This window comes from Pararge aegeria, chromosome 11 (genome assembly GCF_905163445.1).
Source record: "Pararge aegeria chromosome 11, ilParAegt1.1, whole genome shotgun sequence".
In the NCBI taxonomy this organism is placed as follows: Eukaryota; Metazoa; Arthropoda; class Insecta; order Lepidoptera; family Nymphalidae; genus Pararge; species Pararge aegeria.
This window is the reverse complement of record NC_053190.1, coordinates 13,010,091-13,152,628: the sequence shown is the minus strand read 5'-3', so window position 1 is coordinate 13,152,628 and position 142,538 is coordinate 13,010,091. Positions and strand designations below refer to the sequence as shown.

Below are 142,538 nucleotides of genomic sequence, written 5' to 3'. Positions count from 1 at the left end.
AACAAGATTAGCTCATCTGCAAACTGCTCAAAATAAAATACTAACAACTCTTTTCCAATATCCTTTTGGAACTTCCACCAAAAAAATCTATAGTGATACTTAAATAATGAACATTCATCAATTATATATATATATAGCACGTGCATCTTTATTAGAAAATAAATAAACAAAACAATCCACACTAATATCACTTACACAAAAAAGAAAAATAGTCGAGCCAGTTTCCTTACCTTACCTAGAACTAGAACAAATTATGCTAAAAATCCCTTGCCTTTGACGGCGCCAAATTTTATAATAGAATACCTATACCTATAAAAAATGTAAACTCATTCAATGTATTCAAAACTAAACTAGCTTCTTATATATTAGGTAATACCAATAAATTTAAAGACGAATACATTGAATGAGTAGATAATAGTAAAATTGAATTTAGTTTAGTCTAATGCCGAAGTGTACTTATTAATTTATTATAGAAAATTTCCTAAAGTTTCCTAAAGTTTCCTATGCATATTCCTCCCATAAAAATACCTAACTCACTCAGAGTTAGGTCTTTTTATGGGAATAAATGTATTTGAACCTATATCTTAGACTGCATCAGCATTTACTATCAGGTAAGATTGCATTGGAGATTCCAGCGAACTTGTAGTGGAATAAAATTTTTTGTTCAAAATAATTCCAAAAGTCGTCAAACATTTAACCAAGATTGCATGAACCCCTTTTTATCTCCAAACAGTAACCGGCGCCGAATTTATAATAAAACGTTTAGTGTAAACGTGTAACAACAAAGTTCCATATTTTATTACGATCGTTATCGTAAAGCGCCGCATCCGCGTTCTTTAAAACTTTCCCGCACTCCCCCCTTGTCAGAGAGATTTCATTATAGAATTAAAATAAAACTTAGTTACTATACCAACTGCTAAACATTACATATACATATAGTGAATCCCAGTTCCGCCGTAATGCAGTTTTCATGGTTTAAGAAAAGCGTTAACACACATTTATTACAGAGACGGAAGCATCGAGGTAACTAACTACACACAATTTATGAATTTCTTATTGACAAGGTTGTTTCTGACAAGGAAGCATCCCTCACCAATTTCACCACTTTGTTTTTTTATTTTTACGCCATCTATAGATATTTAAACGATTTTTTTAATTGGTAATAGACTAGCTCTTGACCACAATCTCACCTGATAGAAGTGCAGATGTGACCTAAGATGAGACGCGTTTGCTCAGAAGATGCCCATTCGCTCTTGTTTCTAAGATACCAAAAACGATAAAATGGCAAATGATTAAACAGACGTCCTAATTACATTGATAGCCTAGAATGATCGTAGAAATATTTTAAAAGACTCCTGACTATTTCTTATCTCTCATTGGTCTAAATAGTTAACATGTTCAACTACGCATCACGAGGCTCTGGGATCGATTCACAGGACGGGCCAAAATTGATAATAATTATTGGAGTTATTGAATCAGGTCTGTGCAACTATTAACATACTATTATGATTTTTATCTATTTTCAAAGCTAGAGAACTCGCAAAGGAGCAGGGTGGAGATTTTATGCTCTAAAAGCCACAGGACTCCACTCACATGAAAAACTATAGCTAACTGATGACTGTAGCTAAAGATAAACAAAAAAGCACCGCCAATTCTTACACCGATTACACGTCACATTACACCCGCAGAGCAATGAAAATTGTGTTATCGGCCAAAACAACGGCGCGGGCGGTTTTCTTAAACTGTAATAGAGAAAGTTGATACCAGTTTTATCTGCGAGTCGCCCTCGAGGATCAATTAAAAGTCGGAGAGCGCAACGCTTGACAATTATTGTTGTAATAACGCGAATGAACGTTTTAGCTTAAGAATTCTAAGAATTTTGAAAGTCGCGTACAACGTCTGCACGGATTACATTGCCTGAAAATATCCCTTTCAAGGAAAGGGGATTTTTTCAAAACTGGTTAGTTTCATTGTTCCATATACAAAAAATAACTTTGATATTTCTTGGGAACTTTTTTTGAAACTTAATAATAATTCCTTTATATTTAAGCAGTGTAAGAATATACTATATGAATAATTCCAAAATTTTGTTTGAATATTTTTTTTGGTGTAAAAGTTGCAAGTTATTATCGAAGAATACCAATTCAATTCAAACAATGATTTTTGAATTGGCACTTTACTGAATGTTAAGACACTGCTATTCAATTCTGCACATCATCATACAATCCAAGCGAACATATCTATTTATGAAGTTGACTGTACAATGTTAACTTAGCATATTATTACTTACAAGGGTAGCGTACCGAATTGTACCGAAATGTACCAAATGGGATGCGATGTACTTTACCCTTGTATTCCCCAAATTGTAAACTTACCTTAATTTTGTAACAAATCTCTTCATATTATCTTAGGATTTCCTTATCTATGTCGTTAAAATATTTAAGTTCTTTATAGTGTCGTCATGGCATCGTTTATAACACGGGAATCACCAGTAAACCACTAATGTCTCCGTTGAGATCGATCTGATGTCACTTATAATGGGACTTTTAATTATTTTAATCGTTGTTTGCAGAACAAAAGCCATTAATTCATTATAAAAGAGTGATCATGGTTTCTTTATGGCAGTAACATTTTTTATGAGCCAGCTAGAAAACAGGTTGCATTTTTAGATACTTCTTATTCGCTTAAAGTAAGTTAATCTCATTACTACTTGGAAAAATATATGTAAATATCTATGTATCGAAAGTGCCTTATTACCTAAATTTTGAATAAAGAAGTGTTTGACTTTGTAGGGAATAAAAAGAAAAAACCTATTTAATTTATAGAAACTCCCGTACCTTATAGGCATTACCCATCTACTTTTACCAGGATTGCATAAAATAGTAGAGCTCGTCTGCACGGCAGATAGAAACCAATTAAAAAAATTGCAGTACGAATCGCGGACGTATTAATCGTTTTCCATTGTTCTTGGGACCACTATCTGAAGCTTTTGTTACGCAACGGCACTTCCGGCACTAAAATGGACCGTTAATAAAGCAGAAGTTGGGCAAACAGAAAGAGAAAGGTACGAAAATTGTGTCTCCGTTAGTCTACGTTCACGGTTTTTAAACTGTTTTGAAATTTTTCATATACAGTAACGTTACGTTCTGAAACCTATTTTTCTGTAAAAGCGCAATATATGTATTTGATAGCTTTGCAACTTTGATCAAAGTTGGTAATTGAATGGCAAGTACGACTTTCTTCTACGACATTCAAAAACTTTTACCATTTTTTAACCTTCTTTTTTTGGTAACAATTGGGGGCTCATTATTTTATCAGAAACTAGCTGTTGCCCACCGTCTTCGTCCGCCTTTATTACGGTTTTTACCAATACCGTGGCAACCGTTTGTTTTCCTGAGATGAGGAAGAAAGGAGTATGTGTGTATCCTATATAAGTCTCCGTCCTTTAAACTAACTTTATGCCAAAAATCAACTCAATTAGTTGCTTATTTAGGGCGTTAAGTAAAGATAAACAAACAAATAAACCCGCTTTCGTATTTATAATTATTAGTAAAATAACTACGGATTAGTATTGATTGTTGCTTACACGATACTTATTTTGAAGCGCCATGATGGGTTTAAGTTCTACCTGGTTGTCTTTATAATAAAGGCCAGCAGTTTCATATTGACTAGGCTAATGAAATAAGCTTCACGTGATTCGCTGAAATTTATAAAACCGTAGCGAGCGAAAGGAACAATATTGGTGATACAATGTTTGGTGAGTCCATAGCGAAACCTTTTCAACCAATTTATCTTTTCGGCCGCACAGCACGTCTCGGCGTCGACCGATAGTGAAGCAAAACACAAACGTTGACTCGGACGTGCGCTGCGGCTGGAACGTGACAATTGACAGCTAAGCCGCTAGCCGGTGAAACGCAAGGAACGTTTTACTCCTTTTACTCCACCTATTGCACTGGCCGACGCTTTCTGACGACGTTATTTTTTAATCAAATATATCCGGAACGGGTGATCGACGAAAGGGTCGCAGCGACAATGAAAAACTAAAAGGAAAAAGTGGCCTTTTAAGCAAATAGAGACGAGACGAAGTTGATTGGTTTTGTTAGCGCTCATGTTGATTGGCACGGCAGTAAACAATTCGCTCCAGTGTTTAAGTTGAAAGGACAATTGAGACTCGACGATATCGTTACACAAAACGACACACAACGCTCTAGGTTTTCGGTGGTTTGTTTTCGAACCGGATGATGCTGGCGTAGTGTTTTGAGAAACAAAAACTCGCTATTGACACTATCTGTTGACGTTTCGTATAAAAATTAAGAGTGGACCACAAATATTGGTAGCGTAGTGAAATTCATTTTTATTGCGTGCGAATGCATTTGAAAACTATGAGCACAGGATAGCAAAATAGAGCGACTTATTTTAGTTGTAAACTATCCACATTCATAATATTTTATTACGAAATTTACAAAAATAATTTTATACCGAAAATGAATTTATTATCAAACAGACATTATTTTCAAGGTAATTAATTGAAAAATAAAAACTTTTCTTGAAATAAGGCGTTTGCTACAACAAATGTATTAGGTAACGTTCCACGAATGCCCGGACTACATAAATTCTCGTAGATATTATTCACGGTGAGTAGCCTGGTCATAAATCAGGACTCCTCAGCCGCTATCATGGGTCCATTAGAGGTCTCACCCGCGAAACATTCTTTTGGGGTTAATACCTATATTTATTTTCACTTTCTTTGAATAGCGACGAAAATTATGGGCGCTATGATTCTAAGTAAATATACCACAATGTTAAATTGATCAAAAATATTTTTAAAAAGCTGTCTGCGGAAATAGCGATTTCCAAGTGAAACACCACTTAGGGTAGGGTAACTAGCCACGGCCGAATCCTCCAACCAGAAATGGAAACTTAGAAATAATGTTTTCCGTATAATTACTTAACGCAACAATAGTAGTCAGTAGTTCTCCCAGGAAATGGTTTCCTTCCGATCAATTTACTATCGCGTGTTACCGAGTCCGGAGCCAATTGAATGGAACTTTATTACATAATATACAACAAATTTAATTTACCATTATATCTTAGCTTGTTCCCACAATACTCTTAATGGATGATCAATCATCGATCATTCCCAAATTGAATTACTAAAAGGTTAATTCAACGACCAGAGTCTAATAATATAGACTGTTAATTAAACTAACATCAAAAGATACAAATTATATTTTTAAACACGTCAATAGTTGTATACGATAATATTTCGATAAATGACGTTTATGAAATCTGTCAATCTTCAAGTTTACACAACCGCTTTAGTTATCTGTTCCCTTATTTGACACTCAACAAGAAAATGTATGCACATGTCAATTAAACGATCAGCTAAACCCCTTCTTCAACCCTTTCTTCTATTCGGTGAACAGACGCCAGTAAGTAAACTTGACTGGATTCAGCTGGGCACATGGAGCATAAGAAAAAACAAAAAGATTTAAAAAAAAGTGTGGAACTCTACAATAGGTTGAGATAATGATCATGATAAGCCGCTCTGTGTATGTTACCAGGCTCTCATACGATTGCTACAGTCACCAAAAAGCGAGATTATAATTATTTGTATCAAATATGCACACTCGCTTCGACTTGAATAAATTTGGAACGGCCCGAGAATTCCGGGGACTCATTACGCAGTATTTATGTGAGGAGATAAAAATATTAGGGACAAGCTTAATCGGGAACGGATGAACAGGGACACCCTTGAATTGTGTCCCTTTTCGAATTCTATTTTATCAAGTTTTAATTTAAATTTTGTATAATATATAACGTCCTTACAAAAATTCGGTAGCTTTGGTTTTTAATTATTGATACCAATGAAATGAAATGCTAAGATTTGTTTTGTATTAATCTTGTATATTAAGCGGTGATAGCCTAGTGGTTAGGACTTCGGTCTCAATTTCTGAGGGACCGCGTTTGATCACCAGCTTTAACTTTTTGAAGTTATATGCGTTTTAAGTATCATTTGCTTTAACGGTTTATTTTTATTTTGTATTTGCTTTGGAAGAGTGAGGCTGACACAGGTATTTTGATGCTTACTAGGTCTCCACAACATGCATCATTTACAATGTAAGAAACGAAATAAACGATTTTTATTTAAAAAAAAAACGGTAAAAGAAAACACCATGAGGAAGCCTGCATGAGCACAGTGTGTGCTCAAGAAACGTGTTTTTTGTGTTTTTATTTGATTTTAATAATGTTAATCAATACTACGGTGTATTGCAATCGCAACTTGGTGCGGAACCTTTCGTGTAAAAGCACATGTCGCACTTAGCCGGTTTTTTCATTATTTTCATACACCTATTATTTTGGACTTTGCGATCACTAAATACTAAGTGAAAAAAAAAAAAAAACTCTATGTTTTACGTTCAAATACGTTCAGGTGATATCAAAAGTTGCAACAAAGGGTCTGAAAAAATCCCATTGTTATCGAGGGTATAATTTATTAGGGGCCCCGGCTCACGGGGACCTTTTTTTATATATCATCGCATTATCCCCACTTGGAGAGTTACAACTTCTTAAAGAAAATCACGGGAAATTAATTTAAGCATTTAAAACTGTCCCAGACACGGTCTTGCTTTGTGTGCGTTTTGATAAATGTAATTTTTTAAGAAATTAATGAGGTGTTTGTTTTTTGTTATTCCTTTTTTTTAGTTGAATATCAAATGTACTATTTCATATCTACTTAAGTTAAATTGATTTCATAAACTAGCTGTTTCCCGCGTCTGCGTCCGCGTTTATTCTAGGTTCTAAAAACCCCGCAGGAACTCCTTATTTTTCCGGGATAAAATGTATCTTACGGCCGTTTCCTGGATGCGAACTATTTATAAGCCAAATTTCATAAGACTTGCAATTTTTTTTTTAATTTGAGGCCAATTTTCATCTGCAGCTTTTCCGGGATAAATATCCTATCTACATCTCGAAGATGCAAGCTACTTTTGTGCCAAATTTCATTAAGATCTGTTCAATGGCTAAGCCGAACTTAGGTGACAAAGACACAAACAGACACACTTTTACTGTTATAATATAAGTAGGTATGGATTTAGTACATTTATGCACAATATGATTAAGTAATAAAACGAATACCTATTTGTTATGTTATCATTTCCACTTTTTGTTTTATTGCACTTCAAATTAAACATCACATCTAAGTTACCATGGACTTTCTTTTTATTAAGTTCTGTACCTCTTTTTATTTTTTTTATATATCTTGATAAGTTCTTTGTTTTTTTATCTGTCCCGCTTTTTTTTATAATGCGCTAATAATATCTACGGATAATTTAAAAACAGTGACGTGTATTTCTATTACGAGAAAGTCCTGTACCTCTTTTTATACATCTTGATAAGTTTCATTTTACCTTGATCTGTTTATTTTTTTTAATATATTTTATATGTATATCGCGATAAGTAATTCATTGAAAATGGCCTATCTACAGATAATTAAAAATATAATTTCCGCACCAAACTGACAAAATCTGTGTATGTCTTCCTGTTAATTAGTAGCTTTCACTTCGAGAAGTAAAGTGTTTTACCTCAAGAAGTGAATACGATAAGCTACTCACACATAAGGCAGTTCTTTGTCCCAAACTATAAAAAATAAAGCCCTAATATCGTTAAATGTTCCATTGGGGAGTGACTGGACAAAGCGGAAAATTCACCAACCTTCAGGGTTACCAAACGTCTGAATTATTTCATAGACGTTATTTTTGAAGTTCTTATTATTGTCTATCTATACTTATAAAAATGTAACGAGTCGAATTCTGTACATTGAATTTTGAATTTAATTTGAAGGTCATTCTATAATCGCTACAAAAACCAAAGCTGTAATTTTTCATCTTTTCTGTCTGTCTGACCGTATCTTGGCCGTGCATCAACCTTAGAGTACTGAATGAATTTAAATGTACACGTAACTTTGCACAATATTGGTTCAGTAATTTTACTAAAGTAATCGTCATAGGTAATCGCAATCTACTGACTAAAATGAATAATCTTCCAGCTGTTTACTTTGACGGGGTAGCTTTGCCATAGTGCAATACGGTCTGACACCTTGGGCTGACAATTGATAGTTTCTTCTCTTGGGGACCTCAGGTAGCTGAGGTAGGGCGAAAGGCTATCTTAGGAGAAAGCTATGTTAAAGAAGAATCTTCTGTCAATTAAAACTAAGGTCGCTCTTGCCAATTCCCTTTTGTTACCTGTCATTGACTATGGTGATGCATGTTATCTGGACTTATCGCAGGATCTCCCTAATAAGCTCGATAGGCTGCAGAACCTTTGCATCCGCTTTATCTATGGCTTGCGAAAGTTCGACCACATATCACAGTTTCGCGCTGAGCTTAAATGATTTTCGGTCGGTCAGCGGAGAGAGATGCACGCCGTTTCTCTTTTGTATCGTATCCTGTTTCTTCCTCGGATTCCGCCATATTTGAAAGAACGTTTTTCCTTTTTTAACAATAACAGGCTACGTTCCTGCACCGACAGCAAACTACAGGTTCCGTACAGTCGCACGAAATATTATAGTAATTCTTTTACAGTTCATTTTGTCAGCCTCTGGAATTTCCTACAAGATGACATACGTCAGGCAAAATCCTTGCCACTTTTTAAAAACTATATTCTATGTATGTAGCGTAAAACGTTATAGTATGTAGTTTATTATTATTATATGTATGAACAATATGTATTATATATTAATAATTATAGGTGTAGTATTAGAATTTATAACATGTAGATGTAGATTTTTTTATTTTTTAATGTGCTTCTCTTTTTATTTTGTTTTTGGGTGTGCAATAAAGAATTTAATAATAATAATTTTAATAATAAATTATCTTTCAAACTGCTAAAGACGGGCACCCAAACCGTCTACTGACTTGGGTCAACGGTACTTACCCAGCGCTGTCGACTAATATGCATTGCTGCTTTTAAGCCACACATTATTAATGCATTATCTTATTGAGGTAGGTGTAGACTATGTAGCAGTACGTTGCGTACCGTAATACACGCGGGCGAAACCGCAGGGCACATCTAGTTACAACTATAAAAAATAAAACTAAATTTAAACGCGGGGTTAGCCCTAGCCAATTCTGAGGCCAATACGCACAATTTATATCGCAATAATCCGCGTGGACATTACGTAGCGTTGCGATCGGATAATATCGGAGGCCCGCGCTAGTTTGAGGACAAAAAACGACCTCTCATTTATTCGGTCACTTCGTGGTGACAGGCCATCACCGCCCCTAAAGACTTGCAGTATTACTGGACTTTTTTAGTTCGATAAATCGGGCTGCGTGCGTTACTTTATTTTAGTTCATCGCAAATACGTACCTACTATACATGCTTTTTTAACTTAAACTATTGTAAAACATATGAAGTATTATTTCGATTTTCATTTAGGTACACGTTGTATAATTGATACTTATCGTATTAAAATTAAAATTTTATCGAAATGGAATGAAAAAAAGTCAGGCACTTGTTCAAATAGAGTATTGCTGCAAAAATTGGAATAAAATCCGTTTCTCCTTTTATTGACGGAGATCGCAAACATTGTAACCCTGCGCATTGTGATGTAATTGAAAAATCGGTGCCTCGAACTACATTCAGCATTTCTATCTATTATTCAGTTGACAATCAGGCGAAATTCTGAAAAACGAAGTGAAAAACATTCGCCTGTTGTTTCTCGACGATTCGGGGTATAAAAAATTCAGCGACTTAATCGCTGCTACGACCAAACAAACGTCCGTGAAACCAATGATGATAGTTGGCAATTTATTCAAGTAATTTCGGAAAATCGTTTGCTGTAAACCTTTTGTTATGACACTGGCTTAAAGCGTTTGGTTCTGCCAATGTTTAACTTATGTAATTACTAAGGAACAAGTAGGCTAATTTTCCTTTGTTCTAAAATAAAGAATATATTTTTTTTAAGAAACAAAATATCACGCTTCAACGGTGAAGGCAAACATCGTGAGGAAACCTGCATGCCTGTGAGTTCTCAATAATGATCTCAAAGGTGTATGGAGTCCACACTGGGCCAGAACCACGGCCACGGCCTTAACCCCTTCTCATTGTGGCAGGAGACCCGTGCTGATGATGATGATGAATAATAAATTCCAGAAAATGTATGGATGAATGAATGAATACACTTTTATTGTACAACACATAAACATAACAAATTAAAAATTTAACAAAAGGTATACAATTTGGCGGCTATAAAAAAGGCGTTAAAAACAGCTCAAGAAGAGAGGTAGGTGGTGCATTTAACTGTACTGTGTTGCAAATAAACATGCATAAACCTATATATACAAATATAATATGTACATATAACAAACTTACAATATATAGATAGTGATAATAATTAATATATACCTATATAATTAATATCAATAATAAACAAATATATACAATATTGTCAAACCACAAATAAAACAGAAGGGAATAGGCAAGTTAAAGATCCGCAGATGCAGACAAAAAATTATCTTTGACAAGTTTTTTGAAAATGGTAATAGACTTTGACAAGTTTTTTAAAAATGTAGATAGAATGTTATCCAAAAATTATCTCCTTATCTTAAATCGTGAAAAATAACAACTTAAATCAACCCCAGAGCCAAAACCCCCAGCACAAAAGCACTGCCTACCCTAAAATTGATTTTCTTTAGTGCACGCCACTATAAGCGTAGCTTGTGTTATGGGTACTAAGATGACTGATGAATATTTTTATAAATAGAATACATAAATACTTATAGTATACAGATAAACAACCAGACACTGAAAAACATTCATGTTCGTCACACAAACATTTTCCAGTTGTGGGAATCGAACCCACGGCCATGGACTCAGAAAGCAGGGATTGCGCCAGTCGGCCGTCAATGGATATGGATTTTGTCCAAGTAAAACTTGGCAATTATTGCTTATTTTACCATCAAAGAATCAATTTAGCATACATACCGCTGCAAAATAAAAATAAGGAGAATAAAGGAGATTCTCCGATATTTTCGTTCAGCATATGCGGGTGCACATTCCCTGATCTCAGGGAGGGGTGGAATCTGCGGACTCATCAAAACAATAAACAAAGTATCGGGGCCCTATTTTATTATGTTATTATGCACGCCGCCCTATGATTTACGCTGCATGCACGCTGAATGCTTTTACATAGAAGAGTTTTATTTTTGTTGCCGAAAAAGATTAACAATGTCATTAAATTTAAGTTTTACTCAAATTAACTGCATCATAACTATTACCTCCTACTCCTAATTATAAATTTCACTTTCATTATCTTCTTAGTAACCTGCAACTGTACTTTTCTTATCTAACCCTACTAGAAACAAATAAAAATAATTTTTGAAAGAAACAGATTCAATACTTTGTCCGCCATATTGAATTTAATTTTGCTTGCTATTATGATCTTAACATGTAGTACCCTATTTACTCACAAAAATTTGGTTTAGTACCTCATAAAAAAGCCGTACCCACTGGATATATCATCTTGATCCATAAATAAATCAGTACTATATATATATATATATATAATATTATAATTTATATAAAATTGTAAATGCAAAAGTGTGTTTGTTTGTCCTAACTTGACGGCCTAACTCAGCAACCAATTGTTTTGGTTTTTTGCATTGAGTTAGTTGAATTGACGGAGAGTAATAAAGGCTACTTTTTATCGCAGGAAAACTAACAGAATTTGTAAATAATGTAATAAACGTGGACGAATACCGCGGGCAGCAGCTAGTTTAAACATAAAAATTGTTTTTATCCGGTGTCGGCGCTAGGTGGCTGCAATCATTAATCAGCCAATAAGATGCAGCGCCCGTTAAAAACACCGTCGGGAATCAAAATATAAAAAATGGTCATAGTGTGGATATGCCATCCCAAATATAATAAAGTTTTAAAATAAAAATGATACTACACTTTACAAACAAATGCACGTGCACGTGAAACAAATGCAGAATCAAAATTAAATCAGAAGATCGAATTTAAATTATGGGTGCTGCTTTTCTATTGAATTTACGCATGGTTGAATGCTAAGTAATATTACATTATACAGCTGTCTCAAACCTTTAAAAATGTAAAACTTGAATGCATATCACATCTTTATATATATAATTCTTGTGTGCGTGTGTATGTCACTGAACTCCTCCTAAACGGCTGGACCGATTTGAATGAATTTTTTGGTATGCCTTTGGGTGGCACCCTGGATGGTTTAGATTCACAAATCAGCCCGACAGATGGCGCTGGGGTCCGCTTGTATTATATAATTGTGTCAGACTCTGAAATTCCCCACCTGATGACATACGTCAGGTAAAATCCTTGCCTCTTTTTGAACGTCATTTGAAAAACTATTTTTTATGTATGTAGCGTTATAGTATATAGTTTATTATTATTATATGTATGAACAATATGTATTATTTATAATAATTATATGTGTAGTATTAGAATTTTTAACATGAAGTAAAGGTGTCCACCCCGTTCCTTACAACAACTACTTTCGCCAAAGGCGGTCCGGGAGAGATCGCTTTAGCGATAAGACCGCCTTTGCACACCTAAACTTGTTTTTTATTATTTTTGTATTTTCATCCCTGTGTTTCCCATAGTATTTTGTTTTTGTGTGTGCAATAAAGAATTTAATAAGAATAATAATATTTAATATTATAGTAATTAAATTTATTGTTACGAAACCGTGTATTTAGCTCTTTTGAGTATCTGTTATGTTTGAGCTAGTTCTTCATACATTTGCATAGTTGCACCCACTATCCACCGATTCCTAGATACTCACAGCAGATGTGTAGTTTTTAAACTAATTTAACTGACCAACGTCTTATAAAAAAAGGAAAATAGAAACTGAACCAAAAAAAGGAAAATAGAAGTTGATGATGAAGCGAATTTGTAGACGTTTACAATTCGTCCTAATGATCATCAATGTAAATGAATTTATGTCATGCGAATAAATATTTTATACTTATTCTAGCCACAAATAGAGAACACGTTCTCAAAGAATACTCGTAAACTACTACGGATCACGAATTAACTACATCGTATTTCAGGAAAATATGAAAATAGCAGACAGATCGGATATAGCTTATTGTATTCAGTTAAACCGTAAATTCAAAAATTGTTAAATCTTTTTCATAATAAATTGAAAGACATTCAGTGCCAAGTCCACAATAAGATAACCCAAATTTTTTGACATAATGATGATAAAAATATGATGTTGAGCTCCCCTCCGGATATCCGATGGATATTGTGTTATCCGGCGTCACAATAAGACGCTCGTGATAAATTTGTACCGGGAATGCTCCTTGATTGATAACTTTGAGAGCCCTGTAAAAACACGTGGTACTCGCGGGTAGCCAGCGACTCGAACTTATAACGATTCCTAACGCCTTTTAATGAAAATATATATATATTGTGGTATGAGACTCCGTGATCTTCAGACACGAAGCTTTGTGTCCCAAAAATTGGCTCATACATCTGGTGACCAAAAAGCTTATTGAGCCAAACGTAGGCAACGTTTGTGATACCATATTCAACAACCAGTTGAACAGCAGATATTTATTGTAAAGATTTTTCATAGTCGTGAGTTTTTTTGTTACTACTAATTGAATTTATTACATTTTTGTGTAACTTTCTATCCCAGGAATAATGTTAATGTTCAACCTCAAATAACATTATTCGCCCTCTCCTTTACAGATCAGTTTCAATACTTCAGTGTTTGACGTTATTTTTTGCTATGTTGGTTATAATTAATTAGACGTACGGAGATCCATAGAACCTGAGTAACTAACAAAGTTCAACGAAGTGCGAAGCTAAAGTGTCGATTTGAGCGAGAGGCAACCGATGAACCGTTCGGTTCGCTTTCAACGACTAAAACCAGCTAAGTGGGACACAACAACCAACCAACAATAAATGCCCTTTTCTAAGTAATTAACTTGAGGAATCCTGCATGCCTAACAGTTCTCCATAATGTTCTCAAAGGCGTTTGAAGTCTACCAATCAACACATGGCCAACGTGACTACATTCTGAGACCAGTGCCCTGTAGTGGACCGGTAATGGGTGATCATGATGATTAATAATTAAAGGCTCTAGACTCAAGTGATTTTTGTCGGAGGATGCCAGCCTAAATTTCGAACCCATCCGGAATATTATTCACGACAGTTTAAATTCAGAATATACATTTAATGGATTTTTGAATTCTAAAATAGTTTTACTTTATTTCAAATTGTTTACTTTACAACGTTCTCAGAAAAGGGAAATGCCTCATCAATGAAATGCTTATTTCAAAGTTATTTATATTATAAATTATCATAAATATAATAGCGAAAAGCGCCTCGCGTTATTCCAGTTTAGTCGTCGAATATTTGTAATGTATACGCTGGTTCTCAGGCGGAAACCTAGTTTAATCTATCCCCCCTAGATTGGTGCTAATCAATCGTCTGTAAAGTTGAAGCGATCAATATGCGAATCGCCATATTCTGTATAAGACGGCCAATTTCTAGGAAGAGCATTTTTCTAAAAATCCGCCTTGTTCCAAAAGGTTTACTAAAATTAGGTGTGTTATAATGATATTCTCTCTCTCTGAAGAGTCTGGAGCTTCGAAGGAGGTGCAGAAGGCGTGTCAAAAGATTACCACGCCCACCTTGTAGGCGTGTCGGTATGCGAAAAATCATATTAAAATAAGCGCTACAATATTCTACGTTTCTAAGAACGTTTTCAGTCTATTGCTTCTAGTACAACACTGAAGAAATTCCTCAGAATTAATTTAGCTCCAAGATAAAAAAATTCTTTAAAAGCAATTAGTTTCATTAACAGCTAAATATTTTTCTATTTGAAATGTGTTAATAAATACACTTTTACAAAAATATTACTTTACATACTTTAGTTTGCTAATTGTTTTGGTACTCATAAAAAATAAAGAATGAAATATAAAATAAAGCTTATAGATTTCGCTTGTTGCCACGTGGCATTGGGTAAAGGTAGCATATTTAATTTTCCAAAATAATATGTTTGTATAATTTGTATCAGCAATATAAAATTGCCACTTTACTATAATATTTTAAAAAAAGAATGCATTATTTGAAATGATAAAAATAGAACTTGCATAGCAAATGACAAAATGAAGCGAACATCTACGTGCTACGAGACTTCGTAGTAATGTCTGAAATCTGAAAGCGTAGGCGGGGCTTTCCCACGATAAAACCCGAAGTAACCCGAAAGCATACGACATCGTGAACAAGCAGACTGAAACCAGTTACCACAGACCCTTTAAACTAAATGTTTTCCCCTACAAAGTTCTAATTAGCTTAAAGTTAAGGGGAGCGGAGAAGGTCATGTTAAAGTGGTGCGCCCTGTGAGAAAATGCATGGAAATCGAGGGATGAAAAGGAATTCGCCAGGATGTGTTACGTAACGTCAGTTCAGTATCTGCTGTGTAGGCGGAAGCACGTTTCGTCCGGTTTTCCGAGTACACAATAAACAACAATAACGTGTTTACGGTCGTAAACAACACAACTTTTTGGACTTTGTCAACTTTGCGATTGTTTACAAGTAAGTTCAAGTTGTACTATTTTTAATGTGTTAAGATACAAAGGTGTTGTTTTATAGTTTAAAGCTTTTCTGTATTTATACCAATATTATTTAAAAAGAGAGAGTATTTATTTATCCCGCAGCCTGCCAGGTCGATTTCAAAACTTTCTCGTGCCTTAGATATTCCTTTAATTGAGAAATAATAGAAATTATATTTAAATACTGAGAAATAAAGTGTTGCTTCTACTTTTACACTGATATCCTTAAAAAATATAAAGCATTTTAAAGATTTTTTAATCAATAAAATATTATATTTCACAACAAATATCCCGTCGGTAAAATGTTAATAACATTTGCTTCCTTATTCTTATAATTTATTATCTATAAATAAGTGTTTATAATTTGCTAAAAACGTGTTTTGTTTTTGGTCTTCATGGGTGTTTTTCTGTTTTACGAAAAGGTTTATTTCCCACTACAATTTATAAGTTTTTAATCGCCTCAGGACATTGAACATAGACCTTCTCATTTCTACTTAAGATACAAATATCTGTTATGTGGATATAACCTTCTTTTCTCCTGAAAATCTAAAGAGATTTTATGTTTTTATTTAATTTAAAATACATACATAATGTATTTATTAAAGACATAGGAAACACCATCGATACACTGTATTGTTATTTTCTATCCGTTATATTGTATTCTAGTCCGAGCACAGCTATAGTTAAAGGTGGTATAGACAGCATTGAAGATTGTCCGGTTAGAAAATAATTAAATTAAATTGAAAGCAAAAATATTTAAAATATAGAAAGATTATAATATTAAACAATTATAAACATTTTAAAAACAATTATACTAATGTATAGATAGTCCTGTGTCTATAGTAGAGATTTTATTCATTACTTGTGGTCCCACACGACTTCGTCCGCGTATAAGTCAACCTTAAAAGATAAATATACTCGTATTATGTCGCGGCCTTTTTTTAATTTTTAAAGAGGAACAACTTTGTCATACATGATTTTATCGAAACTGTCAAAAGGAAAAAAAATCCCCCGATTATGGAACAATCTTCATTGTTGCTATGCGCCCCGTGGATACCCCTCCACGATTGAAATAATTTTTCAAATCGGACCAGTAGTTCCTGAGATCATCGCGTTCAAGTAAACAAACAAACAAGCCCTTCAGCTTTATATATTATTATGAGATAAGATAAGATTATTTATTTATTTATTTATGTATCATCTTAAGATTAGCAGAACAGGGTTTTTCCTAGTAGATCGGAGGAATATCTATTTCTATTCGAGACTTGTAGATAATAAAGTTCATGCAAAATAATGATTATGAAGCTGTGAGTATTAGAAGCAGAGTCCCTTTATTTTTTTCTTTTTAAACAAACTATAAGGAAGGAAAAAATCTCATCATCTTACTTTTAAGCCGATTTAAAAAAAGAAGGAGGTTCTCACTCAGGTTGTAATTCTCAGAACTCCTAAAGTTACCATTTCTTAAGTATGAGGTCTTAAGTATGTTGGATATCGTGGTCGCGTCGTCGTGACCACGATCCATGCAACTGGGTCGAAATATCGACAAATCCAAAATATTATCGTGGTATATACCCGTAGAACTATACTTATGAAATGTTGATCCACGATGAACCACGAAAATCTCAGTTTAAAATCTTTAACTCCTAAAGTTATAAACTGAATTTGTAAAATATAGTTCCAGATTGGTTGTATAGAAAACTGTTAATAGCTCAATATCAATTAAGCAGTTTTAAAAAAAAATAACTTATTAAAAATATGCTATACAAGTCTTTTTTGAAATGTAGAGAATGAATATATATTAATTCATTACTTACTACGAAGACGGTTTTATTCCATGCGAATTCTTTAATTTTTATCATAAAAGTGAAAATCAAAATAGGTACCCCAAAGTTTTGTTTTTGTTGCATAACGTAATGCACCCTTGTTTTGCTCCCCTTGTTTACTGTGTATTGCCCTCTGTGATGCAATGTGATGGAGAGCAACACCTATCTCTTAAATTAAATACTGAAAGTTTTTTTTTTATTTACGTTGTCCAATTGCACGGTACTATAGATTATTATTATTATAACTTTGAAAAAGTCAGAAAATCATAAATATTCTAAGTAGGTACGACAATAAACACATCGCCATCTAGCCCCAAAGAAAGCGTAGCTTGTGTTATGGGTACTAAGATAACTGATGAATATTTTTACGAATATAATACACATAAATACTTATAATATATAGATAAAACATTCATGATCATCACACGAACGTGTTCCAGTTGTGCTGACGCGTCAGTTGGCCGTCAAAATGTTGTATATTTGCTTCACAATCCACAGCTTATTAAAATCCCACTGCTGGGCAAAGGCCTGCAGGTAATGATCGCATTGGCCACCACGCTACTCGAACAGTAGTTGGTGGGCTCTAACGATTTTTATTACATGTTAGTGATAATAACGTTCATAAATTTAATAAAGTTCATCTTAGTAGGAACGCCATCTGACTTAAGATCTTGTCGTATGCTCATACTGAGCCATTCCACAAGACGCAGTTTTATAAGCTTCCCTTCACGACAAGCTTCAAGACAAGGCAAAATCGCTTGATATTTTTAAAAACGCAGTTATATCTTTAATATATTGCGTAATAAGACGACTGGTTTTTTTTCCGCCTGTTTATTAATACAGCTTATCATCTTTATATATATATTTCTTGTGTGCGTTGTATGTCACTGAACTCCGTTGCTCTTTTTTAACATCAAGCATTTACTATTTAAAAATTTTCTACCTTGTGAGGGATGAAAGCGGAGCTTGGTGGTTTCAAGCAACCTTTTGATTAATGAAATACTTCAATTGATAGTAATCTAACTGTAATTAATGTGTTATTAGAATTCTAAATTCTTTGTTAAAATTTATTGATTATTATGGTTTTATTACTTTCATAATGAAGATGTTTTATTTTTGCGCCTAACTGCCTAGTACCTATCTATTTTACTAGCTAGGTTAGGGCGCGGTCGCCGTGAAATTTCTTAACTCGTAAGTTCGCCGCTGGCTTAATAAGGTTGGGACCTGGTTTAGATGTTTTCGGTATAAGGAAATTGGCAGCATCGGAGAGCCGTTTATTTATTTGTTTAAACTGTTTTTTGTACACCACTAGACAGTGAGGTAAATAAAGGACGAATAGAGAGAAACACAAAGACTGGAGTAGAATACATAAGGCGGCCTTATCGCTTGTGCGAGAAAAAATAGGTGGTGTAAAACTATTATAAACCTACATTCAAATAACTAAATACGAACACACAAACGAAAATTTCATGAAAGAAAGAAAAAAAATATAAAAAGAATAAACTTGTATATATAATAATAGACTACAAGGCGGAAGTTATTATAGTAATTCCATTAATTATCACTATAGAAATATTTCCTTATTTTTTTTTTCCTTACATTATACATTAATTAAGATATAATAATCAATATATATTTGTGCAACCCTCTCAAGCGCAAATATCTTCCATAATGAAGATTAGCGTAATGTAATTGAGATCTAAACAACCATGTATTTTTTATTTATAATAAACAGATTTAAATTTTAATTTTTTTTTTTTGTAATTGAAATAAATGGATTTGTTTTTTTTTTAACAAAAAAAAAAGCGTACGGATTTAATACCTACTGTTTCTAATACACACTGTAAACATTTTGAGTGCCCTTGCGGCTACCGTTTTCCCCACCAGGTGGTTTGCTTCAATAACATCTCAGGGTGCCGATTACATACAAAATGATTTAATAAAGTTAAAATAAAAAAAATAAAAAATGATGAGTAAGATATTATTTAGCTCCTAGTACCGTAATTTGACGCACTAAGAACCAAAGATTCACTTATAAACTTGTGTTTTGTAGACCAATTGACCGTAAAGCATAACGCAAAAAAGTGCTTCGCGATGTCTTCTCTAGTTTATATTACTTCTTGTACGTAATACGTAGATGTAACAACATTTAATTAAAATTCGCTTTTGCTGGCAACAAGGGCTCAGGAACAATTCTCATGTACCAAGGTTTTTTGTTTTCAATTAGAATATCTGTCTGGTGTCTTCTCAAGAACTCAGAAGACTACGTTATGGATCGTAAAGATTGCTAGACAGGAATTATTTCGACCAAGCGAATAAAATGGCTTATAATAAATAGAGTCACTATATTTTTTCACGGCAGAGCTACGTAAAAAATGTGGCCAGCAAAAGGAATCGCCTTGGTCATAAAATATTCATTTTAACACGGGGCTAATTAAAGAAAAGCTGATCTGAATATTTGATTACTTCAGCCAGAGGGTAATAAGCTAACCGCGGCTTGGCTCGGATTAATAATTCACGGATTGAACAATTGAATCTGCTCGCGATACCTGTATTAAATATGCAAATTAGTTATTTATTCAAGCCACGCCACTTTCTGAAAGGGGAGTTTATGAAAACTTGGCGCTAATTTGCGCGACGCGAAACTCTTGTCATATTTGTGATGGGCAAATGTCGCGGATTCTCTTCCGTCACAATATACATCTTCCCTACCCACTTTATAGATGACACACACGACATTTAATTATTTTAGTAATAATATGTTAATAATTAAAGATTAGAAGCGGTTATAGCCTAGTTTTAGGGCGACTTAGCTTTTAGCTGTTTAATGTGATAAAAAACCTGTTCTGTCTCTCTCTCTAATATTTAATGTGATCTAATAAAAAAATACTTTGTAATATACAAAGTGTTTTTCATTTATATATTATTTAAATAATATATTTTCGATGTTAATTATAAGTATACAAATTATTTTTATATTCTACCCGCATCAAGAGAGATCACAAAAGTCTGCGGACAATTGCCGTTGTGATGGGGCGATTTGTAACATTATTGTTTTCAACATTCATTAAAAATTGCAAAGATATTTAAACATTAACTTTAATTACGTATAAAAAAATAACCGAAGCCAATTTACGTGCAATCATCTGAGCCGAAGCTAATCAAAATTATTAATTGGAGAATATTAAACAATAGCAAGATATCGTTGTCCCGGGGGAGACGTTTAATTTAGATTATTTATAATTTCGCGGCGAGTGGGCGCGGGCCAAGACGTCTACGAGCTAATTTCCAAAATAAATATTAGTTCAATCAAACTCCCCTGGCCTCTATTCGAGTCATTCTAGTCTGCGATGTTATTACAACAACATTATTGTATTTAACATTCATTGGATGGGATGTTGTTGTTTTAGGTTCTGGCATTGTGCTATCTGGCACCCGAGCAAAGCCTCAACCTAAAATCCAGTAGGTAAATCCTTTTTTCCTTCTGTCACGCAGCGGTAGACCAATGGTTTGAGCAAACTTTTTTGCTAAGAGATAATTTATGGGATCTCAATTCGAATAAACGCAGTTTTTTATGGATTGATGTTAAGAGTTCTGATTATACCTACGTCTTTATGCTAAAGTGACTCCGTAGATTTTATTGTCTCTTTGAGAGTTTAATTAATGCGCAGAATACTTTGTGTGTAGAACGACCTACAAATACCTTTTTTTTCTTTTATCTTTATATAAACAAAAATGAAGTTCCGTGGGTGTCTCTTGTAACATTTGTTTTTACCTCAATGCAGCTTTTATTTTGACAAATGATAATTAGGAAAACCGCATAAGAACGGCCGATAGAAGGCCGAAGGCTGTTGCATGGAACTAAGCTCCTTAAGTCAGAAGATAGCCGGCCCAGTGGCGTACATACAAAGTATGCACTAACCGGGCTAACGATATAAATGGGAGAAACGAGTCGAGAGAATAAAGGTTGTTTTATAACTCGTTACATAAAAAACTTTTTATAACGTTTTTTATAACTCGTACTAGAGATATTTTTCATTAAATATCATCTTCCAGCTTATTGCAGACGTACGCTGTATGCACGCCACCGGCTAGGCCTTACTAATAAACGTTGTGTAGTTGGTGATTAGTTCTATAATGATCTTTCATCTTTCATCAGAAGGTAAAGAAGAAGACAACACATTGTAATTGATGGGCATGGGGTCGCATGTTGCAAGACGTGCTCCTTGCATGACAATCCAGATGCACTTAGCAAATGCTCGTTAGCTGTGCGAGTGTGTGGTAAAACGGTACGAACTTGCCGGGGAAAATTACCTACACTCGATTCGTTACGTAATATGATTGGTCAGCACCAACAAAATGATATATCTATATATCTATCTATATATATATTATGTTCCGCATAGGCTCCGAAACGGCTGGACTGATTTCAATGAAACTTTCAGGGAATCTCCGGATTGACCTGGCGAGTAATCCTGTAAAGTTTGGTGACGATCAGAGCACTCCTATTTTTGAACTGTCAAATACAGCTTTTATTTACTATGATGATATTCTATTGTTAGGTGTACATGGGTGTAGATAATGATCTTCACCCGCTCGAGAAGAGAATAAAAGAGAATGAATACGGAGAGAAATAAATTATTTAATATATTGTGAGACTTAAATTAAAAATTGAATAATGTAAGTTTATTGTTTAAATAAAATGAAGCAATATCTAGCCCGGGGAAGCGGGCTGGGTACGCTAGTAAATATATAAAAGAAAGTTGTGTTAGTTACACCATTTATAACTAAAGAACGGCTGGAGCTTTATTTATTATATTTGATTTTTTGGATTCCTCTTAGACCGGAATAGGATCTCTCTCCGGAGGAGGAGATAACAATCATAAACAAATATATATCCGCGGCACGAAGTCCGCCGGGACAGCAAGTTTAATATAAGTTTAGCCAAGTTCCTAAATTATATTCAGACTAATAAACTAATATTTTTGTAGTGTACATCTGTAACTGACTTATATAATAGACTTGACTAGACTTTTGGCTAGCTGTAAGTATAGAAAGGATATAAATAAATAAATAAATAAATGCCCTGTGAAGATTTTAGAATTTGTAGGCGCTGGTTTTCCACTAATACCAAGGGGGCTATCTGCTAGGTTCTTTCTGCTTGACCTTGAATTTTTACGCAGGTGCAGGTATGAGCCTATGAGAGAGGACCTCATGTATTTATACTAAAAGCAGCTGAGACATATCCCTGGAACTCGAAGGAGATATTGTTTTCAATAAATTAAGCGGACAAGACTGCGCAAACAGCCGCCGGGCTCCGTCAACACAATTATTATACTCGGACAGCCACCCCTGTTGATACACATGTACTCAATAAATTAGCTGGACTTACTTTGGATTCCACTGTAAATAACTCTTTATTAACCCTAGATGTTACAGAAGAGTGTTAATTGTCATCGACATTTATATGTCTTGTAATTTTTCCAGAGATATCAGCACGAAACAGGTAGTTTGTAGTATTCAAATGATGTTTTGAAATCTTTGCAAAAAGTCACATCGTCAGTGATAAATGTTCTATTCGCGATTCAGCTTCACTCCATTATCTAATTTTCTTAAGATAATTAGATCATTCTATACGTTGTATTCAAGTAATGGTTAAACCATTAAATTGATATTATTTTAACTTACTTATCCTTACATTACCAGCATTGCCCATTTGTATCATCGTACCACTCCAGCGTCGGCAGTACCGATTAGCGTTTTCTTAACTGTTGGACTAGTATGTATAAATCTGTCAAGCCATTCGAGTATTATCTTAGATTTATTAGTTTTTTTCAAATTTCCCTCAGGTAGTGTTATGATTTAAACATTTTTTTTCCCCCTAACTGCGATAGACTTCAAATTAAATAGGAATACTTAGTAGCCCTTATGACCCTGCTATACCTGTAGTATATAAGTGGTAGTGCTGTTTTTATCAGTAAACATATAATATAAATTATTAATTAATAATTCAAATGTCAATATTAATAATAAAGTAAAATAGGCTTACGCTTCGTCAAAAAGTTAATTCCGAACACTGAGTCTGAGTGGGTTCTTCCGGAAGTAAAGTAAGAAACTTCCATCAAATATAAAAATATGTCTCCTTTGTTTCAGATTACTGTCACAAAAAATGAGTGCACGGCCCGCAGTTGCCGGCACTCGGGCAAAGAAGCAAAACCATGCCAACATTCCATGCCCCATCGAAGACTGTGCACGCTTCACGTACGGAAAGCTGCCCGATCACTTGACCAAGATCCATGGCCTCACTGGAGCAGAGAGGGACGCACTCAATGAGCAACAGAGAAAAAGATTTTTCAACGGAGAACTGTGCCAAGTGCGCTATTTAAAAGAAACGGCTATTAGAGATCTGTGGGGTACCGATTACGACGATCCACGAATTCGCGCGAAAATACACCAGAGCTATGGCCTCGTTAAAATCAGGATAATTCCACTGGCTGCTTCCCAACGCGCTCGTCCCCTTACAGAACAAGATGCTAATGTCTTAACAGCGTACAATGCAAGAACTGCTCCTCGGCCTGCACGTGTTCAGAGATCTAGAGCACGGCCAACGCCATATTCTATACCTGAAGCTAGCCCAGTTGAAAGGAGAATATCTAGTGATTCAAGCGAAGAAGAAAACCCGCGTAACTCCCTCCCGCCATCACCTCCACCGTCTTCACCATCCTTGCCTCCATCGCCAGCACCTTACGAACTACAACCAGTGGAAACGCGCTTGCGAGATATATTCGACTCCAAAATCGACGCAGGATACAAAGCTGTTATCGATGATATGAAGAAATCAATGACTATGGGCCGGACGCTCGGAAACAGGAAACGCAAAGCCTATCGCACATATCGACGTTATGCGAAACGATTAATCGCATATCTGCATCGACAGCATTCGCCGTTGGCTTATGATGTTGACGTTTTGCTTTGCGGCGAAAGACAAGTTTGCGCCTTCTTGGAAAGAATCAGTGGCGAGCACAAAACGAAAACCTTGCGGAATTATATAGTAGCTGCAATCAAATTGCTTGATTCCCGACTTTTTGCTATCGAGACAGATCCTTCTAGCAAAGAAAAAGTTGCCTCTATGACTCGGGTGTACGATGTACTGCACGCTCGGCTGAATGCTTGCGATAGGTTACTTGCTCAAAAGGAGTCTTCCTCAAAAAAGGACATTACTGCTTTTGACAGCGATGCTATGGAACAAAGTTTCAACGAAAGCTACGAAGGTCTTGTGTAAATAAGTGATATTATGATAACATTGTCAGTTTATGTCGTGTTTTAACGTCAAACAGTATTAAAAATACATTGTGAATTTCAGTCTAGTCAGGGTTATTTCATGTTTTATTTATTTAAATAGGTACTACGTTTTTATAAATAACTTGCGATATATTTAGAAACTATGAATTGCCAATACCTCCAACTGCTCAACCACAATAGCTCGCTTCGATGGAAATATCTCCTACATAATGAATCCTATAATTGAATACAGTAACTAACAAAAATAGAAATAGTTCCGTAACAACAATTTATTACTATATAAGAAGATACTTACTACAGAAAGAATATCCATATTAATATGATCAACAATTTATTTGTCTGGTGAAAAATATGCATTTTAAACCATGTCACTATAAAAAAGAGGTATTGTGATTAATCAAGTATGATTTTTAGGAGCACTACTATTAATTAAAATATGGCAAACTTTTTATCAAGATAATAGATTCTTGTAAATATTTATCTTTAGCATAGTAATAAGGTCAAGTATACCTACTAGTGTTACAGTTTGTTTGACTACATTTTTATTGTTGTTTCATTGAATGCTTGCTGTAAAAATGTCTTATGTTACGCATTACTGTATCAACTTACCTGTTATATACCTTTTATTACAAAATCATCATTGCCTATTCTTATTTATCTTTAGTCTAGAGAAGCGTTGATATCCTAGTGGCTAGGCCTTAGGTTCCCATTCAGAGGGGACCGAGTTCAATCATCGACACACAACTCTAACTTTCGGAGCTATGTGCGTTTTTAATGTAAGCATTTAAAACAGCACTTGCTTTAACGGTGAAGGAAAACATCATGAGAAAACAGTGCATGAGAATTCTCAATTTCTTTCTCAAAGTGCTGTGAAGTCTACCAATTAGCACTTGGCCAGAGTGGTAGACTACGGTCGAAACCCTTCTTATTCTGAGAAGAGATCCGTGTCCTGTAGCGTGCTGATAGAGGGTTAATGAGGATGATGATCATTCTGTTCCTTCCTCTTTTAATCCAACCGACTCACCGACCGATCACCATTAAGCGGAGACTGCTCTAGGTCGGTACTGTGATCGGCTTATTATTTTCTCCACCCTTTTATGCCCGTTTTCACTAATGACGGACGGCCTAATCAAAGAACATTCTTACGCATACATTTATCAACGCCTAATCAAAGAAGATTCCTTGATCTTTCACCGAGTGGCGTGCACTTCAAACATGAACAAAAGCACTGCTTACCCTAAAATTTATATAATAACTCTTGTAGGAGGAGGATTTTTGCCATTTATGCAATTTTCCTGCTGTATGCATACCCTGGTAGGAAACCCAGTGCACGCCACTGCTTTCACCAATAGATTTTCACCACGCAACTCATAATATAACCTAACTTGTCTATGGTACTTGCTTCAAGGTGTGGTATTTTGTCTTAGTATTATCATATTTTTTATTTTTCGTTTGGATTTAAGGTTATAGACCAAAATGCCCATTTTTTTTTTAATCTGTCAAGTGTCAGTTTACGAGTCCCCTGAACTTTTGCGAACCGCCAAATCGGTGTCTTTACTTTAGACGGCGCCCAACGTCCTTAGACATCACATAAGAGTTCGTGACACGTTTTCTATTCCTCTAGGAATGTCCTAAATCATTAGGCATTCAATTAAGGCGATTCCTAGGTTTAGCGAAAACGGGTATAAGGTAATGTCCTACTGAAAAGCTCAAGGCTCCACTTTCGTAGGAGAGAGGAATATACACCACAGAACAAACACGGTACTCACAGATTGTATCATAATCACAAAATAATAAATATAAAAGAAAAAGTTTTAGTAATCTGTGTTCTTATTATTTAAATTATTTATTTCCATAAATTGTAACAAAAATGAAATTAATTTTAGTACTAAATAGAACTGAAATAGTGTAAATAACTTAATACCTACGTGTTTCAAGCAATAAGCTTCATATTATACGAAAAGCATTACAATAATTATAATATTGTATGTAAAATTAACAGTGTAAGGTACATTTTATTGTTCGTTAATCGTAAGCCGGGTGCACATCGCGCGAGCATTAAGCTAGATTACTTAAGTGTTGCACGTCAGCAGATGGCTATTTCAAAGCCTGTTTCTTTTTAATGCTCTTTACTAGAAACAGTGGCCTGCACTTCATACATACACAAATGCATACTCTGCACTCATAAAGGGGAAGGATTTTTCCATTTTATGCCATTTTCCTTCTTTATGCATGGGTATGCATAACAAAAACCCTGTGCACGCCACTGACTAGAAATAAGGATTTTTTACCGCAATAAGATACCGTTACTTTGAGTAGGTAAGTACTCAGTAACGTTTTGAATTTCATGATCAATGTGATTATTGTAATATACAACGGGCGCTTAGGATCGTGAGCAACTTACACAAAACTGCACGCTTGATGTGGACCCGGCTACTAACCATTTACTCAGTAGTTCAACGTAAAGGCTATGTTTACCAAAGATTTTAATTATTCTGTTATAACTCTCACAAGGCATGCGTCGCCAAAATAAAAGCTCAAGAATGGTTTAGGATGATCATTTTACTTTTCGATGCTTATGTATGCCATTATTATTGTAAATAGTTATTTAATTATCATGATAATTTATTGCGAATGGTAATCATTGTTGGTAATAAATGTCATAAACACTGATTCCTAGTTTTATTTTTGAGAACTCCTCAGCGGACGGCAGCTAATTTTTTATTTAAGGCTTAGCGATACTGAATACGTACATTTTTTTTAGAACTACAACTAAATTGAATGCCACATCAAAAAACAAAATCAAACTCAGACGAAGTCGCGGGCAACAGCTAGTATAATATACTTGTACCAGGAGGTCTTGCTCTTATCTAACAAATTGTGTACATACATTGAGCTATTTTTTCTAATTTAACTGTAGGTTTATTATTTAGATTTTTTTTTTCATGCTTGCGCATGTGTGAGTGAGTGGCCGTGGGTGATGATGTTTGTGAGTGTGTGCTTATGTATTAATTATTATTTATTTATTTATGACTTATGTTTAACTTTGTACAATGTGTTAAAATACATTTAATAAATCGTAGTTATAGATGAATTTCTTAACGACACGGCTGCTTGGACGCAGGTTCCGCTCTCATCTCTCACAAGATAGAAAAAATATTATATATATACTTTTTCATTGTAAACTGTAAAATGATGTTGAAAAACAGCAATCTGCGGAGTTTTTGCCGACTCTTTCCGGTGGAATCTGCCATCCGAACCGGTGGTAGTCAGTACAAACGGACTAACTTGACGTTTAAAAAGTTTTTATAAAAAGGTCGTAGTCCACAAGCTGGCCAAGTTCGAATTGTAACACTTGACATGCCCTTGAGAACATAATGGAGAACTCTTAGGCATGTAGGTTTCCCGCGGTACCTTGTGGAACAATCTCCTATCTGATCTGTTTCCTCCAAAATAGGGTTATTCGAGGGGCGGTTAAACAAACTCCTTCAAAGCCGGCAACGCATAGCTGGTTCTTCTGGTGCTGCAGATGTTTATGGGCGGTGATCACTTCACATCGGGTGACTCACTTGCTCGTTTTCCTGCTATTAATATAAAAAAGAGTGATAGTTTAACTAAAAAAGCACATAAACCACTATATGCTATAACCGCCTTTAAAGAAAATTAAGTAGCTATAATCCATACGTAAAAATTTTTAAAACTAATTTCTGTCTGTCTAAGCCAACACATTTTAAATTAAAAGGTGATTTTTAATTATCATTTTAGGCATAATTTCTAAATTTATTGTTTAATTTTAAATGACACCTTATCGGAATCAAACTCCTTAAATATAAATAAAAAAAGATGATAGGTAACAGAAAATTAAAACAAGGAACAATCGCGTCCCATCGGTTGGCTTTCCTTGCATCATGGCCACTTAACTGTATGGAAATTTACGTCTGTAAGTAAGGTACCCACACAGCTCTTAAGATATAATATAATATTTCATTACAACCCATGGATAACTCGGACAAACCGCGGGGAAGCAATTAAGGAAACGAATGATATTAATACATGCAGTGCCATCTATTATGGAGTGGCTAAATTACAGCCAGTGTGGCTAGCCTGTGTAGATTCCACGCAGTAGGGTTCTCAATAAATTTTAACAGTTTGTCGCCGCTGCACAACAGATGGTGTTAAAAGTATGCAACCAACCTCTTTATAGTTTATGCAATCCTGTTACTTGGCGATTGTAACTGCCTGCTCCAGATTCTCCACTCGCAACACCCACGTTCCAAACGTTCCGCAGACATTCATGAGGTGCCTTCTTCATTCCTTTCACTATCTATTTAAATATCTTTTGCTTTTTTTTTTGTTGTTGACAAACAAACAAAAAAACCGAAAGTACTGGACTGATTTTAACTGTTTCTTCGCCAAAAGATAGCTAAACTATCTCGCAGTAACTTAAGCTATAATTTATTTTCAATAAATTGGAGATCCTTAAGAAAATTGCAATAGAAAAGTAGCAAAGTTTTGCCTATAAAATTCATTACTTGGCGTGCGCTGAAAAAAACTTTTGATGATACCTAGAAATTATGTACTACGTGAATTAAATACTCATTACCCAAAAAAGGTCGTCAGGGAATAAATCTAACTAACTATCGTATCGTTAAGTCGCAAGACGTTAAGCAGCTTCTGTTTTCTAAAATATTATTGGATCGCGCGCCGGTAGAAACAAAGTTAGTTACATTATTATCGCAGTTTTAATTCTTAATCAAATCAATAATTCTATCTTATAGGATATTTATATAGCAGTAAAATAATGTTTCATTCATTCCAATCGGACATTGGGTTTAAAAGTTATCGCGAGTTTAAAAAAATTTAAGGACGACACCTAAGCAAAACATTTTTTTTGGTTATTTTTTATTTGTTAAGAGAATTGACAAACTTCGTTTTGAAAACTACACCCGATTTTATTTTCAAGAATACTCAAATTAAAAACATCAAATTGAATGTCTCTCAAATGAGAAAAAAAAAACCTACGGGATGCTCAAAAGAACAAAAACAAACGCGAACGAAGTCGCGGGCAATATATTATATAATAATAATTTCTCAATTTTGTTAGGGCTGTCAATGAGACCGGTAATTATTATAACTAAATAAAATTATTACTATTTTTTTAAATTCACTGTAAATCAAAAAAATGATTGCAAACTAAATTTAAAACATTTTCACTAATAATATTATTAGTCAATAATAAGTTATAGGATAGAACATTATTTAATTCCGTGGTTGCTGTGTGAAGTAATACTGTACATAGTTTTTGAAATCGTTATCGTAACATCATTAATTCATAATTTTTAAATTATTGGTTTTGCTATAATTGTAATTTTTTCTGCGTAAGTGCTTTTTTAATTATGCAAATATACAGTATAGGCTTCGACTGTCAATATTTTAGCTTCTGATCTGGATACATTTCGGTGAGTGCAGTTGAAATGCCAGTGTGACGAGTGTAAATGCAAAGTAACAAAATGCGCATTTATTCTGCCTTTTCTAAACCACCCTTGCCTTTATGGCCGTCCAATAAAGATTTAAAAAATAAAAAACGTCTGTGTGTAAGCGTGTCGTCTTATGTACACGCGTAAGAAGTTATTGTTCTTTGGCATAACAAGATAAATACTTTTCAAAAATTTCAAGAAGTAAAAATAGTTAAAATGAGATATAGGTATTTAATTTATTAAAAATTTACCGTGTTTTCTAGCATCATTGTTTGAATTAATTTGATCTAACAGTTTATAAGTAACCCTAGATTTTAGAAAAAAAAGTTCTTGTATTTTATATGGTAAAAGGATTTACAGAGAGTAAAATGTTTTTATTCAATGATGCGAGTTCTAAACTGATTTGTTTGGGTATTTATAACGAATTTGGCTTTCCATTTACATTAAAGCAGTAACTGACGTGCATGAAATGAGGTAAACATACGACAAGCAGTTCTATGATTTCTATTTTTAACGCCTCACTCACGGGGCTATTTCTGTAACCACTGCCTTGAACCAACATGAAGCATGACCTATTTAAGTTTTATGACGAAAGAACATTCTGGTAAAACAAAGACTTCGAACCAAATAACATATATTATTATTTGAGCCATCCACAATGTTGGGTAGGTACATCACAAAAACTATATGGAAGCGGATAGCCAAATTTAATGGTTGGGGTATTTTTGCGATTTTCTCCTGTGGTGCAAATATTTAGGGATGTTCATCATATCAGCCCATTAGCGGCCCACTACTGGACAAAGGTCTCTTCCCACGATGAGAAGGGGTGGTAGTCAACCACGCTGGTCCTGTGCGGATCGCTGAGGCACACACTTTTATGAACATTATGGAGAACTCTCAGGCATGCAGGTTTCTTCACGATAATTTCCTTCACTATTAGAGCTAGTTACATTATTGCTTAAAACGCACATAACTTAGAAAAGTAAGAGATATGCGAGTGCCGAGAAGTGAAAACGAAGTCCTACCACTGGGCAATCACCGCTTCCTAGCGACTTAACATCAGGTGACACGCCTGATGTTAAGTTGCCCACTAGATGTTATATAAAATACAGGTAGTGAATCATGGAAATAAATTTGGAAAGTGGCAACGGCTTTGCAGGAATTTTTCGCTTGGCTGAGGTTCCATGCGAATATATTTTTGGATATTCGTAAGCAAATAACGTGTGCGGGAAAAATTGGCCGTTTAACGATGGCTTTAAATACGATTTTGCTTCGCATCTCGTTGGAATTCATGAGAAGAGAAAATTTTAAGATATTTTAAGACCAGACTAACGCCGTTGTAACGATTTTTGCATCACCGTTGTAAAGAATTGAATTGATGATATTACTTTAGCGTTATTTTCTTTAGTTTCGTGTAGGTTTCGTAATAATGTTCATTAATTGTGTTAGTATTTTTTTACAAGTATTTAAATTTTAATTATTAACTCACCGCATACGCATTTGATTTTATATGATTGAATCTGCTGCCTATAAAAATGCAAAAATCGAGGAAATATTAATAACTAGTTGTGGCCCGCGACAACGCCCGCGTTTGCTTTAATTTTCAAAAACGTTCCCGCGGGATGTTTGTTAAACAGTTTTAAATATTGTAGGTTATATAAATACTACGGGATCGCTTCCCGGGTGCTTTTACGGGATTAAATGTTTGGCCACTTAAGTAATCCTTTATATTACGCTACTTTCGTCTTATACTCAGTGCAATAAAATTATGAACCTCGAGAGTGATATAAGCTACTTCTAATCTAGGTAAATCCAATCAATCACGCAGAATTAACTGCGGGTGCATACTTATAATAAATAAATATTCTAATAATATTTATCTACCATTTTATGTATTTTTATTTATTAGTTCCATTTTTTATGTTATCAACATAAGTGCAATAATAGGTTAAACGGTATCATGTAATACTGATTACCAAACAATGCGTGCTACTGCAAGTAGGTACCTACGTAAATAAATGAATGACATCTACCAACTTGTAAAGTGCAATGGCAAACAATACAATGCGAACTGGTTGACGTCACACGTATTCGGTGCAAAGTGCATGTATGCACCTCGATCTCTTCGCTTTCATGCTACCCTGGTGATCGTTCCTTTTGTCAGCGACACCAAAGGGGCCCTATCCCCTTCGAGAGCACCCTTCTCTGGGTCATCTGTTCGTCACTCGGTCCCTGACCGAGGCGACCTTCGTTTGCATTTTGCTTTAACTCTATGCAATTTGGATATGTATCCGTTTGATTAATCAATAACAATAATAATACTCACTTTTGTTTTATATCACATAAATAATGAAAGAAATGTAAATAATTGAAATAAACTACGAGTGTACTGAGCTATTATAATATTATAATCCTTTATAAAAAAAATTACTGTATAGAAAAGTGATATGAACGAATTGGATGCTCAAAATAATACGTATAAAAAGCCATTACACATACAATATGGATGTGAAATAATAATATTTAATGAACTGTATATAATATGTACTTATAGTATAATATATTTTTATAAGAGAAGGAATAAACTAAAGCATAATAATATAGAACACCAAAGGAATATATTTAATAATAATTTTTGAGCCTAATCCGGGCTTATAAATCTTGATAGCTAAAGTTTTACATAAATCTAAAAAAAATAATATGATTAAACACTTTAAAAGCCTTCCTAGCTGCAAATGCCCCAAAATTAGCCTTTATGACTTGTCTTACCAGGAACTCGAAGGACAAGGCGTACAGAAAATGAAAGAGCAATCGAATGCAGTTTTGTGCATACTGCATCTACATTACATAATATAAAAACGTGGTTTCTTATCGGACGTGATATCACACTGCAAGTAATTTTCAATCATTTGGAAAACCAGAACACCTTGGTAGAAACTGTACCTAGTAATCAAGGTGGAAATAGAATATCTTTTGGTAATATCAAACATTTTCTGTTTACGTCATCGACACTCGACACGTGTAACATTTTAATCAATAGAGACGAAAATATCTTTTACGATCCATTGCTCATAGTGCTCTTTTACCATTTGCACACTTTAGCTGTCAATACCAGTCAATATTAACCTAAAAGCTGTACATTATAAACATACATACACATGCTGTCCAAATTATTTTTATTAAAACATGATTTTAAGTTATATGATGATACCTATGGCATACGTATTACTTAGTAAACATTTGCTAACTGAGAAAATTACCTATCTGAATACTGACAAGTCTACATTTTACTCTTGTCAAAATATTTACCTGAATTTCGATGTCATCATCATCCTAAACGTTGCCAGATCAGATTATGGAATCAAGGTTTATTTGCATCTTATATGCATATTTTACAATAATTCCAGGTCAAGTATTTATGATGATATAATAAATGGAGTGAAACAGGGATTGTGGGCACACTATCGAATAAGCGCGTTCTGCATAAGAAATAAAATCAATTAGCACGAAAAGGTTTCAACCTCGTTCCAGTTTTATACAGAATCTGGCATTCAGTTAAAAATAAAGCTCACGAAAAGAAACTTCTAAACTTCAATCTCGAAGCAAAATCTTTTTTCAACTTTTTGTAGCGAAACTTCTTAAGGCACTTTACAGAATAATGGCGATAGTAAAAGAAATGAACAAGGGTACGTAAAAAGGATTAGATATTAAAAGGGTACCTGAAAGGGCTAAAGAGCAGATTTACGTTTCACAGGTCAGACCAGAGCAGTAGTGTATCTCAACCTATCTAAGAATACTAAAACCGATTTCACTTTATGTCTTACGAATGTTTTTTAGAAACCTCGTTTATTTGAACAGGATGTTTTTAAATGCTTTTAAAACATTAACAAGTCCTCCAAAATTCAAGTTTTTGGTACTCAACTATTTGGTACAACTGTCACAAACGCAAAGAGACAGAAAAACAGAAATTATAATAGAACTCATAAAGAAACATAGTTTAACAATCCTGTAGTTATTTATAAAGAAAATAACCTTTCCTGGCAAATATTTCAAGTCTCCGCAACTAATGTACATTTATGTATTTCAAAGTGCCGTTTTTGGTCTAATACTTCTTTTCCTAGTAAATTATATCCAGCAATTGTTTCTGGCTACGTTGAGATATTTTTGTCCATCGCTTGCTGGTTTCTGCGTAGTGTCCGTTCTCGCTGTTATTTACACCGTTAGAGCGCTTTGCGCCGTATAAAACACGTAAAATGAGTCAGTAGCGCTTATTTAGTTCTCAACTTTTGAGAGAGAGCCATCTAGTGACAGGCGTGATAAACTCGCGTGAGTGATTAGTGCCATTGTGTAGTGTTTCCGAAGATCCTTAGTAATCAATATGCCCGGACGTCCAATCTGGCAGGTAAATAATATTACGCTTAATTTTTTGGGAGACAAATTTTGTTAACATGCAGCCAATAGATAAAGAATTCCCATTTGTATAGGATTGGTTTAGATTTATCAAAATGAAACAAATAAATAAATCAGTTTTAATACGAGATGGTTTAACAATATCATTTAATGATAATATGATGAGTCAATAGTTACTTTTTGCCATATCCATATTGATTCAAAAGATTTGATTTTGAATCGGTCTTATTTATCTATTATAAAAAGATATCATTTATAAGTTTGTTTTTTAAGGCTTTAGCGACTATAAGTCCAAATGTTACACTAAACTTTTTATAAAGGTTATTGGTGTATTTATAACAAAAGATAACTGAAACGTGCGCGTTATGATATTTCAAAATAGGTATATAAAACGTTGTCAATTTCAGATTTAATATTTTGCCAAACGATAACCTACTTGCTTATTTAAATTATTTTGTAGATACCATTTTCTAAATGTAATTTACACAGGAATTGCGTACTGAAGTTTAAACTTGTGGATCGGGGTAGGAAACATAACGTAAACTAAATCATTCTTTATTTGGTTGATACTTAGTCCTTTCATCAACACCTTTCAAGATCTTTGGCGGTCTTTTGTCCTTTAAAAAAATTAAAGATATATTTGCTCCCTTTTATATGAGTGAGTGGTTTTGTATTTTGTATGAATAAATATTTAATTTCTAATTTAATACAAAAGTGAAACTTGGAATGACGTTTCACATAGCTTTGCCTTTAAGATACGTAATTATTATTATTCTGTTTACGAGCTACAGATCCGTGATATAGATACGATCACATGTACAGTCAAATTTCCGTAGTAGTAGCTTATGTGACAGCTCGTCCGGAGAAGTACTATCGTCTTGCTTATTTGTCCCGCTAAGCAGCATTGTTACAATGCTGTGTTCCCGTCTGGCGCGATTGCCGCTCACACATGAGGCTTACGACCTACGCCTCAAATGGATAGATACAGGGCGACATGTTGTAGGACGTGCTCCTTGCATGCCCTGTGAAGTGTTGCGATCTTTATATGCTGGCGATGGTTTTCCACTTACCATCAGATTGGTCATCTGCTTTGTCCATAAATTATTACTAATAAAAGCAGAGGGACGATATTTGACCTTAGGGTATTCAAGCTTTTACAATGTCAAATTAAAAAGTGGTCAGATTAAAATATCACTTAAGTCATTAGACCTTATTAACAAATCACTATAGATTCAAGTATGAGTTACAACAACAGTAGAGTGAAGTTTTTATGTAAACTAACGTCACCGTAATCTAAATCTGCCATTGAATATTGTCACAATAGGACATCTCTTTTTAGATTTGAAAGAGTTACGTTACTCAAAAGAGAATTTAGTCAACTTGTTAAATTAGACTGGTTCACTAATTAGCTGGCTCAGGAATAAATTTGTACCATAAAACTGGCAATAAAAATATCGCCATTATTTATTCCATCCATGTATTGAATAAACCTTAAAATCGAATAAATAGGGATTCTAAAACCAAATTCAATTTTAGAATGTAAAGGTGTGCCAGTGCGTCAAGCGATTCCGTTCGTGAACTAAACAAGATGACTAATCAGCGTAACCTTGGAGATACCTGAAAATAACAAGAATCCGTGAAAACTGTAAAACTATTTTCACCGTCGGTTTCCCCCAGGTCGCACTCTAAACATTCAAAGAACCTAGTAGATAGGTATATGCGTTGGTAGGTCTATGTTTTTTGGTCTATTTCTATGGTCTTATATGTATAAATTCAAGTCATCTTAATATATAGAAATCTCCTGTCACGATGTTTGTCCGCGATGGACTCCTAAACTGCTTAACCGATTTTAAATTAAATTGGCACACTGTGAGTAGTCTGGTCCAACTTAAGAGATAGGATAACTTAGATCTTTAATTATAGTCGCAATTTTATTTTATTGCAAATTATTTGGCTATAATTAATTGACAGTCACATGTTATGTGTGTATATATATAATGATATATATATATGTATTTATATATATATATATATATATATATATATGTATATATAAATACTACTATATATATCATTTAAGACTTAGCGATACTGAATACTTTAAAAACAAAATCAAACGCAGACGAAGTCGCGGGCAACAGCTAGTTATATATATAAATTCATAGTATTATTATAAAAACAAAAGTATGTCACTTTGATTGTTTGCTTGTTTACTAGTGTAGCATCAACCTTGAGATATGCAAAGGATCAATTTTATCTTCGAAAAACAAATGGTTACTGTAGGATTTCTTAAAAACAGAAACAAACATGGACGAAATTGCGACAAATTATTACTACATCAAAGATTATTTCACTCATTCAGTTACTTTAATTTAGCAAATAATAAAAGGGGATTAATGAACAGAAAAAAACAGTTCTTATTAAATCAATTAAAGTAAGTTCTAAGTTTTCTATTTTCTCTAACTGAATAGCGCAATCAAGGCTTTGAATATTTATGTATGCCCACTTTTTCGTCCTTTTTAAAACTTAAATTAGACGTACAAAGTAGATTAAAGAATTGTTTGATGTTCGTTCAGATTCATATTTCAGAATTCTTGATTTACCTTAAAAGCTTAAAATGCCATACATTAGGTAAAACAGGATACATACAAGAATATTCAAACCAATCTAGTATGCGGAAATTGCCTTTCGTTTTTTACAGAGTATTGACGAGATTCTTTGAAAGTACGTTTACAACTCTACCCACTCGAGAAAATGAGGCCAGGCATGTAATTTCTTAACTCACAGAAAATTAAATATCTACTAGAGAGTAAATTAATCTTCAAAAATGTTTTGATTACATTTTCCGCTTAGATTATTTTGTGAATTTTAAATTAGTCAACTTCGTAATTATGCTAATTAAAAATTACTCATGAAACTCCCGAAGCTTTGCTTGGTCCTAGAGTCAAAACATCAATCGTAATCAATAGAAAGAAAAGACGGAACCGATTAGAAAATATCTTATTATTTACAATAAATATATCTATCTTAAATCTAATTAATAAAGTTGGTATCTATAATATCACTCACAAATTAAAGCAGTAAATAAAAATTAATTGTTAATTTACTAGATAACAGTAATAACACGTAAGTATTATGGAGGGTAGAGGTAAGGAGAGTCATCTTATATGGGAGAAAAGTTGAAAAAGTGTCTAGTTGTTGCGCTAAATAACAGTTCAAAAATCCTCCACAATGGCGCTGGTGGATGCACAGGGTATGGTATGAATGTAGCAATCGTAGATGAATTATGAAGTATGCCGAGTTAAAAAATTTAATGTCATTATCGACTTAAGTAGTTAATTATTGAGAATTTCAACAACTTACGTTGTACAAAATATTGTGGTAAATATAACCTTACTTCCTTGTATCTCCATACTTCCTTGTTTATTTTTCAAGCCTACTCTAACAATATTTATATTTGGCGCTTCTTTTAAGAGTTACCCTGATGCAAATGTGGCGCCATCCTAATTTAATACATTTTGACGACACTTTTTTATATACCCAGATGACTCTCCTTACCTCTACCCTCCATAGTAAGTATATCATATCAGTTAACAGATTAAAAGTTTACTCCAATTCAGATAACAGTGACTTCAAAGTAAGATTAATATTTTAGGCAAATATTTATATAAAAAAATCTAATATCTGGAGATAAAAAAACTATAGGGATATTATATTATATTCACATTGTGTGTTGCATTCGGTGTTATAATAATTGTAATATAATATAAACAGTCTAAATTTTCCTTAATGCAAAATATATTAAGCTTATTGAAATATTATTTAATCGTTTACTTTCTTCTCATTTTTCTTATTTAATAGATGGCTTTTTAAATCTCCTATCATGAAGTTTGCTGGCAGGTTGTGGAATATCTGTTGCATAAATCCAAGTAAAATATCTTCTATAGTCTTTGACAAAATTGGTCTCAAAGATTCTGATACTGGACGCCAATTTGCATTTAAATACGCGTTGGTACTTTCTTCTGCAAAAACACAAAAAAAAAACCTTTAAGAGATCATTCTCATAAAAGAAACACAATATTCATTAATTCGTTTAAAGTCCGACAAAGACGTGCGTGCCGCTAAGCTATTTAGTTTTCCGGTGCGATGTCGCTTATAAACCGATTATTATCGTATAACCATACTCCCTAACAGGTTAGCCCGCTACCATCTTAGACTGCATCATCACTTACCACCAGGTGAGATTGCAGTCAAGGGCTAAATAGAAGGTATTATATTTAAGGTATAAGCATATCTTATAGCGGATAGGAAAAAACCTTTTATCGTTTTATGTATTGTTTTATGTTAAATAAATATCACTATAAATGCTAATAAATTGAAAAGCTCTGTTTAACCCCTTAATATAATATAATATATAAATGTATTTTTTACCTACTAGCTTAAAATAATGGGTAATTAAGTTATAGTAGTAAACACAAGGTAAACTAACTATATAAAAATGGTATATAAGAGATTCCTTAAATATTTTGTTTTGCTAAAACGAAACAAACGCCTCTGAATAATTGGCAACAAATTATTTCAAGGTCCAGCACAAACAGCTGCGTCTCACGACGTTTCAACGTTGCAATTTGTGACACGAATCTACCAGGCTACCATAAGCTTAGCGGAGATCATCGGCTATCGTCAACAGTAGCGCCATCCTTCGTTAGATAGCGTAACTATTTTGAGTTCTAAAATAATACGCAGTAGTTTCGTTATGAAACAGATGTCGCTGTACATTAGAAACGCTCTAGAACGGGCGATAAGCTGTAGACATTTTTGTAGTTGTTTTATTTTAACAATAAATAAAGTATAAATATATTTTATGATGATTTGAATAAGTATTATAATTTCCAGCATAGGTATGTCGCAATACTCGCAATAGGTAATAGCTACCTACCGTAAATAGCTTGGTTAGCCTTGACCGTACATTTCCATAGACTTACCGAGAGATGAAATGCCATCAAATAAATTACTCATGTGTAATTTTAAGCCTCCTATATTGTATTTCACGTGGCATTGCGTTACATTAAAGAATGGAAGACCAGATTTTTCGTATAGTTTAACTCCGCTGACAATATCGATTGTCATGTTACCTGTAAGAAATATTTAAAATAAATACTTACGACATAAAAACAAAGTTTTGATCAACTTTGGGTTCCATCGAAAAAAAAGGATTATATTAAAGAAAAAAAGGAGTTACCTACACCTATATACATGAATACCTGTTATGAAAATAATAGATCAATATAGAGGAATATCTAGATACCTATTGCAAACAATTATAATTAGTAGCTTGTAATGAAATCCAAAAACTATTGAGCTTTAACTAATAAAGACTTATAATAATATTGGCATCGGGGTGTCCGAGAAACTTACAAATGTAATATAGATACTCGTGAGATTTAACAAAACACAAGCTACTAAAACGTATGCAGAAATATCATACCAGAAGAGAAGCAATATAATATCTGAAATAAAATTAAAAGATTGAGAGAACACAAAAAACATACTGGGCTCAAACCAACATAGACCATTTCCAACTAATGGTATTAATAAGATTTTCCCCTTCAAGTCATATGTGCCTTCTATTCTTATTTTAGGGACTCGTACTTTTGTATAAAAATCATACGTTCTGCCGTCGACCCTAAAACAAATTTTATATATAGTGAAAAACATATTTTAAAATATACATTATTGCAAGAAGAAATATAAGTAAACAAACTAACTGGCTTAGCAACACTTCAGTTTTTCCAAAACCTGTTACGACAACATTATCAAGTGCAGCGTTAACGTTTACTGGTCCCTCTCCTTGCAATATCCTTATTTTCGGGATATTTAATGGATCTAGTGACGGCAAATCGATTTCCGGCAGACCTGAAAAATAGTATGCATTAATTCGATAATCCCAAAATAATATTTTGTCACAGAGCCGTATGATATTTAAGATGAAGAAATAGCACTTTCGCTTTCCGCAAGTCATGTCCCACTATACACATTTCGTAATTGAGGCTATGTGACCACCTTAATGGCATATGAACCCACTGGTTATTATCGTTCTTTTCTACATACACAAATATCTGTTACATAGACTTAATTGATTCTGTTTTACTTGCTTCTACGGCTAACCAACCAGGTTACCCTTATAATAAGAATGAGAGGTAGTTTTATTTCTACAGAAATGATTCGAGTAATTCTTATATTCCGTCAGTTGTTGTTGTTTTCAGGATTTAAGTTTTTTTTAATTATATTGTATATAAAATATTCATGAGAAGTATAAATAGTATAATGTTGACTAAGCTAAATCAAATAAAATGTTAACAACAACTTTGTGACTTCACGATTCCTTTTTAACAAGGAAAAGAGAAAAATTTTGCTGAATAAGGTAAAAAGTAACGGCGCTGAGGTGGAACACACTAGGAGTCCAGCGCAGAGAGTAGGTGTGTAAGCTGCACTGGCATTGTGCAACAAAGCAAACTGCAATGGTGACTTACGCAGTTGTAACCGCATGTTACCTACTTACTCGTAATACTAACGTTAGAAATGATGCGCAAGTGCATTACGGCTTATAAAGTATTAAAAAAAAAAAGAGTAGACCTATCTTATTCAAATACTCGTTATTTAAAAATTAGAAAAAGTACATAATAAAAGTTCTCTGAAACAATGGAGTTTAGCCGATATCATAATAATGGCAGCCTATCGGAATTGGAAGATGAGGACTTTAATTGTTAACAAATTTCACATACGGCGAGTTTCGACACGAATTTGACAATTCATTTCTGCTCTTAGCATTCACAGAATAAATAAGTTAAATTGATTATTGAAATAACTCTCGATGTAACTTAAGCAGAATTTATTAGATTTTTTTGAAACATAACTCATAAAGTAGTTGAATGTAGTATGTTTGGTCTTACAGAAAAAAAAACAGGTAAACTTATTTAGCAAACGAATGCTACCTATTTCAAAATGAAAATCAAGCTACTTACAGTCACGCGATAATACAAATTAAATAATATGAAGCAGATTAGACGTGGGAAATAGCACTATCTATCTATTTAATTGTTAATAGAAACTCTAAGCAAAAGTTAAGTAAATAAATACCTGGCCCTAAAGCATTGAATAGTTGTTGAACTGCGTCTTTTGAACAATCATCAAAATCTGGATCACTTTTGTAGCAGGTCCTTATGAAACTTGCTGAAAAAAATATTGATTTTTTTTAAACTATTGTGAGTCTCATAAATTTTAATAGTCGGTGTATTCCGCACATTTATTTTGTCCTCAACTTTTTGATTTATCACTAGAAATAACTGAAATGTAATTTACCGAAACAGTTGAGTACCAGATTTATAAAAAACGGGTGGTTTTTACTAAGTATCACAAAGCGTTTGAAATTCTGCGGCGCATGCCATTTCAGATATTTATCGGGTATAGATATAATCATACCATCATTTTGATATGACTACAGCTGCTTATAAATCAAATAAAATGAGCGTAAGTACTGAGGTATGTTTTCCATCAGAAGTAGGACGGTTTTAAACAGAACACGCATAATAAAAGTGCTTCCAAAAATACTCACGCCTAGTTTTATAATATTCCGCAGTCGCATACTGGAGCACTACGGGCACTATAAACAATACGAAATGCATGATTTTGTTATTATGTTTTACTTTTTTTCTATATTGTGCCCCGAGCGGGCTGCTCGAGGTGATAGTTTGAGACTAAGGCACCAAATGCCGGTTTCTCTACCACTGTACGCCGAGGAGGGGAGTATCACGCAATGGTTAGCAATGTAAATACAACATAAACTTTGTCCTTCTAAGTTACTATTACTGGATTTGCTTGTCTGTACATCCCTTGTTAACTGTCAAATATTTTTCACACACGTTATGTAGGTTACGTAATTCTATTGCGCCTAGTAGTGTACCAATAAGTACTAAGGCTGCATAATCCGCGACATCTTTTTATGTTTATGTAACTTTGATTTAGTTATCTGGGTTAGACGGCGTTTGCTTAACATCTTAACACCGTTAGTAATATAATTTTTCCATCATTTGTTTGGTATTGTTTTGTTTCACGTGTTGATGTTGTGTTAGGTAATGCTTAATTACTCAACGTTACTTAAGATCTTATCGTTCAATTTTAAACTTCTTACTTAACTTAGATAGTATCTGTTGTATACATCTTTTAATTGTATCTTTTCACTAGTTTGTAAGTTGCCCGTCATCTCTTCGTATCATAGCTTAGCTATATATTTGTATTACTAATGATTATATATTTTTTTTTTAGTTAAAGACAAAATTATTATTCAAATAATGTTATTTTCGAAAAAATGTCATTCGCTTCCACGATATTCTTTCTACGACTAACGTTTTAATTTCTCAATAAGTATAGGCTGATCTTATAGAATAATTAAATAAAATACTACAACAATACACACATCGCCGTATAGCCCCAAAGTAAGCATGGCTTGCGTTATGGGTACTAAGATGACTGATCAATATTTTTTTATGAATATTATATATAATATATACTTAAAATACATAAATAACCAGTCACTCAAAAACATTCATGTTTATCACAGAAATATTTTCCAGTTGTGGGAATCGAATCCACGGCCTTAGACCCAGAAAGCAGTGTCGCTGCCCACTGCGCCAATCGGCCGCCAAAAAATGTTATTTTACTTCCTCTGAAGGAAAATAACTTCATAAAATTTGTTCAATACTTGCTTTAGTGATGTAGTTAACAATAGGTATTTTCTACTTGAGAAATTGATTGGTGAAAATTTCATTCTTGAGAAATTGATCTCCTTTCGGAGTACTTTCCTCAAAGGTTATTGGTTTCCTAACATCCATTGAGCAACTAGAAACTAGACAACAAGATGTATCGCCTTCCAGTCCCTGTAAAACAAGTTCTAGTTCGTGGAAGCGATGCCTTCGTAACAGAAACCTAATAAGCGGTAATAAGTGTTACAGCCGTTCCGTACCATTTAACCATTTCGTACCTATTTGGTAATCGTTTTACGGATTCTTACTTATATTCTTTAAATATGCGCGAAAATGCGTAAACTTTTTTGTCCGTTACATAGGTGTTCAAAGCAATACTAATAATTGCACTTTTAGTTTAATAGTTATTTTTTTACACTTCTAAGGGTTCGTGTAGAATGTCAAAAACAACCATGTGGGTAATAAAGTCTATATCAACTTGTATTGCCCATTACATTCTCTCTATCAATTCCTTCTTCCACAACTTTAACTGTCCAAATTTCTATCTAGCCCTTTCTCCTTTTTCTAGATCATTCTTTGATGATTTTTTGTCTGTAGTTTCCATTGATAATTTTGTCATCACTCTGGCCCCTATATTGTTTCCATCCTTTTTTCATGACCCCCCCACCGCTGGGCGCTGGGCTTTGCTGGGTGTCTGACCATTGTTTCTCCATTTACCATTTGTTTTAGCTTAAAGTCTGTCCGGTAAATGGAGGCCTCCTATCGGCTTATCTATGTTGACTGAAGATTGTGAGGAGTACTTACGCTTCTCTTTAAAATTATTACTTCATTTTCTTCTTTCACAGTAAGACACTAAGTTCTGCCTCAATAGGTGACAGCTCAAGTTTTGTAGACCTATTGAAGAGCATTGAGGCAAAAAACTCCCTTAGCTATGAAAATTGGAAAGTTACAAGCCTTTTGCAAAAATTAAGCTGCCTGCCTCAGCATTTACCCACAGATTTAACAACACACAGAAACCGTGTAAACAACTAATACTGAAGCATCAAAAACCACTCCACTTTAGTAGTGTTTATCGAACATTTGGTTAGTCACTTCATTTTATTTAGCAGTGGATCGTAATTATTTTACCTCTAACGTTATAAACGTTTACCGCAAAATAGGGAAAATGGGAAAAGATTGTTCTAGCAACGTCCCGCGGGCGTGAAATAGGACGTGCGCGGTGCGTTTTCTCTGTTTTTGGACACAATACACTGCGTGCAATAATGGCTGAATGAGGGTTCTGTATGTTCTTAATTCTCTCTCTCTCAATAAAAAAACAATCCTCCCATCCCATTTTAAATGTATTAATAATATATTTGTACCAAAAAAAGGTTTATCACGGAAATCAGACCAGCAATTGTAAGAACATAACAGAGACTTTATGAATTGATCTATATTTAATAAATCAACAAACAGTTTTTACAAGTGGGTTTATTCATGTTTTTTGTTAGCTAATGAAAATTGTAAACTTTACCTTTGATTATGCAATTAATGTATTAGTGGGGGTTTATGGAGAATGGCTCTTTGGAAACTTTGAATCGGCCTTGAGCCAGTGAATGCAGTCTTGTCTTACACAACAAGTAGGGGTACAGGATAAGGGATTTATTAGAATTTGATTGTGAAATACACACATTGTTCTAAACTAAACCTGAATTTGAAAGGTCGTAGGATTAAATACAACTCGTTGTCTTTAAATTCTTTTCATGTTCCATACTTAGTAACTTTGATCGTCAATATTTAATCTCAACCACAGGACGTTCACAGCCAAATTTAGAGGTAGGGATATGTTATGTATTTATATGTTTTCACTCTTTAAGATTATGTGATTTTGAATATTTACTTACATTGATGTAAAGTAAATTGAAATATAAAAAGGTAAAAAAATTACAAGCCTTAAATCAGGTGTACGACAAAAAGAGATAAGACGTAAAGAAAACTAGTAATGTACACTGTACTTAGCCAAATCTCAAGTTTGAGCGAAATCACCAAATACATATAAAATATTAAATACATATAAAATATAGGTACAATACACATATACAATATTAATAGGGAGTAATAGTTTAATTAAAAAATCTTTGGAAATAAGGAAAAAGCAACTTTCTATAGATTTTTATGATTAACTAGCTGTTCACTGAGGTTTTACTTTGTGTATCGTAATGTTACGAACGTTATGTTACGTACGTTACGTTAAAATAATTGTAAAATGTTGATATTTGAAAGGAGCAACTGCTGAGTTTCTTGCCGGCTTCTACTCGGTAGAATCTTCTTTAGTAATTTTGGCAGATTGGGCACTGTAAACAAACAGATTTGTCGTTTCAAAAGTGCTTATAAAATAGGCCTAGGTATACTCGAAATAAATGAATTATATAATGAATTATATATTGTTTTTTATTTTGAATCTGTAAATGAAGCTTCCTTGAATTAAGTGCAATTAACCTTATCTTACATAATAATTGTAACTGACCATGAAATATCTGTTAAACCGTCATCATTAGTAACGGAAATTGTATTTTCGGATTTTTCCTTTGATTTATGATTGGTGACGAATGTTAAGAAGGATGTTTCTTATATTCCGTTGGCAGATGAGCGGTAGTTATAGTTTGAAAACATTTTTGTGTCCTATAAGAATTTAAAAAAATAGGAAGAAAATAATATACTAAATTTTAACTTAATACCTATAAGGCTCGTAAATCGAAATTAAAATTAAAATGGCATATCTAGGAATAACCTAGTTTTAAGTTTGATGCTGAACCTGAAAACCTAAAACCTATTTTTAGCTAAAGGGGTTAGAGAATGAGCCATACTTGTCCCGGTCACCATTACATTGTAGGTACCCTAATATTAGATGCAATAAAGTGCAATTCTGTTGTCCAAACCGTAATAGCATAGCATTCTGCACGCTGTTATGGCAGTTTAGCGTTAGGACGTCATAATGATTCATTATGATTAATGATATAGGTACGTCATAAAATTGAAAAAAAATCTTGGCTCTATTCTAATCGGTCATCACCTTAACCGTGCCAAGTTACCCACGCTACCTTATATAATTTGCGATGACCAATTTCACTCAAACCTTGTAAATCATTAGCAGTATTATGAGTACGAACGACTAATTGCTGTAAGAATTTCCCGCCCACTAATTAATATGGATTATGTTGGAAACTAGCGGACCCGCGCGACTTCGTCCGCGAATGAGTCGACTTCAAAAAATAGTCGTATGTTGTCACGGACTAATTTTTATAGAACTTTTAAGAAACAACAATTCCGACAAATCCGATATACTTACTACATACTTCCGTCGTTTGGCGTAACGTTTACCGTTCACGAATCGCACGGATCAGAATCTCTTAAAAAGGATATTTTATGCAGTTTTTGCAACATTTCTCATTAATGATAGAAGCGTGATGTTATATAGCCATAATTGTTACCACAAATCGAAAAAAAAAACGAAACAGCATTTTCTGAGATAAGCGCGTTAAACCAAACAAAATTTAAAAGCTTTATAATATTTCAACTATGCCTATACAAAAAACCACGTCCATCTAAAACTCCGTTACACCGATTTTGAAAGACAAACGCGGAAAAAATAGTGATGCTATCCTATAGAAGCTGTTTACTTTTCCGGGATAAAAAGAAGCCTATGAGCTATTCCAGACTATATTGTAGGTATCTCTGCCAGATTTCAGCCAAATCGGTTCAGTCGTTGTGGCGTTAAAGAGCAACAAATATCCATACATATATATATCCAACCATACATGCGTCTATCCTCACAAACTTTCGCATTTATAATATTAGTAGGATGGTACGCATGCATTCAATCGTTGTCCCATATGCCTTGCGACTTGCTGTTATCTGTGAAGAATTATGTCCTTAATCTCCAACAATATTCATCAGATCTTCATTAAAATTAGACAATACATGCTTGGTAGTATACACTGTCTAATAAAAAAAGAATTTTACGGAGATATGAAGTAAAATTGATTAAAAAAAACATCCCATTCCCCGGACGAAACTTATTGTTTATCGGGATAAAAAGTATCTTATATGTTGACCCGGGATATCAGCTACCACTGTACTAAATTTTATTTCAATCCGTTCAGTAGTTTTCACGTGATGCCCGTACAGACAGACAGACAGGCAGACAGACAGACAGACAAAAATTAAATAAAAATCTGTTTTGGACTCAGTATCTATTATAAAGCATCGCCCGGTCAAATTTTTTAAAATATATTAAATGTACAGAAATCTTCCAGTTACAGTTTTATTATAAGTATAAGTATAGATAATGCCACTAAGGATAAGTGATGTTCCAATCCGAATTCAAATTTGATCTCCGAAATATGTTATGATTGGTTATTTTGGTTTTAAAGAAGGAAGTTAAAAAGGGTTGCAAGCGTTTGACATAATATGGTCACTACACTTTTATGGTTTCAAAAAGTCCGGAGGCACTTCTCAAATGCTCAAGTACTGCAAAGAGACAAATGCCAACGAACACTGATAACAACCGTTATACAAAGGAAGGATTTTCGGTCACCTACAAAGAGGGTCTTGGTACTAGTATCTGAGTTTGATCCTAGAAGGCAAAAAACCAAAACATTATTAAAAAGTAAAATAGAATCAGTAAAGATTTTTTTTATGTTTGGAAATTTCCTTTGCTTTGGAGCGCTTGTCGTCGAGGAACCGTCAATTCTCGGTTCTTATTATTACATGAGTAGAATCCGAACCAGAGCAGAAGGTTGGTCAAAATTCTCAATCTCTAATATTATGTGTTCTAAGCAGGAATATTCTTTTATTAAGCACATAAATGACCGGTGGTAAATACATTCGCAACATGATCTTCTGTAGGAATTATATAGCTAAATTATCTATCTAAACGGTGCTTCTCTCAAGGCTCTATGGTCTGACTTGGTCTCAATAAAACAACTTAAATACCTCAGATCATAGGGATTATACTTAGAAAGAACTCATCCTACCTTCTTAAACTTAACTTAAAATAATGATTGTCACTTGTACAGCATATAGAACCTTCATCACGCGTAATATATGACGGATGGTATGATATCATACATTCGTGGTTTCTGGGTCAAAAACAACACTGATACGGCCTTGAATGAATCTCTTTGCGTTTAGGTAACTCTGGTAACTGTTATTTTTAAAGACATCCCAGATGTACAAACAAATCAACATACATCGTAAGAGATTAAATTCCTCCATTATAAACATTCGGCTATTTCAAGTTTTCTGTTTATTACAGAAACACTTTTTGCTGGAGTGCAGCACAAAGTTCGACGATTAAAACATCACAATAATGTTTCCCATAAATTAATAATCCGCATAAGTTTATTGATAGGCTCCGTGTTAGTAAACATATGATATATCTAATACCACACCCTACAAGTGCTCACATTTCGGCTAATGATCGGCTAAACGCCTGACTGCCTGACTAATTATCGCGTATATGTTTCGATGGCGTCACAACATAACGGATGTTGGATATATTGTGCTTATGGGCACACAACGATTTGAAAAGTAAATCAGACAGCAATAAAAAAAAAATCGCATGCGGTGTACAGGGGTGTTGAGAGAAACACATAATCTGAAATATATTATAGAATCTAGAATACAATAGACATAAAGTTAAAGACATACCTACTGATTATTTATTTAAGGTCGTTTTATCACACGAAAGCAGGTTATGGCTGCACATAAACAAAGCTATTACGTGCTAGCCAACTGTGTAAAGCAGATTTTACTAAAATATTGTAATTTAACCTAATTTAAAAATGTAATTTGTTTCCGACAAGTTGTACCAAAGACAAAGTAAAGATTTGTGCAAAAGAGTTGAAATTATAAAAATAATTTAGATATAATGAAGATATTTTGTGTTTAGTTTTTGTTTTTCTTCGTCGCCGCTTATTTTGTTCGGTAATTCCTATAAAGATATTGATGCCAGGAAAAAGTTGTGGATTAATAGAATTTTTAAATATGAATACTCCAATGACCTATCGGCATAGTACCTCCTTTTCAAGTCAGTAAAGTTGTAATACCGCTAGGCGGTGATACCGCATTGGGTAGGATGTCGACTTCACTTTCGGGGGGCCGAGTTCGAATCCTAGCACGCACCTCTAACTTTTGTAAGTTATGATTATTATTATATATATATTACTAGCTGTTGCCTGCAACTTCGTCTGTGTTTAATTTTTTTGTTTATGTGGCATTCAATTTAGTTGTAGTTCTAAAAAAAATTAAAGTATTCAGTATCGCTAAGCCGTAAATGAGGAGTTCTGTCCTCTATCTCCAACCACATTCATCAGATCTTCACAGAGTTTGGGCAAAATGAAACACATATTATAACCTCTATAGTACAAAAATAATTATTTCAATCGGTTATAATTTGTCTGAGTTATGGTGTAAAATCGTCAAGCACTTTCTTCCCCTCTCCCAAATATTACTTCTAACACTTCCAAGAATATGTTTACAAAGTTTCATGATGATCGGTTAAGTAGTTTTAGCGTGAAAGCGTAACAAACAAACTTACATTCACATTTATAATATTAGTAGGGATAGGGAAGTAGGGATAGGGCAGTAGGGATAGGGAAGTAGGGATAGGGATAAGGATAGGGATGGTACGGTTTAAGTAATTAAAATATCACTTGCTTTAACGGTGAAGAAATACATCGGTCGTGACTCGTGAGAGTTCTACATAATGTTCTCAAGAGTGCTTGGAGTTCAACAATCAGCACAGGGCCAGCGTGGTGGACTACGGCCTTAACCCCTTCCCATTGTGGGAGAGACTCGTGCTCTGCAGTGGGCCGGTAATGGTTTAATGTGATGATAATGATGAAAGTTATAATAAAGACTTTCTCCTATATCAATGCTATCCCTCAGCTTTTAATGCAATGTTAAAATGGTCATTACTCCGATTTGTTGTATAACTTCTGGTGTATCATTAACGTTACTCAAGGTATATTGTCAGACAGATCATGTTATATATCTAACAGTAATCTAGCTTCCTACATAGTAACGCTGATTTAATTAAAGATGAACATATAGTTTATCGTATACATTTTAAAAATCTACAGCATCCCATCACTGTCGCAATTAATTTAGCAGATGTCACACTTACCTACGTTTTATTTCTGTTCGAGTGATCGATGTTATTGATCCGCCTTAATGCTTATTCTGCTTTAAATAAAAGAAAACCGATCCGTAGGTACTTCAAATGATTATGTATCTTTAATTATTTTCTTGTAGCAGCATAACTAACGTCAAAGAGAGTAAGTTGGTAGTTTTATTAATTTTTAAAAGACGTTAGGTAACTGGCTACTGCTTAGTTATAGTCTTATAGTTGGCATTTAATTATTCCGTCATATTAACAAGAAACCGTTGTCATTGAGAACTTTTCAACTCAGACATCCCATTTCTGATAAAGATTAATCACGGGGAACGAATTATTAATTTTCTTTACCTGTACCAAAATAAATTAACTTGCGTGCGAATACTTATATTGTGATGTGTATTACCTTGACACAAGAATAAGCTGACCGATGAAAAATTGATCGATGGACCAAAAACTGCAAGATATATATATATATATATATATATATATATATGTTCTTTCTATTATGATGTTCAGAACCCTAATCTGTATTCACTGTGTTGCATGCTAAAAAGGACTCTTAGTCAAGAGTTGAAAGGTTATTCGACCTTTTACGTGGAAATCTGTGGGTATTTCTTACTTCTAAATGCTTCTATCCACTTACGTAATTCCACGTGAGATTCGTAGTGGGTACATTAACTTGACATCTTTAAATATACGTATGTTTCAAAACTACACAATGTTGACACATCTTAAGTTTGTCAACTGCATTTTACTTTCGCTCGCAACCGTTTGTCTTTCAACAAATTTTGTAAAAGAAGAAGTAGATAATAATAATCTTTTAAGAATTTGTTTTAAAAAACACTACTGTATGCTTCAGGCTTTAAAGGTCTATTATAAAGATAAATTTATGAATCATTGAAGTAAACTAACGAAATGAACGCTTTTCGCTTTCACGTGCCAAAAATATATTGTTACATTTGAATTTATATTACTGACCGAAAAATAATATTGAACATAAATCTAAATATTCTTTCAACTATTTATAAAGATGAAGAAGAGAGGGTTCATTGACTTTAAATTATTGGATTTTTCTCCAACAATATATTATCGGTCTATGAGGTTTTACATCTTGTCAGTGGTAAAATAGCTTATTTTGATATTACTCTATGGCCCTATGTACTAGGATGACATGGACATGGTGTATTCAGTAGGTAATATCCAATAAACAAGCATGACGTCACGCTTTCTCAAACCTTATCAGACTAGGGGAACATAAGATATGAAGCACTTGCATCCAACTATCTCAATTCTGAACACAAATCTTGAAAATCTGGCGTGCCTAGGAAAATAATGATACCAGCATTGAACTACGAGTCTGACTCTATAATATGCTACTGGCCCGGTAACCGCACGTCGCTAGCAATTATGTTTGACTTTATTAATTACATTAATTGCATGCACTACATATGATTATGTAGTAGGTACCCAATGTTTTTATACGTTACACACTTTATATGTTTGGCACTGTCTGGCATTTCATCTGAAATATGCCAAGGTATAATTCATTTTTAATAGCCTTGTGGTTTATGTTTTACATTTATTAATCTTAGTTACGACTGCACTAAAATTGTATAGTTTAAATATGAATCATAGAGGTAATGAATGTATACTTATTAGTTAATCTTACAAAATCCAAACAAAAGTTTAGTGCGTCCTCGGTAGTTTCAATTTAAATCAATGGTGTTCTTTAAATTATTCTCTTATATCAAAAGCTACCTTGAGGTTAAATTTATTAGGAATACTAAAATTTAAAAACCAAGAACATTGTTGACAAAGTATGTAAAGAGAATGATTTTTTCCATGAAAATACTAAAAGTAGTATGTAATTGAAATGAATGAAAAACTTAGTATTAAAAAGTTTTTTATTAAATACAAAATATGTACAAAATTATATTAGTCAGGTAAAAATGTCTTAGCTAAATATAATTTTTAATTCCTTCACAATAAAAAGAAAATGATTTATACCACGTGCGAGAGCAAATTAATTAAAAAATAAATTAATATAAAACAAGAACTAACATTCGTCAAGTAAAACAAAATTACATTTTATCTCTATCTCAAATAGATACAGTTATAACTTATACAAGTTATAAATGTTTATCTTTTTTAAAAAGAGATAAAAAAATAATAAATAGCTCATACAAAAATAGAGAGATTAGCTAAAACATAAGAATACTGAGATATTCGTTAATCAATGCCGATCTTTAACATCCATTTGTTGGCATGGTGTTGACATGATATTTATATTGTAATTAGAAATTACATGTGACGGGTGTTTCCGAAGCCACCGTGTCCAGATTGTGACGCGCCCTTATTAAAGCCCATTTGAAGGTTAAGTTCAGCATTGTGTGCCCTAAGCTGTTCCTCTGTGAATGTTCTTTCATTTTTGTCAGCCATCTTTGGTCCTAATTGCGGGCCAGTAAACTCGGGATGTTTTTGAGTCTGTAAAATTAAAATAGTTGTATAGAAAAATAAAATTAACCTTAGTATAAAGAGGCGATAATTCATTGATTAAAAATGTCTTACAATTCTTCCCAAAGAGTACAAGCAAAGTGTGACTTGAGGAATGTTACGCCTTTCAAACAGATCGGCAGTCTGGAAAATTTCCTCCTCGGGTACTCCGTACTTTTTAATGGCCGCTTGGAACCTGAAATTTACGGTTTATAAGCGTTATAAATAGTTATTTAATGTCGGAAAGTTTTTATATTTCTTTTGGCATTTTAAGCTGAGCATAAACAACGTGAATTATATTAATAGCCCGTATGTTTTGTTTTGTAAAATCAACAATTACCTTTGAATGTTTTCCATGAGTTGGAAGTTGGTGCCCTTTTCTTGGATCTTCTTTACCGATCCAGGAGCAAGTTTGTTGACCAGCTTGCATAGAATAACGCCATCTTTAAGAATGTCTTCGTATGCGCCCTTTGGCAACGGCTCTCCAAGGACTGCGGCGATCCAGACTAGGACCTCTTCCTCCTGTTCCTTGTTCCTGGCCTGAAAACATATGTTTATGTCAGAGACGTAAATAAGAGCAAGTTTTTGAACAACGGCCATAAAATATCTGCTCCAGTGCCAAGTCGTTTGATGGTGGAGCGGTCGAATTCCAGAATCATCTCCTAAAATAACGTAAACGCAAACCTACGGTTGTTACCGCAACGTTGCGTCTGGAAAGCGTTTGAGATTAAAGGACCAGCTAACGCAACTCATAATGGGATGCAGCTGTGCGCTCGATCACGAACGTGCCATTAAGAAAGATGGATGGAGATGTGTTTCACTAAATATAGATTTAGTTTTACCCATACATTACTCAATATCAAAATATTATAATGCCGAACAACGCACAAATAGTAAGTGATAAATTCGTTTTTCAAATATTTTCAAACATAAATGCGAAGTCCTTTCAATGTGACTTTCATCGATCTGAATGTCAGAGTTAATTTAACACAAAAATACTTCCATGAGATGAGATAACTTTCATAGTGCACTTAGCAACACTTAAAATAACTTTTTATGTAGGTACTTTTTTAGTTTAAGATGAGATACAGTTAAAGTTTAAGAACGCAATAATTATGCTCTTACAGGCATTTTTGTTGTTGGTGGATAATTTGAACTTTAGACACAAGTGAACTATCCTGGTCCGTGTCAACAAGTGGACTGGCTTGGGATCCGCCCGCCCAAAGCAGTTCAGCGTCCACGGGGGCGTGTGACGTCACTGCATGTTTTCATCAACCAAACGCATACGTAATTATAGTCGTTACACCAGTGCCTTTCAGCTCATGATAGAACGATAAACAATTGAAAGTTATTTTAACTCATATTTTATATATAATTGAAAGGCAGTTCAATTAATTTTGACGACCTCCTTGGCGCAGCGCTGTGGCTTTGAATGTGTGGTCCCGGATTCGATTGCAGGATAACTTTGGGAATTTATAATTTTGGGATTCAAATTCAAATTTCATTTATTTCAAGCAGGCCTAGTTTATAAGCACTTTTGAAACGTCAAGTCAGTCTGTTTGTTGTGACTCTACCACCGGTTAAGGCAGATTCCACTGAGAAGAGCCGCTCGAAAGGGCCGGTAATTTTCAGTGACCGATTTAGCGTACCGCTACGATGTGTGACGAAGGGATTGGTTTAATACAACATACATACTCCTAAAAGGTTACCCCGTTAAGACCACATCATCACTTACCAGCAGGTGAGATTGCAGTGATTGGCTAACTTAAAGTGGAATAAACAACGATACTTATAATAATGTTATCCATCTTCCAATCTTTATTCTGTATTTAACAAAGTGTGTTGAGTATTTAGAAAATTTTGTTCTGTTGGCTATTGAAGTATTTTATCAATCAATTAATAAGAAATTATTATTTACTGCGCATACTTATATCTTAAAGTACATTTGAAAATATAAGGAACTATTAAAAAGTTCCTATTTTTTTCGAATACAGTGATTTATGACAACAGCTAACTCAAAATATTAAATCAAACCAACCAATATAAAATCTATCACTGTGAATTAAAATTATCATCGCGACGGCCATGATGTAATTTCCGGTTATTAGATCTATTCGTGGACGACACTTTATTTTCTTTACGCCCGAACAACGGAAACGCGTAAATCTTTTATGCCGAACCGTTTTCTTTTTTACTGTTACATATTATACGCATTCGAAACATACGGACGCTACTAAGATCTAAGAATCTGCGAGAGAGAGAGAATGAGAAAAAAATTGTCAGTCTCAAAATTTGTTGCTGGAAAAGAATGTTGGGAGTGACTTGGAACACATTCCGGACCAATAAATCCATTCTCCAGGAGCTTAGCATAAAGCAGCGTCAAGCAAAAATATGCAATGCTTTTTGGGCACGCGTCTAGACGTTACGACGTGTCCATTGTACGGCTTGTAATACTAGAGGACCAGAACACCCAGAAGGTCACCAATGAGATGAGTGGACCAAATTAGGGGTGGGATCATGCACCACAACATTAATGCATCAGAAAGGCATTAGGGAGGAGAAGAGACAGATAGTCAAGCCACTAAAAGACGCTCACGACAGTAGCCTTAGGACAAAATTTGCTCACTCGCAATCGAGGAGTCGTTTTTGAGTACGGATATACTTGAACATCAGATTCAAATCGATCTTATTAACTTTGTATTAAAGCACAAATTTGCCTACAATTCTTTAGCTGCACCTTGTGACAGAACGTTTGAACGTTTGCGACTCTAAAACGAGTAACATTACATCTATCCATTTTACTTTGACGATACAAAGTACTATATAAGAAAACAACTCTTCGATTGCGAGCGAGCGAATCTTGTGCTAAGGATACAGTATATTAAGACTGAGTCTACTAGGAAGATGATATACATAATTATCTAGGTTACCTATAGTAATATGTATAGCTACCTATCTCTTTAACTATCGTAGACAGAGTGTTATTTTTCAGCTTTTTTGAAACACATTTCTTATATTTAAAATAATAAACATTGATTTTAGAATTAGAATCACCTTTTCCGCGTATAAGTAATCTGGATATTACTTCGCTTAATTTGATAGAATCTGCGAATACGCTTCAAGAATCATTCCGCAAGAATTAAATGGCTGTTTCGATTCAAAATTGAAACATGATTAAACCCATTTGCTTTGAAATAGGCTAACCGTTTTTTGAGCAACGATAAACAAATTATGAAGATAATCTCGAACATTTCGTAGTTTAAAAGTTTCTTGGGAAAACAAAATTAAGAAAAACATAAAAAGTTTTATTATAAGCTAGTTTAAACTCTGTCTACGTTCGCGATTGTATAAATAGAGTGGAGATTAACATTAATACAAGTGTGAAATATTTGTTTGTACACTCAATCATTAATCCAGCCGTTACTAATATTAGATTTTATTTTGAGTGCAGTAGTGGGAATGATGTCAGAACAGACTTTGTAGAACTGTATAATGTAAGCAATTTCGAAACTAGTTGAATTTTTAAAACAGTTTAAATTTTCTAATGTCTATGTATTGATTCTTGAAGTGATATCTTTGTATCAATTTTCAAGCGCACGGAGCAGTGCTAGATTTGGTTAAGAAAGCTACTATGTATCACCCTAATATAATTGTTTGTCAGTCAATTCGACATAAACGGGTGAAATGAAATGTATAATATTTTATGTGTATATTTCAATGAGTTCCTGGATGGTATAAAGCACCATTGTATGGTGCTGCTTTTATTTCTCTCTCTCTCTCCGGTCGTTCCTTTATCACTGATGATTGTTGTCTTGGTGAGATCTCAACTTCGAGTTGGAAAACTGTCTCAAAATATGCCCCACTTAGAACACAAATTGCTTAGCCTTTTCTTGCGCTTTGCTACCCCTGGATGAAAATAGGTTTAATCACTTTACACCTTACGAGATTTGGGCTCGATGCTCATAATAAAACAATATACCTAATGACTTTAGTTACCTATATTTATTTATTTATAGCCTTTTCAACAATCTTATCTTACTGATTATTTACTTATCGAGACACCGGTTACGCATGATTGTCTTGCTTTAGCATAGGCCTCCCCCAGATTCTTCCATGCTTCGCGATCATGGGTTTTCCTTGTCCACAGAGGTCCTGCTGTCGCTCTTAAGTTGACTTCCCACCTTCGGAATGGTCTTCCCTTTCTTCTCTTACCGTCTCTAGGATACCATTCTGTTATATCTTTAGCCCAATTTTCATTTTTCCTTCTAATTAAAAGCTACCTTTAAGCAATAATAATATTTATGATATATTAGTTTTGTAAACAAATCCGTTCGTATGATTGCGAACACTGCCATCAAAGAAGATGACGTCTCTCCCATGACTTATTATCAATGCCGCAAAGGTATATTATGGTGAAGGGTTATTAATACATAATATTAAATAAGTACTTATTAATAGATGACCGTCCATTTTGAAACTATAATAAATGATAACAACAATTTATTAATATATCTTGCAATGGCAGCCGTCCAAATCATGGTGAAGAAAGAACATTATTTAAATTCGGCACGTGGCGGGAAACCCCTTATTTTGTGTGAAAAAAATCATGACAAAAAATTTTTAACATTAATGAATACGTACCTCTCAGATCCCGTTAACCCGTCTAAAGAAAAAAGACTATGAAATGCAGATGCGGGATAGAACGGGTCAAACTACAAGTGATGTTTTTTTTAAAGAATGGGATTCAATCAGCTTTGAATAACTGAGTCCGAGTCGGAGTCTATCAATCCTAACTGTATATCAATGTTATGATTCCAAATTTGTGTTTGTTCGTTTGTTTGTTTGTCCTACTTTCGATCCGTAATAAAGCAACCAATCGACTCTTTTTTTGCATTCAAAGGATGGAGAGTAAAATAAGCAACTTTTGGTCCTGGAAAAACATAATACTCCCAAAGGTGGTTTACGGAAACATTCACAGTTTTACACAATAAAGTTTCCTTTATTCATGTCGTAATAAAACAACCAATCGACTTGATTTTTTGCATAGAGATATTGAAAAGGCGATGAGTAAAATAGACTACTTATTTCTGTAGATATTGTTTTGCATATTCACAAAAACTTCAATGAATTGTGGACTGTTCTGTGAATATTCAAGGGTGGGGTTTTCCACTCCTAGCAAAGATTTTTTAATTACCGCCCGAGCGAAGTCGTGGATAAAAGCTAGTCGTCTTATAGATTTATTACTATATAAAAATTAACACATCTGCAGTTTAAATTTCTGGCCCGTTTAAATTATCATTGTTTTATTCTATCGTTACAGTGTGCCAACAAACGTGAGCCTGAAAAGGAGCAAGAAGCCCAAAGATGGATTGAAGCGGTGATCGGAGAGAAGTTCCCCGCAGATGTTCCATATGAACACGCCCTTCGTAATGGAATCATTCTCTGCAAACTCATGAACAGGCTTCAGCCAGGAATCATCTCTAAAGTGAACATCTCAGGTGGCGACTACAAGTTCATGGACAACATTAGCCAGTGAGTACAAGCTTGTTATTGCCCTCACAAATGCTGTATTTTACAGAGTCTACATTTTATTTCAAACCTTGATATAAACTACTATTATAAGATGGACACAGGGGTCCCTAAGTACCTACTGAAAAGGTGATCACGCACCGGGGAGCACAGCATTGCTAGACCTTCCTCCTCCTCCTTTTTAGAAAATATTAAAGGAGTAACCTTCCTCCTTTTTAGAAAATATTAAAGGAGTAACAAGTAGCCCCTGGAATTTAGAAATACATATTTCAAAAAACCGATGTTAATAAGTGAGACTTCCATCGGTTAGTCACTAAATAACCTCTCGACCCTATGCGAAATATGTCCACATCTAAGCTCAATTGAAAATTTATGAAGCCATTATATAATGCTTATTTTTAGAACATATGACTGTATATAATTTTAAAACCGTCTATAGTTTTTTCTTTTCACTTTTTCGTATTGTTTAAATACTTAACCATAATGTTTGTTTGTTTTACAGATTCCAAAAGGCCTGTATCAAATACGGGGTTCCGGACACGGACCTCTTTCAATCTACTGACCTCTGGGATCAAAAGAACATCGCACTGGTGACGCAAACGATCTTTGCCCTCGGCAGGACGGTAATTCAACTATACATCTTAAATTTTGAAATTATATCCCTAATAGCCTTATCTCTCTCAAGAGAGAAGGTCATTCGGTTTATAACCAACGACGCAGAATATATTATCATAACATCACATTCAATTACCACGCAAAACAGCCGAAAAGAGATATCGTGGCCTAATAAATTTGATCAATGGTTTGATATCGTTTCATTTATTTAAGTTGATATTGCTGTAATATTTATTGATAATATGACACACGGAAGATTTGAGAAAAGCACCTCCGTCTTATTTTGAAACTGTTGTGCTAAGTTGCCAAACAATCGTCTTGGTAGGTGCAAGAACCGATTATTTGCCATCGAAAGTTTTGTATGGATATACAGGTTCGTCACTGGTAATCAATTACTTGTTTGTTCGTTTTAAGTCTTTATTGCACACACACATTTTATATAAATTAAACACAAATACAGAAAAAACTTAAAAAATAAAATAAAATAGAGCGTGCGAAGGCGGTCTTATCACTAAAGCGATCTCTTCCAGACCATCTTTGACGTAAGGAAAAAAAAACGAAGGAACGGGTTGGTGCAGCAAAAAGTTTAAATAATATATATTTATATATATACAAAATAATTAATTGTTTAAGGAAGCAGCTGAAAAAAGGCAGATCAGCCGTTTTATCTATAATCTTGTGATAAATAATTGTAAATGTCTACAGTTATAATTTTTTTTTCAGTCATACAAGCACCCAGAATGGCGCGGTCCCTTCCTTGGCCCTAAGCCTGCTGAAGAAAACCGCCGTGAGTTCAGCGAAGACGTCCTTCGGGCCGGAGAGGCCGTTATCGGCTTACAAGCCGGTACAAACAAACTGGCTTCACAATCTGGACAAAGCTTTGGTGCTTCACGCAAGATCATTCTCGGCAAGTAAAGTACCAGGGCGCTAGAAACAAGAAGCGTTATAGCAATTTGTAGTATGACGAGGTTTATAAGGGCACTTAGGGCATAATATATATTTTGTAATTTATTATTTTTTTATAGATCTGTGAATATAACGACACAGTTTATTTATAGTTTTGTATTGTATAATTAAGTGTTAAATATAAGTTGATTTCATGAACTGTTACTCTCTAAAGTAAATATTCGACTCCAAATATAATTGATATACATAGGTACCTACCTACTTAAGTGTACCTTCTTAAAAAGTGAGAAATTATTAGGAAAATCTCCTTTTTTATTTTTAAGTTATTATACGTTTATGTATTAATATATCTCATAAAACCTACCTATTAAATACATCGATGTGAATATAAGACGTTAAATACAATGGATTAACTTATGCACTAAAAAAAGAGCAATCTGCTGAGTTTCTTGCCGGCTCTTGGTGCCTTACGAACCGGTGGTAGAGTCGCTACAAACAGACTGACTTGACGTTTCAAAAGTGCTTATAAACTGGGCCTACTTGATATAAATTAATTTTGACATTTGAATTTTACTATAACTACCTACGAATATTTTCGCTGTTATAAAAAAAAAAAGTAGCTACCTATTTTTGGTGTATAACAAAATGCTGTGATCTAGGAAACCAAAAATGTATACATTTATTATATAAAACTCAAAGAGGTTAATCAATAGACCCAGGTAGATACTATCATTTAATTTATATCTTCGCTTATAGTATCTAAGTATTTTGAAAAGTTGTTTTAGCAAAGTAGGCAGGTACCTACAAGATAAATAAAAACTACGTGAACATTGCGTTAACGTAGATATGTGAGTAGGTAGAGATAAGAAAAAAATATTATTTTATTTATAAATAGGATTATGTATATGATACAAGTAAATAGGTATTTTGATGTTTATTAATATATAATTTATTTATTTTTTAATAAATAAAGGGCAGGCGCCTGCCTATTAGTATGTATTCTGTATTTTATCCGCTAGGTTTCATAAAGGTGCCAAAGACTAAAATATAACCTATGATGTTAGTAAACTATTTGAAATACCTTTTTATACAGCTAAATTTGTTAGATTCAACGTTACTTATATTTTTATGTAAAATATTAAACCTTTAGGTATTTTTAATTTTAATATACCTAGTACCCATAACCCACCCATTAATTGAATCACAGTTGCCGATACCTAAGTTCTGAAATAAAATGTATAATCTAATGTTTTTGTTTTTTTTCCATCTTTAACCTACTTGTGCTTTTAATAACAGATACTATTACCTATTGAAATGGGAATTAGGTAGGTATATTGACTATGTGTAATTTAATAAAGTGGGAAAATAATTAAAGTTATGATAACTATAAATACATATTGGCTAGATATTTTATTAACTTGATTAGGATTTCTATAAATACGCTAATAATTATTATTTATTTATTTAATGGTTTTTAAGGATCAATTTAAATTTAAATTTGATTTGAGTTAGTGGGTATTTTCATATTAATACGACTGCATTATTAATACACGTCAGTCCTACACGGACTCGAACGATGCACAGCTACCTCCCGGTGTCTTAGTCGTTATCAATATAGTTTGTAAATTTACCACAATATAGCTGATAGTGGGGCCAATAATTGTGTTGGACCTACATAATTCCCTGGCGCAGCAACAGTTTATTCTTTAAGCTAAAGCAGTATGAACACGCTAGTCTCGGCATTGTAACCGAGAAGAAGAAGAAGTAAGAATAAACTTACAGTGCAATATACTAAGTTTAAAGTAAATTGCATACAATTCTACAATAAACTACCAATTGACATCTTGGAGATGTCTTGGAGATGTCTCTTAAAAAGTTCAAAGTTTGTATGAAACGTAAGCTTATAGAAAAGTCCTATTATAGTATAAAGGACTACGTAATCGATAAAAAAGCTTGGGTGTAAATTATTGCTCTAACCAGGTTGCTCTTCTAATAATTTCAAATGACATTGTGAGTGATAACAAAAAATAACACCGGGCTAAGTTTGTTGTGGGCTTCTTCTTAGACCAGGACGCGTTTGGAACCCTCGTAGCTTTAGTTTTAAGTTTACGAATGTGGTTATCGCCATCATCTCACTACCGTGTAATTCTTATGTACGCATCAAAATTGCCACCTATGGGCCTACTTGAATAAAGATATTTTTGACTTTGACTTTTGCCTTTAACCCTGACTAAAAGGGTCATGATACGTGAATCTGTGTGTTTGCTGTTTAGAACGATTGTTGGTAGTTTCTATTCTGCTTTTATTTTATATTTACTATGCCAGCTGTAAGCAACGCACTCTTATAACTTAACTTATCACATGGATTATTTAACATAAGTATCCAGATGAATGACGGCAAATGACTTTAAATTGGTCACCCTTTGATACCTACCTGAGTTGGGCTGAACATGAAGCGAAGTCGTGAAGCGTGATCTCCACTAACATCAACCTACTGCTCAATTACCGTCTTTTTTTTTGTTTTTTTAAATCTTTATTTAAAGAGCTTTGTCAACCTGAGGTGTGGCTCTACTAAACTAAACTTATCTAGTAGGTACCTACCTACATCTTAATTAAATTAGACATTGGAATTATGATAAATATCCATGGTAAGACTAAACGAATCTTACTTCGACATAACACGCTCACTTCTCATATACTTACTCATTGGTTGGTGATATAAGTAGAGCAAGAAAATCTCGGACTGAGCAGATACCTTCGTCTGCGTTTGTGAACACTGTCAATATGTTTTCAGTTTTTCAATGGATTTAATTAGTTTATACAGCAGTTGGGTTACCTATTTGTTTTTTTTTTATGTACCTACCCAGGTTGACGCTCACGACTAAGACGAATTTATTGACACCACTCACATAAAAATACGACAAGCCGGTTGGGCTCAAGAGCGTTGTATAGAAATAAATCTACACATATACTGACAAACGACTAAGACACCGGGAGGTATCTTTGCATCGTTCGAGTCCATGTAGGACTGAGGTGCATTGATTTCGATTCGATTTTCGGATGGACACTTGCCGATAACCACCTGAGGGGTTGCTACGACGTCACCGGGGGAGTGAGGCGAGCGCGAGAGCTCGCCATGAGAAGAGCCCCAGGGCTCGACGTCGACCCGAGGGTGCCTCCTGCGAGGGCTCGGACCTCGGCTCGGTTCGACGTTAATCAGAGTGTTGGTGGACTTTTGGACTATAATCATTGTTTAGTCCGAACGCCCCCGTGACCGTGGTAAGGATCCACGTCCGGATGACGTCAGAAATTGGGGCCCTCGTCTTCGCCGGAGAATACGCTGTGTTGGTTGTGTGTTTGTGAGCTGGACACATTGTCGGTAGTTATTTGATCGTCATGGTCGTAAAGGACATGTTTCGAACGTCGCCGCCTAGGCTCGACGTCGGGGGCGGGGGTATAAGTAGACGCCTCGACCACTTGGGGGTTGGGGTGTCGGACTGCACTGAGGTGCATCGGTAATGCAGTCGTATTTATATCAAAATACCCACCAACTCAATGTCATGAACATAAAATATCAGGCAAATATGAATTTATAGTTATAAAAAGTTTAATTATTTACCCACTTTATAAATTTACTGTAACAATACAATCGAAAAACGTAACCCTCCTTTCGCAGTCGGGTACTAAAACTAGGTACTGCCTTTTTTCGAAAAATTAGGGTCCATTTGTTTAAGCACTACAAACATAACTGTAAAGACACACAGTCAAAGGCATCCCATTTTTACGTCAGGAGTTAAAAAGCAAAGATTACAATAATTTTTACCTACCTACTAAAATCTTTAGGGCAATGTAAGTAACACCACCAAAACTGCTCGAGAATACATTGTGCACACTCCATTCTAAACAATTTTTCTTTATTAATAAAGGCAGAATATTATTAAAAAACAAATGCAAGTGGACACAAAATAAGTAACCGCACATAAAAAAACAAAACTTTCAAAATAACAGAAAATACATTTAAATTCGACCGTAGGAATTTTGAGTGCATCCATCTATTGTATGAACGAAAAAACAGTTTCGTTAGAGCTACACATATTTCTGAATAGATGGCAGTGTAAGACGGATGCTCAAGGTCGTTCATAGGGTTGTACCTAAAAATGACATTATATTTTAAATCGAATAAGTTTTATATTCGTTATCTAATTAAAAGTTATATACGAATAAAAAACGACACAGAATTCCCTAGTTTGTTGACCACTTCACTCCAGTTGTTGACCGTATTTTTACCATTTGTTTCAATGCTGATTCCGAGATTCTGATTCTCAGCTTAAGCTTGATTAAGGGATAACCCTTAAATGAACATAAAAATCATTTCAAAAGTCATTCATTATAATTAGGTTTAGCCGAAAAATTTCAAATCGAAAATTATATTTTCTTACCAGTGGAAACTCGTTGCGGCGAAATGGCGGCCGAAAGACTAGTGACACTGAAAAGCCTTAGTAAAGCGCAATAATGGTAGACTATTTTTTTGTCTAAGGGAAATGTAATTGAATAGCCAATATAAAAAGAATAACATTATGGCGGGATATCTTAAAATATACACGTATCTTATACTGTTTCAGGTTAACTATAGGACAACAACAATCAACCTACACATATTATAGCATATAAGATATTAACCTTATATCACTGCATTAGTTAAAAGTATATAAAATAATCTATATGTATTTAAAATAATCTTCTTGTTAGTTTGAATATAATCTATAAGAATCTTTTAAACGTGCATTTAAAGAAAAATATTATATTCCCTTGATAAAATTCATAATATTTCTACCTTTCTCGTAGTTTAGGGAATTTCTACATTCGTTTTTTTTCCTTACATTATTCTTGGAATTTTTATGTTTATGATACTCAGTCCTTCCTGCTTATTGAACCATTTTAGTGTCAATATCTTATTTGGATTGTGTATTAAGTCTTTCCTGCTAAACTAAGTACAATTATTACTATACGCATATAAATATATCAAAGGATTTCACCTGGAAATATTACCTTATAAAATAATGTAACGATTGTAAAATTGATATTAAATATCGATTTTGGTCAATACAGCAATTGGTGGATCATATACTGTGTTGTGGGACATCCCTATTATTAAATAACAAGTTGAGTGGCGAGATTGTTGTGGTTTTCTGTTGAATGGAATTTTATAATTTATTTGTGGACATTTCGATATTACAAAGGTTTTATTTCCTAGAAATATGCTATCCCACTGTGTAGTAACCAGAAAATGATAACATTTGGCGGAGCGAATACTTCGACGGCACTAGAGGAATCTGGTAGGAAGAACACTTTTTGAGTACGACGGAGTTCCAATTTAATTGAATTTCTATTTTCAAATGTTTTTGTTTCAATTAGGTGACGTTCGGAGTATTTGCGAGAGTGTCTGCAGCGATGGCTCCAATGCAACAGTGCAGGCTGGGGCTTCTAACCAGAGGCCCCGTATGGATATCGCATGTGTTTTGGACATAAACCAAACATTAAATTTGGCTCATAGAAAAAGAGCACTTGAGGAGGTTCGATTGGCTTCCGAGCTTGTTAATGCTAATTTACACCATATTCATGTGAGTATCCTATGTGAATTAGGTTTAGTTTTATTAAGCACAAGGACTTTTATGTTTGTTTTGAGATTACATCATTAACATTGTTTTGTCGTTTACAACAAACAGCCTATTTTAAAATCACTTCACTGTAACTATTTTCTTTGCAATTTTTTTCTCTTTATATTTTTGTAACTTATATTAATTTTGCATAACAATCATAGGGTTGGTCCAGTACAAAGGTCAAATAAAATAGCATAGCTCAATAATATTTATTTACTAAAAAGTTCCAAATTCAATTTAAATTAATTAAAAACATTCCTTTATCATTTCATAGAATGAACTTAGAATTAATTTTAAATGAATCTTCCATTTTCAAAATTAGATAGAATCTATTGAACTCCTAAGTGGAACAAAAAGGCCATATACTATTATAGGAGGAGGATAGAGGATTACAAGGTATATATTATGAAAATTAAGCTCAATAATTATTAAGTCAACAATTATTCATTGTAAAGTAAACATCTCTGGAGGATGCTCCAGTTTTGAAGCAAACCGTGGGTAGAGGGTACATTGTTTGTTTGGTGTGTAAGGATTGAAGAAATTATAAATTACACCATACAGATTCGCCTGCTTTTCACGCGGTATAGCAAATTAAGCATAATATATCATGGATTTCTGCAAAGTAACACCTGCTTCTATGCAAGGTTCTACCAACGAAAACTTTCTGAATGTTTGCCCCTGGTTTTGTAGGAGTTGTTTAGATGCCCTGCAAAGTGTTGCTCTCTTTATAGGTATGGTTTTCCACTTACCAAATAGTGGGCTATCTGCTTGGTGCCTCAATGCATACAAAATACTAATATTGTAAATGCTTCAGTGTGTTTGTTTGTTTGTTTGTTTGTTTGTTTGTTTGTCCTTATTTTACACCCTAACTAAGCCGCCAATCAACTTTATTTTTTTGCATATCTAGTTGAAAGAACGGAGAGGAACATAGGCAAATTTTTATCCAAGGAAAACAAACGCAGATAAAGAATGCGGTGCAGCTAGTTATTATCTTAATAAAGTATGAGGTTATGTGGTGCTTGTTAGCATTGTTGGTGCACTGGAGGAAGAAGTAAGGATATGAAGAGCTACCTCTAATCTATGGCATGACTAGCACATCCAAGTTAATTGATTAAAAATTGTTACAGTTTGAAAAACTAGACTTCGGCGAAACCAGTGTATTGGACACATTCTACAATGCGGATGTGGCCCTAGTAGATCTCAGCGTGCAAGTACAACAGAGCTCTCTGCTCTACCACCTTGGAGTTAGAGAGAGCTTTGATATGAAGGAAAATGTACTGCTTTATAATGATGTTGATCCAGATGCTACACTTAGACTCAAGGTATGTTAATGCAAGCTATTAACCATCAAAGTACAAATATTCTGGAATTAAATAATAAACCTTAATTAATATATATTTAGACTAGAATTCTTAATTTGTAACAAAACATTATACATAACACAATACATACATTCCGTGGAGATTTTAGGCTTGAATTGTAAAATTATTATCTCAATTAAGTGAACAGTATGTATTGTTTGAGAAATAAATATCTTTAAACTAATTTTAAGTCTATAACTTAGTTGAAGACAAGTCACTCTGCCACTGCTGCTTACTGCTGAGCATAAACTTTCCCTGTATAGGAGAGAAGGGTTCAGAACATATGCCTGCAATCCAAGGTGGAAACTGATACCTTAACATGCTCTCTTTTGGACAGCGTTAGACATATCTGTATTAATCGACTGAGCTAAGAACAGTTTGTCAAGTTTGATCACTGACTTTTGAAATGTGCAATGGTTGACTAATAGACAAAACTATTCCGACTATCTGCTACACTTATCAGGCCCTGCAAAAATTCCCTGTTTTTGTAACGTTCCGAACACACAAATCAGTCCCGTAGAATCTTTTTGATGCCTTCTATTGTCTAACTCAGTTATTTATTTGAATTTTTTTTTATTAACACCAAAAAAGTTTACTTGTATATTGAGTACACACAAGTTTAAATAACAGGGATTAAGTGTTACTTTTTGCAAGGTTTCTTAGAGATTTGTAGGCTTGGAACATGACAATGTAAACACAATACTTGGTTATCAAAGCCTTGAATGATAATATCTCCATAGTTATTACTCTCAATTTCTCAATTGCTCTATGCAGAACACTGTTTGAACATGGTACATGTTTCACATCAACTGGATGCGCAGAATCATATGATATTTGATACATACCTACCATACTCAACTAAACTGCTTTTACTGAACATCGTCATTCTCAGCGTCTAGCTCAGGATTTAGATCTTTAACCAACCTAGCTATACCAAAGCGGGTTAGTTAATCTGTTACGTCGTTTTTATTTTGTGGATACCCTAAATGATAAATTTACTACCAGACAGGTAAACATTATATATTATAAAAATTAAGCATAATTTGCTATACTCCGTGAAAAGTAGGAGAATCTGTAAATATAATTTCTTCAAATGTTTATACTCCACAACAAACGCATGTACCGCACGTTTCGAAATCGGAGCACCCTCAGGAGATGTTGACATTTCAATTATTCATTGTGGCGTCAACATCTCCTGAGGCTTAATTTTCATAATATATCATGGAATTCCGCAAAGTAACGCCTGCTTGTATCCAAACATTATAAATATTATTATAGTTTATAGACAAGTGATTCTGATTTTCGGTGTTAGATAACGAGGTACGGAATCACAGCAATGGCTTCTATGTTGTCAGTTAATATTAGAAGTCCCCCAGATACCTGTGGCTATTAGTGCGATGCATGAGTTATTCTGTGCGTCTTTTGAAGTTTTATTTAAAGGGATTCTTTTATATAGTTTCTACAGAGCTGACAATTTCAAGTACCTTTTTATTAGTAGTTGAGATTCTTCCTGTTATCGGGATCAATAACCGATTTTTCGTGATTTTAGGGATTTGGTCGGGAGAAATAAAAAAATTAGTTAATAATATTAATTATACATAATATATTAAGTAAACAAACATATTTTTGCATTGCACTGTAGATATAAGAAAAAAAAGAATAGTAGGTATTTGTGACACATAAGATAAGAACCGAATGAGCATGTTTATTGTTTTTGTTCTTGCCATAAGTATTTGTCGTTTTTTTGTGTATTTGCAAGTTTCGTTTGACGAAAATGTGAACTTAAAATTATCGAACTTGTTTTTCGGGTTATTATTTGCTTTGTCGGGAGTCGGGAGGACATACAAAAATTCGGGAGAATCCCGCCAATTCCCGATAGTCTGGCAACTCTTATCTGAAGGGCATGGTACGCACTGTAACTATAGGCACATGATGCATTAACACCTACGCCGCAGGTGTATGGTCACCCGGTCGCACGTTGCTGGACGTAGTAGTAATTATTACATTTGAAAAAAGAAGTATTTTCTATCATTATTATCATCAGCCTATTAGCGTCCCACTACTGACCATAGGTCTCCTCTCATAGAAAACGGCCAGTATCTATTTCAATATCTATTATCAAGCGTTAGGTTTCTTTGTCTGTAATTGTAACAGAGTTGCTCTAATCTGGCGCCTTTATTGGAGGGAAAAATATTCTATACTCTTCTCTTTGGTCTTCACTGTATTTGTTTCTTAAAACAGTACATATTAATTATTGAGTATGTAGACAGTTACCCCTTATTAGTAATCGTGGTATAAAGTTGGAACATTTACGGAGTATTTCTTACGTTCGGACGATTGAAAGGTGTTTTTTAATAAGGGGGGGTAGAGAATACGTCAGGTCCCCGATTTGGGACGTGAATATTTTTATCCTACATCATATTGTAGGAAATAGGATATGAGTGATTTTTGAAGGTCAATCAAATGATACCAACTTTAGAATTGTCGTTAGTTTTCTTTAAACAAAATAAAAGTTTCGGTTTCCAATAATGAAATGTTATTTCTATTACTGAAATCATTATTTATGGACCACAACAACTCGAACTTGGTCGAATCGCCAATTTAAGAACAAATAGAAATTTCAATGAATTAATCAATATTTAAATAATTTAATTACTCATGCGTTCATAATATTCTTTAGTCTGGGATTACCGCCAACATGTCTATCATTTACAGACAAAGATATTATTATTAAGTCATATCATTAGTCTCAGAAAAGATTAAGCGTAAAAAGCCATTTGGCCACTTTTTGGCAAAAGTAAAGTACCAACTTAAAAAAAAAGAGTATTTGAATTTTTAGGAAGACTTGTGCGACACATACATTTCTTAAATAACTTCATACAATAAGAAACTATTTTTACGTGATTGATTCTTTCTTTCTTTCTGGTATGCATGACTGGAATTAGTATCTATAGTAAAAATTGTGCTGAAAATTGTATTAATACACTTACATTAAATAGAGCGCAATACTAGTAAATAACCCTATGTAAATCATTCTTTCCTAAAAGAAATGAGCGCTATAATAAGTTAAGCATGAATGATGATTGAATTTAAATTCAAATTCATTTATTTTAAGAAAGTTGTACATTCATATAAAGATATAAAAATTAAATTGTAGCCAAACACATGCTGCCTAACAGGCATTAATTAATAACTTCATTAAATAGTATCTTATAAAAACTCATTTACTGTGTAATAGCACTTATATAACAGTATTTTAAACATTCTATCTTTGAAGTGATTAATGTTAAGAGTTTTAATATTCTCTGGAAATTTACTATAAATCCATATGCACGCGTTATTTTTTAAATAAAGTTATTATTTGTCTCAGCACTACGAGTTTGTTTTTATATCTATTTAATCGTATTGTTATATCTGAAATATTTAAAAGTCTGGCTCTATACTCATGGATGATTATTGATAAACGACTAAGACACCGGGAGGTATCTTTGCATCGTTCGAGTCCATGTAGGACTGAGGTGCATCTATCGATGCAGTCGTATTTATATCAAAATACCCACCAACTCAATGTCATGAATATCAAAAGTTTAATTATTTACCCACTTTACAAATTTCCTGTAACATTATATTTGCTATCAATGCGTAGGTTCTAGACCAGTGGCATATTTATAATGAGCTTATGAGTCAACTTACCAGGGTACTCATTTACAGTACCGGCACGAATATAAAGCCGAACCCGCGTACCGCAGGCGTCACGGGCAAGATGGGTATACCGCACCGATTACACCATTCGAGCAGCCGAGTTGCAATGTATACTTGTTCTACTCCGCACTGGGCCAGTGTGGGGGACTACGGCCTAAACCCTTCTCAATGTAGGAGATCCGTGCCCTGTACTGGGCCGGTAATGGGTTGACATGATGATGATTCAAAAAAAAAATTCAAAATTCATTTATTTCAAGTAGGCCTAATTAATAAGCACTTTTGAAACGTCATGTCAGACTGTTTGTAGTGACTCTACCACCGGTTCGGAAGGCAGATTCCACTGAGAAGAGCCGGCAAGAAACTCAGCAGATGGCTCTTTTCCAACATAATTTTAAAATTTAACAATGTTTAGATTTTTTCTGTTGAGCAGCCTTGTCATTAAGAACATCAATCGTGTAGTAACCACGATTTGTTAAATGTGTAATATATTGTTTAAACTTGGGTAGTTAAAAAAAAAAAAAATATATATATATAATATCTATCTATCTATCTATATTTTGGGTAGATCTAATATTACCTTCGGTATCATGTTATAAAAGCATATACCCATCCCCACAAAGGCTTCTGTTCTGTATTTCTGATGATAGTTGTATACTCTTTACCCATATGGCAGTCCCATGCACCATAGTAATAGCCGCACGAACGTTTAGGAAAATCTCTATGTTTACAGATATCGCTACCAAACTTCCTATTCGTGTCATACAAACTAACTGACGCGAGCACATGTGTTACAACCAATCCGGCTGCAGCTAAATTCAAGGGCGAGGAAGCTCCAGACCCTAAACAGCATCTCACTCTGAGGCTCAGGAATATATTGCAAGATGTTGAGGTACAGACCAAGTAAGTTCAATCGAAATCCAAAATTTAAAATTTATTTATTACAAGTAGGTTTTCTCTATAGGCACTTATTTAGGGTTTTATTATTGGCTCTACCACTTGTTCGAAAGGCGGACTCGACCGAGAAGAGTTATTTTTTTCTCTTCTTTGAGTTGAATGAATGAATGAATGATTACACTTTTATTGTACACCAAAGAAAAAAAGTAGTTACAGAGATATAAATACATATCAAGAGAGTACAATTTGGTGGCCTTATCGCTACATAGCGATTTTCTTCCAGGCAACCAATGGCGTAAAAGGAAAAAACATAGAAAAGAGGTAGGTGGTGCAATAAATAATATTTAAAATTATAAAAATATATAAATAAAATATATATATATATATATATATATATATATCATATAAATACAAATAAAATACATAACATAAATACCTATATAAATAGATAACAAATAACTTCCTCTATTTATATGAAATACATAGATAAGCTATTTGATGACAAAGATTTGCGAGATTTCAGACCTGTTAGGGAGTATGGTATGAGGGAGTATGGCAGTCATACCATACTCCCTAAGGCAAGGCCGCTACCATCTTAGACTGTATCATCACTTACCACCAGGTGAGATTGCAGTCAAGTACTAATTTGTAGTGGATTAAATAAAAAGTCCTTTCAGAATACTTATGTCCAGCTATGGACGGGTGAAATGATTATGATGAAGAAATATATGCAATTTAAAATTAACCGCTTTACAATAGTTTTGAAAGTCTGCAACCATACCAAACAAGAAAATAGAATAAATTACACGTAAATGTGATGCATTCGAAGAAATTTATTTAAGATAACTATTTCCTCTAAGTTTCTAACTACAGCACCGGCTTCTGTAGGCATTGTATTAATATGAATTACAATGCAAATTAATGCAAAGCGTGCTAGACTAAGTCGACATTTAAATTGATCGTTATATTTGTATTAATACCAAAGGTTTATTGCGATCATAGAACGCCTACGCCTGGATTATATCGTCACATTTGTTAATGATACCAGTATTTATGGGTCTGTATCCTTCAACACTACCTTTTGATAACGATTTCGTCAGCGAGCAAATTTAGAACTGGTTTTTTCGGGATAAAAAGTACTCGGTTTTACTCTGCATTCCTTCAACTAAGTATGCGCCATACGAGTATATGACGATGATCTGTTGCTCCGTCGCTGCTAGAAATAAGAAAAACTTACATGTCATCACCATCATTATTATGAACCCATCACCGGCGCACTCACTACAAGGCACAGGTCTCCCCTCCAGGTTTAGGCCGTAGTCCACCACGCTGGCCAGATGTATTTATTAGTATACTTAATAATAAAAAGAAATAAATATACTACGACAATACAAACATCGCCATCTAGCCCTAAAGTAAGCGCTATGGGTACTAAGATAGCTGATGAATATTTTTTTTATGAATATAATACACATAAATACTTATAATATACAAATAAACACCCAGACACTGAAAAAAACATTTATGTTTACCACACAAAAAATTTCCAGTTGTGGGAATCGAACCAACGACCTTGGACTCAGAAAGCCGGGTCGCTGCCCACTACGCCTCTCGGCCGTCAAGCCTTCACATGCCTTGAAAACATTATGGAAAACTCTCAGGCATGCAGGTTGCCTCACGATATTTTTCTTAACCGCTAAAGCAATTGATAACTGAAATGCATTTACAAACGCACATAACTAAATAGTTTAGTATAATCGTGCGCGCCGCGTACAGAACTCGGTCCCCCTCAAAAGGGAGCCCGAAGCTCTAACCACTACGCTATCACCGCTTTGTAATATACACACAATCGCATTTATAATATCAAAAGTATGGAGTAAGACTATTTATTCAAAATTCAAAAATTCAAAATTCAAAATTCATTTATTTCAAGTAGGCCTAATACAAGCACTTTTGAAACGTCAAGTCTGTCCGTGTGTAGTGACTCTACCACCGGTTCGGAAGGCAGATTCTACCGAGAAGAAGCCGGCAAGAAACTCAGCAGTTGCTCTTTTCCAACATCAAAAATTTACATTTTATATTTTAACATTCATTTTTCTATCTTGTGAGAGATGAAAGCGGAGCCGGATGCTTCCAAGCAACCTTGTCATTAAGAAACTCATCAATTGTATAATAACCTCGCTGTAATAAATGTGTTTTAACACATTCTTTAAACTTATGGATTGGTAGGTCCAAAATTACCTTAGGAATCATATTATAAAAGCGTATACTCAATCCCACAAATGACTTCTGCACCTTTCGCAGACGATATGCAGATGTCACTAATTTATGACCATTTCTTGTAAGTCGACTGTTTATATACACTTTTTGTTTATAAAGACTAATATGTTGTCTTACAAATACTATATTGTTATAAATGTATTGTGAGGCTACCGTAAGTATACCACTTTCTTTAAATTTTTCACGGAGGGATTCACGTGATTTTTCAGCTACAGCTACTTTTACAGCTCTTTTCTGCAATATGAATATAGTTTCAATATCAGCAGCTTTGCCCCATAATAAGATCCCGTAAGACATCACACTATGAAAGTACGCGAAGTAAACAAGTCTTGCTGTTTCTACGTCAGTAATCTGTCTAATTTTCCTGACGGCGTAGGCAGCCGAGCTTAGTTTACCTGCTAGTGTATCTATATGGGTACCCCACTGAAGCTTACAATCCAAGGTCATGCCCAGAAAAACTGTGTAATCTTCCATTTTTAGTGATTCTCCATTTATTATTATATTTTTATTAACTTTCTTTACATTTGGTAAAATAAATTCCACACACTTAGTTTTTTTTTTGCATTTAAAAGTAAATTATTGACAGTAAACCAGTGCGACACATGCGACATAGCACGGCTTACATCGTCAGAGTTGTCTCCACCTCTATCAGTTTTAAAAATTAGAGATGTATCATCAGCAAACAGTACAATGTCACAGGTTTCACTGACATGGTGTGGTAGATCATTTATATACACCAAAAATAGAAAGGGACCCAAGATTGAACCCTGTGGGACACCCATTGACGTAGCCGACCCCTGCGACTTAATGTCTTTTATGCAAACCCTTTGGGTTCTGTCACTGAGATAAGAGGCAACCAAATTTAGTGCAACGTTTTTGATACCATAATGGGCTAGTTTAAGAAGCAAGGTTTTATGATCGACACAATCGAATGCTTTGGATAGATCACAAAAAACACCAATGGCATTCTGCGAACGTTCCCAGGCATCGTACACATGTTTTAAAAGTTTAGCGCCTGCATCCGTGGTGCTACGACCTTTTTATTCAATAAATAAACTATATATATATGTATATTTACATTTCAATGGTAGGTAACTTTTCAATATTACTACTTTAATATACTGTATAAAATTTACTATTAAGATTTTTTTTGATAAAGTATATACTATATCAAAAAAATCTATAAAGCCTAAGAATGACGATATCACGATTGCTTACGTTAAAAGTAAGGTTTAGTGCCTAAGTTTTCGAGTGGAGTATTTTCTGCAGCAATATCTGACCTATTCTTTCATACAACTACTTTTCCAGAGCCCATCTCCAAGAGAAGTTCCTATCGGACCTCCGCAAAGCCCGCGAGACCTACAGCGGTACTGAACTGGCGAACGTCCTACACGCTATGCGTCGCCGCCTCGACGATCCAGCCGTCCTATCCGGGGATACGATACTCAACCTGCTCATATCATACAGGGAAATCCAGGATTACGACGCGATTGTACAAATAGTGGATGATCTTAAAACCATTATGAATAGAAAGAACTACGTCAATATGCCAATCATAAGGTTTATGTACGCTTTTGCTATGAACAGGTGAGGTTTTATAACTTCTTTAAAAAAAACTTTTATTTACAGATTTACAGCTTTCTTTAGTTCTTCGTCAGTCTCCACTTTAGGTGACCTGTATTGATGAGACCATGGTGACAATGGTGACCTGAGAAACAATATTCAAAGAAGAGGCGATAATAGTAAATGAGGCAGATCAGAATACAGTTGTCAACACCCCTCCCCCCCTCCCGCGGATGTAGTATGAGGCACTAAGGGAATATAGCGGTGAACGGGCATCAGCGTCCACTGTATTTCGAAAAACCAATCTGCCCAGCCTGATGTTTATGGGAAAACCCTCCCGTTGGAAAGTGCCTTTAGTTCCGCAGTGGATTGTTATAGGCTATTGATGGATTGTTAGTAATAAAAAAGTCATAAAATATTTTATACATTTGGTATGATGGCACTTATGATAAAAACCTGAAGAAATTTCTTAATTATAGTTCAACGGAAAAACGAAGCGGTAGTTACAGATATAAGCGTGTTCAAACCAGCAAACAATTTCGTCAGGGTTTAAACTATGATTTTCGTGGTTAATTAACATTTCTTTAATATAGTTCAACGGGTACATACCACGATAATATTTTTGGATTTGTCGATATTTCGACCCAGTTGTATGAGTCTATCTGTAACTACCGCTTCGTTTGTCGGTTCAGTTTTGTTAAGATATAAAAATACATTTCATTTATAGCTAAGGATGCTATGCTAAGGTTAACAAATATATGGAAGAATCGAAGCATTACCAATAGAACCAAGTTACGGCTGGTACAAGCACTAATCTTTCCAATCTTCCTTTATGGCGTAGAAACGTGGATTATTCGCCCTAGAGAAAGACAGCGAATTTATGCTAAATGTGGTGCTGGAGGCGAGACTACTCCATCTGACTGCCAAGCGCACAAATGTATCAATTCTCTCACAACTTAAAATTAAAACACGTCTTTTTGCATTAGCGCCTTCAGCGTGTCTTAGTTATTTTGTACATATCACACGACGCGGAAACGAGAGCATTGAAAAGTTGATAGTGGTTGGAAATGTAGAAGGCAAACGTCTTCGTGGCAGATCTCGAACCGGGCCAGATCAACTAAAAAAACGCGGTGCCCGTACCATACCTTCTACAAGGCAGTAAAATATCACGAGAGTACTCGCCATAGCAGTGATCACGATCCTCAGTCTTGAGGGACTGACCAAAGGGAAAGAGTATTTCATTTAAGTTTTATTTACAGGAGAAACAAAGAAGGCGACAGGGAAAACGCTTTAAAAGTATGCGTCAAGGCTCTGGAGAAGAAAGAAAATAGGTTTCCCGATATGTTATGTCTTTGCGGTCGAATATACAAGGATAAGTTTGTAGAATCTCAGCACACGGACGTGGAAAGTTTGACCAACGCTATTCATTGGTAAGTGGACATACATTTGGACTAAAGGTTTTTTCAGCCAAAATCCCTCAGTGACAGAAGACCAAAATGCATGTTGCCAGTGATTATACAATGTGTAAATGAAAACCGAAATAATACTTCATAGGCTTTAGAGGTACATTATGTATCAGAGGTATATATGTACTGTCTCTGAGACTTATCTGTGAAACCGAAAACGTAATAGATTTTGAGTAAAACACTGCCATAGTTTTCATTAAAAGAAATCAGGCCCTAACATCAAATGCAAAATTTAAATTCATGTGACTCCTGCCACTTTATTAGGTACGCGTCGCATAGCGTGGGTACTATGCGTGTTTCGGTTCTTTCTCTTCAATAGGGTTGTCATAAATAAACACTTAGAATGTTTTGAATTCGTTTATATGCAAAAATAAATATGCTTCTCAAATTTAATATTATTACAGGGTGTTTCTTATGAATTATACTTATGCATCCTTCAATATTATTTCGTAATTCTGTTACACGCTGTATATTGGTTTCGTAAGGAGGCTGACAGAAATTATGCTACTATGCCTTTTCTACGCGTCCAAATCCAGAAAATGGAGATAGTTTGCACTCTGAATTAACACATAAGACTTATGAAAATTAAGCTTAATTTACTATGCTCTGCGAAAAGCAAGATAATCTGTATGGTGTAATTTATAATTTCTTCAATCCTTTTAATCCACACCACTTTACAATAAATAATTGTTAACAATTATTCATTGTAAGGTCGCCGATAGTCAGTTTGTATAATTGTTCACAATTATTCATTGTAAAGTCAACATCTCCTGAGGATTCTCTCTTTCGATGCGAAACGTGCGTAGAAGGTACATTGCCGAAGGTCTGTTTGGTGTATAAGGAGAATAAGCATTGAAGAAATTATAAATTACATCATACAGATTCTCTTGCTTCATTTTCAGAATACATATATTCATTCCTAAATATTCTCTGTTTATGTGCTAGATTTTAAAAATGTGGTAGGTTTATGTGCTATGTTTAAAAATGAAAAAAAAAAAAAAAAAAATTAAATTCATCGTTATTGAAAGTCTGTTAAAAAACGATGTTTCTTTGCTACAATTTTTTTATTGTTATCAGGTACAGACAAGGCTTTGAAGTACAACCAAATGAATATGCGGGTATTAATTTAGCGACATTGTTAGTCATAGCCGGGAATGACTTCAAGAATTCTCAAGAGCTACAACATATAGGTATGTTTTTTTAAAATATGTAATAGAACTAAACACTAAATAGTGGCAATAATTTAAGTGAACGGTTTTTTCCTTATTCCGTGCTGAGGAAAAATAGTTAACCGCAAAATTTTTTGTCGTTATATTGTGTGGATATGATTCAAATTATTCTGAGTTTAGTCAATTTTTATGACTAGAGCTTTTATTCTACCTATCAAATGTGATAATAAAGCACGCCCACGTCCCACGCGTGTGATATTAATAGTCTGACGAAAGAAAGATTAATGAAGATTGAATTCTTTCAGGCCGGATACTAAACCATTTGATAGGAAAAAAGGGCAGCCTGTCTTCACTGAAGGATTATTGGGATGTGGCAACGTTCTTCGAAATCTCGGTTCTAGCGCAAGATTACGTGAAGGCTATCCAGGCGGCCGAATGTATGTTCAAATTGAAACCGCCCAATTGGTATCTGAAGTCAACTATAGGGAATATAGAGCTTATTGACAGGTAAGTTATCTTATAATAGTTCAATTGTACGCTTATAAATTGTATATTTCTCGAAGTACCCTCCATGTGTTAACACAGAATTGCACAGATAAAATGCACAATAAATTACAATGCATTGTAAGTCGGTAATCACTTGGTAAATATAAAGAACGTGGAATTTGAATAAATATATCTATATAATATAATATATCTGAAAATTAATCCTAGGTTTAGGAAGAAGAGTGAAGAAACATCGCCAGAGCAGCAAGTATTCTCTTTCTGGATGGAGTTTTTCGTAGAGGCAACTAAGAGCACATGTGAAAATGTAATTCGGTTTCCTGTAAGTAGAAATACCTTCACATCTACGAATATTATTAAATAGACCTAAAGCTATATTCTTTTTGCAATATATTATTCCATCAATGTACTGAATATTTATTCAAAGCCTTTTTTAACCAGGCCAAGGTTGCCTAAAAATTATTTAGTCTTCAAGCCTTTAATTGGGAATATACATTTTATCATGCCAAGTATTCTTATGGCTTTACATTATTCCAGTCCAGTAGTCCCAGTTAAATGCATTGAATCCAGTTAAAACGCAGCGCAGTTACTGCGACAGCACAAATGGTTATTAATAACCTCTTATAAAGTTAGCTCCAGAAACAGTGAAACTCATAATGTAAGGCTTCACAGAGACGACTTGTGATAACCAAAACAGAACAAAGTAAAACGTTGATATTTGAAATCAGAAATTTTCCTGCTGCTCTCACCTGTACATTACGTTCCGTTCTAGTTTCGGCTCGTATATTTGTATTACGAATATGAATGAGATAAATATAGATAAAATTGCTGTAACTTGCAATCGTTTATCGGGAAAGTCTTCTTTTCAAATCAGTGCTACAGTCAAGTGTTTATTTCTATTCAAATTACCTTTAAATCAATGTAGACCACGGCGACCTTTTAACTCCAGCCCTGGAATGAACATGATGAATCTAGCTACTGGAATTATGTCAATAGCTGATAGCAAAAATAATAACTGATTGTGCTTTGTCTCGCAGGTAGTTATTTTAGAAACTACAAAAGTTTACATGCCCTCGTACGTCAACGTGCACATGGGCGCAGAGCAAAAATCCGTGGAAATATTTAACTTGTGCCTGGATTCAATGCGTGGTGATTGTAGACAAGTTCATCGATGGCTTTTCACGTCTGACATGATACGAACCTATAGGTAAGACCTTAGTTAAAAACTCAGACAAAGTCGCTTTTCAGATCCCTGGTCATTTAACTGGTCGCCTCCACCTAAGAACAATGGTATATGCCTTTTAATTTTTACTTAAGTCTGTAATATACTTTTCTGAAAAATAAAAATTTGAGGACTTAACGTAAAAAGATAAATATTTAATTGACTTGACGTAAAAATTAAATATTTGCATAGTATTGAATTCTTCGTATCCATTATTAAATTTTAAAACGCAAAATTTGATATAACTTTGGAAATGGCTTTGGTTGGAAATGGTTCAAAATAAATTAGTGATCCATGATTCCAGAACATCTCTTTAGTTAATCCATTATTATTCGAGAAAAAATGTTTAGACTTTCGGAGTTTTAGTGGATTTTGTTAATATAAATGATAAGCCCTAATTCCGGTCATTAGAATTCATACCTACAAGTCGCACAAGTTAATTTTGGGTATTATTATATTTTTTATATTTTATTATTATATTTTTTAGTTTGTACAAACGTGACGAACGTTGCCTATTCCTATATGTCAGCGAGAACTCCGATGACTTCCAAATTTTCCTCCCGTCGCAACAGTTCAGGCAACATCTGTACGAACATTTGGGGGAACTTACCGCTGACCATGAGAAGATGGCGGATTTGGATACAAGCGTTATGCAAGATCAGTTAAAGGTATATAGTAATAGCTATAATATTTGAGCTCGGTTTTGATACTCAAGAATGATCACTGACAATGTTTTGTGTTTAAAGGCAGCTCGCTCCTGAAGCATTTTCTTACATAGCACGATCCAATAATTATAGCAAAGACATCTAGCCTGTCAGTTCGAGCCCTTAGCAGATATGTTTTATTCTCGAGTAAGGAAAATCGTCGATAACCTTTAACATTCTACTGCTGGACTAAAGGCCTCTCCCAACGGGAGGGTTTGTCCAAATTCAACTAGCTGGGCAGGTGGGCTGGGCTGGTGATCGCAGTAGATGGTAATAGTAGCACAGAACACGCTATGCCCATTCTCTGTTACTTTCCCTTAGACGCTTCATAAGACACCCGAGGGAAGAGGAGGGGTACAACTGTGACAAACGTATTCTGATCAAGGTGAATATCTTTCCGAAATCTGATCCGTCGAGGAAATAATTTTCGGGTTTATATAATCTGATGATTGTTTAAGGCCCCATAACACCTCAGCGTTCCAACAGTCATCCTCACCTGTTATAGTATCTTCTGCTAAATGATTAACAAGACTCATCTAAAAATTTGCGCTCTAACCATTTCATCTCTGGGGGCATCATTTGGAGTAGAATTAAGTGCTCAAACTAGTGTCGGACAGCGGCGACATCAGTAAAACCAGTGTGTCGTTTGCCCATTGGTAAATGCTTGAAATCCACATGTTAATAAAGTTTGACTTTGATGATGAGTGCCCATGAGTTGTGAAAGACTGCAATGGTCGCTCGTTTTATGTAAATGAGAACAGGGTTTGTTGGCGCTTTATGGGAAATGCATGTATTCAGTAATGGACGTACAAAGGGTGAAAGGCGATGATGATGTTAAAAAGTACGCCATAAGTTTAAACCATTCTCTCAAAAGCTTTATTTATTAGCTAAATAAACATTTTAATATTTTCAGTTCGAATACGAGTTAGATGACTGTAACAAACGGATCATCCTTGGCAAGGGTACATACGGAGTGGTATATGCGGCGCGTGACCTCAACACGCAAGTCAGGATCGCTGTGAAGGAAATACCAGAGAAAAATCTAGGCGATGTTCAACCATTACATGAAGAAATCCTGCTGCATTCACAGTTGAGGCATCGGAATATTGTACAGGTAAGATCCTTTCATCATCACATAACATATCTTGCAATAAGATCGTCTTCTTGTACCTAGGATTAAACTAGCCTTATATAGAGAAAATGCATTTTGTATGGCTATTCGAGTATATAACAAGTTGCCAGAATCCATAAAAGGAATGAATCTTCCTTTATTTAAGAGAAAATTGCATGAGTGGCTATTATTTAAGTGCTTTTACTCAATTAATGAATTTTTTGGTTTTATTTAATGTTATTATTTTCGACAAATTTTGGTATGCATGTATTATCAACAATATAATGGATATTATTCTAGAATGACTTTGTTAATTTCATTAAAATATACTTGTATTTTGACTTAACGGCTTATTTCCATTTCATTAGATGATTTTTACTGACGATATTATCTATATATATAAAAGAGGATGTTTGTATATATGTCATCGATAAACTCAGAAACTATTTGACCGATCATTATGAAAATTGGTATGCTTATGTATTTTTTCACGGAGAAGGTTTATATGCTATGCCCATTGATGTAACTCCCCACCAGGCGGCGCTGTCAAGTATCGACTTCCGCCCCGTTCAACCGATTGTCTTAAAAATTGGTATGACCATGTATTTTTCCACGGAGAAAACGAACATGCTATGTCCATTGATGTAACTCCCCACCAGGCGGCGCTGTCAAGTATCGACTTCCGCCCCGTTCAACCGATTGTCATAAAAATTGGTATGACCATGTATTTTTCCACGGAGAAAACGAACATGCTATGTCCATTGATGTAACTCCCCACCAGGCGGCGCTGTCAAGTATCGACTTCCGCCCCGTTCAACCGATTGTCATAAAAATTGGTATGACCATGTATTTTTCCTCGGAGAAAACGAACATGCTATGTCCATTGATGTAACTCCACGGAGAATGTAAATATGATGTCCATGTTATAAAATATCACCATCATATAGCGCTTCAATGCATTAAGTTCTATAGCGATCAACTGATTCAAAATTTTATATGCGGCAATGAATGCAATAAAATGTTTTCTCATTAAATTCAATGAGTTATTTTACAACTTATATTAAATAAGAATATAAAAGAAATAACTAACCTTCATTTGTAAACAAAAAAAAAAAAATTATTTAAAAAGCAAATCAGCTAACTTCAAATATATCATTTGTTATTGAAAATAAAAATAAAGCAATAAAATAAATAATAACTTATAATTATTATTTTAAAATAACATGATCATGTACTAAAAAAATTGATTTGTAATTTTAATTGTAAGTGTAATTTAATGAAAGTCAATAATACTCTTAATTAGTAAGTATACTCAAGACTTTAATAATAATAAATAGTTAATTTAAATTGTAAATAGAAAAGAATTAACTAATTAATTATTTATGTAAATAGATAAAACAGGTGCTACACAAATAATATTATTTACATTGCCACGGAAAAAATCAAATATCGGAAGATCAACGAGAAATACGAAGCAACAGGCAACCAGAAGAACTACAGAAACACCGCAACAACAAACAACACGATTAGAATCAAACAGACTTCGAGCTTCGTCTTTGAGAGCTAATGAAACAGATAGTGAACGTGTTGTTCGAGTTACAGACCTACGATCAAGAGCGTCTTCATCAAGAGCTGCCGAAAAACCTGACGAACGAGCTCAACGTTTGGATGATCAAAGATTAAGACAAAATCAGTTAAGAACTAAAAAATTAATAATTAATTTAACTTCACACTTCTATTAAATATAGAGTATGAAACTGAAATAGATTTTTTTTTATCAATATAACCTGTTTTTGTCTTTATTATTTATAAATAAAAATAACATAAATTAAGCTGTCATTTCAAGCTGAGAAATTATTTTAATCGATTTTTAATTAAATATAGCTACAATTTTAATCTACATTTAATCATTTATTATTCACATTTCTTATTTACAATTATCATTTTATTTTAAATTCTTCATTTATCAATTTATTTTTCAAGCTACATCAATTAAACTTTGATTTTAGGTTTTCGATTTATAATAAAGAAATACGTATTTCATAGGGGATCAAAATTTATATGAAAGTTTCTGATTTTCTAAGTAAAATCCGTTCATATTTTTCTATAAGCAGCAAGACTTTTTTTAACCCTTTGTAGTAAATTTACCAAATCAAAAATAAACCTTAACGTGAGCGAAGCCGCGGGCAAAAGCTAGTAATTTATATATTTTTGCGTTCAAATTGTAGTTGTAATTTCTTTTTTAATGTTTTCCTTTTATGTTTTTATTTCATATAATATGATTGTAAGTTGCACACCAAATTAATGGTAATACACTGTTTCAACAACAAAAGCTAAATTTGTAACATCTGATTATCTATGTGTATTTATGCAATAAATCTAATTATTATTATTATTATTAAGACAACAATGCACCCTCCAAAAAAATCGATGGTCTTCCTGGTTTGCCCGCAATGACAATGTAAACCACCCTCTGCTAGCACTTTGCCTACTAGCTTTTTAAAACGGGTGGATATGCTAGACAATTTACGGACAGTCGAGCGATGGTTCTAGTCGAAAACTAAGCATTTCTAATAAGTCACTCAGCACATCTGAGTATAGTCTCACTACTAAATGCAGATTATAAACTATATTGGTGCTCTTTTAACGTTTTAGCACAACTTACCTTTTTACACAGTAATTTAATAAGTCGATGATCTCTACCTTTTTTTTAGTACCTCGGTTCAATATCCGAAAACAATTACTTCAAAATCTTCATGGAACAAGTTCCCGGAGGGTCCCTATCTGCTCTTTTAAGGTCAAAGTGGGGTCCGCTCAAAGAAAATGAAGCGACAATCGCTTATTATACCAAGCAAATTTTAGAAGGTTAGTAAGATTACAAAAAATATATATCTTTCCACTTCTCATGGTCCTAAAGTTCTTATATTTTTATGCTACATGTAAGCAGACTAAAACTGCTCTAATGCACACAGGTGCTAGTAGTTTTACCAAATATTAATCAAGCGTATAAAATTTGTATTGAATTTCTATAGTATATTGTCTACATTGTTTCAAATTCAAGCAAGCATATTATGGTCCACCTGATGGTATGTGGAAACTGATGGCCTATAAACAGAGCAGCACTTCGCAGGGTATGCGAGGGAGACGTCCTGCAAGGAGTCGCTCTGTGTCCATCAATCTGGGTTTAAGGGGTTAAGCCTCATATGCCTGTAACCACAGCAGCATATTCTTAGTTTACTTTTATTTGTACTTACATTTTCCTATCACTCGAAATGGATAATATAATATGTTATTTAAATCGTTTATTAACTTCTATTTTTAAACGACATCACTCGTCCCTCAAATTATATTAATACTTCCTAGGTCTTAAATACCTTCACGATCAAAAAATCGTACATCGTGATATCAAAGGCGACAACGTACTCGTGAATACGTATAGCGGAGTTGTAAAGATATCGGATTTCGGTACTTCGAAACGGCTTGCGGGTTTATGTCCATCAACCGAGACCTTTGCTGGCACACTGCAGTATATGGCACCGGAGGTCATTGATAAAGGACAACGTGGTTATGGAGCTCCGGTAAGTTTATTTTTTAAAGTAGTTAAATCTTTAACGTTTATGTTTTAATCCTCCACCGAACTTAAATATTTCACTTATGAATCGCTGGAGATTTTGCCATGTTTTCTTAAGGTGGCGGAATCCATACATACATAAAATAAATATACTACGACAATCACACATCTAGCCCAAAGTAAGCGTAGCTTGTGTTATGGGTACTAAGATGTCTGATGAACATTTATATGAATGATATACAGATAAACGCCCAGACACTGGAAAACTCAAACAAGTCCATGAAATTGTGTAAGGAGAATCAATGTGAATTGGGACTTCGGGAATCTAAAATATATACCGGCCTATCTATTAAATCCTTAGGTATAATTGGAGGTTTCGGAATATCATAGTAACTCATTGATGTCTCTCTTGCATCCGTTTCGCGAGTTTTAGCGAATAGTCGACCTCTCGAATGGTATCGATTGAACGGTGAAGGAAAAAATCGTGATGCCTGATAGGTCTCCACAATGTTCTCAAGGGCGTGTGAACTCTACCGATCCTCAGTTACCTCTGCACTCCAGCGTAGTGGACTACGGCCTAAGCACTTCTCATTCTAGGAAGACTCGTGCCCTGTAGACGAGCGATAGCGGGTTGATAATGATGAATATGATGACCATAAAATGACAGTTTGATGACGACACTTGCATTATCACATATCATGCGTTTTGTCTCAGCGTTTACGTTGCGCTATGCGATGAGCCTTTTAATGGAGTAGCTTAATAATGCATGTCATTTATATTGATTATTTATCTGCATTATTATATGCATAAACTAAAAATGTCGTTTGCTTTTTTGCGCAGGCTGACATTTGGTCTTTGGGTTGTACGGTGGTGGAAATGGCTACAGGCAACCCGCCTTTCATGGAATTAGGATCACCTCAAGCCGCTTTATTCAAGGTAAGATTGTCTTATTAGCTTATAAACTATTTTCGTGCCTTAGAATTTCTATTAAATTTAATGAATCTTTTTTATTTTATTTTTTAAATTTGAAATTGTATGAGTTTATAGTTTATTGAGAAAACTTTCACCCAAAATTGTTGACGTGAGAAATATTTTATTTATACTGTTAAAAGACCTTGTCCGGAGTACGGAGGTACTATTTGTCGTGTTTATTTCTGTCGCTAAGAAGAATTGTTGCAATGCTGTACTGTGGTCTGAAGAGCGTGATTGCTGGTTTAATTACAGACACATAATGCTTAAAACTTACGTCTCAGGTTCTTGTGAAATTTTGCTCTGTTTAAAGTCGATAGTTTTCCATTTATCATCAGATGGGCCATCTACGTGGTCGTCAATAATTACATTAAAAATATAAAACTCTCAATTCTCAAAGTTCTCAAATCGTCGGAATCTTTTTTTTTTAAATGCATGTTACCCGATTACTCGAAGACGTCTGAATCCGTCCGTCCGATTATTTAATTTTTTTTTTTTGTTTTAAAGGGCATACTTTCCAGGATTCATTTAAATTTCATCAAAATCGGTCGAGCTGTTATAATAAAATCAACAATAATGTAACCCAAAGTAGCATATTTTTTTGCCTATAAGGTTCGTTATATGGCGGGCGCTGAGAAAAGTGTTGATGATACATAAAAAATATGTATCTACTACATGATTAAAGTAATCATTATTACCTACAAAAAAGTTTTTGCTTTTTAGTTCCTGGGCGTATGTTGAAGTCGGTTTTCATTTAATTTAAAAATAACTATTTAAGGTTGGATATTACAAAATGCACCCGGAGATACCTAGCGAACTGTCGCAGAAAGCGAAAATGTTCATACTTCGATGCTTCGTTGCTGATCCGGAAAAACGGGCCACTGCGTCTGAGTTACTCGAAGATCTATTTTTGTGCGAGTGAGTACTTTTTTAATATCGGGAAAGGTCCCACATACATTCGTTTTTTTCGCGAATTGCCGGCTCTTCTCGACAAAATCTGCCTTCATAAACCGGTAGTAGAAACTCTTCAAACAGCCTGACTTGACGTTTCAAAAATGCTTATAAACTAGGCCTACTTGAAATAAATAAAGAGAAAATCGATTTTTTTGGAAAGATTGTCCATTGATTGACTGGTAGAAAATGCTTGGGAAAAAATTATATCCCAGCACTTTATAACAAATAATTAATTAGAACTTTTATATTTTAGTAATTCAACTTGTTCGCCATCTTGAATAAGTTCGCATATTGAGTTCAATATTAAGTCACGCACTATACATAACATAAATGGGTTGAAAATATATTGAACAAAACTAGTATAAAGGGTATTTAATAACTATTAATATCGTTGATTTTTTTAATAAACATACCCAAAGATCGCGCTTCTAATTTCACAACTTGGAAAACACCTGTGACTGGAAAGTTGTCAAAAACTATAACTGCTGTAAGCACTTATGTTTGTTCACCGATTACCCCCCTCAGCTATTGACCTATTTTGGAAATTATTGTGTTGTTTGAAATGGAAATGAAATTAATCCCATTTTAATCGAGAGAAAGGTTTCTTCTGAACTGTCTAATAAAATCTATAAATGATTTAGGTCTATGAGATATTGAGTCATTGAAGACTGTTTCTTTTTGTTCTCGTAAGATAGTGATGTTTGTTTAGAAAGAAAAAGTCGAGCAGTCGCCTTGGCAACAGTGTAGACTACAGTCGCAGTATATCAGTACCTGCCGATAAAGCACGAGCATTGGTCGCTCAAAAGAAAATATCCGAGCCGAGTCTCCCGGGAATCGTTCCCAGTTCTCCGGACATCGAGTAAGTATAAAAAAAAGTATATTATTGAATGAGACTCAACACTCAACAGTAATTCTTTATTTTCCACTAAATGTCTTAGAGTTGCTTCCACTTGAGGATGGCGTATTTAAAAAGCATGGATTTTGATATTCAAAATCACTAGAGTTGAGACCTTGTCTAATTCCTATTCGGCTAACGTTTGATCTTGGATAACTTAAGCTGGAATACATCATTTCTATCGATGTCCAATCAATAAAGTGATATTATTTATATTTTTATACTCATAAACTAACTAACTTTTGATGACCAAAACGATTATAATCAAACGTTGGCATCGAAAATTATTCGTTAGAAATAATCACTTATTTATTTGCATGACATTACAATATGGCTGTTACGGGTTTATGTTAGAGTTTTAAAACTTGTGATTTGCATTGTGTGACGTCAATACATACCCATCGTATTATAATTATTATGGTGAAAAGGAGCTTATGTGTTGGGCGGTGAAATTATTCGGAATCTTATATAGTTATTGTTATAAAATACGTATCATTCCCGTATTTCATATTCATGCCGATTAAAAACTAATCTCTCTTTCAATATAGCCATTTCTCATTCATTCGTTTCAAACAGAATCATACAAATAAATATGTGATTGATTTAGCGATTTGCAGAGTAAAACATGTGCACATTCAATTATATTTTTTTGTCTTTAGATTTTTGGGATACCTTAAAAATAAAATACATTTTCAAATTCATTATTAACTGAGCAACAATAAATTTCTAATACTTTTTCGGTACGGTTTTTTGAGTACTTTAATGCTTTTTATTATTTTTAATAAAAAAAGTAAAACTTTAGTTGTCCTTTAGAGCCCGTATATAATATATTGTTGTGGAACTCTTTCGCGTATTCCTATACTTTCAAATAAAATAGATAGTCTACGATTCATTTCATGAAATATTTATTTTTGTTCCTTTATACAATTAATTAATCAGATATAATCTTCGCGGAATGCATTCCTCCACTACTGCGTACTCTTATCAGCAACGTACCAATATTTTCTGTTTAATTTCTGAAATTAAAAATATCCTACAGAAATAATGTTAACCTAAGATCTATTTTGTTTGTTCCGAAACCAAGTTCATACGCAGTTATATATAGGCAAAGATACCACTCCGGCAATAAACATATTTTATCAATTCGACTAACAATTGAATCAACGCCATCTCTTGGAATACTCATAAACTATCAAGAAGTTTAAGTCTTTCTTTTTTGTAACTAAGTTATACGGTATGATAGAACTGCTTTACTAAAATCCTTACCAAAAAATGGGGGGGTCACTATGTATTACATACATATAATATAAGGTTATCTTTGGCGCTCTTCTAATACTTAAGCACCAATAAGCAGGTTTTATTTTGTATGTTCAGCCATACGCAATATAATTCAAGAATCATTTTTTATGGACTTCGCGAATCAGGTTCTGAAAGGACAACTCGAATAAATTTGGCATAATTTAAACGCTTAATTCTTTACAATTAACATCTAAAGACAAAGTTTGGTGTGCGCCCACTAAGCATCTATTTGTTTCCGCCATCAAGGGTTAAAACGGTCCGGTCTAACCCGACAATCACTAGGACGGCATCGTCGATGCTCTCGCCGATTCTGATATATCCACCGGACTTGTCCAATAGCAGGTAATCATTTGTAACACACTTGTTCATAATAGGGATGTAACGGGGTTTATTTTTTATCGATTGTATTTTCTCGCTTTTTTTTTTATTTGCAAACCTACCAACATATCTTACAAGTACAATACGATCCTTAGTGTCACTAGTAAAGTTGATGTAAATGTTCTTTTATATTGCAATGTTCGTAATTTATACACGTATATGTTCTTAGGGCCACTTGTAACGTTTCGTATAAAAACATCATAGTTTTTCATAGAATACTGTATTTTACATGAGCATCTTTGGTACATTCAATATCTAAGTGTGCGTAAACTTAGAAATAACAAAATTTTTGATTCATTCCTATCTCATTCATACCTAGTATGAGTATCTAGTGATTTAAAATCAGTAATAGACCATATTCTGTAGTTAAGCGAGAATGTTTGTAGTTTATTCCTTCAGTAATTTGGTGTAACGTAAAAAATTACTTGTATTTTAACCTTCCTATTATTGTATATATTAATAGAATTCCTAACAATAACTCATGTTATACTAATATGATTTAAAATAGAAATATTTTGTCTTATATTTAATTAACTTGAAAACTAAAACTGGAATAAGTTAAGTGCTCTTAAATATTGAATTCTATGAATTCATCCATTGATTTTCTCAAAAATCACGATCATTAGTTCTGCGCTGTTTTATATAATATACCACTATAATTCACAAACATATTTTTATTAATAATGCGGTATGCGAGCTTCACTAATCTTTTTCACCAATTGTATATTGTTTTTGGAACTACTGTAGAAACTTAACTATGTAATCCTTATATCTCATTAGAATACCAAATCGTCTATGCTAACGCTTGAATTAATTAAAATTTAATAAATTATTAATGTTATATGTAAGTCCTTACATATTTTATTTGGGTTTTCCAGCGACTTAGCCGCTTTGTTTTCAACGATAAAAGTGCATTATGCCACTTTTAGCTCCTTTAAACAACTTCTGTGAAAACTCGTTAAATATATACAAACCGATAAACCAACTAGTATTTATGATTATTATATTAGTATGATAAGAACAATCAATCAATATTGTATGCATTATGTGTAATTATTTTGGTAGAAATACAGTAAAGATATGTTTATAGCACGATGCCGAATACGCCGTCAACCGATGAAATGGACAGCAATGACACTATTCTGAATAGGAGAAGTTCATCTGGTGGACTACTTTCACCTGAGGTAGGTTTACCGTCACTATCCTCCGCTTATTAAAGTGTCATGTGACAGGTGGATTAAAAGATTTAGACCCTCCAAGTTGCTTAAATGTTATTTCGCGTGCCTTATCGATTATTGTGGTATAAGAATCGCGATTGTGTCCGAAACCCCGTCACTCCGATCGTCGCCTGAGCCGAGGTTCGGCTTAACATGAGGCGCCCTTAGGCCGAGGATCATCGCGCTTCTTAGAGCCCTACCGTTCAAACTCTTTCTGACAGAGCCTAATTCTTAGGATCGCTGACAAGCCCCCGTTACGCCCCCGTCGCGCTCTATTCAAATCATAAGGATTAATCAGCTTATACACAATCCGGTAAAAAAAACTGCTAAGCAAAGGACAGTACCAAATCCAGGCTTCAAGGTACTTAAAATTTGACAGTAACAACCCTGAAATTTTCGGCCCGAACCGGAAATTAAAATCTAGGACTTCGTGATGCTGAACTAAAACTTATCTTACTAAACAAACTCCTTGGAATTATAATACAGCTCAAGTTTCCGAAACAGTGATCTTTCTTTCGATGCTAATAATCCATTTCAAAAGTTACATAACATAATATGAGAATGGTCATACGAAGTTAATAAGATTTCTCAAAATGTGTCTACCACAGTAATTTATAAATGTTGTTTTATCCCTTTTTGACTACTCCGAATTATGTGTACATGTATGATATTATTTCTTAGGTGGATATGCCAAATGTGCCCCGGTCATCAATAGACACAGAACACGATGGATTTTATCTCTTGAAGAAAGACTCGCAGCGCCGTTTCACTCTCTCCCGAGTGCTAGAGCAGGATAGCGAAAAGATATGTTCGAAATGGATGTTGAGTATCCAACAGGACTTCGGCACCACAGTTTTAACTATGGTAAGAAAAATGTTATTCAAAGCTACTTAAAATCAATCAAAAACTTGCTGTCTTATTGTACGTAATTTTAAACACTGGGTTATGACGTCATCAGTTTATGCTAAACACTTTAAAAAGTCCGATGCGTACTGCGCAGTTTCAGCTCTATGGATGAGCAAAGAATCTTCTAGATTCTTTACGTTCCGGCTCCGACGTGTTTTAAGTAGGCCATTTAATTCTTATCACACGTATAATTTACCGTAGAATCGGTGCATAAAAAGGACCCCTGATGGGATAACTAGTTGCAAAACTCTGTGTTCTGACAAATATACACCTGTAAGTATGCAATATTAGTACAAGAGCTTATTTTATTGCACATTAATGGGAAAACAATGTACTGGCGATGTTTTCTACCTGTCCAACTTAGAGCATGCATTGGACACTGTAAGTGCTAAGAGATGAAAAAAGGAAACAAATACTAGATAGATGATAAATACTCCGATGTCTAAGAACACATTATTGCACGCCTCATAAGCGAAGCGTTGAGGTGGGTATTACTGTCAGTTTGCGCACACAGAGTGATTCTCCAACTTAAAATGTCACTTTTTTTCTTCTTTATTGCTTTTATAAGTGCATATTTTACATATGTCTATTTAGACAAATTTTGAGAAAAACACTATTTTTAACACTCACGATAAAAGTTCTGAGTTGTGTCTTGGACGTCCGTGTGTCTGTATGTGCGGATCCCGTATCTTGTGGTCACGATAACGTGCGAAATACTTCACTTATCGAGTTGTTTTTTTTTTTTTTATACGCTTCAGTATTTTGAGTAATAGAAGCCTATTACTTTTCACGGTATAACTAGATGTAGTTTAATTATATCGTGATTATGATTATTTTAATTTACAAATAATCTCAATTTTATTGCGATGAATGAGATTATGAGGCGTGCACTTTTGGATTTTCCAACTATTCTGTATTTTGTGTCCGAAGCTTTTTTTTCTTAATAGCTTTCAAAGAGCTGAGTCACAAAAGTGACTATGTAGGTCTTGTGGGTCTACAATAACTACCTTACAAACTAGCTTATTGTACGTTTACCTACATTTATCTTAAATATATTACTCAAAATAGGGGTTGGTCAAACTTATGTTAACATCGGCAAACATTTTATTCTGAACCTCGCTACGGACGCAGTGTCTGACGTTTAATATTAATAAACTGCTTGGCAGTTGAGTTCAATTTACGTATATTCTTAGACTCCAGCCCTAACCCTTCACACTCTGAGAGGAGACCCGTACTCTGTAGTGGGCTGATAATGAGTTGATAATGATGCTATTGGTAGAAGATATTTTTTTAGATATTTTATTACAACCATTTTTCATTCGATTTATGGAAAACAGAATGTGTTCTGTTTATATTATTATTTTTTAATAGGTACTGTAACTAAATTGGATAGTTCCTGCCATTTGTTATGTCTTACAGCAAAAAGTTGAATTCTGTATCAAAATCATAATTTTAGAAAATAGCGATTCTTGGACGTACTTAGATTTTACAATGATTACTTTGATCGTATTCGATTTATAGGATTATAGGATAAGATCGATTCTATTCCATAATTTATGGATGAAAACTAATGAATTTTTTGTCATCTTTAAACCCGAGACGAGTAGTGCAATGTATTTTCTGGAATACGCTATAACGTTGTCCGTACTTCTTTGACAAACTCGAACTTCGTACTCAGTTTCAAGAGTAATATTTTTGAAGGTATTCAGTATGTATCATTAATAAAATTAGAAATAAGACGAACTATTTCCATCACCAGAACCATTTGGAGACGTTACGACGTGCGCTGAAGGAATACATCACTGACCAAAACAGAGGCGTGATCGAGCGAGCTATAATTGCGCTGAAGGAGGAACTAGACTTTGACACAAATGCGATAAATGAGTTGCATTCGGCTATTTATATGTTCCAAGAGGCCGTGAATGTAGTACTGAGGATGCACAGTATCAAACCGCATTGGATGTTCGCTTTGGACAATTTAGTTAGGAATGCTGTTCAGGCTGCCATAACAGTATTGTCGCCAGGTGAGTTGTGATATTTGTATAATATAGTTTGATTGGCGTTTATTTAAGCAATACGTACTCACGTTGTAGGATAAAATACATTGAAAATTTATTCAAGGTTTTATAGTTGTAGGGGTCACGAAAAGTGAAAACACAGGATTTCTTTACCGACTTGGCTGGCGGAACGTGTGTTGTGTTTTATGTTGTTGGCAAAATTTAAAAACCATGCGGCTGCCGTCAGTTGCGGTTGCGTCTCCAATTTGAACCGCCGCGGTTGTCCGAATGACGGTTTGTCACCCCCGCCACCTACGTTCCGTCTTTTGCACATTATTTATTTTAGTAAGCCATAGACAATATTTATTGGCGCAAATTATATAACAATTAAACCCCACCAACCCAAATTGGATCCACATACACTTTTGAAGATTATAATCCTCTTGTCCTAATTTAAACCAATATCGAGCTGAAACAGCTTTTCAAGTTACTTATAAACAGGGGTTTAAAGTGGAGCATCTTCAGACTACTGCAGTTTTCACTAACGACAAACAAGGCAATGCCTAAGTAAGTAATGCCTAATCAAAGAATATTCCTAGGCATACATTTGCCTTTCACCATTCGATTTACGCTAGGCAACTTATATAACCTAACTTGTCTATTATTCTTGCGACAAAGTTTGATTGATTTTGTTAGTATTTGTGTTATTATATTTTTAATTTTTCGTATGTATTTAAGTGTCAGTTTACGAGTTCCCTAAAATCAAAAACCGCCCAATCGGTGTCGTAACTTTAATTGGCGCCAGACGTCGTTAGGCACTATCTAAGAGTTGGTGAAACGTTTTTATCCTCTATGCATCACCCAAATCATTGGGCAAACGGGCATGTGTCTCGCTGATGGATGATGATAATATTTTTATTCGTAGGAAGTGATAACTAATGCTTTTCTTTAGAGTTGGGAGCGAATTTAGCTGGACAAGAAGCGGAAAGACGCGGCGGTGCAGCCGATGTATCTCCTTCAGCACTTTCGACCGCTACATCCACGAGGGAAAGAGATCCATTGCAGTTACACCAGTTGAGACAAGACAACCATAAGTAAGTTTCCACCTGCATGAGTCACAGCTACGAGATTCTACATATAATAGTTCGAAAAAAATCTCAATCTCATTATTGCGTTTGTAGACCTACTTTTGCAAACATAGTAGTATAATATATCAGTACAGTATTAAAAAAGTCCTAAATACAGTACTAACTAGTTAGGAGATAAAAGACCGAAACGTGCAAAGTACCTACGTTACGCGACGCGTTCCTAATAAATAAATATATTCTATTTACTTATATATATTTATAGATACTCGATTTTTATTTTGCATCTTATGTTAGGGTGAATTCTTTTCGTAAAAACGGTAACGGCAGCGGTTTACTCAAAAAGTAGTAGCGTTTCGGTTTCACAGATAAGTCTCAAAGACAGTATATAATGTACCTCTAAAGCGTGTGAAGTAAAATTTCGGTTTTAATTTACACGTTGTATACATACATACCTTGCATAATTTTGCACTTTAATTCCATAATAGCACCACTAAAAGTTTTTTGTTATCCGTAGTTTCACAGTTAAAGCACCGATATTTTTTATCCTGGAAAAACAAACGGTTCCCGCGGAATTTTAAAAAACAAAAAACTATTTTGTTGATTTTTACCATGTCATTACATATTTTACACCATGTCATTACATATTTTACATTATTTTCAGACTTCAACAAGAACTTATCGAGAGTTATCAACAGTATCAGGCTTTGCTCAAAGTTATGTTGGAGGAACAAAAGATGCAAACTCAAATCCTGAAAGAAATCGTCGATAAATCTTCCAAGTAAGTCTATGAACACATCAATGTAACGTTTTAATTTTGTCAATTTTCTACGTGGATTAGGTTTTGCTCAGAATTATATTTTTGTGCATTGAACAGTTTTTATCTTCTGCAAATTTTTGCTTACATAAGTACCTATGATTTATGGATGAATTTAGTATTTGATTTCTCTCGATGAACTCCTTAGTTAGTTCTAGACATGCATAAATGGAACATATGTCCCACTGTTGAGCACAAATCTGATCATCTTTTTCATAGTAAAGAGGAATTTAGGGCTTAGCTTACCGTCTAAGCTCCTCAATTGGTTTTATATTACATGTTAAAGGGTAAATGTCGTTATTAATAAATTATTCCTCGCTTTTAATCGCCTTAGCATTGAGTTTTATCCTGAAACGTTCACTACTTGGGAACTTAACTAGCTAACTAAAGAATTACAAGCGCCAGAATAACTTTTGCCATTTGTTGCACGGCGCATAAAAGGATCCAACGCGTGCAACGCTAGTAACAGTAACCGAGACTGACACCTCAAAGAAATGGGTACTGACTCTATTCTGTCCAAGAACCCAGTAACAGCAGAACTCAGGTTCTTATAGCACTCTCCGGATATAAACTTCGTTGTTCTTGTCGAATTTAAGGCCAACTTGACAATTTTGTTATTTCTATTAAAACTATTTATTTCTTAAACTTAGCTCCAGAAGCTATGCAACCAGCGCAGAGACAATTGAAGATTATGATCGCGAGCAATTGGATTCTTTTCGTGAGTGGCTGTCACCGCGGGGAGTCCCCGAAGAAGCGGCTATAGCTTTAGTATGTCAGAGCTACACGTTACCTGACCTATTGCAACATGTTCAGAGAGAGGATATTGCAAGGCTCAATCTCAAGTAAGTATAGATAATTCGTTATTTGTCTTGTTAATTTCCGTAGATTTTATAAAAAGAAAATTATTAGCTCATTACTGTAAGTCAACGTAGTTGATTGATTTAATTTTAAGGCAGTTTTTATGTTATTCAACGCTTATCCTCTGTGTTCGCTTGTACGTCGAACTTCCTCGTCATTGTTACTAGCTATTCTAGAAATCCAAGGTCGGTCCAGTAGCATATCCAAATGTTTGGTGCAGTAGATTCAAAATATACTGAAACAAACATTTAAATAGGATAAAAATACGTATGAGTATAAAAATATATATGTATTATAGTTTTTTATACTTATAGTACAAAAAACTATTAGTTAGAAAGGAGATGTCGGCGTAAGTACAAAACTGGCTAATAATCAATTATTCGGCAATTTTAAAAATACCGAACCCCATAAAAGTTACGAGGTTTGTTTGAAAAATATTAAGCATAATTTTTTAAGATAAATTTAGAGAAATACCTTTGAGTATGTTAATAAACAGTATACAGTTTTATGCTTTCTGAAATTTTAAAAAGAATTTTCTCAACTATTTATTTCCAAATTTCCTAATCACGTTTCTAAAACCTAGTATTAAACTTCTAGGGGCGGTATCGAACTTCGCCTATGGCGTGCAATAGTCGACCATCGTATGCAGAACAACTCAAATCACCTGCGACGGACAAGCAGTACAGAAACCGACATGGACACAAACTCCATCGTCGTCGTCGAATGTCAGAAATGCAAAACCTCCAGAACCCTCTCGAACAACTCCTCCTGTTCGAATAACCCTACAATAGTGATCAGGGATCAACAGGTTAACGGTGATGATACAGTGGGTGAGTATTACACGGAGAACGGGGTCGTTAACCTTTGACTATTGCGTGGGTGGTGCACTCTGCAGTGATCTGTAGTCGGCGACTTCTGCGGTTTTCGCTTTAAATTGGGCTGGTATTCCACTGACATGAACTGAAAAAATATATACGTATTGAACGATCACATTCTTAATTATGGTCACATTCAATTGAGGTTGGATATTTTTGTTAACAAACTAGATTGGTATAGCCGCCTAAAAATCATATACCAAGTCTCTAGAACTCAAGAAACAAAATTTATTTCCTACTTCCACGGACGCTACATGCTGGATTGCAATGATTTATCTGTCAATAATCTGGTATCAAAAACATGTGTAAATCTGTAAATTGTTTTTTTTTGTCATATTTCATATCGTGTAACTTTAACGGAATGGAATAAAAATAACTTACATTTTGTATGCGACTAGTGTGCAGCGTTTATCGGCCTAAAAGTCAATTATGGTTAATAATAAAAAAATATATACATATATATAATACTAAAAAAACATTTTTATAAATTGAGTATCCTATCATGAAGTATATCGATATTTCGACGTGAGACTTAATTTATAAATATTAATTAATCTGTTTTTTTTTTTTATTTGAAAAATTTGAAAAATTCGAAACCATTATGAGCCATTATTCGGCAAATAGTTTTGTCAGTGGACAATGCAGTTTTAAGCTGATCGCACATTATGGGACGAGGCGCAAGATACGTTTTTTTCATGTTACTGGAAATACGTGTTGATGATGTCATCAGCATATCTTTGGCCTATTCGAATTTCAAATTCTATGCCAAACTTTCATCGCTTGCCGCTCGACTGTGCTGTACGATCAGCCTTCACAGTACTTACTTTAAAATTAATCAGCTTTAGATATTATTACACGCTTTGTGTGTAAATTACTAAGTATCGCACCCAAAAAGCAATAAGATAGGTTGTCGAATATTTCAGTGTCAAAAAAATTATTAAAGCAATACTACTTTCTATTAATAAACTTACCTACATTTATTGATTATAAAGTTTTGTTTTGTTGATTAAACAAGAGAGTTCTTAACAAGAGATGTACCGACACTTGCAGCCGAGGTCAAGAGTAAAAAAAAAATACACCCTTACCCTTAGAGTAAAAAAAATACACTCGCAATAGTACAGTCGTTTTGGAGTATCAGAATACTGCAACGTCAGAGAAAAATGGAACTTATTTATGTTGTTTTAAACCTCAAATTCGTGTACAAGCTGCTACGGCCAGCGTTCGGTTGTACGGTTGTTGCGAATCTTTATTGTTTTTTGATACACGAAAAGCATTTTTTGAGCGTGCAAATCTTATTTTATGGGCACTCTTATCTTATATCATGGTTAGCCTTAGTTTTGAAGAAGTGCAAGCAAAATTATTCATTTGTGGCTTTCGCACGCCACGTCAACTTAACTCCGATTTGACTCAAATTATGTAAATGAAATGTAACCTTTATATCATGTGACCTAAAGATTCAGTTGAAGTGCGTCGAATGCGTCTTAGTCTTAAACCATTGGCACAAAAATATTGTAAAAATTGCTTTATGTCCCATAACATAGAGTTAAAACTACAATGCCTTGATTTTGGTTGAATCGAGTTTGTTTCAATATGGTTTGCGAAGATCGTTACTTGGAAACTTACACCGGGGGCTTTATCAGTCGGTACATCTCAGTTGGGAACTGATTTCTATGTATACGTGATTTAAAAAAATTAAAACGGCTTAGCTATGCAATAACCGCTTAAAGCTAGAGTGTATCACCCTTAACAAAATTGTATATATTGTCGTGTTTATAAAATACGAAATGTTATTTACAATAAATTTTATAAATTTTGTAAATATTTTCTCATATACGGAGGCATAATAAGCAATAATGCTTTTTTACAAGGCGCACACTAACTTTGTGGACGGTGCTAAGTAATTAGACTAAAACGATGTGCCTTTCAAATAATACGCTTGCTACAAAGAAACTTATCAAATGTTATACGAAAGGTTGTTTTCGTAATATCTAAGAGTTTAGGATATAAACGACCCAGATAGACTTGTGTGCGTAAACGTTTAAATGATTATGTGCGTCAGATCTTGCAATTATTTTGACAGTTCCGATTTAGACAGGTCATTTTACCGAGCCGAGGCAAATAATTTTAAATTGTTTTCGCTCCCCTTCCGTAAAATGCTCTGATCTTAACAATTATTTCCGTTTTGATTTCCTTTTTTGGGTTCGAAATAATAATTCATAACGGAACGTCGGAACCGTCGAACGTCAGTTCGAGCTAAAGTACTTTTAAGTTATTAAGTTAGTAAGATGAACTTATTTGTGTCCAGGTACGTAGTAAGTAGTATATTAGATTCCGTTTCTGTATACTTAAGCAATTTTACCTGTTCTATGTCAAAGTTCCCATATTTGTCCAAAAATAGGCTTTATCGACTTGTGTAGTAATCGTTTAAACGTTTGCGTAAGGTCGCTATGATCGAACATGGCAATATCGTTAAGAAAATACGCTACGTGTTATTCTACGAATAAATATTATATTATGCTAATAAAAACCTTAGTTTCATAAGAAGTTATTAATTTTTAGTGTTTTGTGCCATACATACATAGTTATTTCTACATAGATGTACAGTTCGTTCGCTCAAATACTCACAGTTGAAAGCGGCTGCTGGCTCATGCCGAAAGGCGGGCGTCGGCTACTTCAAAGACTGCACGTACTGTCACGCGCAGTTTAAATTCAGACGGTTGAGTTTCCATTGTTTATTTATTTTAATATAAATGAACTCCTAAATGATTATTTATTTATTGATTATTATATGATGTACCTATTTGAGCGGACGAATTATATTTACATTTGCCTAGTTATAATGAAGTACTAATTATGTTATTAATGTTGATCAGTAGCGTTTATTATATTATTAATCATATTGTATAGTTACAAAGTGTATTCTTGATTGTTGGATAGATGCAGCGGGAGTAAATCATATACATTGAACATTTAACTTAATTTGCTTTAATTCTTGACAACCGGTGAAATATGTGCTGTGTTAAATACATAATGTATTTTATTTTTACACGCAATACAGATGTTCCAAAATAATTTTCCTCCAAATTTTAAGGTCAACATCTCCGGAGGATACTGCAGTATCGAACCAAAATTAGCGTGGAAAGCGTACTTTGAAGTTTTATCTAGAATTTTGTTTGCGTGATAATAATAAAAAATAACATTGCACATTTGTCATTGTGTTAGCTTATCCTTTAGTTTTTCTTATAAAACTATATTGTGTTAAAACTATATGTCATATGCGCATATGTACTACACGATAACACAAGCCTAATTGAAAAGGGGAAAATATGCCAATTTGGCGGGCACAAAGAAAATATTTTGTTCCATAACTATTTCCTTGGATCGTATTGATCAAAGGAAATAGTTGTGGAACAAAATATTTTCTGAAAATGATTCTTGAAAATATTTTGTTCCACAACTATTTCCTTTGATCAATACTATAAGAAACATAAGTATACAAAGTTTTTGTACAAAAGTAACAGGTTAAAACCATAATCAGAGCTGTGTTTACGTTTTCGATTTAATGGCTTCACAGATTACGATGTCAACGGAACAAAGATCATAACCAGAATTTATAGATAACGTTAAAACAAGAATTACACAAATAAAACAAAGGTGGAACGGGTTGCAGGAATACCAATCATCCATAAAATAAGTTATTAAAAAGTTATTAAATATTAAAATAGAATAATCTTTTGTTAACAAATCACTCTTTTGGCAAAATAACTTGGAATTTATTATCGGTAGTTTTTATTAATTTGCGATTAATAAAATGGACAAAACAAGGTTTTATTTCAAGAATATAATTATGTGGTTCTGGTTTCTGACTTCCGATCTAGATAAATAGATACCTATGTTAGTAGGCAGCTGCAAACTTTTAGATGCTTACTGATGCTGTACGGATGACCTAAAACATTTCCTAAAAATAAGTATATTATTGCACTATTTTAGATACACGAATATATTATTATTATAATGTTAATAACGTAATCGTTAACGTTAGTTAATTTAAATACATTATATTTAATTAACTTTTATAAATAAGACCATTAATATTTTTAAATATGCGATACTTTGTATAACTTTATAAAATAAATAAATAAGCAGTGCTACTGAAGTAATTTTATTAGGTCAGTGAGCAGTGCAGTAATATTTTTGGTACATGAAACATTTACACACAGACATAAAATTCTCATTCAATCACAATATTTATATATTTACTTTAGCTATTTTTATTGAGAAAATATATTTGTTAATACTATAATACTAATTTATAAATAAAAAATAATATCTAGTTAACTTTTACGTCAGATTAAATTAAAAATTAAATTGGACCTGAATCACATTTAATTTAAGTTTGTTTGCTCACACAGGCATCGTTGTTTTTAATTTTTCATTAATATAAAGTACACGAATTTAAAAAAAAAACAGCAATAAGGTTCATTTCACTTTGACGTTCTAAAACTGGTTGGGACTAACCAGTATTGCCGTGCCAACATTTTCCCAATTTTCACTCTTGTAAAGAATGTTGGTATTTTCAGATACCGAATCATTCTTGGCCCGAACCGGTAATCTAGGCCTTTTGGCCCCTAGTTAAACATGCTAACTGCGAGTTTAAAATTTAAAAAAATGGTCATATTTCATAAATTTTTAATAAATAATGAAACCGGAATTTGAAGGTGCCTTAAAATAAAACATGGCATGGCAATTATTTTCCAAAAGTTTTTTTTTGTTTCTAACGATTAATTCATTTAAATTTATTATAAGAATTTCGGTTTATCTAAAATATCGTTGTTCTCTTTTGAAAGGCTTTTGCTTAAAATTATTGAGAGGTTTTGATAAAACCGTATAAGATAAAAGTGCGCTTGGATTGTTATATGTTATTATACTATATTAAAAATTACAGTATATTTATTGATTCGTTACGCCATTTTACAATTTAATCATACTGCTTTATGATATTTATTTACATGGATATATTCTATAGTATATTATGTCTTAGCTAAAGGAACTTTGTGCGCCTAGTATAGCATAATTAAGTACTGCTCTAACAATACTCAATAACTCTGTTGTGAAGTACAAAATACATAATGTTATGAATTATATTGGCTTTTATTATATTCTTACATACCATACATAGTTCAAATATGGGTATTTAACTAAGTAGGTTATTTTTGCTTGTGTACTATTATGTACTAACCGGGGTTGTTATTTTATATAGACAAAAAAAAGGTTCGGCTTTTCTTACAGAGACCGATTTCGAGCACCGGCATTCACCACTAACTTTTCGGAGTTACGTGCGTTTTTAATTTAAGCAATTTATATCACTGGCTTTATACGGCGAAGGAAAACCTAGTGAGGAAACCTGCGTGCCTGAGATTTCTCCATAACGTTCTCAAAGGCGTGTGAAGTCTACCAATCCGCACTTGACCAGCGTGGCTACTGCGGCCTAAAACTTTCTCATTCTGAGAGGAGAACCGTGCCCTGTAATGGGCCGATAATGGGTTGATGAAGATGATTATGACGACTCAATGTGATCACAGAAGTTTTTTCTATTCCACTACAAGTTAGCCATGACTGAACCCGGTGGTAAACGTTGATGCCGTCTCAGATGCGGCTAAACTGGAGAGTAACAGTTATATGAAACCCATACCATTAATCAGTTATTTAGTTAGTATACGACTGGTGGTAGGTTGGAAACTAGCTATTGCAAGCCTCGGATCAGACGAAACCTAGATAAAAATTTCAAACTCAATCAAATGAGAAACCCTTCTTTATAAAAAAACGAAAAAATATGCATTTTATTGAGTATATTTACAGCGTGTAAATCGAAACGAAATATAATATACCTCTATGAGGTATATTATATACCTCATAGAGGCTTTAGAGGTACATTATATAGTGTATCTGAGGCTTATCTGTGAAACCGAAAACCCAATAGTTTTTTAGTAAACCACTGCCATAGTTTGTGCTTAAATGCAAATACAGCCCTAACATCACATGCAAATTTAATATCATGTGACTCCTGTCACTTTAATTAATAGGTACGCGTCACGTAGCGTAAGTACTATGCGCGTGTCGGTCTTTTATCATCAATAGGGCTGTCATAAGTAAACACTAAGAATGTTTTGAATTCGTTTGTATGGTAAAATAAATATGCTTGCATGCATGATTTACCTAATATTTTTACAGGGATATTCCTTATAAAATATACTTATGCGTCCTTCAATATTATTACGTAATTCTGTTACACTTTGTATATAGATACATAGTAAAACATTCCATTACAAATCCAAATTTTATATTCATCCTTAGCATAATATTACACACAGAATAACAAGACTAACAAGTAATTTGAATACGTTCTTATTAGACGCGTGTAGCTATGGATCCGATATTGTTACAATTTCAGTTCTCTCCCTTGGGCACGTGGGAGACGCAAGACATTAATTCACCCAGTGTTTGCGGGCTAGCGTCTATCCTAATTTACATATAACGCGAAACGTATTAATTTATGTTACGTACGTACTTCTAATGGCATTTATATTAGCTTGTTCAGGGTGGGTTTTTGGGTAAGTCTGTCTCTAAATAGTTCTACTCAAGGTAGGCAGGTAGGTACCTATATAATATTTTTTAACGAAATACTCCAATGAGTTCATATGCTGAAGTAGTCATTGTTATGAAGACCACTGAAAGTTAAAGTTTCGACCAACATCGGTAAATGCAGCCGTGGGAATCCCCTACTTGGTAGTCGGACGACATCAATGGAGTTTTATCTGTCCCTTGTCTTTCCAGCATAAGCACACTGAACGCCAAGAAAAAGATACAGTACAGTAAGCTACCTAAGTCACAAATATACCTACCATCACTCACGTATTAAGGCTCGCCATGGCGTCCCACATACCCCTATTCGGAATGTATGCGTAAACGCATTCCCCAGAGCAGAAAAAAAACCATATCAGACAGATGGAAACGAAACGGTCGTTACTGTAACCGGCCTGCCTTCATAAACACGCACTGGCAAAACAGTCTAGTAAACCTTACATTATCATTAGAGTAGTAGGTACTATAATAAATAATTTTGTATGGACGACCACAGTTCATTTGTCAACTCTGCCACTGTAACTTTTAATAATTTAAATTTGCGCCTAGAAGCTTTGAAGCACAGTTAACTGGCTGCAAATCTTATGAGTTGTGGGTAAATTATTATCTCCGGTTAAATTGCAACAATTACGATACTATTCAAGCTGATAAAACACTAATAAAGTTTAAACAAAGGTATGTATAAACTTGCAGCAAATTAAAATTGCTGATAGGGTAATTAATAAAACACTAAAGAAAAAGCTTTTTATTAGACTCAACTTTTATAAAGCGAAAGTTTAGCTAAAACAGTGGGGTGGATGTCTACTCAATTACTGGAGCGTCTTAATTATATTAGATATGCTCGAGACTTCGGATTTGAATTTCAATCGAGAAGCCCAACCCGTGTCAGACAGACGAAAGAATTGTTAATTTTATTAGAATCGTCCGAAGGCCCTTTGATGTAAATCGACCTGATCTCATTATACAGAATTTTGTAGGCGATCCTGTTAAATTGGCTACAAATCCATAATACCTATAGGTAAGTAGATACTATTTTCTTAATGCATAAGTAGGTAATTATTAAGTGTTTAACGATACTAGTTATATATTATATACTAAATCTACTACAAGTCTTTTTTGTTGTTTATTCGTACAAAAGTTGGCAAAGAGATAGCTAACATCCCGAAAACTGACTTAAGGGAGTTTTTTCTATGGGAATCGTGCCAATAGATGCACTGCTATATTACACCTTGAATCGTGATACATAGTTTTAATTCTTAAAGAATAAAAAAATATTTTTAGTCCGATTAGTAGATATCCGAAGTAAGTAGTTATACAACGTTTGACGTTGAAAGTTTGACGACCGATTGGCGCAGTGGGCAGCGATCCTGCTTTCTGAGATCAAGGCCGTGGGTTCGATTCCCACAACTGGAAAATGTGATGAACTTGAATGTTTTTCAGAGTCTGGGTGTTTATCTGTATATTATAAGTATTTATGAATATTATTCATAAAATTATTCATCAGTCATCTTAGTACCCATAACACAAGCTACGCTTACTTTGGGGCTAGATGCGTTTATTGTCGTAGTATATTTATTTATTTATTATATTATTATTATCGTACAAAAGTGTTCCAATCAACATTGAGGTAGTTTTGAGTAGGTACTTCAAGGTTTAACTAGCAGGTAAACGTATAACGTTGGATTAGTTATGCAGTGTTTTGTCAAAATTCATTTGACATCACCTTTCAAATGATTCCACGTTTATTAATGCCATGTATTCCTTGAGACGCTGCCCTCAGCGTCTCGTAAAGACAGAGAGAGCAGAGCATGCGGCAGGTCACCGGTGAGACCGACGGGGACGGGTCGAATTTTGTTCTTAAAGTGCCATCTTCATTCGAAGGTCGACGATCATTAAGGCAACTTGTATTTACGGACATAATAAGGGCTGCTATCGAAGCACCACTAGACGAATGCACCCGAAAGCCAACCGTCAAGGAGAAATGGAGACAAACCACTCCGCCTAATTTATTGCCATGACCAGTCTGTCAAAACTGAAGGGACTAAGAAGAAGAAGATAACCCTCGGACCCTATACCCTACCTACCTACTAGCAACTCTAATAGGAGATTTTGAGATCTTATTAAAATACAGAACTCTTTCTAGATCGGACAGCCTATTTTCTCTACTAAAGGGCAATAACGCAGTTATTACGATTCAGGTGTCATGTGGTGATGGCAGATCAGAATACATTTCTCACCACTTCTCTTCCTGCGGGTGTCGTACGAGGTGACTAACGAGAAACGGACAGCTATTATGAAAATTAAGCTTAATTTGCTATACTCCGCGAACAGCAGGAAAATCTGTATGGTGTAAGAGATCCTCGGCAATGTACCCTCTACGCACGTTTCGCTCCGAAACATCCTCAGGAGCATCCTCAGGAGATGTTGACTTTACAATGAATAATTGTTAGGTGACTTAACAATTATTCATTTAATTTTCGTAATATGTTATGGATTTCCGCAAAGTAACGCCTGCTTATATCCAATAGAAACGGACAGCAGCATCCACTGTGTTACAACTAACATCTACTGGGTCCACCAACCCGTCTGGTCAGTGTGGTAATTTATTAATGGCAAAACTTTACTTTGCAAACCTTTAGTCCAGCATCTTCATCATCATTATCATCACCTCAACCTATTGACGTCCACTGTTGGACCTAGGTCTTTTGTAGGGAGTTCCACAATACAGGGTCCTGGGCCGGTTGCCTCCAGCGGCTCCCAGCTACTCGCCTGATGTCATCTGTCCACCTCGTTGGGGGCTGACCTACGCTGCGTTTACCGGTGCGGGGTCGCCATTCCAGCACCTTAAGACCCCAGCGTCCACCAGTTCTCCGAGCTATGTGCCCCGCCCATTGCCACTACAGCTTCGCGACTCGCTGAACTGTGTCGGTAACTCTAGTTCTTCTACGGATCTCCTCACTTTTGATCTGATCACGTACGTTTAGTCCAGCAATGACTATTAAAGTTTCAGTCACGCTTTGTACACGAAACTCAGTTGGTGTGACGCATTTCATTTCGTTTCATGGTTTCATGGGTAGAACTGGGTACAGCGGGTACCCAGTTCACGTAGTCCACGCTACGTAGGTAGCCAAATCTACCTAGGTTAACGCAAGGATGTGACGCGTTTTGAAAATAACGCATAAGTGATAGACATGGACAAACGACATAACACAGTTCATTATTTACGCCTACAACTTTCGATATTTCAAGACGTAAAAGGCCTTAGATTTATTTAGAAGAATTTAGATTGTTTATTTCTCCGATACGAAGTTAGGATAACTTTTATAACTGTTCACAATTGAGAATAGAAAATTTCTGAGAACTCTAATGACTACATCAATGCGAGATGTTTCTGAGAACTTTCAACGATGTAAATTGTTTGAATAAACTGTGATTGTTGCTTTTAAAGTTTAAGACATGTTTTAGTTTATTGAATGGAAAACTGGTCACATTTTCAGTAACATGATAAATAATTATTAATTTAGTAACATTAATTTTACAATATGATTTGCTTTTAAGGTAAGTACCTATACAAATTGGTAAATTGATGCGGGCTCAAAGAGTCGGACTAGAATTTTGCACAAACAAGAATTTATTTAAGTTAATCTTTCAATGAATCTGATTGATCCTTTGCTGCAAAAATCTATTCATTATTGGATATTATTAACAAATAGTCCGAGAAGCGGAGCACGACAAACGAAATTTCAAAATCACATAGGTACTCATAGCTACTTACCTATGTAAAACTAGTGCTAATCTACGGAATGTCCTTCCGGCTTCCTTCTATTCAAGAATTAATCTTTTAGCCGCGATGCATACTTGCCTAAAATATGAGGGGAATGAGGCTGTGTAAATGAGGTGTGATTGTAGGAAACCATTGTTCTATATTTAAAAAAAAGCGTTTATTTATTGATTTAAATTGTAACGGAATAATTCTGTAGTGTAGTGCTTTGTGGTGAAGGCAGAGCAGAATACCTACAGTTGTCACCACTCCTGCTTTTGCTTTGGGTGTCGTACGAGGCGACTAAGGAAATATAACGGAGAACGGACAGAAGCGCCTTCAGTGCAAAAAAGGGTACCTAGGTACTACAATTTACTGCGATATAAAGTCCGTCTGCCCAGCGTGGTGATTATGGCCGAACCCATTCGTTGGCGTCCAGCAGTGGACTGTTATTGGGTATTTATGATAATACTTGACAAAAATAATTTACTATTAATAATAATGTTTACAAAAATATAAGCTGTATGTTCACTTATTGACATGATACCCAAAACTATGGCGCTATTGCTTCTTTCAATTGCTTGACTTAGGGCTGTTTTACCACCTTATGACAAGTATCATATCATCATAACATCAATCCATTACCGGTCCACTACAGGTCACGGGTCACCTCTCAGAAACAGAACGGTTAAGGCCGTACTTTAGCCACGCTGGCTAAGTGCGGATGGATAGACTTCACACGCCGTTGAAAACATTGTAGAGAACTCTCAGGCATGCAGGTTTCCTCACGATGTTTCCCTTCACAAAGCAAGTGATATTTAGATTGCTCAACTTAAAAACTCACATAACTCTGAAAAGTGCGTGTCGGGGCTCAAACTCGATCTTTACGAAAGGAAAACTGCAAGTGAAACAAACAAAAACTTGTTAATAAGCTATCGGACACTTATCAGAACGATCACAATATTATCCATTAAATAGGACGATTAGCTAACTGTAGGTAACATTTATTTCTTTATATCTGTTTGTACATCTGTAAGGTAAATTTTATGTGGAAGATATACGCTGGGCTGCTGGCGGCTAACCAAAACGCTGAGTTTTGCATAATAAGTACTTACGCCAGACCCGAGATCGGTTAAGCGGAACCCAGTCTGAGCTACGCTAAGCAATTTGCACAAGTGATGTTCAAACGCTCCCACCTCAAACGTTCTCTTGGCTTTAGATTATCTTATAATAAGCTTTGTAATAGCTTAAGCAGCAGTTTTCATATCCTTAACATTTAAATGGCGAGCGTACATGTTCTTTGTGTTAAGTTATCGGAACGAAAAATAAGCATATTTTCGCAACTTATTTTCTAGCTCAGCTTCCCAAAGCTATGTAGAAACTTTAAGAATAAATTGGTACCGATGAAAAGCTACTTGTGAATGTTGCCTTTATAATTTTTTTTTAAAACTCGTAGCTTTAGTTTTAAGTTTACGAATGTGGTTATCGCCATCATCTCACTGCCGTGTAATTCTTATGTACGCATCAAAAGTGCCACCTATGGGCCTACTTGAATAAAGATATTTTTGACTTTGACTTTGACTTAATAAGTACAGTTAGAGAATGTCAATCTACGAGTATCTATCATCATCATCATCGGGTGTAATCTTCTTTAAATTGGAGTATGGCGGTCAACAATCTAAGAGCCTTCCTTTTAAGTGTCGCTTTAGATCTGGGTAAATAAGTCCGGTTCACCCCTTTATAACGTCCAGCCATTTGAAGAGATTTCCAGAGCAACAAAGCCGTTGCTCTGGAAATCTCTTCACAATCATTTTAAATGTGTTGTATGTTGCATCTTTATCTATAAGTACTTATTACTAATATGAAGCTGAACAGAAAAACAAGAAAACGAACTGTTTTCTTGTTTTTCTGTTTGAATGCTCTTATCTCTGGAACTATCAGTGAGATTCTATATTATTGCAAAAGCTTTTTCACATTTGAAGAAGGTTAATAAAGATCACGCTTCGATCCGTAGGAGCTTAACAAACGAATACAGCGCGAGCGGGTGATGTGACGGGGTGGGTCAGAATGCAGAAAGTTTGGAATTGGAAACATCTGGTATGTTGTATAAAAATCACAGCTGAGCTGCCTCAATTTAAAGCGCTACAAGTGACATACTAGTTTCTCTGGAACTAATAATAAAGTGGTTTTGAGTAAATAAAAAATCTATAACTTTATTTCCTTCGATTCAATTAGATAAAACCAAAGTGACAGCAACCAGTACAGTGGTAGGTTATACTTATAGGTCAGTGATCTACCAATATTAAAATAGAGTCTGATCATTCCCCTTACCTTATACTAATATATAAAGCTGAAGTGTTGCTTTGTTTGTTCGTTTACCTAAACGCGATAATCTCAGGAACTACTGGTCCAATTTAAAAAAACTTTTAGTGTTGGGTAGCCCATTTATCTAGAAAGCTATACATATCATGTCGCTTAAAACCAATAGCAGCATAGCACCAAAGAATAATGTTTCAAGGGGGTTAGGGGTTAGGGGTTTTTTTCTCCTTTTGAGAACTTCCGCTGCGTGCGCTGCGTAAATGGTTAAAGTTTCTTATATGACAATGTTTCCTTTCAAAGTTCTAAAAAAAAGTCCGTGACAGCTATCTTTTAAGTTTGACTTATACGCGGACGAAGTCGCGAGGGACAGCTAGTAAGGATATAAAGATTGTCAAGTTGGTATCCAGTCGCACAGTTTATGAACCGATCTTAAAAGTCCATAGCCAAGTGTAGTGAGAATCAAATCGATTGATCGCTACTACAGACGTTTTCGCCACGTGCTGAAAGGTCTTAGATAATATAATATAAAAGCTTTCAAGAGAATACCGTTCCACAGCGTGTCTCAAGTATCAATTCAGCTTGTAAGATGACTACCTCTCGGATGTTGCAGACCTTGATGGCTATATTGGAAAATTGCTACGGCACTCACTCGGAGTTCGGGGAATCTCGAGGGAGTTGTCACTTGATTTTTATTAAAACTAAAATAAACGACGCTTGATCGTAAATATTTCTATAGCAGAATCATTATCGGTGCTTTCCACTTTCTACTAAATAACTATTTATTTAGTACTCTGTTTTTAAAATTCTGCAGTATGAATAATGTATCGTGTTGGCAAGATGCGGCTTGAATTAGATCTTTGCTTTAGTTACGTAATACTATTCTGACGTCCTAAAGCTAAAGTGTCGTTAACTACAAAACCAAGTTTCGAGATATGACCGAAAAAGCGCGAAAATATAAAGAAACGATGCCATTGGATAACCATAAAGATAAAATACACAAAACTTGAAACTGTGAAAATGTAGATGTAACAGAGCACTTTCGAATAACTTTATTTTGAGTGTATATAAATGGAGTAAATAATAATTAAAGATTCAGAATTAGGAGATTCTTGGCTTATTAGTCTAGGATTTTTTCTGATAACGGCTTCTATGTATATAACTTAAATATCGTTAGGTTACTCTTTAAGATGTTTTTCGCTTGGATTGCATTTAATTATTTTAACTTTTTACGAAACATAAAATAACTTTTAAACTATTTTCAAAGCTTTTACGTTCGAAAGGACATTCAAGAAACTTAAAAATAAGATGAGATATTGTGTAAAAAAAATAAAAAACTAACAATGTTAAATAAAAATAAACGTTACTCTCGTAAAACGTTACACCCCGCCACCGCGTCGGAGGTTAAAATATATACCAAAGATTATACTGATGCACGAAATATCGAGTACGCATAGGAATTGCAATCCAAAACAGATTTACTGCACGCATGACTGATGGCAGCAAAACTAACGACAGAATGATACAATCCACCCTTTGACGTAATTTTTTAACGCAAGGGTGCAGTGGATGTCTATTAATCTTCGACCCGAGGCATAGCGACAAAATTAGGTGAAAAAATTGAATATTAAGCTGTAGCCATTAGGGCGTAAGGGCAAGACAAATGATCCAGCTCTAACATTTCTGAGCCCCTTTACTCATATGATATTGAAATATAGGTGTCGCGCAAGGATACATTACTCTTGTTACCCTATATGTATTCTTGGAGAATTTAAATAGAAGTAAATTTTATACATAAATACATGTTTTATTAATTTTACTTTCATGAACAATAATTACTACAGTTTCATACACTACATTACAATAATTCTGTCAAACTGTAGAACATGACGGCCGATTGGCGCAGTGGGCAGCGACCCTGCTTTCTGAGCCAAGGCCGTGGGTTCGATTCCCACAACTGGACCATGTTTGTGTGATGAACATGAATGTTTTCCAGTGTCTGGGTGTTTATCTATATATTATAAGTATTTACGTATATTATTCATATAATTATTCATCACTTATCTTAGAACCCATAACACAAGCTATGCTTACTTTGGGGCTAGATGGCGATGTGTGTATTGTCGTAGTATATTTATTTATTTATTGTATTTTGTTGGGGGATCTAATAATAAATCGTATTTAGAAATAGATTTTTAGATATTAAAGGTAGGTAGTAGGTTCATAAAAACAAGTGATGTTTTTATGAATGTTTCCATGAAGGATCTGCAAATGGATATTTATTTAAAGGTCCCTCAAAAAAACATCCCTAAGACTCTTTTTTAGGATCCTTTATGAAGACTACTGAGTTTAAGGACACTAATGACGCAGTAATTAAAAGATAGCCCTTGAAATAATATACTTTGATACCAATCCATCATCATCATCACATCAACCCATTACCGGCAAACTACAGAGCACGGGTCATCTCCTACAATCAGAAGGGGTTAAAGCTGCAGTCCACCACGCTGGCCCAGTGCGGATTGGTGAACTCCACACACCTTTAAGAACATTATGTAGAACTCTCAGACATGTAGATTTCGTCACGATGTTTTCCTTCACCGTAAAAGCAAGTGATATTTTAATTACGTACATAATTTAGAAAAGTTAGAGGTGCGAGCTGGGATTTGAACTCGGCCTCCCGAAAGAGAAGTCGAGCTCCCAATAAATTTATAATCAATCGTAACTTAATAACAAAGAATGTCATGAAATTTTAGCATATTATTACAAAATCACATTTAATCGGATGCTCCATTGCTGCCTTAGGGCAGAACATACCAACAAACCAACCAACACACTTGTACATTAGTAATATTGATATGTATAGTTTATATATAAAACAAAACAATCTATTTATCTAGGTTAAATCGTTGTTGTTTCTGTTTATGCAAAGATTTCGTATGTCAGGTGGTTGCACCTAAATTTGCTTACGTGGATTGCGATCTTCTTTAATTTATCCTTAATGGGTTTGGAACGAGCAGCGAGTGTTCGCACTGATTGCCAGACTCCCCCGGGGGCGTATATCTTCACGATACACAATACTTTAATACCTATCTGGTTATTTCAGAGCAGTTTCGCACTAAAACGTTAAGATTAATAAAGGTTTTTGTGTCTAAAAGAAAATTTTGCTTTATGAAGTGCTACAGATATTGTAAGCTCAAATATGATTGACGTGACAACCCATGGCAGAGAATCCTCGACGAGACGAGGAAAGCCAACCCCAAAAGATAAAATAAGACAACGGCAAAGAAGAAGTATTTATTCATCTACATCGATAAATAGAAGATCGTCGAAGAGTTGCCGGTATGTACCTACGTCGCTACAATCAGACTGGTAACGAGCACTTTAAATAATGTACTGTATAGTCTAAATAGGTACTTGTAGAGTCTTAAATGAGCTTCGTCGCCGACAAAGGATTCGCCTAGACATCACTCCGCGGGGAGTTTGGAACAAAGTAAAATGCAAATTCTCATGTATTTCCAATTAGTACCGCCTCCCTCCACTCCTATACAGATCTTAAGATTGCCATAACACTGTCATATTGTGATATTACATTTTACAGTCTTCATATCTAGAGTCACAGTTGTGTGCTGTTGCATGCGGCTTCTGCAATTGATTTATTGAAGTTATACATCTTTCGGCGCGTTAGGGAAAAATAATGAGAGTAAATTTTTACGATGCGCTCGCACACTGTTACAAAAAACCGACACCCTGAAGTTAGCGTTAGTCAACGTTTTAGTTTTTCAAAAAAAGGTTTGACCAGTGTACACTTTTAATTGTCAAAGTCTTGCTAACTCATTCCAGTGATTTGATTGATTCAATTGTAAAATAATCTTAAATTTTAATGTTGAGTGAAAAATTTCGATCTATCCACTCGAATTTAATTTATTATATGATCAATAACTGTAATTTCTAATCGCCTCCAAAGTTTTTATAAAATATCCAATAGGTTGTCACCTGTTGAGTGTGTTTAGGACTTTAGTACACATACATATAAAGAGAATGCCTATATTCCAGCAAGTCCCCAGGCAGACATCTAACGTTTATAAATAATACATTTTGATCCTCTCGACGACTTGCAAGACGTTGAATCCCGACACCTGGGTGGTTTGAAAATTCTAATATCGCTTCAAAAGCTTCTGTGAATGCACTTCGTTTTAAATGATGAAAATGTTTTGAATTTTGCTTTTTAAAAACATTGCAGTTTTTTTCTAGTTCTTCAGTGCTACGATATGAATATTTGCGATCTAAGCAAGTATTACATTTTTATTCAGTGAAATAAGTAATTTCTCATGATTCGCTGTTTAAGCTGGGCTCAGTCGTCTCCACCCTGAAGAAAAGGGGTAAGTATAGAGTTTAATGTCATCATACAGCATACAGGGGCTGCTCGAACAGTTAGCCAGTTATCAAAATTCTGCTGCGTGCGCTGCGTTACTTTAACTTTTTACGCAGCGCACGCACACTTCGCTTAAACTCTCAGCCCAGGCAGGATTTTGTAATAAAAGTCCAGCTGCGGATCCATTGACTCCATTGCATGTGATTGTTTACCAATAGCTCGCTCGTCGATTGTTTTACAATTACACGTAGGTATTTTGCGATGTAAATGTACCGACCTAATAAATATAACTTATAAATATTATACATCTAAATACCTTGTAAAATAATTTTTAAGTTTCTATATATTTGTATTTTATAGTTGCTATGTATACAATATGTAATTAATTAAATAAATAAATAATTTTTTCAGTGCTGATTTTTTAATATGTTATACATGAACCAAATTTAAGAACACATTTTTTTTTTTTTATGTTTTACTTAACAATACAGAAATTAACGGTTTCAAAAGATAAGTCCTCTCTCAGCTGATAACTTGCAATCGACGTTCTCGCACTCGGTCCTATCGTCGCAGCCATTAATTAATAAGGTAATTCCATAAAACAAAGCATAATAATAACTTAAACAATTAAAATTGAAAAACACATTACTTAACGATGTATTTTTTTTTAATCCACTACAAGTTAGCCCATGACTGCAATCTCACCTAGTGGTAAGTGATCAGCGCGGGCGGAAGGATTCAAGGAGCGAGAGCAGACTAGTCAACTACTAAACCGCACTTGCTGGTGGAATAACGGTTCCGTTGAGTACCCGGAGTCGTCCTTGTTTGGCCCCCGGTATAAGGCTTTATCTATATGTGCCTTTCTAATTCTTCTTCTTTTGATTTATGGCTTTTCGTAGTGCCAAAACAGCAGTGTACTTTGCCAGTGTCAAGAAGCTTAGAAAAGGCACGAACTAGAGTGATCACTAAAGAAAAATAATATGCCTATTTCATTACCTCGTCCTGCAATAGTAGTTGTTAGTGAAATGAACTAAGTACGCATGAATTTAACAATCATTTAAAGATGAAATAAAGTTACAAATTTAAATCCAAAATATAAAAATCATAGTTTTAATTTGTTAATTTTAATAAATTTACATAGATATTTAACATACCGACATTAACACACATTCGACATTTAAGGGACGAGGAATTTTAGAAGGAAGTATATCGTACAGATTAAAGGTCGATTTCGTTCAGGAAAATAGGATATGTGAGAATGTGTCTTTCTTTAAGCAATAATAGCACAAGAAGCAGTTCTTCTTTATTTGAATCTGTGGTACAAATGAACGAACAATGGCAGAATCCAACTGCACACCTGTAAAACTTGTGTCTTAAACATGGGTAATAGGGTGGAATGGTCCTTACACAGGATAGATTACCCGTCTGGCAATGACAGGCGACCCCTTCATTAAGTACAATATATGGGAGCTCTTCCAGGTCTAAATATTCCTTCTGTACCACATACCTAATATGCAATTTTTATTGCATACAACGAACCTCCATTGTTCATTTTTCATACATATGTGATCTACTGGATTACTGTTCATACAAACTAATCTCCAAGATTAGTTCTCAAACTGTACGCTAAGACATTTATTAAGTCTCAGATTTGCGTCTAGTCAAATATTGTCGCGAGAGCTTACGAGTCAACTTATCAAGTAGTGGCCAGCAACAGGTAGGGGCGTCTTCGAATTTGAGCCAGACGAAAGCTGGATACGTAGTTTAATATAAAATGCTTCATCGTATAATTTAATAACATTGACTCAATGCTTATAGGTAAGTTTGAGTGCAATTTATCCCCACGAACTAGTAGTCCCAGGGGGGTATTTTTCTGCACAAATTTGTCGTTTTTCCCTCGGTACTTACCCTGAGAATAAACTCTTATTAAATTTGATGTTCTTGCCGAAACAGTTTTCCATTTAGTTTCTTATATTGGTTGTTATATTATGTGGTTAAAAGCTGAATTTTCCACAAAACGTGCGAGAGACGGAATACATGATTTACTGAAAATACATATATTGACATCAGAAACAAGAAACTGATAAATCGAGCGCGCCAGAAAAATTACCGAATGACCTTCGCGTTTGAAATACCACTTGTGAAAACATTATCATTTTTGAGAGTTTGTAGAGTGAGAATATTCTGATGATGAAAAATTAAAATATCTTATCAAGATTGACGTATACCAATCGATGTGATAATATAATCAGAAGGTATATCCATCCACCAAGAAGAATGCCTACAAACAATAAATTCTTACTAAAAGCTATTCAGTGAAATGTTGATAAATTGCACAATTGTTGTGTACAAATGAAAGAATATTCCGTACAAATATTTAACCAACAATAGAATGTGAACTAGGTATATTATCCAGATAAAAGTTTTTACATTAAGAAATATCTCGACTATTTCTAAGAGCCGAATGCACGCGAACGACAAACTTAGAAGCAATAAAAATACCATCCGAGGGTCAATCAGGTTAAGTGTTTTGTCCGGCGCGTATTTTGCCTCCAAATAATATATATCCAAGATTTATCCCCCGAGTAAGTGGCGAAATAGCTGGAATAATAGTCCGACGTACTTGTGAGTTCGGAAGGTGGGTTTGCTTTGGGACAGACTTACATTATGGCATTTCATGACTCCGCTGCATTCCGCTCTTGAATTTACGGTGTGTTGTATTAATGTTTTTGTTAGCTAGTCTCTCTGCATTTAGATTTCAGTGTGTGAATTAATTTTAGCTGCTAATGCTAGCGCACCTGCTCTTTCAACTCTCGACGAAAAAATAAATATGTCTGTTTGTCATAAAGGGGTAATCAGGTTTACAAAACCGCTTGAATTTTGAAGTCGTCTCAGTATTATGGGAGAGGTCGTGGCTAGTTACCACCAAACCGTCAAAGACATGCTACTAAGCCATTTAGAGTTCCGTTACAGGGTGGCGCAGAAACCGATTAGGGATATGGGTTTAATATAACTGCCATACTCCCTAAGAGCTTAGCCCGCCTACCATCTTAGACTGCATGATCACTTACCACCAGATGAGATTACAGTCAAAGGTTTACTTGTAGAAGAATCCCTATCCCTACTAATATTATAAACGTCAATGTTAGTTTGTTTGTTACGCTTTCACGCAAAAACTACTTAACCGATCCTCATGAAACTTGGTACACATATATTCTTGGAAGTGTTAGAAAAAATATATAGGATACTTTTTATCCCGACATTAAGCTCGGTTCCTTTGGGAGAGGGGATTAAAGTTTTTGACGATTTTACACCATAACTCCGACAAATTATAACCGATTTAAATAATTATTTTTGTACTATAGAGGTTGTAATATGTGTTTAATTTTGCCCAATCTTTTTGTAGATCTGATGAATATGGTTGGACAGAACTTCTCAGCGGACAGCAGCAAACCCCTCATTTAAGGCTTAGCGATACTGAATACTTTAAATTATTTTAGAACTACAACAAAATTGAATGCCACAACAAAAAACAAAATCAAACGCAGACGAAGTCGCGGGCAACAACTAGTAAAAAATAAAAAAGTCGTTTATACTTTAGTTAAATATTCTGTATTTTCTGTTAGCTAAATTAAATCTGAACCACACCGATTCCATCATTGTGTTCCATGTGTGTGCCAAACGTGCAGCTTTACATATTTGAATGATCAAATCAATATTTTTTCCAAGGTAAGAGATTCTCTTGAAATCCGTTTAACTTAGATCTAAAGATCAATCGGATTCCCTAGCATTGATGTCACATTATTAATGCCGCAGCATGCCCATTTCTAACGATGGAGCCTTAATATGGGAAGTAAGAGAATCCAAATCGGTAGAATCCCAGGAAGAATGTAATTGCAGTAGAATTAAATAACGAAATTCGAGGTCTTGGGAATCGTAACAATGAATCTGTGTACAAAGGCCATTAAAATTTTCCGAGAAGGCACTTTCCAATTTAATTTCTCGTTATTACGTCGGGACGGTACCGGGACATTTTCTGTGCAAAAAATTGGCATTTTCATAAATAAGAAAACGCTAAGTCGACGGACAGACGTCCTTGTGCTAATTAAAAAGTGTCAACGTACTTGTTGGAATTTTGAGACTTACCATATACTTTATTTTGCAATAAGATGCAAATTTTTACATGAAGCGGTAAGTAAGTACTGACGTACTATATATACCATCTGGCTAGCTTGTTCAACTTTTGAGATTTTGTTAACTTAACTCTGTGTGTTTTAGGATACCGTATCGAAATGAGAAAAGCTTTGACGTTCTCAATCACGCTGAAACAGCATTTGCTCAATTTTAAATGCATACAGAAGCAACTGTGTCATTTTAAGTAGTTCATTGATCTCATTCAAAAAACATGTCAAACATGTACTTACATAGTTTAAATTTATTTATTTACTTTTTTATCATCCCTTTTCTTTGTACAGGTATTAGGTTTTAAAATTTGCTTTGTCAGTTGATTAGCTTTTAGCTTTTAGATTATTTTAATTATTAAGCATGCTGCGGTCATTTCTAGAAGTTCAATCTCCTGTCTTTCTCTTTTATTTATGCTATTCTCATGATAATGTCATTGTTACAAGTTTGATGATCCAAAAAAAAACAGTGTGGGTATTTTTATATTTTTTTAATAGTAAAAATGGCGGACCAAGCAGATGGCACAAGGTCCTGAAGGTCAGTGGAAACCATAGCCTATTAACAGAGCAATACCTCACAGGGCATGCAAGGAAGACGTCCTTCAGCATGCCTTCGTGTCCATCAATTTGAGACGTAGGTGCTCACTCTTATGTGTATCATGTGCAAGATAAAGGGTCCACGCAAAAGAAAGAAAGTTCTTATCCCTAGGCTATCAGAGTTTATAACTTTTTAAACTTATATTAACCAGACAGAGCTGTATAAAAGTTAAAATATGAGTTTGAATATATTTCCTGTGGCTGGAAGGTGTACCTATTTGATATCTCAAAAATTGTGACTTTGCAGTCTTTGGTATCCTAGCCAAACTTGCGAGCGCGTATTTGAGGGTAGTTTTTCTGATTTTCGTAGGCGTACGTAATTGATTTTCGCAAAATAAACTCCTACTTCTAACCAATAGGTATTCCATTTTACTGTTAACCGCAAAACCGACATAATCTTTTGTGTACGTAGGAACGAATGGCAAGTTCAGTCGGCTCGGCAGTCGATGCCGCACAGATTGAGACAATAAATTGCGCAGTAATAGCATCATGTGGGCGCCAGCCCCGATAGCCCAAGAGCTAGTGACATATAAGGCGGAATTTATGGTGGACTGAATGTTTATCGTTGTGCCTCTACCTTTTCAAATAATCCAAACCTAGTCATGTTAACCGTTTAAGATTGATTTACGTTATTCGTCACACACGGAATGAAGAGTTTTAGACTATGCCAATAAATAAAATTACATACATTAAAGTAAATAAAGTAAAAAAAGTAATGAAATTTTCATTTTTTGGGTTAGTGGTTAAATACAGAGTATAGTTATAACGTTAACCAATGTCAGTGAATGCATATTTAATCGCACTTCTGAATCGCCCGAATTTGACTATAATCCTATTTCGAAGGTTCAACCTCGTATTTTATTACCGTGCCATCCTATCCGTACCTAATATTAAGTCATATTAAGCTGCCCACCCTAATAAAAACCCGTTACCAGTTAGTCAGAGTTCGACAACTAAGCCCGCCCATCCTCATTTGAGCCACGTGATAGGTCTAAACTCTATATATTTTGAAGCCCCTCAATATTCTTTCCTGTCAATGAGAGGTTTTTATTGAGTAGATAACCTGATTTCTCCCACGTAAATCAGGTACTTATCTTGTTCTGACTTGTTCTTGTCTCGTTACCAAGTAAAAAGGTCTGAGCTGTATATCTAACTCTCCTATAAAACAACATGCTATTTGATTTTTTGAAAAGATTCTAAAATCTGTTTGTTTAAACAAAAAAGTCAAGTGGTACCCACCGAATATCTACTCAAACTTTGCCACAATCTCTCTGACTACAACGCAATCGCACCCCGCCATATTACGCCGAAATTAAGACAGCTTGCAGCTACCAATATGCAAATCCCGTGTTCCAAACTGTACGAGCCTAAACAAATATTGTTTGTAATAACAGAGACACTTTGTCTTTCATAAGTGACATTCGCAACAAATACAGACGGAGCGTATGCAAATTATTGTTTTGAATATGTTCATACATTGTTTCACACTAAAACAACTTGAACCTAAACCTTTGTGTTGTATCAACATGATATTATTTAAATTCTTTCATCATTATCCTTGGCCGATTTATGTCCCAACCAAGTGCGTTGCGTCTTTTTAAATATTGGAGAGAAGAAAGTGATGCTTCGGAATACTACGGAGTACTTCGTACCTATTTCTGCTATACCCCGGGAAAAGCAGAAGAATCTGTACGGTGTAATTTATAGATAATATCTTCAATCTATATAGAAATCTAAAAGTAAGTATTTTGAGAAGGATTATATGCTGCTCAACACACATTTTAATGAGACCAAAAGTTGCTTCGTTACAAATAAAGAAAACACCATTGAAATCGGATCTCTTATAGCGGGAATATCTCATAGTCATCTTTTTATCCCTTATTGGACGAACTTCCTTTTCAATACGGCTCACCTTTGACGGCCGATTAGCGCAGTTTGCAGCGACCCTGCTTTCTGAGCCCAAAGCCGTGGGTTCGATTCCCACTACTGGAAAATGTCTGTGTGATGTGCATGAATGTTTTTCAATATATGGGTGTTTATATACATGTACATTCTAAGTATTTATGTATGTTATTCATAAAAATATTCATCAGTCATCTACACAAGCTACGCTTACTTTGGGGTTAGATGGCGATGTGTGTGTATTGTCCTTTTAAAAAAACAACTGACAGAAGAAAACAATTTTGGAATCACACTGGAAGCAGAGACGCTATTCTTGGTTACCTAACAATTAAAGAACCAGCTTTGGAATCAAACCCAGACCTAAGGATCAGTAGTTGAACAAGTTACCAACAAACTACTTATATCAACACAAAAACAAACATATTAATACGCATTCAATGTAGTTGTTTAGAGTTACTGTAACTATTGCGTCTACCCTTTGTTACGAGTATACCTTGAAAGCTCAGTATTCCTTTGAATTGCTTCGCTCGGTAAAATAAAAGCGGTTTGCATTTCCGCAACGTATTTGTTGCTCGTTTGTTCAAACAAACAGAAGAATCCGTAAGTTCCTTTCAGTCCGTGATAAAATATCACAGGGCTTGGAACGCATTCTTTCGATTCCCGGCTGGAGTCAGCGGCTCGGAAACGTCTTTTATGTTTAACGATACCGCGCTATTTTAAGAGATAACCGGGTGAAGTTATACATTAAATACTGACATTTGCCTGTACTAACCACTTTGGTTTTGTAGTTGATCAACTGCGGATCACGATGAGTACAGTTGCCGATTGGGCACGGGTTGATAGCAGTCAAGGGTTATCTTGTAGTGAAATAATAAAAAAAAAGCTATCAGTATCATAATACTGGTAGCTTTCTTTTACAAGTCAACCCTTGACTGCTATCTACACAAACGTCAATGAATCTATCAAAACCAGTTTATTGCACACAAAAACAAAATAACATAACACAGGTACGAGTAATTTCGATTTGTGTGACAAATGCGGCCTTATCACACGTTATAGTGATTTCTTCCAGGCAACCAGAAAGTTTTTTGAAAATTGACTCACAAATGAATGGAAAATGTAAAAATATCATTGATTTAATGTTACTATCGTATTCATAAGCTCATTGAAATATATACATAGATACTTATTAATAATTACAAAACATAATAAACGTACATATACTTATTAAATATACTAATACATATTTCAGTACAGTGACACAAACTAATACAAAATTGAAATATTAAAACATGCTAAAAACATGACAACCAAATTTCAAAATCCTTTTATACTTAAAAATGCTTGTTTATATCCAGAGGCCTTTTTTAAATGCTAACTAAACTAGGTTTTTTTAATAAGAACTTCGCATAGGTCTTTTGAGATCGATTCCAAAAAACTTGTAGTTACACTAACATCAAAAGCTTTTAAAACGGTGTTTCAAAAGTAAATTTTATCGCAATAAGTTTGGTCAAGCATTCAGTATCTTATAAAAAGTTTAAACAAATTATCAACTCCCTAGAGAATCCCCGAACTTAAAAAGAGTGTCGTCGCAATTTTCCAATACAGCCATCAAGGTCTGCAACATCCGAGAGGTAGTCATTTTACAAACTGAATTGATACTTGAGACACGCTGTGGAACGGTATTCTCTTGAAAGCTTTTATTTAATATTATCTATGACCTTTCAGCAAGCACGTGGCGAAAACGTCTGTGGTAGCGATCAATCGATTTGATTCTCGCATCCGACAATAGATAGGTTACAAGACTGGCGCGCGAACTATAAAGTGATTATTATATCGGCGATATGATGCGTGATACAAAATTTTGGTACTTAAATTGGAAGAATTTTCAAAATATGTTGTGTTTACGTGGATATAGGTATCCTATTATTTCACAACTATCTTGTGTCAGTTCAGTTCTTGATATTTTTGATGGCGGCTCCAATCTCCAGCAAATAATAACCACCGAACTCGATTTTACAAAATCGATCGATGATTAAGTATTTGGTAATTTTGAGCGGAAATTAAAACTTATGAGACTATAACAGAGATAATCACTTTATAAACATAAAAAAGTTTGTCTCTAGTGTCTCTATTTTATCTCTACTCTACCACGGTTTGAAGACAGATTTCGAGTCATTAAGAAATCACGTCTTTGAAGCTGTATTTGAAAAATAATATTAACAACCGACATAGGTAGGTTACCTATTTTTATTTATAAAGACTAATATTTTGCCTGACTAATATAATAAATACTATATATTGTTATATGTATATATTGGTAAGCTACTGTTTACTGCTACTAAAAAATTAAAAGAAATTGATATATCTGTTCATATCAATTTCTTTTTATTTTAAACCTAAGGATTTATCCTGTGATCTAAGTTTATTAATTGATCTCTTCATAAGCTAGCTGGCCTAAAGACTAAACTGAAGCCAAGAGAACGTTCAAAGTGGTATCGTTAGTACAAATTGCTTAGGCACAGCAGCTTACGAGGGCCGGATTCCGCTTTACAAAGCTCACCCCACATATAACTTCACATTATGCAAGTTACAACGTTTTGGTTCACTGCCAGGTTCCTGAAGTTACAAAATGTATCTATAGATTATATTTATACGAGCAAAACTTACACAAGTTGTATTTTTGGTTGCCGCACCATGTGGTGGTAACATAGTTCAGAAATTAAGCTAATTATTCTGGAAGAGAACAGGAATACTGTTATTCCTGTTCAGTAACAGGATTATATCTAGTTTTTTGTATGTACATTTTATTTATGGAAATTTCATTTTTGAAGTGAATGCTCATGGTATACCTGAAAACTCTTTTATGCACAAGAGCATAAAGAAATTATATTTCGCTTGCGTCTAACATAAAACGTCTATTTTAGTTTATTATTATCTTTTATTTTTTTTAATATTTATAAATTATGTATTATTTTATTTGTGTAATCTAGTTATATATAGTACTTAGTAATAATTATGTATTTTTTTTGTAACTATGCACAACCTGCTGTCTGGTTTCCTTTTGTTTTCCTTATCCTAAGGTTGCCTGGCAGAGATCGCTTTTAAGCGATAAGGCTGCCTTTTAAATACTGATTTTGTCTGAGTTTTTTAAAATTCTTCCTCTGTATTTTTGTGTGAAAATAAATAAATAAAATTAAAATAAGTATTACAAGTGAAACATTCTTTGTATTTAATTTTTATATGAAAAAACGAATTAGACATTTAGAGGTAAGGTCAATCAATCAAGCCGCGCGTCGCCCCTAACAAAAGTCTAACCACTCAAAGATGAACTCCGTGCATAATATATAAAATTCAACATCGCAATTCACATGGGAGAGCATTTTAATGTTGCTAGCTTTGTAACGTGGAAAATTTCCAAAAACAAAGCAAACTGCTAAATGGTAGGTAAGGTGAGGCCAATCAATCAGACCGCGTCACCCCTAACACCAGTCAGGGATAAACTGCGTACATAATTTATGTAACTTAAGTTCACAACTGCTACGACGGAGTGCATTTTAATGTTGCTAGCTTTTTATCATGAGTACTTTATTCCAAATTAGTGCAGACGAAGTAAATGTTCAATGGTTTAATATGAAGATAGTAATTTTGAAAAATTAGTCATCATACTTATTGAATGACCTCACTATATAATAGGTTGGGGACAAAGTCTTTTCGCATTCAAGTAGTTTTTTTTTTTTAATAAATAAATATACTACGACAATACACACATCGCCACCTAGCCCCAAAGTAATCGTAGCTTGTGTTATGGGTACTAAGATGCCTGATGAATATTTTTATAAATTATATATACATAAATACTTAGTAAATACATATAAACATCCAGACACTGAAAAACGCTTATGCTCATCACACAAACATTTTCCAGTTGTGGTAATTTGTATCTGGCTGGTTTTGGCATCATTAAAAGTTTAAATGTATATAATATTAAACCATTAAACAGTTTACTTTGCCTGTACTAATTTTGAAAATTTTGATTTTTTCTTTAATTGCTTTACCATATTAAAAAAAAAACAATTTAAACTAGCTTATACAGTATGAAGACAAAATGTAAAGCTACTTACAGGTAAACACCGTGCAATAAATAGTGTCAGACTAGCTTACAACTACACAAACAAGATAGAAGAATATCCAGTGTAAAATGTATAAAATTTCATTCAGGCCATCAAAACAATTTGAAAGATGTAGTACTGCTATTTTATGTTAAAATAAAAAGCTAACATTAATTAACTATATAACATTAATAAATATCCGTATAAATCGTAAATTAACGCAGTTTGAATCATTTTTATAATCAGAGCTACCAAATTAGGTTAAAATTAATTTAACCTAAATTTAATTTAGGCAAAGCAAAATTTGCAAAATTTGTAACTTGACATTTTGCGATGTGCTGCCCTCTCTAGAAAAATCGCAAGACATACCGATATCGGTAATAGTACCTACTTACTTAAACTCTGGCTGATATGCACATCAATGAAAAAAATAACAGTTGAAATAATAATTGAACAGCCATCCTTATCGACAAGAGAGACTAGGAAAAAGGTAGAACTACATAATTTAATCTTCGATAACCGATTTTTGATTAGATTGATTATTAATTGCTAACTCATCGAAATTACCAACCACCAATATGAAAATTTTTAATTGATATGTGGCTTACTTTATGATATATGGCTGTAATACAGATATGAGCTTAATGATCTGCCGTACTCCTTTTAATACTCCACCTTACCGTCACTTACCATTAGGTTAGTTGTTAGTCAAGTGCTGTCTTATTAAATAAAAAATAAAATAAAAACTATGACTGTCAAATTAAAACAAATATGTCTCGGTAATATATGGTGAGTTTTCGAACCTAGGCAGTATATAAAAAATATGTCATAGAGTCTAAATAATATCATGACTTATTTATATTTTCTATATTCAATCTATCCGCAATCTATAGATTTATTACTTATAGCAACGTTGTTATAATCAAATAATGTCCATACATTTAGTCCATACTAACTCAGATTAGCAAGCAACTTAACAACAGATTACAGATAGATTGAACATAGAAAACCGACGATAGTCTTATTACTTTTGATAAAACATTGATCAGAAAGTTACCCAAAAAAATTTTTAATTGATACGTAGGCTTAATATAGGACCGACGAGGTATTTTGCAGTGATACCATCATATTAAGTATTTTAGTTTTAGTGTAGAACTGTAATCTAAGACTTAAAAACTAAACAAGCTGCATATTTCATACATGGATTACTAACGATTCTGTATCATCTCAGAAAAAAATCCTAAGGCTCTAAAAGTAATATTCAAGTTGTATATAATAATAAAGTATTAAAGTATATTCCAGTCTATATATTCAATCCTAAAAAGAAGAGATAATTTCCATTTGGCAGGGTTAATCGCAAGTTCGCCTGACACGCGAAGGGTAGGAGTCGATTAGACGTGAATGAATATCTGTTGTGGGTGAATTGAACGGTCGGACATTATTAATAATGCCCGGGAAAGGTATTCTAGGTTTTATGCCAGTCAATTTTGCCCAGCTACGTAGTGGGTCTATGCTCTTTCTTTATTACCAATGACCGAGTAAATGCTGTTTTTAGTTGCGTGACGGTGTTAAGTTCACGTACACTGATGAATCGTAGGTAATCTTCTGAAAATATGATATCATTTAAATTTTCAACATTATTTACTATCTTTTAAATATTGTTTGCTACGACAGGTTTACCGAAATCGACAAGAAAATACATTAAATTAAGTTTGGCATTGACGGTTAAGTATACCGTGTTTTCCGTCGCTGTCGCCAAATCGGTAAAGGTGTTTCGGTTGCAATAGCTAGAGGATTTAAAACCTGCAGAGATATTTCAAATATTTTTTTAAATGACCAAATAAAAGTATAAAATTAAAATAAATCATTTTGGCCGTAGCATATCCATTAGATATATACCGTTATAAAGGGCGTCGAACTTATTTTGCACATTCCGAAATACTTTACATGCCTGCGAAAACTAATGGAAAGAAATGTGCATATTGCGAAGTCATTCAGAAGCAATTACAGCGTGTATTCGAAGCACTGAGTCTTACTTTAGTTGACGTTTAATGTTACTTTCCATATAAAATAACGCTATTATGACATTCATATTGTTTTAATAGGTTTTATTTCAAGATAAAATCTCAAAACCATACGCCGAGGTATTATTGTCTACTTTTTAGACATTTTATTATTAGTCTAGCTTCAAATATCATTTGTGTCTACAGAACAAAGAAATTATATAGACAATAAGAGTAGCAACTCAAGTAAGCAAATATAAACCATTGCAACAGTCAAATACATTAACAATAAGACAAAAGAGAAACAACTTCAATATAACGTTTGTTCATCATTAGGATATGAATTGTTTGACAGCTACTTATGTTTTTTACGATAAAATATTTAAGGTTGGTCCTCATAATAAAACTGACCAATATAAATAGGTACCTACCCAGACTTAAAAGAAAAAAAAATCCTGCTTAATGCTAAGTTTATGTACGCTCCATGTAGGTACTATCTCTACAATTTTTATCTTTGATTTTCGAAGTTATATGCGTTGTAAGTAATTAAAGATCACTTGCTTTAACCGTGAAGGAAAAACACTGGGAGTAAACCTGCATGCCTGATCATTCACTATAAATGCGTTCGACTTCTCTAATGCGTGTCTACCAATCCGACCTGGCGATCGAGGTGGAGTACGGTCTAAACTTTTCCCATTGTTATATGCATAATGCGGTGCATAATGATGATTTCGAAATAAACCCTTTTCTGTGGTGTCAAGTATTTAAATAAATACGGTCACAATGCCAGAGCTCCCATCTTATAGGGGAGATGATTTCTAACACCCAGTGGCGTGCACTTCATACATGCACAAAAGCACTGCCTACCCTAAAATTTATGTAAAACTCGTATAGGAGGAGGATTTTTGCCGTTTCATGCAATTTTCCTGCTGGCTTTTTCTTACCCTGGTAAGAAACCACCTATGCCTCGGGTTGATGGGCATTTTGTAGGGCGTATTCCTTGCATGCCCTGCAATCTTTTGCTTTGGTATATGGGATTTGGTTTTCCATTTACCATCAGGTCTAATAGTTGACAGACCAAGCAGATGGGTCATCTGCTTGGTCTGTCAACAGGTTCACTGTTAACGGAAAAACAGTATCTAAATAAAATAACAGAAATAAAAAGAGTTCCAGATGGCTGGATAGGAAAGAAAAAGTTATGTCAAATTAAAGCCTATTGCAATAAAATCCTGATTAAAATTAGGCTAAACGTAATACCATTATTCCATTAAACACGCATGGATGCGTTAGAATTTGGCAGAACGGTGCTCCGTCGAGATACGGGGCTTATAATAAAACAATATTAATTATCAATCGACGCTCCACTGCTTCCTTTGTTCCGGGGCCGGTTTCATAATAAAGGCATACCGTACTACGGTTGCCACCAATTTTCTAACCTACTAATATTATAAACATGAGTCTTTAACTGTGACCTTCTTTTACGCTGTAACATTTAGATAGTGGATAAATGAGCGAGTAAAAGCAATTAGTATTTTGCTTGTTTACATTAGCTATATAAGCTATGGCTTTGCTAAACTAAAGACCTATCGACCTTTATTTAATTACCGAATTACGCAATTCTTCGTTTTTATTTTGCTTTTTTCAGTTTTTTTTAAATATAGCGGCTTGTTACTATCACTGGCTTAAAGGTATCCCTTACACCCGTAGGTTGGGACGCACGTTATCTTTTTGCAAAACCGCATCAAGTATTGCGTGGTGATAGAGCGCAATATAGGCAACAAGTAAAACATTTTTTTTTGCATTCATAAAATTAGTATAGATTACGGTTACAGCTAGTTTAGTTTTTTTAGGAATCTCGAACGATAATAATACGATTCAGGCAAGCAATATAGCATAAGATCATATTTTCTTGAATAATAATCGGTGACATAAAATCTTACCATTTTTATCAATGATTGTGGTCATAAATAGAAATAATACAATACATAGGTAGAGGAAGCGTTTGTAGTACTCAATGAGATTAAGAATAAAAGGATACTTATGCATAAGACTTATAACCAAGCGAATAATTTTACCTTATTTACCAGACAAAACACACATAAACATCATTATATCAAAAGCATCACAGTATATCCTATAAAAATCACGGAGTCCCTCCAAAATATTCTATTTTTCCATTATAATTAACCGTGAAAAGAGCATGGGTGGTAACCCTAACTTGTGCATTAAACCTCCGGCATTTCACGGCAGTTTTGTTTAAATAATAATTGGATTTCTATAACGTTGCTTCAAAGAATAACTTCTGAGCATGATATTATATTATTATTGCTCAACGAATGCCTCTGTTATTTGGAATTTTAACAGCGTTCTTTGTTATGACCGCCGCTGTTTATGGTATTGGAACATAAGATTTACATAGTTTCAATGTTATAACAGAAGTATTAGCAACTATAATAAGCCTGTAAATATATAGTCTGATTCGGTTTCAAAATTCTTATATCAATTAATCCAGCTATGGCGGACATTAGTGTTTTGTAAAGATGTGAAAATTCATGATCTTCAGCTTATAGAATAGAATAGAATAGAATAGAAAAACTTTATTGCAACACATTAGGAAAAATACAAAGAAGCTTATATGTCCAGCGCCTAGTTAAATAGTGTCTGTAAAAATAGTAGTAGGTTACCAACCAGAGGCGTGCACTGGGTTCCCTACCAGAATATGCATACACCAGGAAAATTGCATAAAACGCCACAAATTCTCCTCCTATACGAGTTATATTATATCAATGTTAGGATATGCAGTGTTTTTGTGCATGTATGTGCACGCCACTGTTACCAACGCTGCGTTTTTGGTTGTTTTTATCAGGGTGTTACTACAATAAATAAAACTGATTCAAATAATCTACCAGACGTAAACCATTTTCGCTTATTCCTCGTATACTTTGTATGTAGTATATACATACCAGTGGAAGTTTCAAGTAAACAGATTCGACCTTTTTATATAGCTAAACGTATTTTTCGTCAACGAGGCGACAAAAAATACGTTAGCTTTAGCTTACCTTTGCTGATTATAGCCGGAATGAATAATTATCAATATCAATCCAAAATCTTTAGATTTAATTTGGTATTGCCATCTTTTTCCTATTCTTCTTTGTCAATGAGGATAGCATTACTAACTTTATTATTTGATTTAAAGATTTAGGATTTCATGTTTATTAGCTATTAACTTCAGATGTAATATATTACTATTGGTAATATATTTACGTTATTTAATTTAAAACATTATCTACGTTCGTACCTCACATAAAATCTAAAACACTTTGATCCTAGAATTGTTAGGCATCTAAATCTACATAATAATGCATAGTATTTTATTCTTATACAACACACAATTACAATACGATCATCCATTGATTTTCTTTAATCGCTAGCAGCACTTGGCACCTATAATTTCCCATTAGTTCCTATTATGAAAAAGTGAATAGAATGTAAAACAAAAATCAATTTGGCTCCCCTCGAACTGTCAGCAAAACGGGCGGGGCCGAATCAGTTTGTTAATCAATTCAAATTTATTCGTTGATCACGCGCTCGTCTCGCTACTAACGTATTTAAAAAGTGATTAGAAGTTAAATTGACACAATATGAACTTTTTGTTCCCGCCAAGAAACTTAATCAAAAACAAAATTATTCAATTTGCATCAGAATATCAGCTTGAACGCAGCGATCTTTTTTTATTTCTCATATTAAATATAATGTTATGACAAGTACTGAGGTCTATGAAGTGTACTAAGACTTTACTAAAATGTTATATATCAGACATCTGTCGTACATGTCAGTCTGACCCTGAGGTACACTCTATCTTAGCCTAAGTCTTTCTTTCTAAGTAGTTCTTTACGGATCAAATTAAAATTTAATGATGAGCAATCAGCTATCAATTCATTCATTTTGGCTACATAAATTAAAATTGAAGTAGATCTTCGTTACCAAAATGGTAAAGCGAACCCTAATGGTGCGACTTTGCGATGGTGCGCTAATATCTGTTTATGATTGTATTGAGTCTGACTCGAACTTGCCGTTTTTTTTGATTGTGCACTTGTTACTTGATATAACAATTAGAACAGTTGAAACGAAACTTTTTCAGTTTCAGAAACAGTTCGAAAGCAGCAAAACTAAAACTATATTTGTTACATTGATTAAAATTGGTCCAATAGAACTCTAGATACATGAAATGTATTAGGACGAAGCCGAGAGAAAAACAACTCACTATTCCGAAAGATGTGCTTTTGTAGCAACAGAAATATTGGAGAATAGCATACATTCTTTTCGAGACGACTTTTATAGAGCTATTGGATAGAAGCAGGCGTTACATGATTTCATAAAAATTAAACCACACCATACAGATCTTCGGCAATGAGATTGTTAATTACACCGTACAGATTCTCCAGCTTATCGTGGAATATAGCAAATTAAGCTTCATTTGCATAATTTTTGACAAAAAGCCTTTTTTTTTGTTTTGAAAATAACAACAAAAAACTTTAAGAACCTTAAAGCGAATGCAAAATTCGTATTACTCAGAAGAATCAAGATTAAATTTACATTGTTGCTATTATTGCGTCGGTTTGCAGCGTCTATTATGGTAAGGTATTCATGAAAGCAAATGTTTAGTCTAAGAGGGCGCGAGCAACGTAATATAGAACTCTTGGCAGAAATACGGAATCACCAGCATATGTGAACTAACTTATGATAATTACTTGCCAGAATAATATACCGGAGCAATAAAGACTGCAGTTTCTTATTCATACCAAACATTTTATTGACTTTCAGTTATAATTGCTGTAAACCTAAATTAATTAAAATGACTTATCTTGTTGGCTTATTTTCTATCCTTTTTATTTGTACATAATATTACCTCTGAAATACGCAACGATGTCATAAGTTATCTTTTTACATAAACATCAGTCGTCGATCTTAGATATAAATTTTCTCTTATGTTAGCGGTTGTCCCCCTGGCAACCTACGCTACGCCATAAACATGATGTGACGTCACTACAAGATTCATTAATAAAGAATTGCTTTAATAGTAGGTACTATTTGCTTTATATAATTCGTAATAATACTTATCTTAATATTTAATGTTTTCCAAATAGAATAATAACAATATATTTTGTGAAATAACTTACCGGAAACTAATATCGTAAAATATTATTATTGGTTCGTTTTGTTGTCAACATTGTAAACGGTGCCTGAGCCGTATAAAAGAAGAAGCATTACCTTCTCAAGCATTCATTCTGTATCATGTAATTGTAGGGGGAAACTCTGCTCGATAATATGTCAAATGTAATAAGTAAAAACTAGATTTATTCCAAGTCTTATCCCCATGTTCTCCAAAACATATATCTTAAACTTTTTGTTTTCCTGGGCTAAAAATTAACCTTTTTCCGTTCCTATAGCATCCTATCTATGTGCAAAACTTTATCAAGATCAGTTTAGCTGTTAAGCCGTGCTTAGTTACCAAAGGTTATATTTTTTAAATCCAGTGAAAGCGATTGCTAGCTGCTATTCTGGGATATTCAGTTTATTGCGTCCGATAAACAGGATGCTATCTAACTTTGTGTAAAATTTCATTAAGATCGGTTACAAACAAGTAGACACACTTTCACATGTATGTTATACGTATATACATGTAGTATTAATAATTAAAACACTAATATATATGTATAATAACCATGGAAATTAATCAAAATCCTATACCTTCGTAGCGATATATCGATGTAGCAAAAACCGATAAAGAAGGACAAACCAATAGACACACTTTTGCGGTTAAAAAGTATTCCGTGTATTCTAAGACCCTTAGATCATTTCACTTTTAAAACTGAGGAGGTTATGTTTATACCTCTTTATTTTGGACAAACTTGAAAACATAATTATTATTTATTAAGCAACAATAAACATAATTATTTATTTATTAAGAGCACAAACAGCATGCATATTACACGTTTTTAAATATAGCACACACACAAAACATGGACTGATATGCACGTCAATTGCAAGCGCACATAGCATTGACAAAGTGTCATGCAAACTTGATTAGACAAAAAATTCAACTCACCGATAAGTGTTCGGTGAGTTTTTTCCTAATATTTTTTTCATAAAACACGAAAGTAAGTAGAAAAACTCTACAGTTGTTAGCAAAGTAGTCAATAACGTGTGTCCCTGTTTGTGTTTGTGCATGTTATATACCAGGTATATCTAGATGAAAACACTATAACTATTTTACCATTTCAGTAAGACGTGGCGTACTATCCACATTGGTAGTCATATAACATTCACAAAAAGAAGTACAAAAACTCTACAGTCGTTCGCAAAGTAGACAAAAGTGTGTCCCTATTTGTGTTTGTGTATGTTATATACCAGGTATATCTAGATGAAAACACTTTAACTATTTTACAATTTCAGTAAGACGTGACGTACTATCCACATTGGTAGTCATACAACATTCACAAAAAGAAGTAGAAAAACTCTACAGTCGTTCGCAAAGTAGACAAAAGTGTGTCCCTATTTGTGTTTGTGCATGTTATATACCAGGGATACCTAGATGAAAACACTTTAACTATTTTACCATTTCAGTAAGACGTGACGTACTAGCCACATTGGAAGTCATCCCAAGGGTCCTGTAAACTACGGCTGTCAGTCAAACTGACGCCACGGATGACCGCAAGTAGCCCTCCGGTTAATTCTACGCGCTCTAAGAAGTGTTGCTGCTGACCCCAAAAGTTATAAGAAGAAAGCGTTTAGATTTCATTTATTTTTTCATCTTCTCTTTATTGCAGAACCATATATCGGCTAACAAACGGCGGACTTAATGCTAAGGTATTTATCTTATCTGTGTAAGATAAGAAAATGGCTTTTAAAAGGTGCTTTTGATGCCTAGATACGTGCAAAATTTTACATGGTACTAAGATGATGGTAATAAGTAATAATAGTACTATTTCATTTATATATATATATATATACACCACAAACTCCCACAATACACAATACTTTACACATTATTGAGTAGACAGGCCCATAACATGAAGCCCCGTTAGTCTTTGCATTATGGTTGAATAAAATTTAAACCGTTGTTCTTTTTTATAATATTATTAAAGTTATTTTGTGTGGGTCAGAAAAAAATGTTTAAACAAATTTGTAACTATGTTAAAACATTAAAAAAAAATGTTTACAGTGTATTATTATATTTGTAACATTGAAATGAAAAGCCCTCCATCCTGCATTGGGTCAGCGTGGTAGATCAAGGCTCGAATTCCCTCCCTCGTTTGTGAGAGAAGGCCTGTCTACAGCAGAGGGACATGAATAGGCTCAAGTGACAAGGATGACGATATCATTAAAGTATATGTTTTAAGTAAGAGTAAAATTATTTAATCACTAAGTAAAACATTTATATTATTTAAAAACTAAGTAAAACATTTATTTACATAAATTACAATAAGAATCAACGGAACATCAATTAACTCATTAATAATGATCTGAATTCTCTGAATCATGCTCACCCACCAATATAAACCGCTAAAAACGTGCTAAGTCTTTGAAGTAGCCAACAGCCACTTTTTAGCATGAGTTGCCTGGCACTAAAAAAGAGTGAAACAAGCGGTAGGTACAAAATAAAGGAGTGATTAAATGTGATTTAGAAACGCTTTGATCCTATCACTTGAAGTGACGTCTCGTCCAGTCCAACGCCTATTCAATTTAATCTGGCTTAAGAAATTATTTGTTAAGTAATTAAAGAGCTCCGAAGTCAGCTTTTCTCATAATTGGAAATACCATAAATAAGCAAAATACATTCAGGTTTTAATTCTATTTTATTAAACGTCATCATCAGTCTATTGTCCATATCGTACCTATTGGTTTAGTTCATTTATATATTGGCATGTATGGTTATATTACACACCACCTACCAATGTCCATTTTCTTAATGTCTCCCTTTCTGTTATTTACAATTTTCTGTAGTGTACTATAAAGCATTTACATAATACATACATATTAATATCCCAAGCTTGAGCACACCTCGCTTCTTCTCATATGAGAGTTAGAGGGCATCACATGTTGTTCAATATACAGACGACATAGCGTGCTCTGTATCCATACACTATATAATACTAATATAATATTATAAATGCAAAACTGCGTGGGTTTGGTTGTTTGTTACTTATGTTCGCTTAACCTTTGCACAAATCTTGATCAAATTTATATACACCATATTACATATGGTAATATTTATTCCGAAAACTCTACTGGTTAAAGTTACTGGATTTAACAAAATAGCATTTACTACCTACACACGGCTTGACCGCTTAACACATTTTGGTGAAATTTTTCGTAAGAAAATTTTTCAGAAGCGGTGATAGCTCATTGGGTAGGACTTTACTCTCGGGGGGCCGAGTTCGAATCCCAGCACGCACCTCGTACTTTTCAAAGTTATGTGCGTTTAAAGTAATTTAAATATCACTTGCTTCAACGGTGAAGGAAAACATTACCTACATAAATCTACATGCCTTCTCCATAATGTTCTCAAAGGTGTGTGGAGTCCACCAATCCGCAGTGGGCCAGTGTGGTGGACTACGGCCCTTAACCCCTTCTCATTGTGGGAGGCCCGTGCCCAGTAGTAGGCCGTTAATGGGTTGCTATGATGGTGTGGGATTTATAAAAACCCATGATAAACGTAGACCAAATCGCGGGCAACAGCTAGTTATAATTAAAGGTAATTTTGTGAACTTGCGAAAGCTTATAGCGATTTCAGTTAGTACAAATTTAATCAGCCTCGAGCGATTATGCAAATGTGCAAATGAATGGATTTGCTTACGTTCGAATTAGTCGAAGATTACCGGCTGAAAATATACGACGAATTATGTAGCTAAACAATCCACCCTCGCAATGTAGATACATTCATTTTGAATTTCAGGAGTAAGTAAAATAAGTACTATTTTATGTAAAAATAACGTAGGCCCGAATGGGCTCGAAACTATTCGGGCGTACTCCGACGAAAATCAACATGACTCCAGCCGTTATTAAATGTAGATACTTACTTACCTGAAAATATTTTTTTATATCATAATTGTAGTCGTAAGTGTAAATAGTTTGGTAAATTACATATTTAAAATCTACTTTATAAAAATTCTTTGTTCGACGGCCTGTAGGCCACAGGCGCAGTGGGCAGTGACCCTACTTTCCGAATCCAAGGCTGTGGGTTCGAGTCCTAAAACTAAAAAAAAATTGTGCGATGAACATGAATGTTTGTTAGTGTCTGTGTGTTACTGTTGTTATATATTTTTATTTTTATATTGGGACAGAGTTTGATTCTGGAAAGCTCCTCTAACTTTTAGGTTTTAAGAAATTTATTATTCATTTAGCCATGCTGTAACTTTGAAGATAATCATCGTTAGGAAACCGGCATGTCTGAAGGTTTTCTGTGAAGTTCTCAACAGGCGTGTGAAGTCTACCAATCAGCACTTAGCTGTAGCATAGTGGAATGCGGCCAGAAATTTCTAGATGCTTTTTGGAAAACAGGACCCTGTAGTGGGCCGGTGATAATGATGACGATGATAAATAGATTTTGTTTTTATCCAATTATAAAACAAATCTTCAAAAGATTTCAGGTACAAAACAAAAGAACGTCTACGTTTGTTTTGGGCTTCTTCTCAGACCAGGGTTAGTTTTAAATTCACGAAAAGGTTATCACAATTATCTCACTACCATGTACACATTCCTCATGTAACGCCATCTATGGGCCTACTTGTATAAAGATATTTTAGACTGTGACTTTGAACCAAGGATTCTGCCTATTTTGTATATTGCCTTTCTAGACTAATGTTTTTTTTTCATTTGTAAAGCTTTCGTTGCTTGCTTAACAACCGTATTAGATACAAAATCGATATTTGCGGTATGCCATATTAAATTCGATCCATCAACAGTTAACAAGGCGGGTGGTAAACTAAATGAATGACCCTCGTTTCCTCGAGACGGCGGTCAAGGATCCGCACCTAAAGTCACTTATCCGATCCATCTGCAAGAATAATTGGACCGTCTTGGACCGTCCGTGGTTACCGAGTGAGCTGATATTAATTGGTTTGTTCTGAATTATTTAATTCGGCTGCCAGTTACTACTGCGTACACGGGGATTGGGTTACTGAAATAACATCTGCAGGAAATTTAAAATTACTCTGACTTCTACGCCTTTAAGGTTAACACTCAAAATATGGACATAACTTATCCTAGCAAATATTATATGAGATAAAAATTTACAAAGAATAAAAATTTTGCTTTGCTAACGTTTTTCACATAAAATTTCGAATACCAAACGCTAAGAATTAAAAAATTTTTTGTCTGTTTGTAATTTCATCTTACACACAGCCGCGGAGTAAGTAGGTACTTAATCAACATGTTGATCGTAGATATACAGATAAAGAACCGGACTTATGCTAATTTTGTTCTGATAAAATAAATCTTGGGTGGCTAAAAAATAAATCATTCACCGCAAACTAGGCTATTAAAACAACGGTAAGCAATTTTTTGAGGTAAAATAAATAAAATCTATTCCCAAAAAATGTGAATTACAAAGTAATGGTATTCTATTACGTTAACTAAAGATCCAATACCCACCCACGCTAGTTTCACTCAATTATAAGAACAAATAATTTAATTCTAAGGATCAGTTCAGACAGTTCAAGAATTTATACTCGAAAACGACCCAACGATTACGGTCGTGAAAATCGTATTTTTTTTCGATCTCAAGTTAGCTCTTGACTGCAATCTCACCTAGTGGTAAGTAAGGTAGTATGGCAGTTATAACCCTAAACCCTAACCCTAATCGGTTTCTACGTGACATAGTACCGGAACGCTAAATGGCTTTGTCAGCAGGGTGGAAACTAGCCACGGCTAAAGGCTGGGAGGCCAGACCAGACCAGGAAATATTCAAAAGTGATAAATTCCCAAATTGCCCCTACTGGGAAAGGAAAGCCAACGGACCTCCAACTTAAAACCACATCGCTTACCGCTGCGCCAGAGAGGTCGTCAAACGACGACTTCAAAAATAGTCCGAAATCGCGTGAACAGTCTGACATGCCGCTTGCGCTTTCAATAGCGTTGTTGGATTTATCGTATTTTTGTATATCATGGATGACGTTAAGTTTGGTAATTGCTAAGATTGGAACATAGGTATGACTGTTTATCCTAGTTAAGCTTTTTTTTGTAAGAATCGCAACTACGATTGTAAACCAATACGAGAGTTAGCAAGCTTGGTGAATTTGTTAGCGTATAGCCTAGCGTCTCGTCTTTTTTCAATGTCGCATCGTCTCGAAGTTTGGTAGCTTTTTATGATAGAGCTCGAAAAGGACTACTATCATGCTTTATTCTACCACAAAGCAGCATTGTTGCTGCTGTTTTCCGTTCTGGAGGGCGTGGTTGCCAGTGTAATTACAGATACATGGGGTTTAACATCTACGCCTCAGGTTGACGAACACATTGCAGACGTGTTACTTTCATGCTCTGTTATGAGGCGATAGTATTGCTTTTTACCATCGGGTGGGTCATATGCTTGGTCCGACAGTTATTGCTATATCAAAAAGTGCTCTGTTTGCTCTCGAAAGTGAATTGAGTAAATATAAATAAATAAATAAATAAATATACTACGACAATACACACATCGCCACCTAGCCCCAAAGTAAGCGTAGCTTGTGTTATGGGTACTAAGATGACTGATGAATATTTTTATGAATTATATATACATAAATACTTAGAAAATACATATAAACACCCAGACACTGAAAAACACTTAATGCTCATCACACAAACATTTTCCAGCTGTGGGAATCGAACCCACGGCCTTGGACTCAGAAAGCAGGGTCGCTGCCCACTGCGCCAGTCGGCCGTCAATAAGAGTAAGTAAAGAGAAAGCTCGAGTCTTAGTGAGAATTTTTCCGTTCTGTCTAAACTGACCCTTAGACGCGTTTTTTAGGTATAGCTTCCAAACTCAGATTAAATAGCAAATAAATGTTTAGATTTGTGTTTTAAGATTCGTTTCTTTTCATGAGCGTTTTTTAATTGTTACTACTATTACAACTTCTGCTTGACTTTTCGGGCAATTTCTAAAATAATGCCTTACACCGTTTTTTTTACATATATACTACGACAACAAACACATCGCCAGCTAACCCCAAAGTAAGCGTAGCTTTTGTTATTGCTGAAAATATTTTTATGAATATACACAAATATTCATGCAGATTAACACCCAGACACTGAAAAACATTCACGTCCATCAAACAAACAAATTTCCAACTGTGGGAATCGAGCCCACAGCCTTGGGTTCAGAAAGCAGGGTCGCTGTCCACTGCGCCAATAATCGATTATGAAATAAGTAACGACCTACTAAATCATTCATACACGCAATGAAACGTACGATCAAAATCCTTGTTTTAATATGTTTTTACTCGAAACGATAATCGTGCGGATGACAGTAATGTTTTCATGAGAGACTATCTAACTTCTTGCTCGTATGAAGCAATTTTGAGATTCTTTTTTCTTAGACTGCATCATCACTGATGCAGTGATGACCAAGACCAAGAGACTATAAGAAAGTTTGCAATTCCATGTCTACTACCTACGAATTAACCACGCAAAACCCATGCCCATTTTCACTAACGACGAACTAGGCAATGCCTAAGTAACTTACGCCTAATCAAAGAAGATTCCTAGGCATACATTTACCTATTACCAACTATTACCATAAGCGTTGATAGCCCAGTGATTCCACGTCACTTCGGCGAGTTCAAATTCTAGCAGGCACCTCTAACTTCTCTAAGTTATGTGCCCTTCAAGCGTGTGTGAAAAAATTCAAATTCAAATTCATTTATCTCAAGTAGGCCTACTTTATAAGCACTTTTGACACGTCAAGTATGTATGTTTGTGTGACTCTACCACCGGTTCGGAAAGCAGATTCTACCGAGAAGAGCCGGCAAGAAACTCAGTAGTTGCTCTTTTCCAACATCAACATTTACAATCATTTTGCTATCTTGCGGGAGATGAGAGCGAGGCTGGCTGCTTCCATTCTACCTTGTCATTGAGGAATTCATCAAATGTATAGTAACCTCGCTGTACTAGATGAGTTTTTACACATTTTTTAAATGTATGCATTGGTAGGTCAAGAATTTCCTTAGGAATCATGTTGTAAAAGCGTATACTCAATCCCACAAAGGAGTTCTGCACCTTTCGAAGACGATATGCAGATATCACTAATTTATGAAGTCCACCAATCCGCACGGGGCCAGCGTGGTGGACTACGGCTTTAGCCCCTTCTCATTGTGGGATGAGACAGACCCGTGCCCTGTAATGCGCCGGCAATAGGTTAATATGATGATGATGAATTATTTTTCACTTGGCAACTCATATAACAATACTTGTCTATGATACTTGTCTATGATTCTTGCCACTAGGTGTAGTATTTTGTGTTTGTATTTTCATATTACTCAAAAAGCGAATTTGTATTTTTTTCATCTGTCAAGAGTCAGTTTACGAGTTCCCTTAACATTACGCATCTCCGAATCGGTGTCGTTACGACTAACGATAGTCATCATCTAAGCGTTGGTGAAACGTTATTTTTGTTATGCATCACCCAAATCATTAGGCATCCGATTTAAGCGTTTCCTAGGTTTAGTGAAAACGGCCATAATAATGTGATAATTTAACAGCAGTGCGTACGCAATAACAGCATGCTCCTCCACATTATAGCCTAATGCATGGCATGACTGTCCTAATAATTCATATCCACAGACCCATTGTCACTAGTAATATCACAGAGTGTAACGTTGCCGGGCGACAGTCACGGCTCTGTATTAACGTTATAAATTAGGACGTTAGCGACGTGGCCCACTCAAATAATCGTAAACCGCTGTTAGTGGTCATTCACGGCACTTGCGCTACGCTTTTGTCGCTTTCATTTCGCTTTGTACACGGAAACGTCGGGAAATGAAAAGGATATGTTTGCTTTCCACACCAATATTAAAGAGCTTGGAGGAAAAAGGATCCCATAGACTATCGGGGCGATGAGTCTGTTGAGATCAAGAATATCTATGCTATATGCAGGGCTTGCAAACCTGGGGCACCGTAGAAAGTACAGAGGTACAAACTCAGCTATTCCATTGTTGGGGTTATTTATTTTTCTTCATTATTCTTTGTTAAAATTTATTATTTATTATGCTTTTATTAGTTTTATAATAAGGATGCTTTATTTTTTGCTTCTATCTGCCTTAATTTGAAGTACCTATCTATTTTAACTAACTAGGCCTTCGTTACATATCTCCTTAATTTAATAAGTATTGGAATCCCCTGTTATTTTGAGTATGCGTAGCGGGTATTGCCCGTATATAAGTTATCAGGTACCAAAATGATGATCATCATCATCATACCAACAGATTACTGGCCCACTACAAAGCACGGGTCTTCTCCCAAAATAAGAGGGGTTAAGGACATAGTACACATTGTGCATTTGTGGACGGCATAATAATACCGTTTTATAAATATAGCTGCCCCGCGGAGTCCCCGTCGTCAGTTTTTATTTGGTTGGAATATCGAAAAAAAGTGACAGCTATTAAATTCAATTTCATCACCATCGATTTTTTTTATCCAACTTTAATTTAAAAAAACAAATTTAAGAACACTGCTTTTGTAGCTTTAGCTATGATAGTTAGATATTTTTCCCCGCATTTTTTTTTATTGTAGGCTATAAGGAGTTCTATAATCATTTATCTTATAACGGAGAGAAGCCAGCGTCCTCTGTGCCACTACTACCATCTACTACGATCGCCAATCGCGGTCAGCCCATTATATTATAACAGACTTCCCGTTTGGGAAGACAAATAGATATTTCTATAAACTTTTAATATGACTGTAGCGGGTGGAATTCTGTACATTAAGGATATTTGGAAAACGTTTTTGGAGGGTACTTTGTAAGCAATAGCGAAGCCAAAACTGTTTCATATTCATTTTTGTCTATACGTCTGTCCGTCGGTCTGTATTTTGACCGCGCATAACCGCGCTGAAACTTCTGAATGAATTCAAA

General features: G+C 34.4%; 5 protein-coding genes across 7 annotated transcripts; 3 read left to right on the top strand and 2 right to left on the bottom strand.

Moving 5' to 3' along the window:
- The first annotated feature begins 23,597 nt into the window (after positions 1 to 23,597).
- LOC120627769 lies at positions 23,598 to 24,710 on the top strand. Its single transcript, XM_039895795.1, has one exon. The coding sequence runs from the start codon at positions 23,598 to 23,600 to the stop codon at positions 24,708 to 24,710; it is 1,113 nt and encodes a 370-aa protein (XP_039751729.1).
- A 9,760-nt stretch (positions 24,711 to 34,470) lies between these two features.
- Positions 34,471 to 61,331, top strand: LOC120627678 (muscle-specific protein 20-like). Its single transcript, XM_039895703.1, has 4 exons — positions 34,471 to 34,609; positions 58,355 to 58,566; positions 59,066 to 59,186; positions 59,902 to 61,331. The coding sequence occupies exons 1-4, from the start codon at positions 34,586 to 34,588 to the stop codon at positions 60,091 to 60,093; spliced, it is 549 nt and encodes a 182-aa protein (XP_039751637.1). The 5' UTR covers positions 34,471 to 34,585; the 3' UTR covers positions 60,094 to 61,331.
- On the bottom strand, positions 38,420 to 42,359 carry LOC120627676. Of its 2 annotated transcripts, none has more exons than XM_039895701.1 (6): positions 42,233 to 42,359; positions 41,758 to 41,850; positions 40,386 to 40,533; positions 40,170 to 40,303; positions 39,603 to 39,752; positions 38,420 to 38,639 (listed from the first exon to the last, which is right to left on the bottom strand). In XM_039895701.1, exons 1-6 carry the CDS (start codon positions 42,300 to 42,302, stop codon positions 38,440 to 38,442), a joined length of 795 nt encoding a protein of 264 aa, XP_039751635.1. In that variant the 5' UTR covers positions 42,303 to 42,359; the 3' UTR covers positions 38,420 to 38,439. The 2 variants fall into 2 exon arrangements, with proteins under 2 accessions (XP_039751635.1, XP_039751636.1); XM_039895702.1 differs by having other exon boundaries at positions 40,185 to 40,303.
- Positions 52,602 to 54,243, bottom strand: LOC120627679 (myophilin). The gene is made up of 4 exons (XM_039895704.1): positions 54,160 to 54,243; positions 53,375 to 53,574; positions 53,110 to 53,230; positions 52,602 to 53,025 (listed from the first exon to the last, which is right to left on the bottom strand). Exons 1-4 carry the CDS (start codon positions 54,163 to 54,165, stop codon positions 52,843 to 52,845), a joined length of 510 nt encoding a protein of 169 aa, XP_039751638.1. The 5' UTR covers positions 54,166 to 54,243; the 3' UTR covers positions 52,602 to 52,842.
- A 3,930-nt stretch (positions 61,332 to 65,261) lies between the features above and the next one.
- Positions 65,262 to 97,987, top strand: LOC120627675 (mitogen-activated protein kinase kinase kinase 15). 2 transcript variants are annotated; one of them, XM_039895699.1, is made up of 25 exons: positions 65,372 to 65,420; positions 65,500 to 65,705; positions 66,872 to 67,066; positions 71,538 to 71,707; positions 75,290 to 75,568; positions 76,804 to 76,974; positions 78,088 to 78,200; positions 78,485 to 78,686; positions 78,894 to 79,005; positions 79,721 to 79,890; positions 80,393 to 80,573; positions 81,523 to 81,723; positions 84,435 to 84,585; positions 85,084 to 85,298; positions 86,132 to 86,227; positions 87,039 to 87,178; positions 87,924 to 88,073; positions 89,655 to 89,750; positions 90,877 to 90,970; positions 91,685 to 91,867; positions 93,669 to 93,933; positions 94,859 to 95,000; positions 95,656 to 95,772; positions 96,459 to 96,650; positions 97,264 to 97,987. In XM_039895699.1, the coding sequence occupies exons 1-25, from the start codon at positions 65,372 to 65,374 to the stop codon at positions 97,532 to 97,534; spliced, it is 4,161 nt and encodes a 1,386-aa protein (XP_039751633.1). In that variant the 3' UTR covers positions 97,535 to 97,987. The 2 variants fall into 2 exon arrangements, with proteins under 2 accessions (XP_039751634.1, XP_039751633.1); XM_039895700.1 differs by lacking the exon at positions 89,655 to 89,750 and having other exon boundaries at positions 65,262 to 65,420.
- The last annotated feature ends 44,551 nt before the right edge of the window (positions 97,988 to 142,538 follow it).

Bases quoted from the DNA above. Each gene is read 5' to 3' on its own strand.
- LOC120627769 (XM_039895795.1), top strand. From the start codon at position 23,598: ATGAGTGCACGGCCCGCAGTTGCCGGCACTCGGGCAAAGAAGCAAAAC.
- LOC120627678 (XM_039895703.1), top strand. From the start codon at position 34,586: ATGCCCGGACGTCCAATCTGGCAG. The intron at 58,567-59,065 runs GTGAGTACAAGC...TTTGTTTTACAG, and splicing joins TTCATGGACAACATTAGCCA to ATTCCAAAAGGCCTGTATCA. The intron at 59,187-59,901 runs GTAATTCAACTA...TTTTTTTTTCAG, and splicing joins TCTTTGCCCTCGGCAGGACG to TCATACAAGCACCCAGAATG.
- LOC120627679 (XM_039895704.1), bottom strand. The intron at 53,231-53,374 runs GTAATTGTTGAT...CGTAAATTTCAG, and splicing joins CTCATGGAAAACATTCAAAG to GTTCCAAGCGGCCATTAAAA. The intron at 53,026-53,109 runs GTAAGACATTTT...TTAATTTTACAG, and splicing joins TGTACTCTTTGGGAAGAATT to ACTCAAAAACATCCCGAGTT.
- LOC120627675 (XM_039895699.1), top strand. From the start codon at position 65,372: ATGATAACATTTGGCGGAGCGAATACTTCGACGGCACTAGAGGAATCT. The intron at 89,751-90,876 runs GTAATCATTTGT...ATATGTTTATAG, and splicing joins CCGGACTTGTCCAATAGCAG to CACGATGCCGAATACGCCGT. The intron at 95,773-96,458 runs GTAAGTCTATGA...TCTTAAACTTAG, and splicing joins ATCGTCGATAAATCTTCCAA to CTCCAGAAGCTATGCAACCA.
- LOC120627676 (XM_039895701.1), bottom strand. From the start codon at position 42,302: ATGCATTTCGTATTGTTTATAGTGCCCGTAGTGCTCCAGTATGCGACT. The intron at 40,534-41,757 runs GTATTTATTTAC...ACTATTTTTCAG, and splicing joins ATTCAATGCTTTAGGGCCAG to GTCTGCCGGAAATCGATTTG. The intron at 38,640-39,602 runs GTAAGTCTATGG...GTGTTTTTGCAG, and splicing joins TGATGGCATTTCATCTCTCG to AAGAAAGTACCAACGCGTAT.